Source organism: Budorcas taxicolor, chromosome 13 (genome assembly GCF_023091745.1).
Source record: "Budorcas taxicolor isolate Tak-1 chromosome 13, Takin1.1, whole genome shotgun sequence".
Taxonomy (NCBI): domain Eukaryota; kingdom Metazoa; phylum Chordata; class Mammalia; order Artiodactyla; family Bovidae; genus Budorcas; species Budorcas taxicolor.
In genome coordinates this window covers 73,212,635-73,356,813 of record NC_068922.1, presented here as the reverse complement: position 1 = coordinate 73,356,813, position 144,179 = coordinate 73,212,635, and the positions used below count along the sequence as shown (strand labels likewise).

General features: G+C 43.5%; 4 protein-coding genes across 4 annotated transcripts; 2 read left to right on the top strand and 2 right to left on the bottom strand.

Moving 5' to 3' along the window:
- Positions 1–10,989: 10,989 nt before the first annotated feature.
- Positions 10,990–13,005, bottom strand: PI3 (peptidase inhibitor 3). Its single transcript, XM_052651319.1, has 4 exons — positions 12,924–13,005; positions 11,909–12,046; positions 11,321–11,764; positions 10,990–11,082 (listed from the first exon to the last, which is right to left on the bottom strand). Exons 1-3 carry the CDS (start codon positions 13,003–13,005, stop codon positions 11,322–11,324), a joined length of 663 nt encoding a protein of 220 aa, XP_052507279.1. The 3' UTR covers positions 10,990–11,082; position 11,321.
- Positions 13,006–23,714: 10,709 nt separating this feature from the next.
- WFDC5 (WAP four-disulfide core domain 5) lies at positions 23,715–26,041 on the top strand. Its single transcript, XM_052651240.1, has 3 exons — positions 23,715–23,799; positions 25,668–25,808; positions 25,902–26,041. Exons 1-3 carry the CDS (start codon positions 23,715–23,717, stop codon positions 26,039–26,041), a joined length of 366 nt encoding a protein of 121 aa, XP_052507200.1.
- Positions 26,042–31,386: 5,345 nt separating this feature from the next.
- Positions 31,387–36,472, top strand: KCNS1 (potassium voltage-gated channel modifier subfamily S member 1). The gene is made up of 3 exons (XM_052651188.1): positions 31,387–31,462; positions 32,115–33,157; positions 36,002–36,472. The coding sequence occupies exons 1-3, from the start codon at positions 31,387–31,389 to the stop codon at positions 36,470–36,472; spliced, it is 1,590 nt and encodes a 529-aa protein (XP_052507148.1).
- A 13,004-nt stretch (positions 36,473–49,476) lies between these two features.
- On the bottom strand, positions 49,477–140,068 carry STK4 (serine/threonine kinase 4). The gene is made up of 11 exons (XM_052650950.1): positions 139,998–140,068; positions 134,459–134,539; positions 127,942–128,070; positions 124,731–124,845; positions 122,078–122,242; positions 119,735–119,902; positions 116,729–116,866; positions 113,158–113,286; positions 111,862–112,048; positions 91,216–91,373; positions 49,477–49,635 (listed from the first exon to the last, which is right to left on the bottom strand). The coding sequence occupies exons 1-11, from the start codon at positions 140,030–140,032 to the stop codon at positions 49,477–49,479; spliced, it is 1,464 nt and encodes a 487-aa protein (XP_052506910.1). The 5' UTR covers positions 140,033–140,068.
- Between the last annotated feature and the right edge of the window lie 4,111 nt (positions 140,069–144,179).

The window sequence follows — 144,179 nt, the reverse complement described above, 5'->3', positions numbered from 1 at the left end:
TGGATGGCAGAAAATTTATACAAGTAGCATATCCATATATATAACTGTGCTTGTAATTAAAGAAATACAAATAAAGGCAACACGATTCTTATTTTTTTCCCCATGAGACTGGTTTCCCACTGTTGATTTGGCACAAATTTCATCTACCACTGGTCTCTGTCTCAGTTATTATAAAATGGGTGACTTAGTCCCTTAGGACCCATCTTGCTGGAGAAACACTCCAAGAATCTAAGCAATGGTCTATGCCTGGTGAGGAGTAAATTGGTGAGAGACAAGCAGAGGCATCTTTGAGAGGGCTCCAAAATGATGCCGGACACTCATGATAATAGCTGAGTTGGCAAATTGCAGAGTCTCAGTTCATAGCTGACTTCTCAACTCCTGCCCAATTCTATACTTTGGGATTTCTTTTTCTGTTATATTCCTTTTGTTGTTGCTGTTTGGGTTTTGTTTTTGTTTTTCTGGCTGTGCCAGATGGGCACGTGGGATCTTAGTTCCCCAGTGAGGGATTGAACCCATGCCCCCTGCAGTGAAAGCAGAGTCTTAGCCACTGGACCATAAGGGAAGTCCCTGATTCTACACTTTGGGTTGAGAAATTCTGTTACTCTGGAATTCCTGCCATGAACTTGAAATCCGGTTCAGATCAGATGAATAGATCATGAAGTCTTTCTTTGAAAGGTTACTTCTCCTCCTACTTTATTCAACATTTTGTATAAAATGGGAACAGTTATTAGGCAATGCTATTAAAATAAAAGCAGTGATAAAATACAGTAATGAAAAAAACACCCCGTGGAAAGAGAAAAAAGATAATATCAGGACAGGTGGCTCCTAGCCCCAGCTCCGCCTGTGACTCCCCCATGTAAAGTTTGACGATGCCCCCAGACGTCAGTTTTCTACTTTTCGAAATGAAGGTGTTTGTCTGGCTCATGTTCAACTCCAATTCAACAGAATGTTGTGACTCTGAGCATCTGGGACAAGCTGAGAAGCTTGTGGTGTCTGTGCATGACCCCTGTCACACTGGACACCCGAGGGCAGATACACATGGCTGGCTAGAACAGAGTCTCCTCATCCAAGGAGGTTCTGAACAAGGAGAGCCTAAGAAGTGGCCAGAGAATGTCCGAGAATTATCAGTGACCCCGGGGCACACACAGAGCATGCAGGAATGACATCAGAGCTTCATCTCAACAAAACATTCCTCAGCTGGGGAGCACTGTGTCTCTGGCAGGCATGTGGTAACACTTGAGCTGGTCCCAATTAACCGTATATTTCCTGGCTGCACTGCCCATTCTGGGAACCTCAGCAAGCATCTCTTATTGACTTCACTAACATCATGCATTCAGAAAACTAACATCATGGCATCCGGTCCCATCACTTCATGGGAAATAGATGGGGAAACACTGGGAACAGTGGCTAACTTTATTTTGGGGCTCCAAAATCACTGCAGATGGTGACTGCAGCCATGAAATTGAAAGTCTCTTACCCCTTGGAAGGAAAGTTATGACCAACCTAGGGAGTATATTAAAAAGCAGAGACATTAATGTGCCAAAAAATGGTCCATCTCGTCAAGGCTGTGCTTTTTCCAGTTGTCACGTATGGATGTGAGAGCTGGACTATAGAGAAAGCTGAGTGTCGAAGAATTTATGCTTTTGAACTGTGGTGTTGGGGAAGACTCTTGAGTGTCCCTTGGACTGCAAGGAGATCCAACCAGTCCATCCTAAAGGAGATCAGTCCTGAGTGTTCACTGGAAGAAAGGATGCTGAAGCTGAAACTCCAATACTTTGGCCACCTGATGTGAAGAGCTGATTCATTTGAAAAGACCCTGATGCTGGCAAAGATTGAGGGCAGGAAGAGAAGGGGACAACAGAGGATGAGATGGTTGGATGGCATCACCAACGCAATGGACATGAGTTTGAGCAAACTCTGGGAGTTGGTGATAGACAGGGAGGCCTGGCATGCTGCAGTCCATGGGGTCGCAAAGAGTCAGACACGACTGAACTGAACTGAACATCATGCATCCCCAGAAGTTCTCACCTTCCCCATCATCCTTGTTGTCTCCTCACCACAACAGGCAGAGTGGAAAAGGCTTGATGAGGCAGTAGGTGGTTTAGAGAATATTGGAGCCACTCTGCTCCACCCAATTCCCTTCTTTTCTTTAAAATCTTTTTTTTTTTTTTAACATGTATACATTGCTTTATTTATTTATATTTGGCTTCACTGGGTCTTCCTTGCTGCACGCAGGCTTTCTCTAGTTGCAGAGAGCGGTGGCTAGTCTCTAGTTTGGTGCACAGGCTCAGCTGCTCAGAGGACATGGAATCTTCTCAGACTTGGGTCGAGTCCAAGTCCCCTGCACTGGCAGGCAGATTCTTCTCTTCTGCACCACCAGGGAAGTCCCAATCCCCTTCTTTTTAACAGGTGGTTAAACTGTAGGGCAGAAGCTGAGACCAGAAGACAGAATGGAGAGGAGGATGCAGAGCTGCTCCAGTGCTCACAGCAGGAATGAGGTGCTTTAGACAACTTTCACGTCTGGACTTCTAAGCATATGTGGAAGGAGGGAGTGTCCCACCAGGTCAGTCTTGGGAGTGGGAGGTTGAGGCTCATCCCCTGTAGCAGCTGGAAAGTCCAGACATCAGCTCCCCCTTGCCTTCTTTGCAGCCATCACGTGTGCAAGAGTGGTGGTTTTAAGAACCCATGCACAAACACTGTCATGGGTGTGAGGACTGGTGACTGTTAGAAGCAGACACAGAGAAAGGAAGTGAGGATTTCTCCCAGCAGCCAATGGCTGCAGCATCTCACTTCCAGGCAGAGAAGCAGAAGGGATGCCCAAGGTTTTGGCAGTGTTGGCTGGACAAGATGTGACATCATTCTGCCCAGAGGCAGTGGGGGATGGGGCACCCTACTGTGATTCAGGAGTAAACAACCCTGGGACAAGTACTGAAGAATTACTATCTTAGTGTCTAAAACACTCAGTTGCTGACTAGGGAAGACCAAGCGCCATCTAGTGTCGGAAAGCTGGAAGGTAATTTGGGATTAAAATCCCACTTTAGAGGGATAGGAGAAGGCAATGGCACCCCACTCCAGTACTCTTGCCTGGAAAAATCCCATGAACCGAGGAGCCTGGAAGGCTGCAGTCCATGGGGTCGCTGTGGGTTGGACACGACTGAGTGACTTCACTTTCACTTTTCACTTTCATGCATTGGAGAAGGAAATGGCAACCCACTCCAGTGTTCTTGCCTGGAGAATCCCAGGGACGGGGGAGCCTGGTGGGCTGCCGTCTATGGGGTCGCACAGAGTCGGACACGACTGAAGCAACTTAGCAGCAGCAGCAGGGCTTCCCTGGTGGCTGAGATGGTAATGCGTCTGCCTCCAATGCGGGAGACCTGGGTTTGATCCCTGGGTGTGGGAAGATCCCCTGGAGAAGGAAATGGCAACCCACTCCAATATTCTTGCCTGGAAAATTCCATGGACGGAGGAGCCTTGTAGGCTACAGTCCATGGGATCACAAAGAGTCAGACACGACTGAGCAACTTCACTGGTTCCCTGGTTAGAGGGACTTCCCTGATGGTCCAGTGGCTAAGAACTCCATGCTCCCTATGCAGAGGGCCTGGGTTCAATCCCTGGTCAGGGAACTAGATTCCACATGCTGCAGCTAAAGATCCCAAGTGCTGCAACTAACACCCAGAGCAGCCAAATAAATAAAATAAAATGAGTAGCAAAACAATTCAGATCCATTAAAAATGACCTTGTGAAAGAGACTACTGCTAAGAGAGAAACTGGCAGAAGAGGAGTCCAATCAGAGAAGGTGCTTTCCAGGGACGTTGCCATGGTAACCAGGGAGTGTGGCTTCTGTTTCGGAGGTGGCAACATTTGTGATGTCCCCTTTGTAACCACCAATGTGAAGACTCTCTGGAGTTTCACGGGGAGTATGCAGAGGGTATCTGATGTTTGTTGACTGCCCACTGTATTTTGGTACCTCCCTTTCAAGTTCATACTTGAGTCTTTTTTTTAATTTTTTAAATTTATTTGGCTGTGTTGGGTCTTAGTTGTGGCATGCAGGAACTTTAGCTGCAGCATTAGACCTCTTAGTTGCAGGATGTGGGATCTGGTTCCTTGACCAGGGATTGAACCCGGGTCCCCTGCATTGGGAGCAGGGAGGATTAGCCCCTGGAACACCAGGGAAGTCCCCATACTTGAGTCCTGATGGACATTCTGGACCCCTGTTGCAGACACTGAACAAATCAATGAGTCACTTTGTTTCACCCTGATACCTAGGGCTGCACTAAGATGCCTGGCAAATCTGATGCTCCTACATGACACTTAGATCTCCACTGAGCGACCCTAAGCAGCAAGGACCAAAGGGCAGCCTTTTGCAGGGCAATGTAATATTTTCATCCACAGCAGCACCCAGTCAGGGACCACTGGTGGCTGCGGTGAGTGTCCAGGACCAGAGTAAAGGTGTTCACATCACACGGTTGTTGAGCTGTGGTTGGCTGTGATCCCGCTGCCTGGACACTCATTCTTACAGTGCCCTGAGCCTGAATCCTCACAATTCCATGAGCCACGCTTTGCAGATTGCATTCTCCAGGGAGCAGAAGCTGAGACAGAGTTAGCAGTACAAGTTTCATGGCAAAGTAACATCAGTGAAAGGGAAGGAGAGGATGCAGGACTAGGTACCAGGAGCATCATCTTGCTGACCTGATCGCATCCCTGCCAGCCCCCTGGGGAAGCTCTGGAGCAAGGATTTTCCATAAGAGGGGGTCCTCCATTAGGCAGAAAAGGAAAGAGCCTTGAATGACAGCCTTACTCTGCTCCTGGCCAGGGGCTTCCCCGGGTATCGTGTGATCTCAGCTCAAGTACCAGGTGTCTGAGAAGCACTTGCTGTCTGCGATCAGCTAACACACTCCTCGCAGTTGAGTGGCAAGCTGCTTCCTGAAGGAACTCTGAGCTGCACACCTCCTTCTGCTCTGGGGATCCACATCTCCGTTCACACTGGGGAACAGCTCTGGTGGGCTCTCTTCCTGTAGGAAATCATAGAGGGTGGGGGTCCATGGGGCAAACTACAGCCCCAGCCCCTGCTACAGCTGCTCACCATCATCATCACCCCTCCTCATCACCCCATTCTAGTCTCCTTGTCCTCAGCTACCATCAGAGTGGTGGCTCCTCTTATTGCAGAGCATGGGCTCCAGAGCACACAGGTTCAGTAGCTGCAGCTTGTGGGCCTATTTGCCCCACTGTATGTGGGTTCGTAGATCCCGGAGCAGGGATCAAACCCATGTCCTTTTCATTGGCAGGTGGACTCAACTGAACCACCAGGTAAGTCCCCTCTACAGATATTTTATTGTCCCTAACCCCTTGCGTCATCATCTTTTGAGCTATTTAAAATCCTAAAAGATGATTCTCGAGAGTTACTTGGACAGCAAGGAGATCAAACCAGTCAATCCTAAAGTCAATGCTGAAGCTGAAGCTCCAATACTTTGGCCACCTGGTGTGAAGAACTGACTCATTGGAAAAGACCCTGATGCTGGGAAAGACTGAAGGCAGGGGGAGAAGGGGGCGACAGAGGATGAGATGGTTGGATGGCATCACTGACTCAATGGACATGAGTTTGAGCAAACTGGGAAGTGGTTAAGGACAAGGAAGCCTGGCTTGGTGCAGTCCATGGGGTCGCAAAGAGTCAGACGTGACTGAGCAACTGAGCGACTGAATAACAATAACAACCACCGCTTCCTTGGATTGTTTTGTTAATCCGGTGCCAAAATCACCAAGGGAGTCTGTGCAGGGACAAAATCATTGCATCCTTGAAAGTTACTGTGAAAGTAGAGCTTTAATGTTCTCACCATAACAACAACAACAATAAAATAGCCATTACCTCAGAAAGATTTATGAACTATTATTTTTGTGGTAGATATTTTGCAGTGTTCAGTTCAGTTCAGTCGCTCAGTAGTGTCCGACTCTTTGCGACCCCATGAACTGCAGCACGCCAGGCCTCCCTGTCCATCACCAACTCCCGGAGTTCACTCAGACTCACCTCCAACAAGTCAGTGATGCCATCCAGCCATCTCATCCTCGGTCGTCCCCTTCTCCTCCTGCCCCCAAACCCTCCCAGCATCAGAGTCTTTTCCAGTGAGTCAACTCTTCTCATGAGGTGGCCAAAGTACAGGAGTTTCTGCTTTAGCATCATTCCTTCCAAAGAAATCCCAGGACTGATCTCCTTCAGAATGGACTGGTGGGATCTCCTTGCAGTCCAAGGGACTCTCAAGAGTCTTCTCCAACACCACAGTTCAAAAGCATCAATTCTTCGGTGCTCAGCTTTCTTCACAGTCCAACTCACATCCATACATGACCACTGGAAAAACAATAGCCTTGACTAGACAGACCTTTGTTGGCAAAGTAATGTCTCTGCTTTTCAATATGCTATCTAGGTTGGTCATAACTTTCCTTTCAAGGAGTAAGCGTCTTTTAATTTCATGGCTGCAGTCACCATCTGCAGTGATTTTGGAGCCCAAAAAAATAAAGTCTGACACTGTTTCCACTGTTTCCCCATCTATTTCCCATGAAGTGATGGGATCAGATGCCATGATCTTCGTTTTCTGAATGTTGAGCTTTAAGCCAACTTTTTCACTCTCCACTTTCACTTTCATCAAGAGGCTTTTTAGTTCCTCTTCACTTTCTGCCATAAAGCCTTCCTCAGCAATCAATGCAAAGAAATAGAGGAAAACAACAGAATGGGAAAGACTAGAGATATCTTCAAGAAAATTAGAGACACCAAGGGAACATTTCATGCAAAGATGGGCTCGATAAAGGACAGAAATGCTATGGACCAAACAGAAGCAGAAGATATTAAGAAGAGGTGGCAAGAATACACAGAAGAACTATACAAAAAAGATCTTCAAGACCAAGATAATCACAATGGTATGATCACTCACCTAGAGCCAGACATCCTGGAATGTGAAGTCAAGTGGGCCTTAGAAAGCATCACTATGAGCAAAGCTAGTGGAGGTGATGGAATTCCAGTGGAGTTCTTTCAAATCCTGAAAGATGATGCTGTGAAAATGCTGCACTCAATATGCCAGCACATTTGGAAAACCCAGCAGTCGCCACAGGACTGGCAAAGGTCAGTTTTCCTTCCAATCCCAAAGAAACGCAATGCCAAAGAATGCTCAAACTACCACACAATTGCACTCATCTCACATGCTAGCAAAGTAATGCTCAAAATTCTCCAAGCCAGGCTTCAGCAATATGTGAACCGTGAACTTCCTGATGTCCAAGCTGGTTTTAGAAAAGGCAGAGGAACCAGAGATCAAATTGCCAACATCCGCTGGATCATCAAAAAAGCAAGAGAGTTCCAGAAAAACATCTATTTCTGCTTTATTGACTATGCCAAAGCCTTTGACTGTGTGGATCACAATAAACTGTGGAAAATTCTGAAAGAGATGGGAGTACCAGACCACTTGACCTGCCTCTTCAGAAAGCTCTATGCAGGTCAGGAAGCGACAGTTAGAACTGGACATGGAACAACAGACTGGTTCCAAATAGGAAAAGGAGTATGTCAAGGCTGTATATTGTCACCCTGCTTATTTAACTTATATACAGAGTATATCATGAGAATATATATCAGCCCAGAGTATATCAGCTGGGCTGGAAGAAGCACAAGCTTGAATCAAGATTGCTGGGAGAAATATCAATAACCTCAGATTTTGCAGTGTATACATATAGCAAATCACCAGGTTATACACCTTAAACTTATACAATGTTATATGTCAATTTTATCTCAATAAAATAGAGGAAAGAGATAAAATCAAAGGGGTAAATATTTATTTCTATCTTCACCATACAGAATCTTCACATTCTGGAGCATGTTAATTATTTATGCAAGACTTTTTTATTTGCTACATGAATACTTGTTTACATTTCTTTTTTAAAATTCTGCCTTCTCTCATTAAGTTTATTTGTTGAGTGGTTTAATTGTGTTGATATTAGTATTTGGATTTTTTTTTCCATCTTCTGATTATTGTTGCTGCTGCTGCTGCTAAGTCGCTTCAGTCGTGTCCGACTCTGTGCGACCCCATAGACGGCAGCCCACCAGGCTCCCCCGTCCCTGGGATTTTCCAGGCAAGAACACTGGAGTGGGTTGCCATTTCCTTCTCCAATGCATGAAAGTGAAAAGTGAAAGTGAAGTCTCTCAGTCATGTCTGACTCTTCGCAACCCCATGGACTGCAGCCTACCAGGCTCCTCTGTCCATGGGATTTTCCAGGCAAGAACACTGGAGTGCGTTGCCATTTCCTTCTCCAATGCATGAAAGTGAGAAGTGACAGTGAAGTCTCTCAGTCATGTCTGACTCTTCCCAACCCCATGGACTGCAACCTACCAGGCTCCTCTGTCCATGGGATTTTCCAGGCAGAATACTGGAGTCTGATTATTGCTAGTTTATAATAACAATAGGATTCATGGGAGTTCCCTGGGGATCCAGTTAGGACTTGATGCTTTCACTGCCGTGGGCTGGGCCTGGGTTCAATCCCTGGTTGGGGAACTGAGATCCCGTAAGCTGTGTGGTGCAGCCAAAAACTTAAAAATAAAACAGGATTTAGTTGTGCCCCTATGTTCATATTGGGACTTCCCTAGTGGCTTAAACGGTAAAGTGTCTGCCTGCAATGCGGGAGACCCAGGTTCGATCCCTGGGTCGGGAAGATCCCTGGAGCAGGAAGTGGCAACCCACTCCAGTATCCTCGCCTGGAGAATCCCATGGACAGAGGAGCCTGGCAGGCTACAGTCCACAGAGTTGCAAAGAGTCAGACATGACTGAGCGACTTCACTTCACTTCACTATGTTCATATAGCCTATTCAAATAACCAATACATGGAAACAACCTAAATGACCATCAAGAGATGAACAAAAACAAAAACAGATGGACGAATAAAGAAGGTGTGATATATACACAAAGAGTACTATTCAGCCATAAAAAAGAATGAAATAATGCCATTTGGAGCAACATGGGTGAACCCACAGATTATCACACTAAATGGAGAAAGTCAGAAAGAGAAAGACAAATACGATACGACATCACTTAGAGGTGAAATCTAAACTATTACAAAAATGACCTTATCTGTGAAACAGAAACAGACTCACAGACACAGAGAACAAACTTGTGGTTACAAGGGGGTGGGGGTGGGGAGGGATGGACTGGGAGTTTGGGATTAGTAGGTGCAAACTATAATATATAGAATGAATAAACAACAAGGCCCTCCTGTATAGCACAAGGCACTATATGCAATATCCTGTGATAAATCATAATGGGAAAGCATATGAAAAAGAATCTGTGTGGATATGTGTAACTGAATCTCTTTGCTGTACAAAAGAAATGAACACAACATTGTAAATCAGTTATACTTCAATAAAAATTTTGAAAAACTAGGACTTATCATTACTTACTAGCTTTGTGTCTTTGGGTGATTAATGACGCTTTCATGACTTCAATCTTTTTTTTTTTTTTTGGCTGTGCTGTGTGACTTGCAGGACCTCAGTTCCCTGATCGAGAATCAAAGTCACATCCTCTGCACTGGAAGTGAGAGTCTGACCCATTGGACTGCCAGGGAAGTCCCATGGTTTCAATCTTTTAACAAAATTAAAGAGGTGTATATGGCCCAGCTGAGGGAGTTCTAATGAGAAATAAGACAATAGTTATGACATGTTTAGTACAGGATCTGAAAGAGACAAAATACTCAGACAGGAAAAATTCTTACCACCAGTGGTGCATTATATGTTTCTCAGGCCAGAAGTTTAGGCACTGCTCTTGTCTGTCCTCCAAGATGCGTGGTCCAGTCCATCCCCTGGAGAATCAGAGGGGAACCCTGGCTCCTGAGGGTATGTGTCTAAGGGACACTGGGCTCTCCTTTCATCCCTAACAAAGCCTCTGCTCCCCACCTCCCCTCTAGCAGAGCCCAACACACATACACAAAGAAGAGATGTTTCAGCGCCAGAATATCAGGGCTGAACTGACATTCATTACTATACTTCCAGAATAATTTCACCCAACTCCCCTCAAACTGAATAGACAAAACTGAGGCTCAGAGAGAGAAAGAGATTCATCTGCAGTCATCTAGCAAGTTGGGAGGAGGCTAGAGCTAGAACTCAGGTCTCTTGACTCCCAAGTGGGGTGCCCACTGCACCCCAAGGCTCCTCCCACTTCTTCCTGGAGAACTCCATTGCACAAGGGCAGGGGGGCAGGGGAGCCAGCAGCAGAGCCATGAGGTCATCCAAGGTTAGCCAACATATACCTTCCCGCTGTCTTCACTCCTCCAGTCAACTCCACCCCAACTTGTACGTCCCCAGCAATGACATGGAAGGATCGATGTGTCTTGCCTCCTCATTCACATCTTGAAATAGAAAGCTGGGAGAGGATATTGCTTCACCCAAAGGAATTATGTGTTATTGGAGGTCATCTCAATCATGAACGGGTGAAATGCTTCATGACCAGGGATTTCCTGGCATCTGTCTTTCTGTCTTCTTGGAGGATACAGATTCACGGGAAACATTAGAGGAAGGGAAGGAGGGAGTCAGGGGTTTAGCCAGGAGGGTTGGTTGGTCACAGTGGCAGGGTTGATCATAGCCAGGTCAGAAGTGGAGGTCAATGGGAAGGTTTGGGGGTTTATTTCCCTGGTCCAAGGCCAGAGGCCAGAGGCCAAATGTCTAGGCTTCCGTTTCCTGGTGAAATGGAGGCTGCAGTTCTTGGGTTGATTTTTGGATTTCTACAGTGAACCCTAGGAATAGGCCTCTTGTTCCTGCCCCTCCTCTCCTTCACACCCCAAGAACATCTGCCATGGGTTCTGCTCCACTCTTCACTAGGGACAGGAAGTCCCAAACCCACACCCATCTCCCCAGAGCTCTTGGGAGCCTAGAAGTCACAGAAACCAGAAACAAATGGAGTTGAAAGCAGTGTTTTATTGGAAAGTTCATGAGGGAAGCAGTCCATGCTCAAGCTTGGGCCTCCTGGATGAGAGGAAGAAGGGGCAGTGTGGGAGAGGGTCAAGCTATAGGCACCAGGGCCTACATCCCTGGGGACCTCACAGGTGCAGCAGCACAGACTCTCCCTGGTAGAAGAAAAGAGAAAGAATAGAAAATGTGAGTCAGCAGGTGGAAGACTCAGAGGCAGTGGGAGGCAGGGCCAAGTCCACATGCCATCCTTCTCAGGACCCCAGTTGTAGCCCCTGAGACCCCTCAGTCTCTCCATCACCTCCCATGTCTTTTCCCCCATAGCCTAGGATCGCCCTCTGCCAGTCGGCCTCTCTGCGCCCTCACGGGCCACCTTTCCCTCCACCCATTTCTCACCTCACTGGGGATCCATACAGGTCTTCCCACAAGAGCCTTCACAGCACTTCTTGGCCCCTGGGCACTGAGCATCTCTCAGACACCGGTTAGGGGGGTTCATCATGGCGCACCGGATCAGAACCCTGGGGCAGGAGCCACGCTTAGTGAGGAGTGGACCTCTGACTCGGTCTTGTCCTTTGACTGGATCTTGTCCTTTGACTGGATCTTGACCTTTGACTGGATCTTGTCCTTTGACTGGATCTTGACCTTTGACTGGATCTTGTCCTTTGACTGGATCTTGTCCTTTGACTGGATCTTGACCTTTGACTGGATCTTGACCTTTGACTGGATCTTGTCCTTTGACTGGATCTTGACCTTTGACTGGATCTTGTCCTTTGACTGGATCTTGACCTTTGACTGGATCTTGACCTTTGACTGGATCTTGTCCTTTGACTGGATCTTGACCTTTGACTGGATCTTGTCCTTTGACTGGATCTTGACCTTTGACTGGATCTTGTCCTTTGACTGGATCTTGACCTTTGACTGGATCTTGTCCTTTGACTGGATCTTGTCCTTTGACTGGATCTTGACCTTTCACTGGATCTTGACCTTTGACTGGATCTTGTCCTTTGACTGGACCTTGACCTTTCACTGGATTTGGTCTTTTGACAGGATATTGACCATTGATTGGACCCTTTTCATTGACTAAAACATTTGTTTTCTTAGTACCTTGACCTTTTGGACGACCTGTTGAAAGAAATATCCCTACTATTACTAATATTTAGACCAGCGTGTCTGCTTCAACTATCTAGTCTTTCCTCCAGGTCCAGCCATTGCTCACTGCGGTGTCCCTTAAGCTGAGGGACACTGAGACAGAGGAGGCTCACCAGGGCTAGCTAGGGTCTGCACTCTCGGATGGCTGTTCCCTGGGCTTTGGAGAAAAGGTCCATAGGACCAGGTTTCCTTTGGGTGTCCATTTCTTCCCCTCACCCTCCATTCTGGGTCTTGGGGCCCTCATGAGGATATGCCAGGGAGGAGTGACTTTCAGGAGATGAGGACACATTGTCATCTTTGAGGAAACTTGGTGGAAGGGCAAGGAGCTTTGAGACAAATGCCAGGAGACCTGAGCTCCAGCCTGGCTCTGGAGATTGCCCTGACAATTCCTCACCTCACTCTAGGTCTCGGTGTCCTGCTTTGGAAAACAGAGGTCTTCAGACTCCATGATTTCTGAGGCCCTGTTAGTTCTTAACCTCCCCTTACAGGACTGATGACTCAGGTGCTTTGATGGAGCAAACAGGCAGGGAAGAGACACCACCCAGGGCCCAGATTCCTAGGGCTCCTCAGCTTCATTGCATGTTCTGTCCAAGTATCAGTGCTTGAGGCCAAGGCCATGTTACAACACTCCTTCCACAAACAGCCCTGATTTCTCAGTCCTGGGGCAGAATGTACATGGAATCTAGTGGGCAACTTCCTACATCTCTGGATACACTCAAAACTTTAGCCTGCTGTCCAGGCTAAAGAGTGGGCTCCAGCTCTGCACGCTGCCCCTTGTCAAGACCCAGGCTGCCCCTAACAACCTCTCCTCAACCCAAGCCAGCCTCACCCAGGCCACTTGTCCACTCACCTCTTATGATAGCCGCCTCTGCCACCAGCGTCCCAAGGACGAGAAGCACCACCACCTGGACCAAGAAGCTTCTGGTCTTCATGTTGTCAAGAAGGTGTATGACTGAGAGCTGAAGCTAAGCCTAGTTTTATGCAGCTTCAGCTTGGCCAGGTGCCAAGGGTGGGTCTGTGGTTTCACAAGGGATAAGACTTAAATTTTCTTAGTTCTACCAGGAAATATACACCCTCATCCTGGGAGGGACCTTGGGCCCTTCCCCAAGGATTATCCACAGGGAGAAATGGTGGCTGTTACATCATTTCTAATAGCCCCAAGAGCTATCTCACATTCTCACAAAGAAGTAGGGCTGGCTGGTCTGTAGGCACCGTCATGACCAAATTCTTTATACTTAAAGAGTATGAAGCCCAAAGGAGAGAGAGGAATCGCCCACAGTCATTCAACAAGTCAGTGGTAGGTCTGGAGTACTGTTTGTATAGCCAAGGTGTTCCCCCATTTCTCCCCAGCTCCTGTAAGCCCCACCCAGACCTACCCTAACAATTTATTCTTCCCAGCATCATGCTAGGCTTTTCTTTCATTCTCCCCCTGATCCCAAGAAAAACTCTCAAAGGCAAATTTGCCCTGAACATTTAATGACTAATCATTATACTTTTCCATTTCACAGGCAGCCTCTGAAATGCACCAAGAAAGTAATAGGGAAGGTGGCATTCGACATCTGGAGCGGCATGATGCTCTTGAAATCACAGTAAGAAGAGAGGGAATACCCATAAAGGGAAGAAAATAAAAACCATCTATAAGGTGGACTCTACAGTGCATACATCCAATACGGCTTCTTCCTTTTTAGAACAGGCCCCCTGTTTCTTCTGAAGGACTCCTGTTTCTTTGTACCACCAACTTAGGAATCTAATGGGGACTGTTGATCATGAAAGCTTGACAGCCAGTCACAGATCAGAGGTGTGTGCATATGTGGTCAGTTGACATCTTTCATTTAAATGGACACTAAGGGGAAGTCCCTCCTTTTGGTAGGAGAGATGAGGCTGGAAACTCTTGAAGCTATGGTTCCACTCTGGGAGGAGGGCAACTGTTTGAGAAAAATAAACTTAATTCAATTAGAAAAGCAGAGAAAGGATGGTAAGAGAGGCTTTGGAAGGGACTAAACTTTGGAAGCCAGCCCTTCATGCCCCTCTATCTTGAGAGCAGTTCTTCCCACACCTTTGCCGTAGTTCGGTTATGACCCAATAAACTGCCTAAGCTAGTCTAAGTTGGTATTTTCTCACTGCTGTCATAGTTCAGAGTAATAAAAATGAATACACGGAAGTTAGGTATTGACAGGAACAGAACCTGAAGTATGGAAATAACAGTTGAGTTCTGGGCGAGACAGGGATGGAAGCAAACTAAGTATTTTATAGCCAAACAGTTGTTTAAATCTCCATCCTTTGTCTCTCTGGACTCAGACCTCATCATGCCCACCAGTGCTGCTGAAACATTAAGAAGCCATAATAAATGCAAGACACTGGAGTTGGCAGGCTACTTTAAAAAAAAAAAAACGCTCATCACAAAATAAATTATACAAACAAAAGAAGTGTGTAGAACTTATATTATTCAAAGAATTAAAGCATTGAAATGGCAGCCTGCTTACTAGGTAAAAATGGAGACTATTTCCTGTATATAGGCCCTATTTCTACTCACTTACCAGGTAAAAAAGGAGACTATTTCCTGTATATAGGCCCTATCAAAATTTACTCCTCACTAATTTCTTCCCTCTCCATCTTCCACAGAGGTAACCACTATCTTGGATTTTCTAATTTCCTGTTAACTCAAGCATCTTGCCCATTTCTAGCTGGGTTGTCTATTCTTTTTCTCATTGTTTTGTAGAGAGAAGAAACTCTCACTCATTACTAGTGAGAGTGTATATTCATGCAACCTATTTGAAAATGAATTTGGCATCAGCTAGTAAAATTAAACATGAACAAAATCTTTTAGATTTTTACCAATCTGGTGAGTGAGAAGCGATACACTCCTGAAGTTTTTAGTTAGCATTTCTCTATCAATTATTTCAAGCATTTTTTCATATCTTAAAAGCCACTTATATTTCTTTATCTGAAAGCTTCATTTCTTTTGCTCATTTTCCTCTCTAGTCATTAGCTTTTTTCTTCTCAACTTCTAACTTCTTATATATTATAAAGGTCTTTATCTGTGATAAGGTTTGCAAGTAAAAATTTTAATTCATTCTTAGACCTGCTCAAAACACCTCAGGGTGGCACCCTTTTCTCCTCTTATCTAGAGATTGCCTACTGTTGTTTGGCTATTTCTGCTCTGGACTTCTGCATTTCTGCTTCATGATATCCTTAGATTGGTGAAACTGGGTCATTAATCTTTTTTTCAATTTGTGTGCCAAAAAAATCTTAATGGTACAAATGAATCATAGAAAAAAATAACTTTCTAAACTGAAACTGACACAAGAAAAAGTAGAAAATCGGAATAATACTGTAACTATGACAAAGATGGAAACAACAGTCAACAATATTTGACCAAATTAAAGCATCAGGATTAGACCTCTTCATAAGCATATTCTATAAGGCAATCAAGGAACAACTAATTCCAATATGACATAAATAAAATTAAGAAACAATTCCCAGTTTCTTATGTTTTATGAAGTAAACATAACCTTGATACCAGAGCTTAATAAGAACTTATGTCAATTATATGTCAATAAAGCTGTTTAAAAATAAAATTGTCAACAAGGTTTCTATGAAAAAGGAAGCTTCTAGCAAATCTCACTCATAGAACATAGATTCATGAACATAAAAATCAACTATGTTCATAAAATTCCAAACAAATCTACATATAATTGTTAGAATCAATAAGAGTTTATCATAACAGATGCATACAAAGGAAATGTACAAAAATCAATGGTACTACATATATTAACAACACAAGTCAGCAAATGAAATTTTAATAATTTTTATAATCATATAAAATATGAAGAGCTTATAAATACAAGTAATAAATTTTGTGCAGACTCACTACAGAGAAAATGACAAAACTTTAGTGAGAGATGTTTTGTAACACTCCCAAATCAGATATGTAGACCATGTTCATGGATTGGAAGACTCAATATGATAAGCATGGCAATTCTCTTCAAATTGATTTTTAGTCTCAATGCACTCAAACCCCCAGAAAAGTTTTTATAGAAGTAAACCAAGAGAAAATTAGCAATGCAATTCTGAAATGCATACGAAAACTGCAAAAGGCAAGATAGCCAAAATACTCTTGAATAAGAATAATTTAATAAAACTTGATGTAAGAGATATCAAGCTTTATTTTAAAGCTGTAATAATTATGATAAAGTGGTATTGCAACAACCATAGATAGATATGCAAATGAAACAGAATAGAGAGTCCTCAAAACAGATGACTGCACATAATAAGAGTATGTTTCTAACTTGGCTATAGTAAACAAATATCGCTACAGTCATATTAAGAAGGCTGCACATCATAATATTAATATACATTCCCTAAGTGGCTGAAGGAGGATTCAGGTTAAGAAGGTAGGATAGAAGGAAGAAGAAGAGAAATAAATAAATGTTGATTTACCAAAAAACTCATCATGTCTCATGGGATCCTATTACATTTATAAATGTATTGCCAAAAAATGAATATCATTAGATCTCTGTTTACTGTCTTCCAGTGATGTCCATGAAATCTTACCAACAGAAAAAAAAGTTGGAGAGTAATATATGGGTTTTGATAATATTTCAGTTGAACTTTCCTGTATACAAAAATATTTATGTATGAAAAAGGAAAAGGGTTTGAAGGAATATCCACTGCTATGAATACTGGTTACATGATGATGGTGGGAGTGGAAAGGGGATAAGCATGAGTAGTTCTCCCTTTATCCATATTAGTTTCTAAGTTTTTTCTTGTTACAGCTGTCGATGAAAGCTCAGTTAACAGTTAAGAAGAAAGGGAATTTTAGTTGAACCAGACTGAGGATTATAACCTGGAAGAGAGACTCTCAGAAAGCTCTGAGAAACTGTTCCACCAGGTGAAAGTTGAAGGCACATTTTTGAGACAAAGGATCATACATCAAAATGACATACTGATATTTTATACAAAGTTCACCAAGGACACGTAGTGCAGGTAAGCACGTATAAAGAGAGCAGGAAGTCCGTGATCCCCCCACAGAGTTGGGAAAGAATGCTATCCTTTTAAGAAATTATATTGCTAATGTCAGAAGAAAGGGGGAAATGTTATCTTTATGGTCAAGCAGACACTCCTGTCTCCAAGGAAGTTTGTTTAATGTGTAATGCAAGCACACACTACACATTAGGGAGGGAGGAAAGAGGCCCAAACGGATGCAGAGAGAGAGTTTTGTGTTTAACTTTTTTTTCATCCTGCCTGGAAATAAGAATTTTGTTTCATCACAGCAAAAATCACTACTCTTATGATCTGAACATATCGAATAAAGAAAATCAAAATTCATAATTCGTTGTTGTTGTTTAGTCGTTAAGTTGTGTCCAACTCTCTTGCAACCTCACGGACTGTAGCTCCCCGCCCCCAGGCTCCTCTGTCCATGGGATTTCTCAGGCAAGAATACTGGGGAGGGTTGCCATTTCTTTCTCCAGGGGATCTTCCCAACCCAAGGATCAAACTCACATCTCCTGCATTGGCAGACAGATTCTTTACCACTGAGCCACCAAAATTCATTATAGGCTAGAATATAGCACTCAAGTAATCACATGAGTGGAGGAAACAGTGTAATTGAGAGTTGCATCTAAAGAAATGATTATATATACACAAAATCATTAATGTGCTACAAAGGGATGTTTAAAATATGTCATAATGTAAAAGTAAAATAGGGCATGAATCAGAGGCAGTCAAAAGAAATCGCCTAGGTAGCTCAAGCAGAAAAAGAATTTCAGCTATTGTATGAGCACATCTCATTGTAAGAACACGAATCACGCGTGAAATCCTGGATATGAAAGAGTCTGGGGAAAGACAGGCATTTGATTTACAGCTCCTGCAGGAAGGCAGTGTGGGAGCAGATGAAATGCTTGTAGATGGAGACACTGCATAGTACCTGCCATACCCCAGCTCCCTCCCATACTTACACTTCGCATTAGAAAATACTCACCTCTCAGAAAGCAGAGTGTCCACCTTGAGTGGGAGCTGAAGTGAGTGGGTCTGAGAATAAGCAAGGCAGGACACAAGTGCTGGGAGATACGAATAAAATAAATAGAGAAGAATACAGGGTATCTATGAGAGCAGTTGTTACCTTGCAATGCTGGAGTAATATCTCATAGTGGCCAGGGCTGATGGTGGGAGCCCTCCTCTTTAAACAAGTACCTACGAAAGAGAAGTCCCCCTATGTATTAGGAAAACTGCAACAGAGGAGGGAGCCCTTGAGCTAAATTAAGGAACCTATTACTTCCAACCCTTCCCACTCAAATAAGATACTCCTTTCAAAAGACAGTCCCTGACTCTGATTTTAAAATAAGAAATTTGGAAATCATATAAGCTGTACAAAGAGACTCCTTTAAAACAAACAAACAAAAAAAACAGAAATGAGAAGCAAACCTTAAAAGCATTTGAAAGAGGAGTTTTAAAATCCCCAGTAAAATATCACCACAAAGCTGAGAAAAAATTATAATCTAAAATAGATTTTTAAAACTAGTGAAACAAATTAAAGGTATGAGGAGAAATGAAAGTCGCTCAGCCGTGTCCAACTCTGCTACCCCTTGGATTGTAGCCCACCAGGCTTCTCTGTCCATGGAATTCTCCAGGCAAAAATACTGGGGTAGGTAGCCATTCCCTTCTCCAGGGGATTTTTCCAACCAAGGGATTGAACCCAGGTCTCCCACACTAAAGGCAAATTCTTTACCATCTGAGCCACCAGGGAAGCCCAAAGGTATGAGGAACCATCATAAGAGAAATATAGAAACTCAAAGAGGAGATAGCAAGGTAACAGGAAGATGTGAAATAGAATCTGATGGAGAGAAGAGGAATTGAAGAAAAGGACAAAAATACTTCATAAATAAGGACTAAGTAAAGTAAGAAAGAAAAAGGAAAACATTTTAAAAAGTATATAACATAAAATAAAAATAACTAAAGAAGTAGCTTAAAAACACAGAGTCTTAAATATTAAAAAGTCAATGAAGATCCACCAGACACAAAAATCAAGTCCTACCAGGAAGAAAACCGAGTCAACAAAACAGAAGAATTATTTAAAACAATAATTGAGGAAAATATTTCTGAAATAAAAGATTTGAGTATGCATATTAAAAGCTCACATTATAGTAAACATAAGATGAATGCACGTAAACATTGTGGTCTTTCAAGATAAAAATAGAAGCTTTCAGGAGGCCAACCCTCCCCCCTCCAACTAAAAAAGAAACAAAACCTTAAAAAATCAGGTTGTAAGATAGCAATACTCAACGCCAGAAAACAGGGGAGCAAAACCTAGATACTCTATGGAAGAAAATATGCACTGAGGATTTTTGTACAAAATTTGTCCTTGACCTAAATGTATTTCTAAATGTGCAAGAACTCAAGAAATATTGTTTCTGATAACTTTCCTGGGGAGTTTCCAAGAGAAGATTTATTCAATCAAGAAACATTTGCGGGAATTAGCAACATGATTATTACTGAGTACTGAACATTTTCATTGTGGAATCAAGTCTGATGAAGGAGTAATAAATAGTATGTAAATGTGACCTATTGTGATAATGTACAAACGCCAAAACTTCCGTCAGACAGGAGGATGAGGGAGAGAGGTGACTCAAAGAATAAGTCCACTGACTGCTTTATATATAATAGCTTCAAGTCAAAGGATATTTAAAACACATAAGGGCCAACAAAATTAAAAAACTTGTGCATCAAAGGATCCTATCAGGAGAGTGAGAAGATCCTGCTGAGAAGAAACAAACCAGGTCTCTGATAAGGGCCTATGACCCAGACTATACAAAGATCTCTCACAACTCCACATTAAAAAGATGAACAACCCAATTTAAAAATGGGGAAAGAACTTAGACATTTCTCTGAAGATACACAACTGGCCAGTGAGCACCAGGAAAAGATGCTCAACATCACTAGTCATTGCCGCTGCTAAGTCACTTCAGTCGTGTCCGACTCTTAGCGACCCCATGGACTACAGTCTTCCAGGCTCCTCTGTCCATGGGATTTTCCAGGCGAGAATATGTGGGTTGCCATTTCCTTCTCCAGTCATTAGTCAGATGCAAATCAAAGTCACAAGATACCACTTCAGGGGCTGGTGCACTGGGATGACCCAGAGGGAGGGTACGGGGAAGGAGGTGGGAGGGGGTTCAGGATGGGGAACACGTATGCGCCCGTGGCGGACTCATGCTGATGTGTGGCAGAACCAATACAATATTGTAAAGTAATCAGCCTCCAATTAAAATAAATAAATTGAAAATTTAAAAAAATTAATGGAAAATGACAAGCATTGGCCAGGAGGTGAAGAAATTGGAACCCTTGTACATTGCTGGGGAGAAGGTAAAATGGTTCGAACTCTGTGGAAAACAGCCTGACAGTTTCTCCAAAAGGTCAGCATAGAATTACCAGATGACTCAGCAATTCCACTCCCAGATGTATATGTAAAAGAACTGAAAACAGGAAGTTCTGGTCCATGACTGAGACACAGGAGGCTCCTCAACTCACCTCCACCCCTGGTCATACAAAGTTGACAGCTACAACACAAAGCCATTGAAAGAAATCCAGTAATGAGTTGAGCCAGTGCTACATATTGGGCAAGCAAGAAAATACTCACTTTGGAGAGGGTCTTGGCACACCCACAAGCCACGAAGAACAAAGAAGTTGGCTTGGACAATTACAAGGGTTCGAGACACAACCAAGAGCTTGGGAGGGTGGGACGACAAGGTTCCTCTCCTATATGGGGTCATGTGGTCTAAACTGGAAGACGTTGCTATTTTATCTAATACCCAGAAGCCAGTACAGACTGTGGAGGAAAATGAAGTCTCCACACTGGGTCTTGCACATTTCCCCCACACCTGCAGGTAGCTCCCTACTGGGCACACCCACTTTCACTGCAGGCTCCAACCCCGACCACTGACCCTCAGCTCTGCTAGCCCTGCCATCTCACCTCATTGTGTCCCAGGAATATCAGAAAGTGTTGCTGCAACAGTTTACTGGGAGGTCCCTGCTCTTTAAGCATCTCTCCTGTTGGAGTCTGAGATTCAGCTTCACTGGCAGGCACTCCATCTGCCTGGATGGCACAGTAACCTCCTCCCTGTGGTCTCTTTTGAGAAATAAATGATAAGGCAAAACACCCTGAGTCTCTGATATGCTAGAATAATTTAGTGGCATGAACAGTCTCCTCTCAGTTCAGTTCAGTTCTGTTGCTCATGTCCGACTCTTTGTGACCCCATGACTGCAGCACGCCAGGTCTCCCTGTCCATCACCAACTCCCGGAGTTTACCCGAACTCATGTCCATTGAGTTGGTGATGGCCATCCAACCATCTCATCCTCTGTCATCCCCTTCTCTTCCTGCCCTCAATCTTTTCCAGCATCAGGGTTTTTTCAAATGAGTCAGTTATTTGCATCAGGTGGCCAAAGTATTGGAGTTTCAGCTTCAACATCAGTCCTTCTAATGAACATTCAGGACGGATTCCCTTTAGATTGGATCTCCTTGCAGTCCAAGGGACTCTCAAGAGTCTTCTCCAACACCACAGTTCAAAAGCATCAATTCTTCGGTGCTCAGCTTTCTTCACAGTCCAACTCTCACATCCATACATGACCACAGGAAAAACCATAGCTTTGACTAGATGGACCTTTGTTGACAAAGTAATGTCGCTGCTTTTTAATATGTTCTCTAGGTTGGTCATAACTTTCCTTCCAAGGAATAAGCGTCTTTTAATTTCATGGCTGCAGTCACCATCTGCAGTGATTTTGGAGCCCCCCAAAATAAAGTCTGACACTGTTTCCACTGTTTCCCCATCTATTTGCCATGAAGTGATGGGACCAGATGCCATGATCTTCATTTTCTGAATGTTGAGCTTTAAGCCAACTTTTTCACTCTCTACTTTCACTTTCATCAAGGAGCTCTTTAGTTCTTCACTTTCTGCCATAAGGGTGGTGTTATCTGCATATCTGAGGTTGTTGATATTTCTCCCGGCAATCTTGATTCCAGCTTGTGCTTCATCCAGCCCAGCATTTCTCTAGACAATAATAATTTGGGGGTAGGGAAGACTTAAGAGGTGGCAGGAGCCTACGGTGGAAGGGGGACTTTCCTAGACAGACCCCAGTGACCTCATGGCTCTGCTGTCCATGCACTGGTCTAGCAGTCGGGTTCCAAGGAGGTGCCAAGGAAGTTCAAGTTCCTGGGAGGAGATACTCTGAGTGACTTCAAGAACAATGGCCTGGAAGTCAGTCTCAGCTTTTCCCCGAACTTGCTGTGTGACCTCAGGAAAATAACTCTCCTTCTCTGAGCTTCAGTTTGGGGTTTAGATTTTTACTGAACTTGGTTGTGAGGAACAGCCAAGTAGTCTGTGTAGTTTGGAATCAGGAATAAAAATCAGCCTCATAAAATTTGCCTTCCAAATAAAGCTGCCATGGGGATGCCAGAATTTCCAAAGTCACATCAGATCATGAACTACAGGGCCCTTCTTTTCCTGAGAGCTTAGAAGATAGCATGAGGTTAAACCCCTGGGAACACTTCCTGACTGTGAGGGTTGTCCTGGATTGGAACATTCTCTTCCTTTCTCAGGGTCAGAGGAGGTATCGCCTCACTTCCGAGAACAGGATGGGGATCATGGAGAGGCGATGTTCTCACGAAGAAGATGTCCCAGCCTAGTTAAGAATTAACTGTGTCCTTGAGCCAGCCCCCTCCCATCTACAGCCGACTGTTCCCTTATCTTTCAGATGGGAGGGCGGGGAGGATGGCCTTGGTCTCTTCCAGTCCTGGTGAGTTACTCAGGTTCAGTACATTTCCGCTTGGGGCCCCTTAGGACTTTGAGCTCCACTTGTCTCTCTTCCACCAAACACAGGAGCCAGATGATGCGAAATCTAGGCGGGGGGGCCTTGGCTAAGATGACCTTTTGCTAAGGATCCCTTAGGGCCAGGGAAGGGGACCCAGAGGCCACCTTCATCCTCTGTGACCAGCCACCACAGCCAAATCTAAAGCCTCGCTCCATCCACCCCTGATAGCTACCAGATGCCACTGGAGGTGATCTTACCAAAGGCAGGGTGGTCTCTCTCTCTCATCCACCAGAGCCCAAGAGGAGAGACCAGGGCTGGCCCCACTCACTGGGCCAGCCTGGGCCAGCCGTCTCCAGCAGAGTGCTGACCCTAACTCAAATGCTCCACTTCACAGGTCTCAGAGCTCTGCAAACCCTTCCTGGACATTCAAAGCCGACTTCTATCCTCCACCTAAGCCATGGCTGGGGCTTCAAGATGTTAGAGACTCAGGAAAGGGACTATCTGACTCAACAACTCTCACCCTTTATACAAATGAGAAAAACTGAAGTCCAAACACGGACAAGGCTTTTCCAAATCACAACCCAAGTAGGCGATACAGGCAGGACCGGATCCCAGCCCCTGACATGCAGGATGGGTCCTCACCCGTCATCAGTTCTTGCACAAGCAGCCTTGCACGGTGGCTCTTGGGCAGGGGGTGGGGCCAGAATGAGACAGACACATACCACTCTGTTTATCCTCTCTCCTTCCTCCCTTAACTCAGTTGCTCTAGCCTCCCAAGGTTAGTAGGTGTTAATCTGGGGGCCTCTGGGTTCTACCTTATCAGGTGTCAGCAAAAGAAATATGAGAGCCCAGAGCCTCCTCCTCCTGGTGGCCCTCCTGGGTTTGGGGAGCCAGTTACCTGCTGCCTTGGGCAGGAGGAAGGGAGGTGAGTATGGGTAGGTTCCTCTGCTCCAGGGACAGAGGTGGTTTCTACCTTTAAGGTGAGAATAAGGGTTTTGGGGAAGGCAGGCAATGAAGTGTAAGAGTGTGTGTGTGTGTGTGTGTGTGTGTGCGTGTGACCGCTTCTTAGTACTTTCAGCAGCTTGCCTCTTGTCTGTACATCTTCATGCCTGTCAGCCTGCTTGCGTGTGCAGCTGTAAATATTTTCTTGCCAGTTTCCCGGTGCTTGCCTGACTACACGTCTGAGTGTAGGATTGTGTTCACACGCATGTGTCTACCTCTAGTTATATGTGTACCTTTTGCCTGCTTGTCGGTGTGACCTGCGTCTGCCCATGTATCCCTAGGGACGACCACACGCGTGTGTCTGAGGCTGCATGAGTGTCCATGTGAGAACACGTGTCTTCCTGTGCCTCTGGGGATGGTTGGAGTGGACGGTCGGTCCCTGCTCCTTGGTGTCTCCATGGGGGCGTCTGGACCTGTGGGTCTGCATGGCATGGAGATGGTCTTTTCTGTCATCCTCTGTGGAAACGAGGTCTGGTCTGGCCCCCTGCCGTCTTGTTTGTGTCCTTCTCCAGGCTTCTCTGTCTCCCAGCCCAATCTGTGAAAGGGACTCCTGAGTTGAGTAGGAGGCGTGGTTTCTGGGATCGGGGATCTGTCGGAAGGAAGTTCTACCTACCCTACCTCTCTTCTCCTCCTCCTCCTTTAAAAGGCTGAGTCTGACCTGTCAACAGATGGGAGAGGCTGGGGCTGCAGAGATAGCAAGACAGGTGCCTCTCCACCCAGGAGATGCCTCCACCTCCATCCCTTCTGGGCCTGTAACACTCTGACCACACCGGTGTGTGTATATGACTGGGTCTCTGTGTATATGTCTATGAGTGGGGAGCCTGGATTTGGAGAGAAGGTTAGGGATGAAAGGCAGATGAAAACTTGAGAGTAATACACGGGGCAAGAAAACAGGGCCTGCAAAGAGAAGCAGCTTGGAGTTGATCAGGAGCCGCCAGGTGGAGACAGGGGAGAGGAAGAGACCAGAGAGATGGGCTGGGGCTGGGCCGGGCGCGGTCCAGGTGCTCCGGTGGAGATTTTGAACTTAAAATTGTTTTTTTTTTTTCCCCTGCCTTATATGTCTCAAACCAACCCTGGGAGGATGCAGTTTAGCTTCCCATTTCACAGACAGAAAACTGAGGCTTAGAGTACAAAATAAACTAAAAAACAACAGTAGCAAAAGCCTTGCCAGCCATTTACAGGAGCCTGGATGGACCTGAGGCCGTTGTGCTGAGTGAAATAAATCAGAGAGAGATAACTACTGTATGGGATTATCTCAGAAACAAAAAAATCAAGCTCACAGACACAGAAAACAGTGGGTGGTTGTTGCCAAAGCTAGGGTGTAGGGGTGGGAGTGAAATGGGTGAAGAGGGTCAAAATGTACACACTTCCAGATATAAAGTAAGTCACGAAGATATAATGTACAGCATGGTGCCTACAGTTAATAATGCTATAATTCACATTTGGATGTAGCTAAAAGAATTGATCTTAAAAGTTCTCATCACAAGAAAAACAATTTAACTATGATGGTGATGGACGTTAATGAGACACTGTGGTGATCATTTTGCAGGACATAAAAAATAAATCATCACATTGCACACCTGAAACTAACATAATGTTACATTTCACTTTAGATGTCAATTAAAAAAATTAAAAAAAAAACAAGCAACTCCATTCCAAAAAAAAACAAAATTGCAAACGATGGGCAAAGAAGTGTGGAATGGAGAATTTAGATCATGCTATCCCCAGGACAGCGCTTATACTGAATTCTGAACTGCCTCCAGTGGCAAAATTTGGGGAATTCTCTTACAGAGAAGTCTGGGGGCTGCCCACCGGATGACGGGCCCTGCCTCCTCCGGGTGCCTGATCAGTGTCTGCAAGACAGCCAGTGTCCCTCAGGGATGAAGTGCTGTCGCCAAGGGTGCTTCCTCCAGTGTGTCCGGAAGGTCTCAGGTAAGGGTCCCTCTCCACCTTGCTGATCGCCAGCCAGACCCCAGACGCCACGGCCGGGGCACAGGCAGGGCTCACCCGGTCCCTGTGTTGCAGTTAAGATGGGCAGATGCCCTGAGGACCGTCTGCGCTGCGTTAGCCCCGTGCAGCACCTGTGCTCCAAGGACTCGGACTGCCAGGGCCGCAAGCGGTGCTGCCTGGGCGCCTGCGGCCGGGACTGCAGAAACCCTGTCTGAGGTAGGGCTGTGTGTGCCTCGGGCACGCTCCTTCCCTCTCTGAGCCCCAGCCCTAAGACATTCCTCAAGTTCAACCAGCTGAACAGGAACCTTCCCAGAAGCCTGGGCCTCCTGCGGCCAGCCCTGGAAAAGTGGATGGGGTGGGAGGGGTCCTCCGAGGATGACAGAGGAACTGGGGGTCCCTGTTCTCTTGCTGAACTCGCATCACCTGGACCACAGCCCTAAATGCTTGGAGCTTCAGTTTGCCCTTGTGAAGGAGGGTGGGGGATCCTGCCTTCATGGCTGGGCTGATGGGGCCTCAATGGGGGAATCAGGCCCAGAACCCAGAGCTTTATTATGGAAAGGGGGTTAACCTTTTCTTTCTCTCTCCTCAGGCTAATTCTGGGTTAGGATCCATAACTCTGAACCTTGGGATGGGGTTCTCTGCAGGAAGATATGAAGATGGGTGGGGTCTGGGACCCAGCAATCCAGAGAGAAGCCCCTCTGCCAGTGGAAATTCCAAACTTCTAATAAACACTGTTCTAGAAGAATTTTCCAAACATCAATCTGTTCACAGTGTTCGCCATATCTGCAAAATAGCATCATAATATTTTGTGTATTGCCTGTACTCCTATTGACCTAATGTTTTTCTTCCAAGGGACTCATTTTGTATAAAAATAAATTTACTTGAGAAGAAACACTGGATATCACTACTTTAAATGGGATAAGCAGGGACACTTTTCACAAACAGAATGTAAGTGTAAAAACAGATGCAATGAAAGCAATTAAGTTCCATGTAAGTAAATCATGTCTGATTAAATGATATGAAATAATAATATTAGATTCTGGCTAGATACTGCCACCTGGCCGAACTGTGAGCCTGAAGCCTGCTCTCTGTCTCTGTAGTAATAAAGGAAGATTAACGAGGGTTAAAGAGACATTAAAGACACAGATCTCTAATCTGGGATATTCTTGCTGGGGTGATCAGAAGGATCGAAAAGAACTTTCTCAGTGCAAGAGTCACTGTTGTACGATGTTGCATCCAGACACACCCAAGATCATTTCAAATTGCTCCACATTTGGGGAAATGTTGTCTGAACAGTTGAGATGTCATTATTTATGGGTGGGTCTGACTCTACCATTGGATAATAACTCACTGGCCTCTATTTCTTGTGGGCCTGGTCCATAGTCAGAGCTTAATGAGTTGGGGTGTCAAGGGGATGACAGCCATCCCAAGTGGCACTAGTGGTAAAGAACCAGCCTGCCAATGCAGGAGGTGTAAGAGATTAGGGTTCGATCCCTGGGTCAGGAAGACGCGCTGGAGAAGGAAAATGGCAACCCACTCCAGCATTCTTGCCTGGAGAATCCCATGGAGAGGGGAGCCTGGTGAGCTACAGTCCATAGTGTAGCCAAGAGTCAGACACTACCGAAGCGACTTAGCGCACGCACACACACGCGCGCACACACACACACACACACACACACAGCCATCCCAAGGGACATTCCTGAGAGTGATCCCCAGCAGACAGGAAGCAAGAAAAGGTCCATCCTACAACCACAGGGAAATGAATTCTGCCAACACTCTGTGAGCTGGAAGAGAACCCCAAACCCCAGATGAGAACCATGACCCTGGCTGACACCTTAACTTCAACCTAGTAAGACCCTGAGTAGAGAATCCAGCCATGCCATACCCAGATTTCTGATCCACAGAAACTATGAGGTGATTAATTTCATATTTTTCAAGTTGCTAGGGAGACCAGGTTCAATCCCTGGTTGGGGAACTAGATCCCATATGCCACAGCTAAGAAAGAGTTTGCATGAAGTGAAGTGAAGTGAAGTCGCTCAGTTGTGTCTGACTTTTTGCGACCCCGTGGACTGTAGCTTACCAGGCCCCTCCGTGCTTGGGATTTTCCAGGCAAGAGTACTGGAGTGGGTTGCCATTTCCTTCTCCAGGGGATTTTCTCAACCCAGGGATCGAATCTAGGTCTCCTGCATTGCAGGCAGATGCTTTACTGTCTGAGCCACCAGGGAAGGCCTGGTGTTTGTGTGCTGAACTAAAAAAAAAGAAGAAAAGACCCCACATGTTGCAAGTAAAAGAGCCCACATGTGGGGCATCCCTGGTGGCTCAGATGGTAAAGATTCCACACGCCGCAGCTAAGACCTGGTGCAGCCAAATAAATAAATACTAAAAACAAACAACCTCCTCCAAAGTAATACCTGGATTTTGAAGACAGCACAAAAGTGAAAATGTAAAATTCCTCATTCATACTTTCTTTACTGATTCCATGTTGAAATTATATTAATAATATTGGGGTTAAATAAAATATAGTAGTAAGACTAATGTTACCCATTTCTTTTTACTGTTTTTAAAGGTTGCCTTAAGAAAAATTTAAAGCCTATATGTGGCTCACATTACATCTATCAGACACTGATGGCCTAGAGGACTCAGAAGTCGACCGACCATATGACCTTGAGCAAGTCACCTCATCTCTCAAAGCCTTACATTTCTTATCTGCAAGATTGAAATAATAATAATGGTGCCTATGCCACACACATTGTGCAGTTTAAGAGATGAGGTCTATAGAATATTAGAACCAAGGTAAGTGCTCAATAAATAAGCCATCATTATTAATAACAATATCTATAAAGTAGGAATCCCTTCTTGTATCCAGGTCCTAATCTTCAGGACCAGGCACACAATAGCTGTTTAATAAAAGCTTGTGGGTCACACACTTTGACAAAGCTCTTTGGCAGGGTTCTGTCTTACCCTTGCCACCGTGAATCAGGAATTCTGTGGGCAGGTAAGGACACTGAATTTTGGGGGCAAAATGATTTGTTTTAGGCTTCCCTGTTTCAAGATGTCCCTGCTGAAATATTGGAATATGTGAGTTCCAATTCCAGGGCCACAAGGTCTAGCTAAGTGCCCTGAGCAAGTGACACTTGGAAACAAGGAACAGAAGACCCTGCCGGCAAGAACTTAGATAAGTCACCTGAAGCCCAGCCCCTGGCCCATATTAAGGACTCAACTAACGAAGCTATTATTACTGTTGTCCTTCTCTACAGGGACCCCCCCACCAAATTACCCCTCATCCCCTAGCCCCTGACTTGGTGAGGATGCTGTGGGGGCCCAGTCTCCATACACCCCCCTTCTTCTCTCATCCGAGTCAGGAATAGAAACCACTGCTTCCGGGCTCCCTCCCCGGGCAGCGGCAGCGATCAATAGACCTCAGCCACCAGGGACGGAGGAAGGTTGGGCAGAGGCGGCAGCGGGGCCTCTGGCTGCAGGCTGCAGAGGCACAGAGGGGCCGCGGGGCAGAGAGATCCCGCCCAGACAGCGGCTCTCCAGCCTCTGCGCCTTTGGGAACCACACAGCCTGCAGGCACCCTGGAGGAGCCCCTACAGGTAAGGGACCTCCCTTGGGGAGCGGGGAGCCACGAGGTTAGGGGAAGGGGCGTGGGCTGCAAGAATGGGAAGCCAGGCTGCCCCGGGATTCCCAGTGCCTGGGGCCCCACTATGAGAAGCCCCTCAAGGAGTGAGCAGTGTGGGACTGGCTGAGCTCTGGGGCTGTCCCATCGGCTCATCTGTACAGCAGGAGTCGAAAACCTCCCAGTCAGGGTGGAGGGATTAAACTCAGTCAAGAGTATCCAGAGCCCAGAGAAGGGACCAGCACATAGTAGGTGCTCAAAATTAATGTATGGAGAGTCTTGAATCAAAAAGTTTAGTCTCTAGCCTCAACTGTGCCATGGGCTAGCTGGATAATAATTTTGAGCAAATGATTTTGAGCGAATCATTAATCTTTCTTACTGATATTCAGATTCTTGTCAGGGAAGGTTTGTTAAAGTATTCATCTTGTTTCATAAAGCAGGAAGGTGGGTTCTAGAAAAAAGGGAAAAGGATTTGCCCACAGTCATGTGCCTAATGCGTGATGGAACTGGATTAGAAACCCCATCTTTTGACTCCAAGTCCAGCAGAGGCATAGGAGCGGCATCACATATGTATTTATTGTGCATGAATTATGTGCCAGGAATGGTGCTGCCCATTAACAATTTGCCTCATTTAATCCTCAAAACTTCTCATGAAAAGTATGATGTTCCCCAGTTTACAGATGAGGAAACCAAAGCTCAGAGAGGGGCATGATTCTGCTCAAGGTCAACAGTTAGTAAATGGCAGATGCAGAATTTGAACCCAAGTCTAATGAGGGAAGTGCCATGAACTGACATTTATTGAGCATCTATTGTGTTCCAGGGGCCTCTGCACACATACTCACAATAACTCTTCACCGGAATGTATTATCTCCATTCTGTAGATAAGGGAGCTAAAACCCAGAGCTGGAGGAGACTGGCCAGAGGTCACAGTAGTGACAGAGGTAAGGACGAAATCCCCACTTAATTAAACACTAGGCTCAGAGCGAGTGAAAGGTACCCTGCGTGCTTCCTGTCAGGCACTAGGCCAGCAGCTGGATACAAACTCAGTCCCTGGTTCACCCTGAGAAGCAGGCATTACTGAACCCACAGTCCAGATGAGATTACTGAGGGTCAGGAGGTGGTCACTAGCCCTTGAATCCAGCAGAGCTTGGAGACAGTGAGCAGTGGAAGGATCTAACATTTCCTGAGTATCCACTAAGGCTGAGCACATCCATAACCCACCTTAATCCTCCAGCCTTCGGGAGCAGGTGCTATTGTCTGCATTGTGAATTGTGCATCGTGCCAGAAACAGAAATCTGGAGAAAAGCATCTTCTTCAAGGCTCCAGCTGCATTGGGGTGGTGATAAGCCCAGGTTTGCCTAACTCTGGGAGACAGTAAAACAGGTGAACGACTTACTACACCCCTCTAGTGCCAGGCCTGCTAAAGATATTAGGTCATTTAATATTTTTAACCACCCCTGGAGATGGTTGACAGAAGCTGTGAAAGGCGACATGACTTGTTTGTGGTCACACAAGAGCCAAAATTCTGTTTGACTGATGCTTACGGTTGTTGTTTAGTCACTAAGTCGTATCTGACACTTTGTGACCCCATGGACTGACTATACATAGCCTGCCAAGCTCCCCTGTCCATGGGATTTTCCAGGCAATATACTGGAGTGGGTTGCCATGTCCTCCTCCAGGGCATCTTCCTGACCCAGGAATCAAACCCATGTCTCCTGCATTAGCAGGTGGATTCTTTACTGCTGAGCCACCACCGAAGCCCTCTGACAGACTCTACGGATTAAAAAGTCTAAGCCAATGACTCGCAATCCTGACCGTGCATCAGAATCACCCTCCAAACTTGGTGAAACACACACTGCTGAATCCCCTCCCCTGAGTTTGTGATTCAGCAAGTCCCCAGCAGGCTAAGAATACGGTGCATCTTTGACAAATCCCCAGGTGATGGTGACGCTGCTAGTTCAGGGAACGCATCTCAAGAACTTCTGGTCTAAATTGATTCTCCCAATAACCCTAGATAGCAAGCATTAACTATCCCATTGTGTAAAAGAGGAAACTGAAGTTCAAAGTACGGGCTTGACCAAGATCCAGTAGGAAACCTCTGGTATGCGAAAATCCAAGTTTGGGCAAGGAGACATTGTATGGGCAGCCACCAGGTCCCAGGACATCCTGCCTTCAATATGTAAATGAAGGAGGCGGACTTGATGATTTGGCCAAAAAACCCCCAGTCAGGGGAGTGAGAGAGAGTCAAACCCAAGCCTGACTCTTGAGTCCAGAGCGCACTTGACACTCACTGTGCGCCTATGGCATACCAGACGCTTCACATGGAACCTCCAACACACTTGGCTGGTGGATGGCGCAGGGAGGGAATTTAGACCTGGTCTTTGGGGAAGGGGCTAGGCACCAGGGCTTTCAAGATGGTTCAGATGGTAAAGTGTCTGCCTGCAATGCGGGAGACCTGGGTTTGATCCCTGGGTAGGGAAGATCCCCTGGATAAGGAAATGGCAACCCACTCCAGTACCCTTGCCTGGAAAATCCCATGGACAGAGGAGCCTGGCGGGCTACAGTCCATGCGGTCGCAAAGAGTCAGACACTACTGAGCGACCTCACTTTGACTTTGGGGAAGGGAGGTCGGAGGACGTGCCCTTCAGCGTGACCCTCCCTGTCCGCAGGCCAGGGTGCCTCGGCCATGGTGAGCGAGTCCCCGGGGCCCGGCGCCCGGGTCCCTTGGCGGCGAAGGGACGAGGCGCTGCGCGTGAACGTGGGCGGCGTGCGGCGGCGGTTGAGCGCACGAGCCCTGGCGCGCTTCCCAGGCACGCGGCTGGGCCGCCTGCAGGCCGCGGCGTCGGAGGAGCAGGCGCGGCGCCTGTGCGACGACTACGACGCGGCGGCGCGCGAGTTCTACTTCGATCGGCACCCGGGCTTCTTCCTGGGCCTGCTGCACTTCTACCGCACTGGCCACCTGCACGTGCTCGACGAGCTGTGCGTCTTCGCCTTTGGCCAGGAGGCCGACTACTGGGGCCTGGGCGAGAGCGCGCTGGCCACGTGCTGCCGCGCGCGCTACCTGGAGCGGCGGGTGACGCGGCCGCGCGCCTGGGACGAGGACAGCGACACGCCGAGCAGCGTGGACCCATGCCCCGATGAGATCTCCGACGTGCAGCGCGAGCTGGCGCGCTACGGGGTGGCACGCTGCGGCCGCCTGCGCCGCCGCCTCTGGCTCACCATGGAGAACCCGGGCTACTCGCTGCCCAGCAAGCTCTTCAGCTGCGTCTCCATCGGCGTGGTGCTCGCCTCCATCGCCGCCATGTGCATCCACAGCCTGCCCGAGTACCAGGCCCGCGAGGCGGCGGCCGCGGTGGCAGCGGTGGCCGCGGGCCGCAGCCCGGAGGGCGTGCGCGACGATCCGGTGCTGCGGCGCCTCGAGTACTTCTGCATCGCCTGGTTCAGCTTCGAGGTGTCGTCGCGCCTGCTGCTAGCGCCCAGCACGCGCAACTTCTTCTGCCACCCGCTCAACCTCATTGACATCGTGTCCGTGCTGCCCTTTTACCTTACGCTGCTGGCCGGTGCGGCGCTCCGAGACCGGGGCGGAGCGGGTGGCGAGGAGCTGGGCGATCTGGGCAAGGTGGTGCAGGTGTTCCGTCTCATGCGCATCTTCCGCGTGCTCAAGTTGGCGCGCCACTCCACCGGCCTGCGCTCGCTGGGCGCAACACTCAAGGTAGGGGGTGGGGGTTTAGGGGAGGTGGGTGTAACCGCGGGGCTGGTGAACAGGGGCCCTTCCAGGTCTGCGGTGTCCAGGCTGAGGATTCCAGGTGTGCATTTCAACAGGAGGTCTTTCTGTTATCTTTTTCCCAGGGGAGAAGGGGAAAACCGAGGCAGAGCTTAACCAAACCAAACCAAAAACATACCAAAAAAAAAGACAGAGCTTACTTTGGAGCTATCTGTCAAAACATTGTTGTTGTTGTCCAGTTGCTAAGTCGTTTCCGACTCTTTGCAAGTCAACTATCATAAAAATATGCAAAGCAGGGTGCTAGCCGGCTCCTCCCGATGAGCCTTTGTGCTGGCGTTATCAGAGAACACAGGTATCATAGGTCACGCTGCCTAGGCTAAGTCTAGCAATGGGTCCAGAGCTAACACTTAACTGAATGCTGCCTCTGTGCCAGTTTCATATCCAGTCTCGATTTTATCCTCAGGAAGGTGCTATTATTTATTCCCTTCCAGTAGATGAAGAAGTTGAGGTCTGAGGGTTGGCTTTTTAAAGCCTGGTTGCAACTTATTAAGCAGCTGCCCTGTGTCAGGCCCTGCACTGTGGGTGAATTGCTGCCCTGGCAAGCTTACCCTCAAGGGGGTGAAATTGACCTGTTTGGAGGAGGGAGGAAATGTGAACAGCTTGGATGAAGGTTTGGAGGGGAATAAGGGTGATGCTGGGAGGGGGACCTGGAGGAAAGAACATGCCCACTGAGGAGGTTGGAGAGGTAAGTGGGGGAGGGTACTGAAGGGCCCTCAATTTATTTTTTAATATTTTATTTTAATTAATTTGGCTGCACCAGGTCTTAGTTGTGGCACACCAGAACTCTCAGTTGGGCCATGTGGGATCTAATTCTCTGACCAGGGTTTGAACCCAGGCCCCCTGCACTGGGAGCATGGAGTCTAAGCCACTGGACCACCCGGGAAGTCCCTGGCCCACAACTTTGGATTTTATCCCATGGGAATAGGGGATCCTGTGAGAGTTTTAAACAGGGCAGGTATTTCTGTGACTACTTTGCAGATGTGGAAACTGAGGCTCCAAGAGGTGGCAGGACTTGTCAGAAGTTCCTCAGGGAGTAAGTGGGACCGCCCAGAGAGGAGTCCAGCTGGTCCTGACTCTAGCACCTCGGCTCCTCCTGAAGGTCCATGCAACCCTGCCCTGCCATAAAAGCATGCAAAAGGTTTTCCTAAGCTATCCCTAAAAGGTGCTAAAAGGTCCCTTCCACGCATAGCTTAGGAAAACCTTTTGCATGCTTTTATGGCAGGGCAGCTGGGATGCTGAATGCAAGCAGGGCAGCTGGCAGAATGCTGGGGCAGGTAGAGGGAATTCATTTGCCAGACTTCCTGAACTCGGCATCTCTCCAGCGCCCCAGAACCCTGCCTCCACCCTGCAGGGAGCCAGGGCCTGAGGCTGCTGACATTTTCTACAAGGAAGGAGAAGAGTATTGACCAACGCTGCAGAGTCTAAGACACGGGTGAAAGACTCCTGATGAGACCCTGGCCAGCAGCTGCTTTCTTGTTACCAGGGAGCTTGCAAAATCTCTGGCCCTGTCGCAGACCTGGAGTTAAGGCTCAGCAATAAAGACTCTGCCTGCCAATGCAGGAGATTTGGGTTTGATCCCTGGTTTGGGAAGATCTCCTGAAGAAGGAAATGGCAACCCACTTGAGTATTCTTGCCTGCGAAATTCCATGAACAGAGGAGCCTGGCAGGCTACAGTCCACAGGGTTGCAAAAGAGTCAGACACAACTTGGCAACTAAGCAATAACCCCAGAAATACTGAATTTGTCCCCCCTTCCTGATTTCTCTCCACCTTACGGGCTTCCGTGGTGGCTCAGATGGTAAAGAATCTGCCTGCAATTCTGGAGAGCTGGGTTCGAACCCTGGGTTGGGAAGATCCCCTGGAGAAGGGCATGGCAACCCACTCCAATATTTTTGCTGAGAGAATCCCCATGGACAGAGGAGCCTGGCAGGCTACAGTCCACAGGTCACAAAGAGTCAGACACATCTGAGCAACTAAGCACAGCACCAGACATGATTTCTCTCCACCTTATAGTTGGGAGGCCCTGTTCCAGACTAGGGGTTCTCAGCCCTGGCACTGTGGACATTTAGAGCCAGATAATTCCTTGTTGGTGGGGCTGTCCTGTGCATTGTAGGGTGTTTAGCAGCATCCCTGGCCTCTACCACTGATGCCAGGACTAGATGCTTCTACCTAGATGCCAGTAGCACACCTGCCCCCCAAATGACTCCAGACATTGCTGCATGCCCCGTGGGGCACAGAATCAGTGCCATAGGGCTTGGCCTCAGGGGCAGAACAAATATACATACCCACAGGCAAGTTATTCAATAGGTGGTCCAGGGAACCTATGTATCCTCTCAGCTTCCTTGAGTGGCAGAAAATATTTTTGTCCTTATCAGAAATAGGATAGACCAAAGGACATAAGCCCACCTCTTTGCATTGTGGAATATAAACTGTGGTTCTCTTGGTTCTGCAACAGTGGAAAAAATTCTGAGCTTTCCATAACTGGCTGGTGTCACCAGTGGCCCCTGCACTAGGAGAAATAGCCATAGCTTAGCTGGCACTCACTTGGACAACAGAAATCAGGCCTGTGTTCAATCTCAGGGCGATCTGCTGGCTATTATAGTTGAAAGATCTTAGTGTGCAGCAGGGAACCCTGGGTGTTGGCATCAGTTCTGCTTTGCTGGGTGACTTCAGACCTGCCCCTAGGACTCTCTGAGCCTCAGTTTCCACACCTTCCCAACACAAAGTCTGTAAGCCAAGCCGGCTCTCACCTGGCTTCCTGCATTCTCTTCCAGCACAGCTACCGTGAGGTGGGCATCTTGCTGTTGTATCTGGCCGTGGGGGTGTCTGTGTTCTCTGGTGTGGCCTACACAGCCGAGAAGGAGGAGGACGTGGGCTTTGACACCATCCCAGCCTGCTGGTGGTGGGGCACGGTGAGCATGACCACCGTGGGCTATGGGGACGTGGTGCCAGTGACGGTGGCTGGCAAGCTGGCGGCCTCGGGCTGCATCCTGGGGGGCATCCTGGTTGTGGCGCTCCCCATCACCATCATCTTCAACAAGTTCTCCCACTTCTACCGGCGCCAGAAGGCTCTGGAAGCCGCCGTGCGCAACAGCGACCACCGGGAGTTTGAGGACTTGCTGAGCAGCATCGATGGGGTGTCAGAGGCATCTCTGGAGACATCTCGCGAGACCTCCCAGGAGGGCAGGTCTGAAGACCTGGAGGCCCAGGCCTCCAGTGGGCCTCCAAACTCTCAGGTGTATTAAAACCAGGGCTCCATGCACCCCCTTCCCATACCCCTGCAATCAGCTGAAATGGAGCAGAGATTCCTCCCCTGCTTAACTTCTTCTTCGTGGCATGACCTCTCAGGATCACTCACTCTGGCCTCAGAAATAACACCTGGAGGCTGGGTCCTTTCCTCCAAAGACAGGGAAACATAGTGTTATCCTAGACTCTATGAGCCTGTGGAGCAACCCAAAGACCTTTATAAATAAAAGCCACCCACAGTACAGGCATGAGCCAAAGAGGGAAAGTCAAAGGGATGCTAACAATTCCTGAGCACTTCCTATCTGTTAGCCATGTCCCATTGACCCTATGTTAGAAGATGAGAATTATCCCCATTTCTCAGATGAAGAAACTGAGGCTCAGAGAGGCACAATGACTTGCCTAAATATCACACGGCTAGAAGTGGTGGAGCCAAGGTTGGAATCCCAGCTTGTTGATCTGCCAAGGCCAATATTTCTTGCTCTGGTTTTTCTTCTACCCTCACGAAGTTTGTAGGTGGTTTCAGGTGGTCCATGGGCCCCCAGAGTTGGTTCATAGGGTTAGACACTTCTGTTAGAGCTAGGGAAAGGACCAGACAGGGGATTCAGATGTAGAATCCCTGGACCTCATCTGTGGTTCTTTGCCAGGACCTTCCAACAAGAATTAGGTCTCAAAGATGAGGTCTGGGAGGAAGGACTAGGAGGCTGCCTCCTCAGTGGATGGGTAAGACTTGCTAAGCAATAGTCCTGAGGCTTCCTCCCAGGACTCCTCCCTGGCTTAACATACAGAAAATCTGAAGGGGCCCCAGCCTGAGGCCTGAAGTCTAGACCCAGCTGTGCTAGGGCTGCTCCATCTCCATGTCACAGCCCATTTATCAGATGGTCACAGTCTGTGCCCCAGAGGGAGATGAAAGCCAAATGGAGCAGGGGTGGCATTGATTTAGAGCCAGCTCAGCTCTGAAGTGTTGATGGCAAGGAGCTGCTGTGCCTGGACATCTGTCTCCCCTTCCCAGATCCCCCTAGACTGACCTTGGCAGTTCCCTTCTTCCCGTGATACAGACCTCCAGCCCTACCTTGGGTCACCAGCTAGGCAATGCTTGAGCCTCCTGTCCCTTTTGGCCAGGTCCAGCTCTCCTCTTTTCTGGGGCCATATCTCTTATATTCACCTGCTGAATCCTCTCTCTACTTGCCGAGAAAGTTGGGAGGGAAGGGTTCCCACAGCCCTTTCCACATCCTGTGGCTAGGAGAGCCAACACAGGACCATCATGGCTGGACTATGGCCCTGTCTTTCCCCTACACTGAGCTCCAAGATGGAAGACGCTGTCTGATTGAACCCAGCTTGGTTCGGAGCAGGTGTTTTGTCAACGTTGAATGGATTGACCGATTTGTACAGTCCACAGGATGCTGGGCGCTGAGGAGAAAGAGAAATAGAGAGAGACCTTGTCCTCAAGAAAGAGGGAGAAATTGAGATCGAAAAGGAGGTTCTGCCTCCCTCCTCCTTGCGTTTTGAGGGTTTAAAAATGATTTCCTTATAGATTCTTTCCTCACTCATTCAACCAATACCTTTTGGAAGGGGCATAAGCTGGGACTACACATGTGGCCTGCAGATGTGTTTTGTTTGGCCGAACAGTATTTTTAGTGTATTTTTTAATTCAGACATCGTTGGGGCAGGCACATGCTCTTCAGTTCCCCATAGCCACCCCCGCTTCCCCTGCATCTCCTCATACACACAGGTGCCACTGTATCAGCCCCACCACTTCTCAGATCTGTGTCACCTACCTGGCTTTTGAATTATTAACTGCTTACTAGGTTCCAGAGATACAATGGGGAGCAAAATATATATATCCCTACACTCGTGATGCTTATAGACTAGTGGAGGAAGTGGATTTTAATCCAATAATCACATAAATATGTAATTGTTTTATGAAGTAAAGGGAACTGTAAGCCTGTAAGGGAGCAGGGACCATTAACCAAGGTCAGAGAAGACTTTTCTGAGCAAGTGGTCACCCCATCATAAGGATAAATACCAAATCAGGCAATGGGGTGCCTGGAAGTGTGTTTCAAGCAGAGGGAACAGCGTATGCGAAGGCCTTGGGTCCCACACAGGGCCTAGTACACAGGCGGCCCCCACAGGTGGGTGGATTCTGAGTCTCCAGATTGGAGCAGAGACTGGAGCTAAGCCAAGGGGCTGCCTATGAATTCACCACGCACACACCAGCCCTCCTACACACTCACATAATTCCTAGCCCGGCTCTGCCCAGGTCAGGGCACAGAGACCTGAAGGGCTGCATGCACCACCCTTACGGTCTTGCTGAACACACCAAGGAGCCAGATAGCTTCCAGCCTTTGAGTCCCTAGAACGGGTTTGAGGAAAGCTCAGGGAAGCATCGTCTGGCCTGCATCCATCATGAGGCTGCATGTGGTCCTGGCAGAAAAGCAACAAATTACTCCCTCTCCTGTGTATCAGTGAAAACCATGATGCAAATAAAGAGTCTGGGTCCAGGGACCTGTGTCTGCCTGTGTGAAGCTGGCTGTCTGGTGTGCTTTCTGGATGACTAGGGACGGAGGGTGACATGTGGAGTGACTCAGAATCTGCAGTCTCTGGTTCTAGTCTTCAGTGAGGCACAGTTTATAAGGGATGGTGGTGCTAGTAGTAAAGAACCTGCCTGCCAGTGCAGGAGACATAAGAGATGCGGGTTCAATCCCTGGATCAGGAAAATCCCTTGGAGAAGAGCATGGAAACCCACTCCAGTATTCTTGCCTGGAGAATCCCCATGGACAGAGGAGCCTGGCAGGTCACAGTCCATAGGATTGCAAACAGTCAGGACTGAATTGACTTAGCACGTAAGTGATAGGAACAGGAATCCAGCTGATTACTTAGTCAGAAAGCATAATTCATTAGAGTAAATAATTGAAATGATGAACAACAGTTACAATTAGAGTTCTTTGTTTGCAAGCAAGAGAAACTGACTTCCTTAAAATGATACTTAATTTATTGGAAGGTGTATTAGTTTCTGGTGGCTTCAAATTTCTACAAACTTGAAACAACAGAAATTTATTCACTCATTTCTGAAATGAGAGAATAAATCCAAAATCAGAGTGTGAGCAGGGTCATATTCCCTTAGATGTATATTAGCTCCAGGGACTGTAATTAGGAGCATGTTTCTAACACAGAAGCTAAGATTGGAATTGACACTTGATTAATGTCATTTTCTAAGACTCTTCTAATTTTGCACCAAACAGGGGAAAATAACGGTTTTGTTGTTTGTTTTAAAATTCTATTTAATTTTATTATCTCATCCTTTAAAAATTTTATGTGGCTATGCTGGGTCTTAGTTGCAGTATGTGGGATCTAGTTCTTTGACCAAGGATCAAACCCAGGCCCCCTGCATTGGGAGCAAGGAATCTTAAACACTGGACCACCAGGGAAGTCCCCTAATGGTGTTTTGATAGGAGTCATCACCCTGCAGGAGTTTTGGTAGACGCACTAATCTTTCAGCCTCCCTGAAAGATGTGGGATCTCTGTTGAGTTCTCTATTTTGAAACAGTTAATTGAATTCTATTGGCCTTTGTATTATAATGGCCTCCACGGGTCTGGGAGCCAATGTAGGGATCTTTTCCAGCTATCACCCCAAACTGAAGATACAGGATAGCTGTGGGATCCCACTAGACCCCCAGTGACAGAGACCAAGGTCAAAACATGGTTTTTCACCTGATTGGTGGACCTACAGTGGACGTCTGGGTCCCCCAAAATTGTTAATAGCTCAAAGTCTTCATCCAAAGTTCCCTAAAAGATTTGGGTCTTTCCCTTTCTTCCACACCCAGTTACCCTGGAAAATGGCCACAAGTCCTTCTGAAAGAGAAATGTTCACATTCCACTCATGCCAGAGTCCTTCCTCCAGGTTAGTTGTGTATGCTTCAGTCCATCAGTAAAAACTCAAGCCTGGGTGTTGGGTGGTGATCTGTAACTATCACAGTGGCTTAAGTCAGGGCCGCATCCTCAATCTATTACAGATCAGAAAACAAAGACCCAGGGAGGTCCACAGTCATACTTGAGTTTGTTTGTGTGGAGATGAGCTTTTTAACTCAAATAAGGACCAAGCAGGGTGTTCACGGGCTTCCCTGGTGGCTCAGATGGTAGAGAATCTGCCTGCAATGCAGAAGACCCAGGTTCAGTCCCTGGATTGGGAAGATCCCCTGGAGAAGAGAAATGGCTACCCACTCCATTATTCTTGCCTGGAGACTCTCATGGACAGAAGAGCCTGGTGGGCTACAGTCCAGGGTTATAAAGAGTTGGACACGACTGAGCGACTAACACACACACACACACACACACACACACACACACACACACTGTGTTCATACTGGAAAGTGGAGGTAGAAGGGAAGCTGGTTGACTCATAAGGTACTTTTTGAGGCTCTCAAGAGTAAAGATCATCGCTGGTGGCTCAGACGGTAAAGCGTCTGTCTACAATGCAGGAGACCTGGTTTGATCCCTGGGTTGGGAAGATCCCCTGGAGAAGGAAATGGCCACCCACTCCAGTACTCTTGCCTGGAAAATCCCATGGACAGAGGAGCCTGGTAGGCTACAGTCGATGGGGTCGCAAAGAGTCGGACACAACTGAGCGACTTCTCTTCTTATTGACTAATAATAACCACCCTTCATGTGTCTGGCAGACTACAGTTAAAGTGATTTCACATCCTTTATCTCATATACTTCTCACAATAACCCTGCAGGAAAGCAGCAACGGTAATAAAATAGTGTAATCATTATTGGGCAGATTCAGGAAACTAGTCATAGTCAAGAAGTAGTGAATAAAAAAGAGCAATGAATCAGGGATTCCGACCCGGGCTTCCTAATACTGCAGTGCTCTCACCTGGCATCACGGCCCACCGCCATCACTTTCTCTGCCAAACTTAACTCCCCAGGGATCGCTGAAGGAAGTGACTTTGAAATGTGGGTCCTGTTATGAATTTCTTCTTTCCTCTGGATTCTGGACGCTGCGCTTAGGTGCTGGCTGGGATGGTCCTTGATGACTACCAGCCTTCTTATTTCAGGCCAACCAAGTCCTGTGCCTCAGTGTAGAAAGAATTTTCCAGAAAGTTTTAATAAGCTAACCTCATATGGCAGGAGCCTTTGAGATGAAAAGGACAGTGTCTTTCAGAATCATGACTGCTAGAAACGAAGAGCAGGACAAGGACAGGTGTTGACTGGTACTCTTGTTCCAAAGGAATAGGTTCAGAACCTTCAGGAAATCCAAGCATTGAGGAGAGACTGGGCACAGCTTGCTCTTGGAGTCAGATCTGGTTCAGATATTGGCTCCGCCACTTACCAGTTGCATGACCTTGGATGGGACCCTGTTGGTCTCCAAGAAGCCCATCTCAGAGTCAACCTCCAACTGGGTTGGTAGCCAAAGCCCAGTTCTTCCTCCCTTCTCGGATTGGTAAACCTCTTTCAGTTACAAGCTACAGAAACCCAACAAGGTATCCTAAGTACAGGGGTTCCAGAGGTTCAACTGAGGTCACCAGCTCCTCTCTCCCTGTTCTACTTTCCTATGTTGGCTTGTTCTCAGGTGGGAAGGTATGAAAATTATTTGTATGTGATGGGAGACTGAGCATTACCATGTGGTTCAGAGTAAAGAATACGGGCTCTGAGGCCAAAAGAGCCTTGGGCTTGAATCTCTTCTACTAGGAGCTGTGTGATCTTCAGTTCAGTACACTCCAGTCACTCAGTCGTGTCCGACTCTTTGCGACCCCATGAATTGCAGCACGCCAGGCCTCCCTGTCCATCACCAACTCCCGGAGTTCACTCAAACTCATGTCCATCGAGTCGGTGATGAGATCCAGCCATCTCATCCTCTGTCGTCCCCTTTTCCTCCTGCCCCCAATCCCTCCCAGTATCAGAGTCTTTTCCAATGAGTTAACTCTTCTCATGAGGTGGCCAAAGTACTGGAGTTTCAGCTTCAGCATCATTCCTTCCAAAGAACACCTAGGACTGATCTCCTTTAGAATGGACTGGTTGGATCTCCTTGCAGTCCAAGGGACTCTCAAGAGTCTTCTCCAGCACCACAGTTCAAAAGCATCAATTCTTCGGCTCTCAGCCTTCTTCACAGTCCAACTCTCACATCCATACATGACTACTGGAAAAACCATAGCCTTGACTAGGTGGACCTTTGTTTGCAAAGTAATGTCTCTGCTTTTCAATATGCTATCTAGGTTGGTCATAACTTTCCTTCCAAGGAATAAGCGTCTTTTAATTTCATGGCTGCAATCACCATCTGCAGTGATTTTGGAGCCCCCCAAAATAAAGTCTGACACTGTTTCCCCATCTATTTCCCATGAAGTGATGGGACCGGATGCCATGATCTTAGTTTTCTGAATGTTGAGCTTTAAGCCAACTTTTTCACTCTACTCTTTCACTTTCATCAAGAGGCTTTTTTAGTTCCTCTTCACTTTCTGCCATAGGGTGGCATCATCTGCATATCTGAGGTTATTGACATTTCTCCCGGCAATCTTGATTCCAACTTGTGCTTCTTCCAACCCAGCATTTCTCATGATGCACTCTGCATACAAGTTAAATAAGCAGGGTGACAATATATAGCCTTAACGGACTCCTTTTCCTATTTGGAACCAGTCTGTTGTTCCATGTCCAGTTCTGACTGTTGCTTCCTGACCTGCACATAGGTTTCTCAAGAGGCAAGTCAGGTGGTCTGGGATTCCCATCTCTTTCAGAATTGTCCACAGTTTATTGTGATCCACACAGTCAAAGGCTTTGGCATAGTCAATAAAGCAGAAATATGTTTTTCTGGAACTCTCTTGCTTTTTCCATGATCCAGCGGATGTTGGCAATTTGATCTCTGGTTCCTCTGCCTTTTCTAAAACCAGCTTGAACATCTGGAAGTTCACGGTTCTGTATTGCTGAAGCCTGGCTTGGAGAATTTTGAGCATTACTTTACTAGTATGTGAGATGAGTGCAACTGTGTGGTAGTTTGAACATTCTTTGGCATTGCCTTTCTTTGGGATTGGAAGGAAAACTGACCTTTTCCAATCCTGTGGCGACTGGTGAGTTTTCCAAATGTGCTGGCATATTGAGTGCAGCACTTTCACAGCATCATCTTTCAGGATTTGAAACAGCTCAACTGGAATTCCACTAGCTTTGTTCGTAGTGATGCTTCTAAGGCCCACTTGACTTCACATTCCAGGATGTCTGGCTCTAGGTGAGTGATCACACCATTGTGATTATCTGGGTTGTGAAGATCTTTTTTGTACAGCTCTTCTGTGTATTCTTGCCACCTCTTGTTATTATCTTCTGCTTCTGTTAGGTCCATAGCATTTCTGTCCTTTATCGAGCCCATCTTTGCATGAAATGTTCCCTTGGTATCTCTAATTTTCTTGAAGAGATCTCTAGTCTTTCCCATTCTGTTGTTTTCCTCCATTTCTTTGCATTGATCTTAGCTGGATTTTTTCTTTGTGTGATCTTAGTTGGATTTTTTTTTGCCTCCCTGAGCCTGTTCACTTCTCTTGATCTAACAAACTCCTACAACTCAGAGTATTAATATCAAGTGAGATAATACATGTGAAAATGCCTGATACTGTAACATATTAACCCTCAAAATATACTTAGGAAAGAGAGCTCAGCAATCCCCTTCAGAGCTCGTGTTCTCCTTAGGAAAGCAACTCTGCACAGAGGGCACTAGGCAAGGAAGTAGCTGCATGTCCAGAGATCACAAGTCACGCTCATTCTTCTACTTGAGGCCCCAGCTGGGGTCAAGAAACCCGAATTTGAGTTCAGAATCAATGTGGCCGAATCTGGGGCCTCAGTTACATCATTCATCAAAGCAGGATGCTGGCTGAGACAAATGCTGAGGGATAAAGAGTAGCTGCCCCATACACGTGCATGGGGCTGGATAGTGACCCTCTGATGGCCTCCGTCTTATCAGGAATAAACATCCAAACCCCATCCCATAGACCATATGGCCCTGCATGCCCTTGTCTCACCCCTGTGACCTCACTGCCACCTACTCTGTCCTTCAAACACTCTGTTCCAGGAACAGTGACTGTCCTTCCAGCAAGTCAAGCTTTTGTTCTTGCCTCAGGGCCTTAGTTCTTGTTCCTTCAGGTTGGAATGGGTATCGTCCATGCCTTCCACCTGGCTGGCTTCTTGTTATTCATTTCAAAAGTCATCTTTTCCAGGGCAGGCACAGATCACTCTGTGTAGAGCTGTATTTCCCCCATCGCCACACACACACTGCTCTCAACCTTATTACTCTGCTTTATCTTTTTTTTAATGAATTTTTTTTTTTTTTTTTTGGCTGCATCAAGTCTTAGTTGCAGCATGTGGGCTCTTTGTGGAGGTGCACAGGCTTTTCTAACTAGAGAGAAGTTGCTTAGTTGCTCTGGGGCATGTAGGATCTTAGTTCCACGACTAGGAATCACTCATGCCCCCTGCAGTGGAAGCATGGAGTCTTAACCTCTGGATCACCTGGGAAATCCCCTCCTTTTCATTTTGTATTAGTAAGTTCAGGATGTTATTACCTCCTCCAGAAAAGCTTCCTTGGACATCCCAGAAGAACTGATGGTTGCTCCTTCCTCCTGTATCTGCAGGCTGTGTACTTCCTTCTGCCATATTTTCCATGTTGTGTGCTCGTGGGCTGGACTGACTCCCCGAGTGGCCTGCCAGAGCTGTGTCCGGTTCCATCTTTAAACCCCTGACAACTAGCTCAGTACCTGGCACGTAGCAGGTATCCAACAAAAATTTACTCCCTACGCCACCTGCCTCTCCCCTGGCATTGGATTCTAGAATAAACACAGCACAGAGTCAGTGGTTCACAATACCATCATCCAGGTTGCAGATGGAGGATGTTGTTTTTAAAAAGAGAACAGTCTCTGGTCCAAAGGACAGTTTATTTAAAACAAAGGTGACAAAGTGGAGGAAGGAGGGAGAACAATTATAACATAAAAGCACATAGGAAGCATCTCAATTTAAGAAAAAAAAAAAAGGGCAATGGAGGAAACTATGTCTCATACATATACAAACTGCTGACCTCAATTGATTATTTACATCCAAACTTTATAAAATAGCATTTCAAGTCAGCACTTAAGCCAGTGTTATTAGTTTTTGTTACAAAAAGTTAAAGCTACAAACTTCACATTTTTAAGTTGTACGTCTGCAACAGCATTTAAGTTTTTTTTTTTTCCAAGTTGGTCCGAGTGCAAGCTGGTGGAAGAGATTTTCTTTCCCCCCCTCAAACACAAAAAAGTACATCAATTCCAAATACAATGACTATAATCCTGATGAAAACACAGACACAGTTCTTAAGAAAGGATGGGATGATAGGATGTGCACTGGGCAGGAACAATTTTCAGGTAAAAAAAAGGAGCTGCAGTCTTTAGAGGCAACATGGTATGCTAGAAAGGGCACTGGAAGAAAAGACCTGGATATGAGCTCTGGCTCTGCTGTGTTCTAGTTACCTGACCTTGAGCAACAGCCTTTACCTCTCGGAGCCTCGGTTTCCTTTTCGGTAAAACGAGGACAAAGACACCTGTATCTCTCAGAGATATTAAGTGTTAGTAGATGTGGGGCTGTTCAGACTATCTCGTTCTTCTTGAGTGAGATTTGGTACTTTGTATCTTTCAAGGAATTTGTCTGTTTTATTTAAGTTGTTCATAAAATTGTTACTAGCCTTTTAGTATCTATAGGGTCTATACTGGTGTCACCTCTCTCATTCCTGATACCAGTAAGTGCTATTGAGTTTGAAATGGTATAATAAATTGCTGGCAGCAGGTGGTAAGTAAATGTTTCCTAGATCAGAACCTACAGCTTCAAGGAATCAAGGCCATAGTTCTTAAGTTGCTTCAGAGTACTGGTTCTGTCTATATCTATCTATTTATCCATCACACCAAACATTTATCTACCAGTCCATCTATCTGTCTATCAACTGGTGGCTGGGAGAACAGACAACAAAAAATAAAAATAGAAATTTGCTACAAAATTTACTGATGAGGAAGCAATAAAGATATTCCGGGAGGATCTGAGATTTTTAAAAGACACAGTTAGGTCTGGGTCATTGTTTATTAGGGGAGAACAAGTGAGAGGCCCAGAGTTCCATGGAAGCTGGAGTCACAAATGATTGAAGCTCAGGGCTCTACAGGAAGCCAGCTGACCTATCATGAATTTAGTATCCAAGGAGAAAAATGGCTAGGAGTGACTTCTCTGCCTTCCTGGCATAAGAAAACAAATACACCTTGTCAGAAAATCTGTCTCATCCAAAATAAATTGACTTCTGGCCAAAGGGCTCTGTCTAGCTCAGCTGGAGAGCGATGCGCTTTTTGGACCAGCATGGTGGACGCACACAAGGAGCTGAAACAAAATAAACTTCAGATCAAGATTCATCACCCAAGAATATTTATGGGGAAAAACTGAACCTTCTGTTACTTAGATCTAGCTTAGGAAGGGAGAAAATGGGCATTCCTCTCCTGTCTGGCCAAGTGCAAAATCCTTTAAAAAAACAAGAGAGAGAGGGGGAGGGAGGGAGAGAGGGAAACTGAGGCAGGACTGTTAATTAGCACAGCAGATGGTATAGGGAAATTCATGCTTCATACTTGGATTTTTAACTCACTTGACTGTCAGACTTGACTGATTCAGTGGTTTCCCAACCTAAAAATGCCAGCCTGGGTTTTTTTAGTCTGTGCAAGAAAAGCAGTCACTTCATTTTTAAGAAGGCTGGTTGGATAAACAACAAGGTCTCACTGTATAGCACAGGGAACTATATTCAATATCCTGCGATAAAATACAGTGGGAAAGAGTATGAAAAAGCATGTGTAATTGAGTCACTTCACTAACAGCAGAACCAACAAAACACTGTAAATCAACTATATGTGAATAAAATAAAATTTTTAAAAAGACTTGTGGTTTTCCTATTCCCTGTAAATACTGGTCCCACATGGTGATGCTATGAATGCTGATTCTATCACTTACTAGGTGTACCACCTACGGAAAGAACTTTTTTTCTCTCTGAACTTGCTTCATCCTCTATGAAATGGAGATAAAATACTTAATTCACAGAGTTATTGGGGAGGTTGGAGCTGACATAAAGAGCCTACCTACCTAGCTCAGTGCCTGGCATATAGTAAGTGGTCATGATTGCTAGCTGCCCTTTATTATTATAGCAGGATCCTCAAATTGTCCTCTGTTCTCTGTATCTGCCAAGTAGCTGCATAACTGGCCAAGCCCTGCAGACAAGCAATGGCCTCTTGCCTTTTCAATAACTTGCTGTCACTGCAAAGAACAGAATCTGGCCACAGAAGAGGAACATCCCTGACTCTCCACTGATTCCCAGGTTTGGGCAGCAAGAGCAACAACAGAGTCAAATTACAGTATCCTTAGGTGCAACCCAGTCACGGCTCCCCTATCTCAGGGGAAGAGGTTCTAAAAAATAAAAGGGCAGTTGCCTTTCCCAACTGTCTGCTCTCGGCCATGTGACTAAGGGACACGTGGCCTCGAGCCAAAGCTGCAGAGGGATGGCTCAGTGCTGTCTGTTGCAAAACCCTATGACCTGCTTTAGGCTCTGCGTCTACCTGGGTGATGCTCGTGTGCTACCCGGCAGATGCCGTAGAGCTTGTGGGATGGCTGAAACGGAATGATCTTGGCTCCTTGTGGGAATCTCTTCACAGCCAGTCGCCTACTGAAGAGACAAAGGCAGGCAAGTTCCCATTAGCCGGGTTCCCTGGAACCTTACCAAAATGGACGTGAGTGTCTTCCTTCAGAGAAGGGGCTGCTTAGCCCAGTGAAGCAGGAGCGAAGGGGCCCACCATCCAGTCCCAGTGCTTTCTTTCATTTGCTTCATGATTTGGGCCATGTCACTTCCCTGCTCTGGGCTGCCATCAGGCCAGATGATATCTACATGGTCCCTTCCAGCTTTGGCATCCTACACATCTGGGTTGAGTCTCCTGGAGGACAAATCTTGGTCTGATATTCATTAACCCTTTCCAGACCCCAAGCAGAAAAATGAAAAAAGAAAAGAGTCACATGTTTGAATGTGGTCACAAAAGCAACGCCCCCTACACGTCTGTAAGGAACATGGAGCAAAATGCCCGGGTGTCACCTTCACGTCAATGACGAGAACTTGGAAAGCCTTTTCCCCTTTTGCAGACTGAATGCAGCCCCACTTTGCCGGGAGTTCTGGGTAGGCCTGTGCCCTCGCTTGCATCACGTCTCCTCTTAAGGCACTGGGCAGTGTCTGTGCTGTGACTCTAGGCAGCTGGGAGAGTGGAGGTGGATGAAAGGTGTTGAAACTGCAAAGGCCAAGCTCGCAAGGAGGGCGCCAGGCTTCTCCTGGGACTCAGAAAGCCAATGCAAATTGTCTTTCCCAGGACATCACTAATGGCTCTGGAAGACAGGGGTGGCCCGCGTAAGGCTGAAAGCGTGGCAAAGGAACTGACCCCGACCTCATCTGTTCAGCACAGCCCAGCCAGAGGGTGAGGCCGGCTCCAGGGCATGGAGGGCCCCCGCAGTCTCCTGGTGTCCTCTGCCCTTGTGTTCCATAGTACCGTCGTCTTACAGAAAAGAGGCAACTGTTTTAAAACTGTACCTGTACAGAGATGCCACCACACCACGTGGGGAATCTAGTTATAATTTATATATATATGTGCATATTTATATATATATTTTTAAAAAGTCTTCCAGAAAGAACCACTGAAAGCTACTGGGAGAAGAAAAACAAAGAGACCACGTGATACTTTCCCAGCTCTCACTCGACAAGGAGTCTCTGGTTCTGGGGTGGGAAAGTCTGAGGTTCCAAGCGCCCGCGTGAGTCCTGGGAAATGATATATACCTGTCCACTTCAAATACACACGGCGGGGTGGCGTGCTGACTGGCTCTGCAGCCTTGGCTGCTGGCGCACCTTCTTGGTTCCTGAGTTCGCAGAGGGGGCTCTGGAGAGATGAGGGAGGTGAGCTGGAGGGGCGAGTGAGCCGGAGTTCATTGGCGGCCTGGGGCTGGGCGGCCCTCAGAAGTTCTGCTGCCGCCGCTTCTTGGCCTCAATGGCGTCCAGGATGGGCTGCCGCTTCGACTGGTACTTCTGCCGGATCTCCTCAATCTCCTGCTCCATCATGGGGTCCAGGGCCAGGAGCCTCTTCTGAAGGTCTTCCACCGTCCAACTCTTCAGCTACGACAGAGGCAGACAGCACAGTCACAACAAGGCCCGGGCCAGTGACCTCTGGAAACAACCTATCCTAGGAAGAGGTCTTCTCTTTTTTGGGGGGTGGGGGGGGGCTGCGCCACTTGGCTTGTGGGATCTTAGTTCCCTGACCAGGGACTGACCAGCACCCTTGGCTTTGAACACGGGAATACCAGGGAAATCCCCCTCGGAAAGGGTTCTAAGTGCTAATCTCTGATTTACTGTTCCTTGACCAGGAACCTAATGAATGAGACGTTCACCTCCCCTCTCTCTTGTAAGTTAATTACACTGGATTCATGGTTAGGGCACTACTAGAACAGTAACTTGGTACATAATCAGCAGAACGGCTCCCTCCTAGCTCTCATCCTACCCGGAAGATGGCTGTGTGCACAGTGGCCATGTGTCCTGGATGCTGCACCAGGACAGCTGCTCTCCCCACCATCCCGCCTCCACACACTGTCTTGGCAATGGCACACTGCTCATTGCTGGCATTTACTGGGGGCACCACTCTAAGTAAGCACTTGTGTCTCAGGAATACAGACACAAACCCTGAGTGTGGGCGGGGGGTGGGGGGTAGTTGGAGAAGCCTTGAAACTTCTAAGATGAAGTTTCCATCAGGCAGAGAGAGAGAAAAAAGAGGACCTAATATCTACATTAATAACAAAGGCGAACGTTTCCCCAGTGCTCTCCACGTACCAGACACTTGAGTGCTTGATGTATATTAATATTATACATCCAATAATTCAATCCTCATGACAATTCTGTGATTTCAGTGTATTATTATCCCTACATTACAGATGAACAAGCCAAGGAAGAGGGTGGCTCATGACCTGCCCAATGTCTCATGGGCAAGAAGTGGCAAAGTCAAGGGACTTTCCTGGTCGTCTAGGGGTTGGGACTTTGCCTTCCAAGGTAGTAGGGTGTGGGTTCAATCCCTGGTTGGGGGAGCTAGAATCCCATGTTTCTCAACTAAAAAACCAAAACATAAAAATGGAAGCAATAAAAAAAATAAAAATAAAAATAAAAAAAACAATTAAAAAAAAAGGAAGCAATAGTATAACAACTTCAATAAAGGCTTAAAAAAAAAAATGGTCCACATCAAAAAAATCTTTGGGAAAAAAAGAAAAGAAGTGGCAGAGTCAAGATTCAAACCCAGAGTCCCTACTCTTAAGCAGCACTGGAAGAAGGCAGATTGGCAGAGCACGGGCTTGAGAACCTACTCAACCTCTGTCGGAAACATGGTTCCGCCTTGTGCAGATGCTGCGGGACTCCGGCCAGTGACCAGTCTCTCCGGGGCTTCCTCACCTACAGAAGTGGGACCACAGGGCCTCACCCTGTTTATTGTAAGAATTAAATGAGACCGGGGTTGCCGGGTTGCTGGCACAGCGCCCGGAGCCCCGTGTGCTTCAAAATGGCAGTGCGTGTGACAACACACGCTCCTGGCCACGGCCGGGGGGCACCATCTCCCACCTGGGTCTGCAGCTGCTGGGCACGTGCCCTCGTGGCCGTGGCATCTGTGTGGAGTGCCCACTGCATCAGAGCGAGGCCAGGCCAGGCGCGCAGGCGCGGGAATGAGTGCCAACATTCTCCACAGCAGGTGGTGAGATTGTGAGCTCACGGCCAGCTGACAGGCGCCGTGCTTCAGGAAAAAGAGGTTCACTCAAGCGTCACAGGAGATTTATAGACTCATCGGCTTCCCCGGCCCCTTCCTGAGGCCTCAGCAGGGGAGGGGGGTCGAAAGGTGGGTGAAGGAACCTCTTTCTGTCCCCTCTCCCTTTAGAGGGTGGAGTGGGAAGTGCTCCAGCGCCCTCGGCAGAAATGGCTTAATGACCAGTCACCACAGGAATGTCCCTTGGCCCGCTTCAGGGAGGCGGACTGAGACGTGAGAAAAGCCGCATAGTTCAAGACGAAAGGTTCTTTGTGAAGTGAGAACGAAAAGACTCGAGAGGGTGGGGGAATGCTGGAAAGTCAGGCTGAAAAACTCCATCTTGCTTCCAGCCTGTGTGGCTTTATACCATCTCGGAGGTTGGTATTCTTGGCCCAGGGACACCCCAGAAAGCGATGCTTGCCTAGTCTTTAGCTTTTTTTTGGAGCCCTTCTCCAAAGAGAGGACACCTCAAACCTAAAACTGGATGTTACTAACAGCTCAGGACAGATCCTAACTGCACTGGCTGTGTCGCCTTGGACAAATAACTTGACCTCTTTGAGCCTCACTTTTCTCCTCTGGAAAACAGACAATACCAGTTCCTCCACCCTCGGGCTGAAATGAGAATTAGATGAGTTCATAATAGGTGTGACGCTCACAGTGCAGGACTTTCTTGTCGCGTGTATCTGGTGGATAGTTCAGTTCAGTTCAGTTGCTCCGTCGTGTCCGACTCTTTGTGACCCCATGAATCGCAGCACGCCAGGCCTCCCTGTCCATCACCATCTCCCGGAGTTCACTCAAACTCACGTCCATCAAGTTGGTGATGCCATCCAGCCATCTCATCCTCGGTCGTCCCCTTTTCCTCCTGCCCCCAATCCCTTCCAGTATCAGAGTCTTTTCCAATGAGTCAACTCTTCTCATGAGGTGGCCAAAGTACTGGAGTTTCAGCTTAGCATCATTCCTTCCAAAGAAATCCCAGGGCTGATCTCCTTCAGAATGGACTGGTTGCATCTCCTTGCAGTCCAAGGGACTCTCAAGTCTTCTCCAGCACCACAGTTCAAAAGCATCAATTCTTCGGCGCTCAGCCTTCTTCACAGTCCAACTCTCACATCCATACATGACCACAGGAAAAACCATAGCCTTGACTAGACGGACCTTAGGCGGCAAAGTAATATCTCTGCTTTTGAATATACTATCTAGGTTGGTCATAACTTTTCTTCCAAGGAGTAAGCGTCTTAATTTCATGGCTGCAGTCACCATCTGCAGTGATTTTGGAGCCCCCTAAAATAAAGTCTGACACTGTTTCCACTGTTTCCCCATCTATTTCCCATGAAGTGATGGGATCAGATGCCATGATCTTCGTTTTCTGAATGTTGAGCTTTAAGCCAACTTTTTCACTCTCTTCTTTCACTTTCATCAAGAGGCTTTTTAGCTCCTCTTCACTTTCTGCCATAAAGGTGGTGTCATCTTAGCATGTCACAAATGGTAGCTATCAATGGTATTAATAACTGTGATTTTTGTTGCTGTTAATATTATTATTATTAACAATATTATTAGAACCTCTCTAACCCCCCCTCATGACTTGGTGACTAAACAATAACAAATCTCTTATCAATAAGCTGTTCCTACAATCTCTGATCCAAACCAGTCAAACGAGTGAAAATGAAACTATACTACTCTATTTTGCGTTAACAGTGCCTAAGGGCTGGGGCTTTCCCACAATGCCTGTTAAAACAAGTCTTTATAGTTTAATAAAATAGTTTTCATCCATCCATTTATCAAACATTCACTGAATACCTACTATGGCCTAGGCACTGTCCAAGGCACAGAGGACACTTCAGTGAAAAGAAAAACAAAAACTCCCCAAATCGCTGCCCTTGTGAAATTTACATTTTAGTAAAGTGAGACAGACATACAGCAAGTAACACAGTAAATCAGTAAATGACTCAGATTAGAAGGTGATACAAAAAATAAAAGAAAAACATACAGTGAAGAGAGGGGAGTTGGGAATTGGGGTGGGAGGCTTACTTCTGGTCCATCCATTCAGATAAAAACTCAGTGGCAGGACTTCCCTGGTGGTCCAGGGGCTAAGACTGAGCTCCCAACGCAGGAGGCTCGGATTCAACCCCTGGTCAGGGAACTAGATCCCACATGCTGAAACTATGAAGATTTCTCATATAGTAACTAAGACCCAGAGCAGCCAAATAAATAAATAAAAACAAACAAGTATTCTTTTAAAAAGAAATGAAAAAGAAAAGAAAGAAAGTTGATGGAACTGCACTGGCTTGCCAGCTTGTCCTGACACTTTAGGGAGCCCCTCCTCCCTCTAGGCCTCAGTTTCCCTGCCTGTAAGAAAGGGCTGCCTAGATGATCTTAAAGGTCTTTTGAAATTCTTTGTTTCTCAAAGTACAACCCATGGGTCACCTGCATCAGAATCACTTGTTGAAAATGCAGACTCCTGTGTCCCTAGTCAGAGCTACTTTATCAGGCTCCCTGGGAGGGGAGGGGCAGGGCTTCAGACGCTAAAGATGCTCTTCAGGTGTTTCTTATAAGCCGTCAAGTGGGATAAGCCCGATCCTACATCTTCCTTCTCATTTTCCTGCCAGTGAAATTCTCAGTCATTGGTGGGTGGGTGGGTGGGTGTGTGTGGGTGTGGGTGTGTGTGTGTGTCTGGTCGAGGCTTCTAGGTTTCCAATGTCTTTGGGGATCTTTTGCCCTTGATTCTAATCTTTGGGCAACAACAAACACCCTGACTTTATCTCAGCCAGCTTCAGATTGCTCTAAGTCCCTGGGAGCTTAAAGTTACACCTGACCTATTAGAACACGCCCAGCCAGTCACACCATCCAGATACGGATTTTTCTGAAAATGAGCTCAAGAGAATGGCTTTATGGCTCCAAGTATAGCATTTCACTGTCGTGGTCTTTGGTGGCATAAATAAATTTCAAATGGATTTCCTGAAGTAAAAGTTCTGCAGCAGCCAGCATCCTCGGAGAGTAAATGCTCACACTGACCACACAGGCAGCTTGAGGGGTTTTCACTCGCTAAAGGGAGGGTCACCATTTAGCATCTCCTCTCTACCCTGCAACCCCCACAATTCTACCTTTAGACCAGAATTCTCCTCTGAACTCCAGACTCACACACCCCAATCAGATCCTGCCAGCTATCTCAGCCCCTCAACACATCCAGACCAAAAGTCTTGAGACCTACCCTTCCCTCACCTCCGAACCTCTTCTCCTTCCTCCCCAGTCTTCCCTGTCTCAGGAATGGTGCCCCCATCCTCCCAGATGCTCAAAATCATCCCTGATTCTCCTCTTTCTGTCACCACCTCTCTGTGCACATCCAATCCTCCGATCTCTGAAATACTCGTTAAGACTCAAATCCAACCATTTTTTTCATCTCTGCCTTCAACCCTTCAATTCAGGCCACCAACATCTCCTGCTGCTGCTGCTGCTAAGTCGCTTCAGTCATGTCCAACTCTGGGCAACCCCATAGATGGCAGCCCACCAGGCTCCCCCATCCCTGGGATTCTCCAGGCAAGAACACTGGAGTGGGTTGCCATTTCCTTCTCCAGTGCATGAAAGTGAAAAGTGAAAGTGAAGTCGCTCAGTCATGCCCAACTCTTAGCGACCCCATGGACTGCAGCCTACCAGGCTCCTCTGTCCATGGGATTTTCCAGGCAAGAGTACTGGAGTGGGGTGCCATTGCCTTCTCCGCAACATCTCCTAGCCACAAACAAAAATACAGAAATGAGCTGCCCTTATGTTGCCTACTGCACTTACAAAAAAAATCCAACAATTCACCAGGGTCTACAATGGCCCTACACCTCTGGCCCATCGTCCCCTCCAACTTCCTTACCTGCTGCTGCCCAGGACCCTCTAGCTAAGCTTTATTTTAGACTGTCAGATATACTTTTCTGGCCTCAAAGGCTATGCAGCTAACGATCCTTCTGCATGGATGGCTTGTCCCCAGCTCTTCCTTATCCTTTAGGCCTCAGCTCAGGGGTGAACTCCTCCAGAGAACTCGAGCAAGCCTTCTCTGACCATCTCATCCAGAACAGCTGCTGGAGGAGTGGGTGGGTTTAGGGGAAGAGCAGTGGCTTTGAGTCAGGTGGCCCTGGTTCCACGGGAGCTGTGCCCTTGCGAGCTGGACGGCCCTGGACAAGTCTCTGCTACGTGCGTCACCTGTCTTTTTCAAAGGAGGACAACAGGATTTTCCTGAGGGCAGCTGTGAGGCTTAGAGGGGCCGGTCAAGTACAGAACATAGTGTCTGGTGCACACGGAAAGAAAAGAGGGCAAGTGGGAGCTGCCACCTTAAATCTTTAAAAAAAAAAATGGACCAAATAGGTTAGTAAAAGAAAGAGTGGCTGCTGTTGTAAGAACTGAGCTTGGTGAGCTCAGTGTGGCACAGGACACACACCCCACTCACAGACGCATCTCCAGTGAGCTCGGTGCATGCGTGCGTGCGTGTGAAGTCACTTCAGTCCTGCTCGACTCTTTGTGACCCTAATGGACTGCAGCCCGCTAGGCTCCTCTGTCCAAGGGATTCTCCGGGCAAGAATACTAGAGTGTGTTGCCATGCCCTCCTCCCGGGATCTTCCTGATCCAGGGATGGAACCCGGGTCTCTTATGTCTCCAGCACTGGCAAACAGGCTCTTTACCACTAGCACCACCTGGGAAGCCCAAACTCTGTGGGAGAAACCCCAAATCAGATGGACCTGGCTTGTTTCTTCGGGGCCAGAGGACAGCCAAGTCCTCAGCTTCCAAGCATCAGGATGTATCCATGAGGCTGACAGGAAGTGACTTCTTCTCAAATGGCCTTAGCAACTCTGAGATTCTGAATGGCACTGTGTCGACGTCAGTTGCACAAGTGGCCTCAAGAACAACCGAGAAGATCCGGCTGGTGTGTCATCACACGCGACAAGTCACAGAGATTACAATGACAGTGAGCAGAGTCACTGGAATCAGCAGAGTCAGGCTAAACTAAGCATATCAGCATGTACGGCGGAGTTCCTTCCTGCCTCTGCAATGAGGCCCATAGTGAACACACAACCCAAGGTACAGGGTGTGGACCTATCTCTAGGGCCTCCTCTGTGGCTACCAGAAACTCTCACCTTAGAAATCTATCGCGAGAATGGTGTCACAATATGTCCCTAAAAAAGAAGCTCAAGCACATCATCTTTTCAGGACAGGTGAGTCAGGCTGATGTCCTGGCACAGGTGATGTTTTAATGTGGCCAAGAACCATGAAAGAACACACCTTTGGAATGTGCAAGATGACAAGGAAGCTTGACAGAGGCTAAAAGTTGGAGGAAGCTATCAGGATGCCACTCCAAAATTTATTTATTTATTGGATTGTGCTGGGTCTTATTTGTGAAATGTGGGTCTTCAATCTTTTCGGCATGTGGGATCTAGTTCTGTGACAGGGGATGGAACCCAGGCCTCCTACAATGGGAGTGCAGAGTCTCAGCCACTGGACTGCGAGGGAAGTCCCTACTCCATGTCTTTAACACCCTCCCCTAGACGGTTAGCCAAAGTGCAACAGAGAAAACACATAAACATCAGGCAAAAGGCATTGAAGACACTGATTTAGATCCACCAAAGATAGGTAGCCTTTCTTGATGTGACCTTGTCTCCATCTAGGGGTGGATTCAAGACTGGAGACTGGGGACTTTAGTAAGATAAGATTCCTAGATGATGCAGTCACCTCTGAGCAGGTGAGAAGACAGTGATGCAGAAGAGCAAGGATGCTGACAAGTAAATGACAGCTTGTGTGGATTAAGCAAGCACTGGGCCATTCAATTTCAAAAGATCTTGCTCTTTAAATAAGCCTTGTGAGAATTTTAAGTGACTGCCTCTGATTCAAATTACTGTCATGCCAAATCACGCTTCCACCTTATAAAATCTTCCTCATGCCTCTCCAATAAGGAAGAAAAGTGGCAAAACTGTTACCAGTAAATTATTTCTGCAATCCCATTCTGAGTTTATGATGCCTTCGAATCAATACATGGAACTGTTACCAGAATTCTAACCAAAGAAGACATGACTGCATGTGTATAAAATTACTAAGATGACTGGAATGAAATGCAGACTCTGAGCCTGGGTGAAACAAATAAATCTGGCTCCACGCAGGGATGGTGATACAATGACAAGAGCTTTGACAGGGGTCAGAAGATTGGCCTCAGATAACCCACAGATTGCATCCAAAGAGCCTCCCACTCAGAGAGGGCTCAGTATCAATTGTGTGTGTGCGAGTGAAGGATTAATTTGACAAATGGTATAAACAAAAAGTGGGCTTTCCAGGTGGCTCAGCGGTACAAAATCTGCCTGCAATATAGGAGATCCAGGCTTGATCCCTGGATCAAGAAGATTCCCCTGGAGAAGGAACTGGCAACCCACTCCAGTATTCTTGCCTGGAGAATTCCATGGACCGAGAAGTCTGGCGGGCTTCAGTCCATGGGGTGGCAAAGAGTTGGATATGACTTAGAGACTAAACAATAACAAAATAAAAAGACAATGTTTCTTTAAATAATGGGGTTTTACTATAGTATAAAGTACTTGCATTCTCTTAGTTATTTGTGATTTTCTCAAAGTCTTCCTTAAACTTCCATGACAAAATGGAATTTTGAAGTAGTACTTTCACATGCTTAGAATTTATTCCAACTCTGTTCTGGCATGAACTTTCACAGCTTACTCTGAAAATCACAGTGCACCTGCTTTTTCTTGTTGGTTTGGTTTGGTTCTGTGAGTTTTATAATAGTTGTTGGCCAAAGGTAGTCAGGTTTTGACCAAACCCAGATTTTCCCCGGACTTTATAAATGGGGCTTTTCACAGCAAAAACCCAAAAAGAAATTTCATACCCCAAATATAAAGGAATAATGGATCTCAAGATGTACTGCATTGCTAATATTTAACATGATAACTTTATAACGATGCAGTGAGTACCAGCTCTGTGTCAGACACTTGTGCTTGGCTTGGACTGGGCAGGAATGCAGGTGATAGAGGGATATGACCAAGGAAGGGTGTATACGGGACAAAAAGTATATGGCAGGGTCCCTTCACACAAGAAGCAGAAATAAACAAGGCAGGTAAGTCACAGAACCAAGCTACAATATGAGGCATCACCGAGCAAGTGCCCAATGACTGCTAACGAGAGCTGCTCTGAACCGAGTGCTATGTGCTAAGCCCTTTACGTGTATCACCTCATGGGAGCCTCAGACAAGTCCACGGGATAAGTATCCATTTTACAGAGGTGGAAACTGAGACTGAGGGAGATACAGGAATTTCTCCCCTGACCCAAGAACCAATAAATGTAAGTGATCAGGTTAGGACATGAACCCTTGCTTGGCTGAGAGCAAAGCCAAGCCCAGTCTGTATCAAGACAACATGTACTCCAGTTAAGAGAAGGAAGAATCCCTGTGGTCAACGTCTCTGAGAGAAAGACTTTGTCTTTTTATACATCTATTGTGCACAGAAGGGGCACTAACTGAATTGCAGAACTTTAAAAAAATGAAATGCAAATCTTATTTCCAGTCACTATCACACCTGAGGTACAGGGAGCTAATAAAATTAGGTTGAGTAAATGAAGGGATGTGTAAGTTCCTGTATCAGTATCACTAATGGCTACTGAAAATTCCTTTAAGTACCATAGTTTTTCATGCCTCCAGGCTTCTGCAGAACAGAATTCTGTCTTCGGTTTAGGGAATGCCCATTCAACCTTGCAGCCCAGCTCAACCCCCGACTCGTGTCTCTCTCCAATTCCCTTTTTCTTTTACTAAAGTGGGAGTTGTTTAAGAGTGGGAACTACATCTATTTTCAGAGAGTCAGGACAGCATAAGAGAGTTCTCAATGAATATTTAATAAAGAAACAGATCCTTCAATCTTGAAGCTTTTGCTTGAAAATGATACTGACTTTTTACTGGGTTCCAGCAATTACTAGTAAGACACTGGGCTTTGCAGAAGCTTTGAAAATGTGGAATCAATAAATAAGCCTGAGTATAATGTAAGAGTGTTAAATAAGGTTATGTCAGTTACTCCAGACTGATAATCCAGGCCGAAATCAAAACAAACAGCTTATCCACTCATGATTGCAGTAAAGTTACAAGAGAAAATGGACAGAAAAATCCACGCTGGTCTTGACTGCTAACCACTGCTCTTTTACGAAAAATTCTACTTTCAGAGTGTATTGAGACATATACATTACCATATGTAAAACAGATAACCAATGCAAGTTTGATGCAAATTTGATGCATGACGTAGGGCACCCAAAGCTGGTGCTCTGTGACAACCTGGTAGGATAGGGTGGGGAGGGAGGTACGAGGGGGTCACAGGATAGAGGGGACACATGTATATCCATGGCCGATTCATACTCATGTATGGCAGAAACCATTACAATACTGTAAAGTAATCATCCTCCAATTAAACTAAATAGATTTTTTTTAAGTGGCTCTAAATTGGTTTATAGATTGCACACTGAAGGAAGCCAAACTATAAAAGGAAAACTTTCAGGAAGTTAGCAAACACATAGCCTTCTAGAATAATGAAATGTTATAAAATAATTGTTGATGCCTAAAGGAGGAAGAGTATGGGAACAGAGCTGAATACGATGCCCCTGATATTTGAAAGCACTAAAGGGAGACATCAACAATATCATCATTCTTGTGAGGATATTAATCTTTCAGAGGATATGAAAACCTAAAGCACCAACTGCACCAAGCAGCTGCTGTTCTAATGCAGCTGAATAATTCAGGATAGGAGCAGCTAGTCACACAAGAATCCCTATCGGTTGTGCCTTTGGACACTTTTTGGGGCTGGAAATTTCCAAGGTACCAAAAAGTCCAGGCTATTTTTCTCTCTTATCTTGCCAAATAAGAGAAGCTCAAAGAATCCTAAAGCAAACTCTGAAGACTGAAATATAAATTAATCTCACTTTATTTCATAGTCTCCAAAGGTATCTTCAGAGATAAATAAGACCCAATCTAAATACACTAAAATAACAATGTTTACAGAAAACTGGCAAAGAAGGAAAGTAAAAGCTCTCTGAGTAAGCTACTTTGCAGGCCTGAGTTTTTTCAGCGTGGGCTTTCTCAAAGTAGTAAAACTTGTAAGTGAACAGCACTCAATTTTTGGAAACCTCTATGAGCCTTACTGCTGGGTGCTCCCCTGTAATGGAGGATCAGAGATTTATAACCCAAATACCCACAAGGAAAGAAAGAAAGTGAAGTCTGACTATTTGCAACCCTATGGACTGTAGCCCGCCAGGGTCCTCCGTCCATGGAATTTTCCAGGCAACAGTACTGGAGTAGGTTGCCATTTCCTTCTCTAGGGGATCTTCCCGACCCAGGGATCGAATCCGGGTCTCCCACATTGCAGGCAGATGCTTTACCATCTGAGCCACCAGGGAAGCCCACCCACAAGGAAACACTCTCTCAATATCCTTGAATAAAAGGACTCTGCAACAAAAGCAGTTAAGTTCTACCTGCAAGGCATGTCAGCATCTTTCTGCAATGGCCATCAAGTTTTGGGACCTAAATTCCTTGCAAAATTCTTGTCAAAAAGAAAAAAATTAGGTCTAGATAGATAGGGGTGTGTCTGTGTGTGTGTAAAATACTTTTTTATTCTGCCAAACCACAAAACTGCTAAACAGGGATTTTTGCCATTTTCTTTTCTTTTTCTGATTTAAGACTTTTTTTTTCAAAGTCATCTTTTTTTAGAAAACTTAAATCAGAAAAATAAAAGTATTAATATCTATGTGTCCTAGATGCTTTGAGACAGTCCTTTATTCTTTTCCACCAATGTTTAATCGTTATGGATAATCAAATGTGATTTAATTTATGCCACGGTAATACTTTTCAAATGTGTATAAATTCGGAAACCAGAAAGCACTCTTTGTAAAGACCATGTGTCCTAGTTTTTTGGTTCAGAAATAGTGATCACCATATTCTTAGCAGTAAGCTCATCCAAGCTCAGAGTTAAAAACCACTTAACTCCTCTGGTGTAAAACTGTTCTCTAAAATTTGTGTCCCAGATATTTTCTATAATGAGCAAGCAGCATGAAGAAAGAAACTATCTCCAACCTGGGATCTGGCATACAGTTTGGAATCATTAATGACGGAGCAGGAAGAATGATGCTAATACTATGATGTACATGCTAATATGCTTCCCTTGTGGCTCAGCTGATAAAGAAACTGTCTGCAATGCAGGAGACCTGGGTACAATCCCTGGGTTGGGAAGATCCCCTGGAGAAGGGAAAGGCTACCCACTCCAGTATTCTGGACTGGAGAATTCCACGGAGTGTATAGTCCACGGGATCGCAAAGAGTCAGAAACCGAGCGACTTTCACTCACTATGTAATATACGCTAATATGGCATGGGGAAGTCTGTTTCATGATTCAGATGATGTTGATACGTGTCTATAAACGGAGTCTTTTTACGCCCTCATTTTCTTAAACTTTTTTCCCCTGGTGAAATATCTGACTGTTAATAGCACAAGTACATGGTTAGTACTGCTTTTGACTTGATAGTATTTCTTTGAAAAAAAAACAGGGAGAGTGTATCAGTTACCAATTTACTGCCTCTCAGCTCCAAAAGCACCCTTCTCTGCCATAAACAAACGCTCTTAAAGTGCTTCTCCTTTCAAGCATATGTGATGCTAAGCTTTCTCAGAAGAGGCTGGAGGGACAGTGCAAGCAGGAGGCGGCTCCGCTGAAGGCCCAGCACTGGGACAGGCTGTGTGGACAGGAGGTCAGTTAGTGGAGTGTGGCCCACTCACAGCCCAGGACCTGGTTCCTGTGTTATCTTGCAGCCTCAGCCTGGCCATAATCTTTTGGCAGTCTTTGTCAACGTGGATACCAGCGCCTCCACTGGCTCTGAAGGTCTTGTGGTCCCACTGGTACCCAGACCCGGAGTGCACATCCACGGCACTGGCTGCCTCTTGCTTGCTCCTTGCCTGCACTCTGGAGGGCCATCTATGGTTTCCCCAGAGCTCGTGCACCAGCTTGGGTCTAGCTAAACCAGCAAACTCCTCTGCTATGCCATGAGCCGAACCCTGCCTTCTCTACTGAGGTCTGAACCCCTGGTAGTTTGGCCTTCCTTGGTGACACTCCCTCAGCCCTAGTGAACCATAGAGAGTTTTCTTACACCTTGCGGTTCCTCATTTATCATAGGTAGTAACTCTGTATTTTTTCTTAATTTGTATTGGAGTATAATTGATTTACTAATACAGTGCTGTATTAGTTTCAGGTGTATGGCAAAGTGAATCAGTTATATATATATACACACACACACACACACACACACACACACACACACACACACATATATGTATATACATACAGCCACTCTTTTTTAGATTCTTTTCCCACATAGGTCATTACAGCCTATTGAGCCAAGTTCCCTATGCTCTACAGTAGGTCCTCACTAGTTTTCTATTTTATGTACAGTAGTGTCTATGTGCCAATCCCAGTCTCCCAATTTATCCCTCCCCTCTTGGTCCCCTGGTAACCATAAGTTTGTTTTCTATAAGTCTATTTCTGTTTTGTAGATAAGTTCACTTGTACTGTGTTTTAGATGAATGACTCCTGGTATTAAACCTCCCCTGTTAAACCTACTATGTGGCTCTTGTCTCCTGACTGGACCTAGGCTACTACCGGGAGGAAGGGCGCCACGGAGGACAACATGAGCACATGCCTGCCCACGAACGGAAAAATGCCCACAATGCCAAACCCCAAAGAAAAATTTTCATGGGAAAAATACCCAGACAAGTTCAAATCCAGAAGAGCCTGGTATGTTTATTTACAGCCCAAATGAAGGACTAAAATACTCTCACTTGCTCCCACTGAAAACTGTACTAATGATGAACAGAAAAACAATCTGTGGTTTAGCCAGACAACTGAAAGCTACTCAGTGGCCCAAAGGAGAGACTCCAGGGACGTGCAACCACATGGGTGAATCAAAAAGAGGAACGCTCAGCCAAAGAACCCAACACAGAAGACTATGCACTGAATGACCCCATCCAGAGAGCATTACAGAAAAGATGAAACTATCAGGACGAAAGACAGGGCAGGAGGGAAACTCTGGGAGGCGATGGAAGTGCTCTATGTCCTGATGATGGCTGTGTTTACACCACTAGATACATCTGTCACAACTCTGCAAACTGCACACTAATAAGCCAGTTTTATGGTATAGCCTCCATAAACCTGATCTTATAAAGCAAAAAACTAAATACATACAAAGAGAATTGTGGGGGACTTCCTTGGCAGTCCAGTGGTTAAGACTCTGCATTTCCAATGCAGACAGCATGGGTTCAGTCGCTGAGTGGGGAACTAAGATCCCACATGCTACACACAGTGGCCAAAAAAAAAAAACCCAACTGTGGAAGGTGGTTCATGTAATACTTAAAGGGAATTTTATACCTCACATGGATAGATTACAGAGATGATTTAAAATTATTACATTTAATTATCCAGTTAGAGAATAAAAAGCCCAGGAAAAACCACAGAAAGTAGATACGGGTAATATAAAATTATGAATTCAAAAGCTAAAGTTCAATGACAAGGATCTCCCAAACCAAAAGCTGATTCTTCCAAATGACTAAAAGAAAAAAAAAAACACACACACACAGAAGACTGCTGACAAGTTTAATCAAGAAAAAAGAGGAAACAAAACTATCGGGAATGAAAAGCAAGCTGGACTACAGATTCCACAAATTTTTAAATCTAAACCTTTCTGTCAAAAAAATCTAAAAACGTATACAAAATCAAGATTTCCAGGTGGGGAAAAAAAAAATACCACAGATTTACCTGGAATTAAACCAAAAAGACCACAGACTAAGAAATCTGGATGGCAAGGATACAGGCTGAACTGAATTCCAGTTCTCCCAACAAGGCAGATTCTGCCTGTGGAAGAAGGGAAACCTCCAGGGGCCAGAAACACTGTTACATTAACCACACTAATCCTATCTTCTTAAATACTAACAGTGCAGTTTCTGGTAAATCAAGAAAATATAAAGGATGACAGAATGGAAGGATAAACAGAAGTCCCCACCACCCCACACACCCTGGTTGCCTTGGTGAGAGGGTAGGATATAAGGAAACTGGTTTATGATGATTATAGTAATAATTACAATTATATAAGCCAGTATTTTTAAAATATTATTCTTAGCTGGTCACTGTATCAAGCACCTTTTGTGTATTATCTCATTTGATTGTCACTAAATCTTACAGCTGTGACTGCTCACCCAATTGTATAGATAATCTGAGGCATGCAGAATGACATACTTTGTCTGAGGTTACAGTCAGCAGGGGACAGAGACCCAGACTGACTGGCTTTCTCCATCTGTAAAATGGAAAATCCAGATAATCCCAACTAACCTCTTGGAAAGGTTTTGTGAGGAATAACCAAAATAAACACGTGGGTAGAAGTCACCTGAGGACAAATTTTGGCTGAAATCAAAAAACACAGTATCTTCAGGCAGACCTTTTAAAGCAACAGTATGTATATTTCCCAACTATGGAATCCTCTCTTCTCAGAAATGACCAGAGGTGGTCACGAAGGGACTTTCCTGGTGGTCCAGCGGTTAAGACTCCACGCTCCCAATGCAGGGGGCATGAGTTCAATCACTGGTCAGAGAACTAGCTCCCACATGCGGCAACTAAAACCCAGCACAGCCAAATAAATAAAAGTTAAAAAATCAAGGAAAAGACAGCCCACAGAATAGAGAAAAAAAAATTTTTTTTTAAAGCAGGCAAGAAAATGCCAGATGATGTCTCTTGTTGGAGACACAGCAGGACTGGAACACGCGCCCTTTGAGGCCCCTTTCCATTCTGAAAGCCCAGCACTCTTCTGGCTGACACGGGGCCAGAAGAGCTTATGGAGAGAGACACGGCTTCTAGGAATTCAAGACACAGGCCATTTGTTGCCTGCACTGTCAGTGAAGCCCAGTCGACATGACCTCAAGACAGCCCTTCCTAGAGCCTGACGTTGTCAATACACTGTTCACGGGTCTTAGGATCTGTTTGTGCTCTTCTGTTCTAAGCTACCTATATCTAAATTATTTCTTACTCCTGTTCTCACTGCTACTACCCAAATTCATGGAACCCATGGTCTGGACTCTGCTCTTTGGCTCACCATGTGGCTGAGATAAAAAAAACCATCCTACGTTGTAATAGCTGAGAATAACTGGCCATGAGGACTCAACGCAAAAGAAAGAAGTGCCAAGCAGACAGGGCTCAGGCCGTCTCAAAACCAAACAGAGGCAATGAGAAGCAGTGTTAAGCTCACACAGGCTGATATCATTCTTTTCTCCCCCCTGAAATTGGAGTATAGTTGCTTTAGAAGGTTGTGTTAGTTTCTGCTATACAGCAAAGCGAATCAGCTACACACACACACACACACGTGTGTGTGTGTGTGTGTACAGCCACTCAGTCAGTCATGTCCGACTCTGTGTGACCCCATGGACTGTAGCCCACCAGGTTCCTCTGTCCATGGGATTTTCCAGGCAAGAATACTGGAGTGGGTTGTCATCTCCTACTCCAGGGGCTCTTCCCGACCCAGGGATTGAACCTGCATCTCTTGTATCATATGCATGGAATTCCTGTTGCTACACAGCAGGTTCTCACTTGTTATCTATTTTATACATAGTAGTGTATGTATGTCAATCCCAATCTCCCAGTTCATCCCACCACCCGCCATCCCCCCACCCCAGGCTGAGAGCGTTCTAAGCAACCCTCTGGGGTCACAAGCCACAGCGCTGAAGGCTTGCTCTTGGAGCCATGTCAATAACCAAGTTAAAAACCAAGCTTCCCTCAGCTGCACGATTCCCCAGCAGAACAAGGCCGCTGTGACTCAAGACAAAGACGACATTCATCTGCCATGTGGTTTCTCAAAGCATATCTAAACAGCAGGTTGCCCGGGCAATTTTGGATACATATTTCTTTTTCCGACTGCTGTTCTTGGCCGGTTTTCTGACAGTAAAAAGTACAAGATCTCGTTATATTCCCGCGTACAAATGAATTCAGCCTTAACATACTTTAAGCCCAGCTTTACAGGAAAAATAAGAAATCTGAAACAAAAATAGTATATACCTTGTCAGGAACAATTTAGGACAGTCTTCTCACCAGGAGCTGCTCGGCATGGTTACCCCAGTAAAGAGCATTAACGTGCAACTGCTGTTTATCCTGGCCGGCTCTGGGCACTCACAAGGCACTGCAGGGTAGGAGGCCAGAGTACTAATCACGGTCTCCATTCACCTTTCTTTCAGCACAGGATTATGAAAAGAAGGGCATCAAAGGAAGGTTAACAAGCACACAAGCACGGAGTTAGTCCAGGACAGAGAGATGGTGGCAAGAGATGGTGCTACAGAGAGAGTGGCATCTGAGGTTTAAAGTCCTGACTCCATTCACACGCTCCCAACAAAACACCACCAACAAAAGCAAACAGGCAGCCTCAGTTCCTAAACCTCTCACTGACAAGAGAGAAAGCCTGGCTTCATAAGTTCGAATGCTCTCAAACCAACCTGTGTGCGTGCGAAGTTGCTTCAGTCTTGTCTCTGTGTGACCTCATGGACTGTACCCCGCCAGGCTCCTCTGTCCATGGGGCATGGGTTCTCCAGGCAGGAATACTGGGGTGGGTAGCCATTCCCTTCTCCAGGGAATCTTCCCAACCCAGGGACCGAACCTGGGTCTCTTATGTCTCCTGCATTGGCAGTTGGGTTCTTTATCGCTAGTGCCACCTGGGAAGCTCCTCAAAGCAACCTAACTTCAACAAATAAAGCTCCCAGTACTGAACATCAAATGAAAGGAGAATGAGGAAGTTAATAAAAATATCATGTGGGGGAATTCCCTGGCGGTTCAGTGGCTAAGACTACATGCTCCCAAGGGGGCCTGGGTTCAAACCCTGGTCAGGGAACTAGATCCCACATGCTGTAACTGAGCGCTCACATTCTGTAACGTAGATCGACGATCCCAGGTGCTACAACTAAGACCCAGCACAGCCAAATAACTAAATAAATATTTAAAAAAATAAATAAATTACAAGATGTATTGTAATCTTGTAAATTACAAGAACTATTACATAACCATCAGAATGATAATTTTATAGATGTTTCTAATACTATGAAAAAATGTCTGACATGTTAGGTGAAAAAAAAATCAAGATGCCATATTATATACACAAAATGATTTCAGCTGTGTTCAATATGTAAGTACAAGAAACTGAAAATGAATACATTAAAATGTGAACTGGGATTATTGTTGGGGGTGGTGGAACCATGGAAGAAATTTTCTTCTCTAAGCTTTTCAACCTCTAAACGTTATACAATGGGCATGTATTCTTTTTACACCTTAAAGGCGGGAAAACAGCATAGCAACATCCAGAAGAGCAAACCAGCACTGAAAAAGAAGATAAGAAACAGCATTTATTAAGGGCTTAGTACAGGCCAGGCAACAGTCCTTAGGGCTTCACATGCATTAGCACATTTGCTTTTACAACAACCCTATGAGATGAGTGTCACTTCTATCCATATCTGATAAGGAAACTGAAGGTTACCTAGGTGGCATAACAGATGGATAAGACAGGACATGAAGCCGTACAGCATGGCTGGTGGTTTTAACCAAGACTTAAACTACCTCTCGAACACAACACCACAATCTGCCCTTCTGCCTGCAAGCTGGACCTAAAAACAAGCATCGATGATAAAAATCTTCTTGACACTATCATAATGGAGGAGAATGACCACAAAAGAGGAATCTGCCCAGATGCTAAGATACTTGGGTTTGAGTTTTCAAATTGGAAGAATTAAAAGCACTTTCTAATTAAAGTTTTAAAGAGAACTGATGCTGAAGAATTGATGCTTCTGAACTGTGGTGTTGGAAAAGACTCTTGAGAGTTCCTTGGACTGCAAGGAGATCCAATCAGTCCATTCTGAAGGAGATCAGCCCTGGGATTTCTTTGGAAGGAATGATGCTAAAGCTGAAACCCCAGTACTTTGGCCACCTCATACGAGGAGTTGACTCATTGGAAAAGACTCTGATGCTGGGATGGATTGGGGGCAGGAGGAGAAGGGGACGACAGAGGATGAGACGGCTGGATGACATCAATGACTCGATGGATGCGGGTCTGAGTGAACTCCGGGAGTTGGTGATGGACAAGGAGGCCTGGCGTGCTGCGATTCATGGGGTTGCAAAGAGTCGGACACGACTGGGCAACTGAACTGAACTGAACTGATGTGAAAGAATGAATCATCACTGTAGGTGAAAATATACCAGCACAACAAATTAAACCCACAGCTGAATTCTACAATACCAAAGAAAGCTGGGAATCACTGTCAAAAGAAAGACCTCAGGTAGCTATTCATCAAACTAATAAATAAATAAGTAAATAAAAGCATTTTAAGTCGGTGCTAGTGGTAGAGACTGGCTAGTTGGCGCTAATGTTGTGACTGTGTGGATCACAACAAACTGGAAAATTCTTCAAGAGATGGGAATACCAGACCACCTTATCTGCCTCCTGAGAAATCTGTATGCAGGTCAAGAAGCAACAGTTAGAACTGGACATGGAACCACGACTGGTTCCAAATTGGGAAAGGAGTACATAAAGGCTGTATATTGTCACTGTGCTTATTTAACTTAAGATGCAGAGTATATCATGAGAAATGCTGGGCTGGATGAAGCACAAGCTGGAATCAAGATTGCTGGGAGAAATATCAATAACCTCAGATATGCAGATGACACCACCCTTATGGCAGAAAGAGAAGAGGATATGAAGAGCCTCTTGATGAAAGTGAAAGAGGAGAGTGAAAAAGCTGGCTTAAAGCTCAACATTCAGAAAACTAAGATCATGGCATCCAGTCCCATCACCTCGTGGCAAATAGATGGGGAAACAATGGAAACAAGGACAGATTTTATTTTCTTGGGCTCTAAAATCACTGCAAATGGTGACTATGGCCATGAAATTAAAAGACACTTGCTCCTTGAAAGAAAGGCTATGACAAACGTAGACAGCATATTAAAAAGCAGAGACATTACTTTGCTGACAAAGTTCCATCTAGTCAAAGTTATGGTTTTTCCAGTAGTCATGTATAGATGTGAGAGTTGGACCATAAAGAAAGCTGAGCACCAAAAAATTGATGCTTCTGAACTGTGGTATTGGAGAAGACTGCTGAGAGCCCCTTGTACCACAGGGAGATCCAACCAGTCCATCCTAAAGGAAATCAGTCCTGAAGTTTCACTGGAAGGACTGATGCTGAAGCTGAAGCTCCAATACTTTGGCCCCTGATGCAAAGAACTGACTCATTGGAAAAGCCCCTGATGCTAGGAAAGATTGAAGGCAGGAGAAGAAGGGGATGACAGAGGATGAGATGGTTGGATGGCATCACCGACTTGATGGATATGAGTTTGAGCAAGCTCTGGGAGTTGGTGATGAACAGGGAGGCCTGCTGTGCTGCAATCCATGAGGTTGCAAAGAGTTCACTGAGAGACTGAACTGATAGTGGTAGAGAACCCACCTGCCAATGCAGGAGACGTAAGAGATACGGGTTCAAACCCGGGGTCAGGAAGATCCTCTGGAGGAGGGCATGGCAACCCACTCCAGTATTCTTACCTGGAGAATCCCACGGACAGAGAAACCTGGTAGGCTACAGTCTGTGGGGTTGCAAAGAGTCGGAAATGACTGAAGCGACTTAGCATACTTGAGTTATAATTACTAAGGTTTGGACAAAGAGGACCTGAATTTGCCCTCCAAATACGAAGTACCCAGCAGCAAAGGGCACTGACTCTTAAAGACTAGAGAATAGAAAGAAATTTAGGAGAAAAAGAAAAAAGCATTGTACTTGATGCCAAATTATATAACCTGCAACCAGCCTAAGAGGATCCCGACTCTTTTTTCAGCCCAGCATTGAAGGCCTTTGGTCAGAATCAATTTTGCTTGGCAAAAAAGGCATCAAGACATAGAAGTGCTTTGGATCAAATTCTGTAGAATCAGCCTCTTTGAGATGCATTAAAGTTAATGCCAAAACCAATATGGTGTTCTGTTCACAGCTCCTTTCTAGAGGCTTTAAAAGCAGAAAAATATTTAAACTCAAAGTCTGAAGTAGAAACTTGCTATCTGTAAAAACGAAGCCACTTTAATAGCTATGAGACACCACTGAGACTTGGTAATTCCAAATTCACCATGTATAATAAAAATACTGGTTGTTAGGGAAATTGGCTAGCTGTTTAGAAAAATATGAAACTGGACTGCAACCTTAGTCTTCGTACCAAGACACATCCTGACAAGATAAATATTGAAAAAGAAAAACATAAACATTCTGAAACAAAGTAAGGGTTAATATTTTATAATGCTGGGATCTGAAAAAGTTCTAAACATGGCATTAAATTGCAGAAACCACAAAGGAAAAGCTGCTAAATGAAAATACATAGAATTAAAAATATCTGAACAGACATCTTACATAAGGTTTTTTAAAACTAGGAAAATATCTTTATTTAAAAATTCATAAGCTCACTTGATATATGCAGAACTCTTTGGAATCAACAGAAAAATAAAAACTCAACTGACAAATAACACAAAGTGACAATTTAGACACCAAAACAATAGGGGAATGTGCCCATCTGTATCACAATTTCAAATTTATAAAGTTTGATCCTCAAGTGTTGTACTTGTAAGAATTACTTCTAAGGACATACATATCGTGCAAAAAGGTTCATTAAAGCATGCTTAATTTCAAAGAGCCACAAGCTACCTCGAGGTCCATGATTTAGGGATTACTTAATCAGAGGTCACAAACGCAGCTGTTTTCAGAAGCCAGTACAGCCAAGGAAAATGACCTCAATGGGCCAATTTTAACACAAGGAAGCAGGAAGTGGTAAGATCTGGGGTGAACTGGAGAGTACAGACCCTTTTTGGTAATCCAAATGGTAAAAATTATGTGTTCACAGCCACACTGGCTCTCCCTTCCCCGGTCTCCACGGCCCCTCAGGGTTGGACGTGTGATCCACGGCACGTACGGCAGCCTGGTTGCTCTGAGACACACCCAGGAGGATCCCCTTACTGTGAATGCGGGATGCTCCTCTACCGCATCGTACCAGAGAGGCTACAAAAGAGTTCACTGATGCAACATCACTGACTCCCAGAAGCGGATAAAACCTTGAAGGTCACAGTCTACACATTTCCTTGAGGCTATGGTCAGTGCAGCCTTGTTGAACAGTCCCAGATACAGAAGAAAGACAGGGGGAAGGGAAGGCAGGGATGGGGAGAAGGCCAGCAGTCAGGGAAGAAGGCTTTCTTGTGGGATTTTCATTTTTCATAAGAACAAAACTGAGACGGGAAGAGAGGTCGTGCGAATGAAAAAAAGGCGAAGTCCTCCGAATCACATACCTTCTATGGAAGTGTCTCTAAAACTGCACATACTGATCAAATACCAGGAAATCAGGCACGATTTCTGAAAATTCTCGCACAGAGTACTGAGTTCACAGCACCACTGTTACGTGTTCCTTCGGCAATAAACTTCTGGGCAGGTGTTGGCCTCATTAACCAAGCTGGAACAGGGAAGCGCTGCCACGGCTAATATGATACGATGTGTGGTATTTTTCTCCCAAGATCTTAATTCATCCCAGGAACCAGTTTAACTAAACTCATCCCAGAACGGTTGTAGATTATAATTTCAGTCTGGGCAGCACGACAGACACAGAAAATGTCCACCTGAATGTGGAATGGAACATTTCTTCCCAGAGAAAAGAACTTGCCACTCGGTCCTGCCCCATCTGGGGTAAGAATCCTTGGGAGAGGACAGCCAATTCCTTGATTTTACTGCATTTTAAATACCACTTCCTTCAGTTCAGTTCAGTCGCGCAGTCGTGTCTGACTCTTTGCAACCCCATGAATTGCAGCATGCCAGGCCTCCCTGTCCATCACCAACTCCCGGAGTTCACTCAAACTCACGTCCATCGAGTCGGTGATGCCATCCAGCCATCTCATCCTCTGTTGTTCCCTTTTCCTCCTGCCCCCAATCCCTCCAGCATCAGAGTCTTTTCCAATGAGTCAACTCTTCTCATGAGGTGGCCAAAGTACTGGAGTTTCAGCTTTATCATCAGTCCTTCCAAAGAAATCCCAGGGCTGATCTCCTTCAGAATGGACTGGCTGGATGTCCTTGCAGTCCAAGGGACTCTCAAGAGTCTTCTCCAATGCCACAGTTGAAAAGCATCAATTCTCCGGCGCTCAGCTTTCTTCACAGTCTAACTCTCACATCCGTACATGACCACAGGAAAAATCATAGCCTTGACTAGACGGACCTTTGTTGGCCAAGTAATGTCTCTGCTTTTCAATATGCTATCTAGGTTGGTCATAACTTTCCTTGATCTGCTAAATTCCCAAAGAGGCACATCAGATGGAGATGAGTGGCTGCCGCGCATTAGGGAACAGTGTGGGAAGATGCGCCTGTAAAAGCCAACGGGAGAGATCCTCACGGTGACGGAACTGTTCTTCCATCCCCGATGGATGCTCGTCTCTCATCTGGATGGATGAATCTCGATATCCTCGTTGTGAAACTGTGCTATGATTTTTCAAGACGTCACCACTGGGGAAACTGGTAGAGAGAGCAGTGGTCCCCAGCCTTTTTGGCACCAGGGACTGATTTCGTGGAAGACAAGTTTTTCATGGACCAGGAGGAGTGGGATATGGTTTTGGGATGATTCAGGCACATTACATTTATTGTGCACTTTATTTCTATTTTTATTATATCAACCCCACCTCAGATTATCAAACATGAGATCTCAGTGGTTGGGGAGTCCTGGTATAGAGTACACAGTATCCCTCTGTATTATTTCATGCAACTGTATGTGAATCTACAGTTATCTCAAAATAGAAGTCTATATTCCTTTTTAAAAAGGGACATCCAAATCTGAAGGCTACAAAATCCTAGACTAGTCTTTACTACAATTGTGCTAAGTAAAGAGCAAATGGAAGTGATGGGTGGGTCTGTAAAGTCGATCCGAGCTTGCTCTTCCTCCAGCAGCTGCCCACCTTCTGATCTGACGTGTGCAACCTGAACTCAGCTACACGGGCCGGGGCACTTGGCAGGTGACGGGTTCCAGAAACGGCTCTGGGTCTCTTTATCTCATTCATTCTCTCTCACACTCACTCACATACATACACATTCAAGTGAGCTATTTTATATGAACAACCACACCCATCCGGATTAAAACTGTCCTGAAAAAGAACACCAATGTGAGAACTTTCTAGGTCCTACAGCTTCCAGGCAGGCACAGAAAGGAAGTGATCTCATCAGAGAAGACACACAAGGTCTGTAGGAATTGGTTAAGTTTGATATTCAAACCCCATGCACAACAAAGTCTCAACAGAATTAAGCTCATTTCAGGTGTTAAGTGGGGCTTCCCTGATAGCTCAGTTGGTAAAGAATCCGCCTGCAATGCAGGAGACCCCAGTTCAACTCCTCGGTCGGGAAGATCCCCTGGAGAAGGGATAGGCTACCCACTCCAGTGTTCTTGGGCTTCCCTTGTGGCTCAGCTGGTAAAGAATCTGCCTGCAATATGGGAGACCTGGGTTCAATGCCTGGGTTGGGATGATCCCCTGGAGAAAGGAAAGGCTACCCACTCCAGTATTTTGCCCTGGAGAACTCCATGGACAGTCCGTGGAGTCACAAAGAGTTGGACACGACTGAGCGACTTTCACACAGATGTTAAGTAAATACTTCAAGGCAAACCCCATTTAACCAGGAGGTGGAAACTGCAGCAGCAAGGCCCTAGACAGAGCTGTGAGCTGAGTTTGGGGCTTGCCTCCTGCCTCTCTTGTCTGGGGCAACACACCTCATCGTCTTTAGCTCTTTCCCTCCGGTAGTTCATCTCTCCCACCAACATCTTACAAATCTTACTAAATGCCTACTATGTGTGAAGCACTCTTTTAAACAGTTTAAAAGCCGTTTCTAATTTAATCTTCCCAATAACCCTGAGGTAAATATGATTAGTGATTCGAGGTTAAGGGACTTCCCCAGAGCTACAGATCTCAACAGTGAAGCAAGGATTGAATCCAGGTGTGTCTGGCTCTCGCTCAGTATGTTATCCTGCCTCCTGGTTCCATGCTGGTCTCCAGGGTGTCCAGAGCACCTCCCCACATTGTAAAAAGACAGGAGGGACAAAAGCCTGACATATACTGGGCATCTTATATGCCTGACACAGGCTCTCTCTTTCCAGCTCAAATAACCCCTTTGAAGGTATGCATTCTCTCTATTTTAAAGATTAGCAAACAAAGCCTGAGAGAATTTGAGGGCTCTTGAAGACTTTTTCATTTCACTTTTACGTAGCAGATGAAGAAACGAGAGCGCCAGAAAGATTAGGTGGCTTTCTGAAGGACACAAAGGTGGTTACTGTCACAGCCGAGGTCTGGCTGCCAACCCACCGCTCTCTTTCACCGCACCTAACCTCTCGCTCTGAAAGGAGCCAACGTTATTAATAATGGAGCAGGAATGCGAGGCACTTTGCTAGATGCTTCACGCACTCTCTCCAACTCTGAGGGAGGGGGCTCCCAACACCGCTGTTCCAATCAATGCTCTCTACTAGCATGGACCACAGAAGGGGACCTCGACTTACATGTCACACATCAGTTCTACAAGGTGGTTAACATGATCCTCTACACACAGACGAATGGATATCACAGGAAGAAAATATGGAAAGACTTGGAAAATCTGTCACAGAAGGCACAAAGGGTCTCAACAATGTAATCAAACGATGCTTTCTGAGCACCTGTGTGCCCTGACGGTTTGCCAAGGGCTGGGCCCCACCGAGAAAGACAATTCAGCCCCCGAATCAAGGAACACTCACCACCGGTGCATGGGTGATGCTTCCTGCTACAGAAGCGTGTTATTCTGAAAAAAAGCAACGGTCTTGACATCAGAAAATCTAGACTGAGAGCCTAACTTCACCATCCATGAATCAGGTGCCCTGGGCGGGGGGGAGGGGGAGAGAGAGGTGGGGGCACGTGAGTGAGAGTGTCTGGGCCTCTCTGTCAATGAGGGGGGAGAGCTGGCATCTTCTGGGCCGAGATGCTGTGAGAGGCGAATGGACCAAGACGCCTGAGGGACCTGACGCGGGATAAACACCCAGTAACTGCTATTATCAGTTCTTCTCAAATCCTACACTTGAAGAGAGCACGTGTCCCTGAGAGTGAAACTGAAAAGGAGACAAACGGGGAAACGGAGGTACTGGTCCGAGGGCACCGAGCTCAGGTGCACGAGATGAGCACGCCTTGCAGACCCACTGCCATGCTGCAACGGCGCCCACGGCAAACAGCCCAGTATTGTATATCCCTGAAAATCTGCCAAGACGGTAGTTCCTCCGTTAAGTGTTCTTATCAAAAACACAAAAACTATATAGTAAAGTAAATACAGAAGGTGGGAAGGAAAAGAAGACAAGATCATGAACAGCCAACATGATTATTGCAGTGGGAGGCACAAACTGTTGGGTGTTAAAACAGGCCACTAGGAGGTATTACACAACCTGGGGAATAAAGCCAACATTTTCTAATAACTGTAAATGGAGTGGAATCTTTAACAATTGCACTAAAATTTTTTTAATTAATAAAAAGTTAGTAAAAATATCCAGCATCTACCACTAACGTAAGAAGAGTAAATTTACAGAAAAGTTAACACTGAAGAGATAATAAGGTTGCTGCTGCTGCTGCTAAGTCGCTTCAGTTGTGTCCGACTCTGTGCGACCCCATCGACGGCGGCCCTCCAGGCTCCCCCGTCCCTGGGATTCTCCAGGCAAGAACACTGGAGTGGGTTGCCATTTTCTTCTCCAATGCAGGAAAGTGAAAAGTGAAAGTGAAGTTGCTCAGTCGTGTCTGACTCTTAGCGACCCCGTGGACTGCAGCCTACCAGGCTCCTCCGCCCAGGGGATTTTCCAGGCAAGAGTACTGGAGTGGGGTGCCATTGCCTTCTCCAGATAACAAGGTTATGAGGGAGGAAAAATTTCGGAATAAGTGCTTGAATGAGACCGAAAGGCACCAGAAAGCATATCAATTGTTTGCTGTAGCCATTAAGACTCCTCTACAATTGATACCTTTGTTTTCACAGAGGTTACATTTCGTCAAAACTCAATAACAATGTCTTTTTATAGTTAGCAGGACAGTTCCTGAACAACTGCAGGATTACTGTAACACTCACAGTTACAAAGTAAATAATAAAGAACATTAAGAGAAGGTAAAAATCACACTGTTCTGACAAGGGGAATTAGTTATGTAAATAAGGAAATGCAAAGCCTGTCAATCTGCATGCACTCTGAATAAGCATGAAAAAAATTCAAGTCAATAATAAATACTCTTCTAATATTACAAAATTCCCAGTAAGATGTGATAAATCTGAAACCATTCTTCCTGGTCACTAGAACCCCCATCATGTACTATTTGAAACAGGATTCTTTCACCTGCTTTGTAAAGTTAAGTAAGTACGTAGTATGTCATTGGGTAAAGAAGCCGCCTGCCAACACAGGAGACGCAGGTTCAGACCCCAGGTTGGGAAGATCCCCTGGTGGAGAAAATGGCACCCCACTCCAGTATTCTTGCCTGGATAATTCTAAGGACAAAGGAGCCTGGTGGGTTACAGTCCATGGGGTCACAAAGAGTCAGACATGACTGAGCATGCATGCATGCATGTCACTGGAGCTCACAATTAGCTTGTTTTGTTTTTCCTGTAAGAAAATACCCAAGAGTAAACAGAGGCAGGAAGCAACCGGGGAGTTTTGGTTCGAGACTTGATTTTGGCATTAAGTAGGAAAGCTGTCTTTTAGCATCTGGATTTCAGATATTCAAACTATAAAAGGGATAAAAAAAACTCATCTTGCCCCCTCAGAGGTACCCTGTAAGAATCGCCAAGTTAAAGAGGAAAATATGAATGCACCTTTAACTGTATTACATGTTGTATTAACAAGAGTGATGATAATATTATCATCATGAGCAACAGATGCATTCCAGAAGTCTGGGCTTAAGTGCCCCTTTGGCCTTCTCTCTGGATTATCTGTTCTTATTCAAAGACCTAGTTTTTTTTACAAAGATAAACAGTAAAGTAATAATAATAAAGGAAACACTAACAGTAATATACAATGAACCAAAAGCAAACATAAACAACCCTACAATCCTCTGCTAATAGAATTCTATCACTGTTCTAAAAATAAACGTGATTCAAAAAACCCCAACCAACAGTCATGTGATCCTTTCTCTAACCCTGGAGGAAAAGCAGGACAGGTGGAATTACATTTGAGTTTTACAGACTGCAAATCTGAAACACAAGCCTGAAAGAGAAAAGTCACCCATCCTACTTCCCAGCTAAAGCCAGGGCCATTCAACCCTCTTTCTGACATACTTTGCTATTCATTCTCCTGGTCTAGGAGAGTTACAAGGCACCCCTATTTTCAAGGAAACTCACTTCACATAATGTCCAACTTCCAGGCTGATGAAGTAATGGTATCAGTAATCTGACACAGCTGGCAACCTCTCTGTATCATAAGGAAATTCTTCCACCCAGGAAGCTGTGCACACAAGCAGAGAGACGGTGACATCTACTGGTGAAAGTGTGCACTGCAGTGGAAGCTGAGTGCTTCAAGATTTGAAAAAGATCGGTAATGTTAATAGGGGTGGGTACAAAGGGGTCGGAGAAGGCAATGGCAGCCCACTCCAGTACTCTTGCCTGGAAAATCCCATGAACGGAGGAGCCTGGTAGGCTGCAGTCCATGGGGTCGCTAAGAGTCGGACACAACTGAGCGACTTCACTTTCACTTTTCACTTTCATGCATTGGAGAAGGAAATGGCAACCCACTCCAGCGTTCTTGCCTAGAGAGTCCCAGGGACGGGGGAGCCTGGTGGGCTGCTGACTATGGAGTCGCACAGAGTCGGACACGACTGAAGCAACTTAGCAGCACAAAGGGGTTAAAGGGGTGGGTACAAAGCAAAAAACATATGGAACAGAGCAGTAGGGGGAAGCCAGCAAGCACTGGGATGTTCTAAAAATGTGACTCATGACCACTTTGGGTAATCACTTTTGGTAAAAATCCTGACTCCTTTCTTTTAGACCAGTTTTAAATCAGTCTCTTCGGGAACAAGTTTTCTTTGGGAATGTATCTCTGATTTAATAATGAAAATCAGTGGCAAATCACTGGGGAAAGGTGTTTAGGTCACTGAAATTTACTCCATGGATGATGTTTCAAGAAAGGAGGGGAGAGAGGAGGGAAAGAGAAGGAAGTTAACATTTATGAAATGCCTATTGTATTGAAGGCACTTTATAAACATGACCATGCTTAATTCTCACTCCCACATTAAAGTTATCCTATAGGTAATAGTATTATCTCCGTTTTACAGTGAGGAAACTGAGGCACAGAGAGAGGAAACTGAGGCACAGAGAGAGGAAACTAGCCCCAAACTACTCAATAAATGGTAAAGTCAGGATTAGAAACCTAAAGGTCTGACCGTATGATCTAAACAACCCAGGCACGCAAACCACCTCAACCAAAATCAACACCTACTACCCACAGGCATAACATATTTCCTTAGAAACAGACACCATTTCACATTTAAATGCAAGTGAAATCTAACACTTTTCCTGTCCAAAAACTTGGATGTCGAGAGCAATCAATAACACACAATGAGTTGTGTCTTTACAATACAATAAATTACCATTGATCAGCCTTCTCGCTGAATCATCTTCTCAATGCTGTCAACACTTCCTTACACTGTCAGCTCAAAATCTCAGTAACATTAGCATCGAATTCCAATGGTGAGATGAAGACAGGAAAAGACAGGCTTTCTACTCAGAATTATTGGTGCTTGGAGAGAACATGTCATCAAAGACAAAAGATGCTCAATTCTGTTGTATTTCGCTTGAGTGATGAAAAAGCACTGGGATTTTTAAGTAAATGTGGTCACATTTGGGGAGGGAAATGATATAAGTACTACATTTCAGGGAATGAGAAAAGTCCTGCACTATCTTCCTTCTTTCAAAGGCACTAGGCTACAAAAGCAAATACTACTTTCAGAATTCTAACAGAGAGTGTCTCTGGATGGGGGTGAGAAAACTGGCATAAACCTTTTCCCTATCTTTCTCAACATTTCATCTCCCAGGAATATGGGATTACTGACCTGCCAAGAGTCCATGTGAGAAAAAAATGGGAGAGGAAGTGGAGAAGAAAGACTGAAGAAAGGATCTGACAGCTCAAAGGAAGAAACGTGAAAAAAGATAGGTCTAGGTACACAGACCACAATTCAATGTCATGGCTGTGGATTCAACAGAAAAAAAAAATTACACTTACCGCAACTGAAAATGGAAAACTCTACTTTCTAGAGTAATAACTAATTCCCATTTTAAAGTATTTGGAAGCTTCTGATTGAGGACAAGTAAATGATACTAAACTTATAGTTGTTTTTCTTTTCTGACTTCAGACTTAGCAACATTAAAGTAACTGAGCAAATCTGGCTTCAGGTGTAATGAGATTCAAATTAAAGAAATTTCAGGTTCTGATTACAGCAAGTGGGAATCCCAGACCTCCAGGAATTCCTTCAGTTCTTAATACCAACCTGGCAACATTCTGGAGCATCTAACAATGTTTACTGGGACACTGATTACGCACGCTCCTGTGACACAGGTGTTATGGCTAAATTAGAATTTCATTAGTTTATATCACCAGCCCAAGACTGTAGCAGAGAGATATCGCCAAATCAGTCTATTCATTGTTAATAAAAGACAACATAACTACAAAAAAGAAAAAAAAAGTTACAGATATTTAAAGTATGTAACTTGCTTCTTAAAACTGAAAGGCTACAGCTATTAAATACCTTAAAAAACAAAAGTAGCAATTATAAAAAGTTTTGATCTATGTTTATGAACAGGTTTACAAAGTGATCAACTTGAAAACCACTACAAACAACCTAAACATCTATCAACAGAGGACTGGCTGGATAAACTATGGTACTTCTTCATGATATAATGCTAAAACATCAGGAAAAACGAAATAAGGACTATCCCTGTATACTGCTGTGGAGTAATTCCTAGGACATAGAGTTTAGTGACAACAGAAAAGCAGATGACAGTGTGTATCTTTATCTAAGAATGGGATATCTTCTGTGTATCTACTTAACCAAGAATGGGATATCTTAATGTGCATCTACTTATCTAAGAATGGAAGTAGAAATATCCATGTATTTGTATACTGTTGGCGAGTAATTCTGTTTTGTAGTTTGTCTTTGGAACCAATTAGTTTGTATAATTATAAAGTGAAACAGTAAAAAAGAATCTAAAAACAGATAGCAAATGAGAAAATAGCATGAGATGCTGAGGAAAACTGAACACTGGCAAGGTATTTTATAGCTTTAAAGAATTATCGTTCTTAATTTTTAAATGTATGATGATGGTATTATGGTTATTTTTTTAAAAGGGATCTTTTATAGATTCATATGGAAGTATTTAAAAATGAAATATGCCTGGAATTTGCTTCAGAATAACCATGCAGTAGGAGTGATAAGTAATAGAAGAGGAGGATTAGAGGAAATAAGAAGAGCCATGAGTTGATGGTTGTTATAGTCGAGTGACAGGCGCTTCATTAGAGCCTGTCTTACCAATGGAGGCAGGAATATTTGAGGATATGCATTTAAAAAACTCATCTTGAAACAAATGGACAATAAAATCCAAAGATAGAAAGTTTTAGGAGTGTTTCTTTTACTTCCATAAAATGGCAGATAAAGTTTCAAGTTGTAGATACTTGGGTTCCCAGAAAACATTAAGAAGCATCCTTGCTGCTGCTGCTGCTGCCGCTGCTGCTGCTAAGTCGCTTCAGTCGTGTCCGACTCTGTGCGACCCCAGAGACGGCAGCCCACCAGGCTCCCCTGTCCCTGGGGTTCTCCAGGCAAGAACACTGGAGTGGGTTGCCATTTCCTTTTCCAATGCATGAAAGTAAAAAGTGAAAGTGAAGTCGCTCAGTCGTGTCCGACTGTCCGACTCTTTGCGACCCCATGAACTGCAGCCTACCAGGCTCCTCCGTCCATGGGATTTTCCAGGCAAGAGTATTGGAGTGGGCTACCATTGCCTTCTCCGAAGAAGCATCCTTAGGAGTATTAATTTAAACATGAGCAAAGCAAACATTTCTGCCACCATATCAATCATGAATTTAAATTATAAATAAGACAGCAATAATTCTCATCACTCACCAAATGTCTAATTTCTAAAGAGTACAGCCAAAAGCAACAAGTGCCATCCAATAAAAAATGAGTAGCTGACTACGTCCTGACAGTTCAGGAAAGCTTAATAAAAGCCCAAAGAAATCTCTACTTAACAATCTGATTTGAAGGCCTGATCCAGGAAAGAATGCTTAAGATAGTCTCATAAAATCAGAGGTTTGTGTCACCCTCCAGGGAAAAAGTCAGGGCTAAAATATATCCTTCACTACCACAGAAAGCCATCCAAATGGTTTATAACTATGCACAGAATCCAAACAGTCGATCTTGTTCAGGTTCTGCTGATCAAATTAATTTTGAATTAACAGTCTGGTGGTTTTGTATCCTGCTGGACCCATTATCAGACAACATCAGAGGGCTGTTAGCTCTTTGTGCTGCACTGGATTCTATTTTTAATTTTCTCTGATATATCAAGGAAAAAAAATCTAAGAAGGTGCTAACTATTTCCAGAAAAACAAAAAGGGGGCACACTGGGAACTAATTTACTTCACCTGAAGGGCACACCATTTCCGTGTGCCCCCTTCCTCACACACCCACACCCACGTTCCGAACACCACGACTTATGACTTCTGTCTATTTCACACCCCTTCTGCCTCCACACACACACACTTCCCACCCTCTCTGTGTGTCTCAGCCTGCAGGGCCCTCTCCCTCCTCCAGCTGCAGAATTTCTGTTCATCTTTCAAAACACACTTCAGATGAGATTTCTTGATGCTGTCCTTGGGGTTCTTTTTCCTGAGGTTCTTGCTCCCTCTTCTGGGCTCCTACAGCATTTTTTTATAAATACTTTATGAACAGAGTCCCTTGGACTGCAAGGAGATCCAACCAGTCCACCCTAAAAGAAATCAGTCCTGGGTGCTCATTGGAAGGACTGATGTTGAAGCTGAAACTCCAATACTTTGGCCGCCTGATGCAAAGAGCTGACTCATTTGAAAAGACCCTGCCTGATGTTGGGAAAGATTGAAGGCAGGAGGAGAAGGGGATGACAGACGATGAGATGATTGGATGGCATCACTGACTCAATGGACATGAGTTTGGGTAAACTCTGGGAGTTGGTGATGGACAGGGAGGCCTGGCGTGCTGCGGTTCATGGGGTCACAAAGTCGGGCACGACTGAGCAACTGGACTGAACTGAACTATGAACAGAATTTACCAGAAGGGCCTAGAGAGAGGCCAAAAGAAGGTTAAGGGGACAGGCTCTGGAGCTGAATCCTTGCTCGGCCACTTACGATCTGTACAACTTTCATCAATGACTTATTCCCTTTAAGCCTCAGTGTTCTCATCCATAAAATGGCAATAATATTGCCTACCACCTGGAATGGTTATGAGAACTGAGCTAATGTTTATAAAGGACCTTAGACCTAAGCCTGGCACACAGTAAGTTCTCAAGGAATGTAAGCTATTATTAGCACAAGGTATTGAAATTATTTGATCACCTTTTTAAGCTACACTATGTGCTTTCTCAGGGTAATGGCTATATTTGTTGAATTAATTCAATTAACTAATGGCATTAAAGAATTATTACTCTTATTAATTTTTAAGAGTTAAGAGAATCAATTAATTCAGAGACTCTCTCTGAGGTTAACTGAAAAGTCCGTACTAACTATAAGCTAGGCGATTGCTAGGTGTTAGGAATATGAAGATAAATAAAATTCCCAGCCATCAAGGATCTTACAGTCTTGGCTACTCACACATAGAGGACTCAGTGTACACAGACTGAATGAGTATGTGGGGTCCAGTTACTATCAAGTCTTATTTAAAAGAATAAGTCGTAAGAAATCTGGAAACACTATTTGAATAAACAGGAAACTTACCCTTAGACCTTATATACTAAGAGCTGATAATCAGCAATCTTTGCAAAGTTACTAAGATTGAAAAGTACCGTGGTTCATCTAGGTCTGTGGAAGCTCTGGCTAACTCCATTTAGACTAAAACCAGGAAGAATTTTTAAAAGACATATCTCACTCTATTTTTTAAATTTAAGCAAGCAATATGTTACTATGGCAATACATTCTCACTGTAGAAACAGTTAAAACTGAAGTTCTTCTCCTCAAATGTAGTGACTCTTACCAAGTAGTTTCATATCCTTTTCTACCTATACAGCTGCATGTGTGCATAACAGAAATATGTAGCATGGTTTGTGGTTTTCAAAAAATGTATACAAATTATATCACACTGTTTGCATTATTCTGCATTTTATTATTACACACAAAAATTCCTATATAGACACAGGTGTCTTTCTCAGCTCTGTCCTCTGCAAGGCCTTCTCTTACACTCTCTCTTACTGTGCTCCTTTAAAACAATAATAGCCACTGTTATCTGAACTGGTAGATTATCTGACTTCATGTCTGTTTCCCTCACCACAGTCAAGTCCAGGAGAGCCTAGGGCTGCTCTGTCTTGTTCACCCCCCTTGGTATTGAGCCTCCTTAGACGAAAATACTACAGTGTGTTTTTGGAAGGTCCATGAGCCAAACCGGGTTTAAGTTGACAGCTTTTTGTGGCTTTTATGATGGCAAATGGAAGAGTTTGAATTCTCATAAAAGCAACATTCATTTCCAAAAACGCATGTGTTTATAGACTATAAAATACAAATTTTAGAGAATATTGCATTTACAAGTACATTTTATTTATACTTTAATCACTATTATGTCTCAAAAATTAAAGGAAATCTTTGTTGTTTTTTCAGCATAGCAAACAAGGCAATTCAATTTAAAAAATGCAACAAGAATTCAGTTGCAGATGAAAATAAGTTTTTTTGTCAGTATCAAATTCTGCCACTTTTGACTGATTAAATTACTTCCCATTTGCCATGTCTGGGCAAAAAAATTCATTTCAAAATAGCAATTGCCTTCACAGGAAGAAAGAGAATATCTTCTTTATAACTAAATACTGCCTGCTGGGAAATCAGAAAATCTCTGAAAGACCATTAAGGGGAACATGGCAGCTTGTCTGACACATACCCCTCTCTCTAAGCTTAGTGAGGTTACTCAGAACACTTTCTTCACTCAATGGATGGGCTCTTTCTTTGCCAGATGTCATTTAATATTTCCTTTTCTAAACCATTTATTTATTTGGCTGCACTGGGTCTTGGTTGCGACATGTGAACTCTTAACTGCAGCACATGGGATCTAGTTCCCTGACCAGGGATTGAACCCAGACTCCTGCATTGGAAGCACAGAGTCTCAGCCAGTGGACCACTAGGGAAGTCCCTGCCAGATGTCACTTTCACACATACATTTCTCTGATTTTAGGTTCCTCCAGTAAGAGTACAGGAGACTCAAAAGGGGAGTAGAAAGGAAATTTAAAAATCATGCAACGTTGTTAAAATATGGATTCATCCTGATTTCTGAATTTTTATAGCACCTAGTAGGAAAGAAGGTGGCTCAGCTGGTAAAGAATCCACCTACAATGAGGGAGACCTGGGTTCGATCCCTGGGTTGGGAACATCCCCTGGAGAAGGGAAAGGCTACCCACTCCAGTATTCTGGCCTGGAGAATTCCACGGACTGTATAGTCCATGGGGTCGCAAAGGGTTGGACACGACTGAGTGACTTTCGGTAGGGAAGAAAGAAGAAATTTGTAAGAACTTAGCAGGTTAGGATCATGCATAAGGTAGGTTAAAACACAGATTAACGGGTGCTGTCCCCAGAGCCTCTCAGTGTGTCTGGGGTGGGGTCTGAGAAGCTGCATTTCCAGCAAGTTTCCAGGTGATGCTGACACTGCTTGTCTGGGAATTGCACTTTGAGAAACACTATTTTAGACTACTGGGCTTCCCTGGTGGCTCAGATGGTAAAGGATCTGCCTCATGCAGGAGACCTGGGTTTGATCTCTGGGTTGGGAAGATCCCCTGGAGAAGGGAATGGCAACCCATGCCAGTATTCTTGCCTGGAGAATTCCATGGACAGAGGACTATTATTACTTAGACTAAGTACCTGATTACTTAGACTATTAAGTACTTGATTTGGGATTCAGGCCATACAGCAAGAGTACTGGGGCATTAAGAATAGTTTTCATCTGATCTTTGGAAAGTTTTGGTGCAGTAGCTTATGTATGGAAGAAGAAGCGGTAGTCACTCAGTTGTGTCTGACTCTCTGTGACCCCATGGATTGTAGCCCACCAGGCTCCTCTGTCCATGGAATTCTTCAGGTAAGGGAGTGGGGAGCCATTCCCTTCTCCAGGGGATCTTCCCAACCCAGGGATCGAACCCAAGTCTCCTGCACTGCAGGTGGAGTCTTTACCATCTGGGCCACCAGGGAAGCCCAGCTCAAGTACATCCTACCTCAATTTTCTCTCACTGCTTAGTCTGAAATTCTCTTAGAAGGGAATTCTCTTGAAATTTTCAAGGTAACATTAGAATAAAATTTTTTATGTCAGGATGGGGTGACTCAGACACAATGTGGACACATACAAACCCAAATGATTTAGACCAGGGAGTCCCCAGATCAAATGGCTCAGACGCCAGACAGGTCAGAAACTTAATACAAGTGAATGAAGCCGATAGTATCTTGAGGAGGACTGGGGTGGTCAGATCTGAAGAGACCAGCTTCTACTCAGCTCCATACAACCTATCAATCAAAAATGGATCTTGGCTCTAAAAAAGAACGCATCTGAGTCAGTTCTAATGAGGTGGATGAAACCGGAGCCTATTACTTAGAGTGAAGTGAGTCAGAAAGAGAAACAGCAACATCAAAACCAATTCACCAGTACAAACACCAACACACCAACGCATATATATGGAATTTAAAAAGACGGTAATGACAACCCTATATGCAAGGCAGCAAAGAGACACAGATATAAAGAACAGACTTTTGCACTATGTGGGAGAAGGTGAGGGTGGGATGATTTGACAGAACAGCACTGAAACATGTATATTACCATAAGTAAAAGAGATGACCAGGGCAAGTTTGATGCATGAAGCAGGGCACTCAAAGCTGGTGCTCTGGGACAACCCAGAGGGATGGGGTGGGAGGGGGGTTCAGAATGGGGAACACATGGGCACCCGTGGCTGATTCATGTCAATGTATGACAAAAACCACCACAATACTGTAAAGTAATTAGCCTCCAATGAAAATAAATAAATTAATTTTTAGAAAGGGTCTCTTGGACCTCCTTGGTGGTCCAGTGGTTAAGAACCCACCTGCCAACACAGGGGACATGGTTCTATCCTTGGTCCTGGAAGATTCCACATGTCTTGGAGCATGCAAACTCTTCACAGCAGCACAACTACTGAGTCCACTCTCTAGGGGCCCAAAGCCACAGCTACCAAAGCCCGTGCTCCACAACAAAAGAAGCCACCACAACGAGAAGCCCACTCGCCACAACTAGAGAAAGCCTGCATGCAGCCACAAAGACTCAGTGCAGCCAAAAATGCAAAAAAAAACCCACGTTTTTTTAAAAATGTAGGTCTGGGGTTTTCCTGGTGGCTCAGTGGTAAAGAGTCCCCCTGCAAGTTTAGGAAACATAGGTCCTATCCGTGATCTGGGAAGATCCCACAAGCCTCGAAGCAGATGAGCCCGTGCATCACAGCTACTGAGTCTGTGTTCTAGAGCCCGGGAGCCACAACTACTGAAGCCCAGGTGCCCTGGAGCCCGTGCTTGGCAACAAGAGAAGCCACGGCAATGCCTGTGCACTGCGACTAGAGAGTAGCCCCTGCTTGCCACAACTAGAGAAAAGCCTGCACAGCAAGGAAGTCTCAGCACAACCAAAAAGTTAATTAAAAAAAAATTTTTTTTAATGTAGGTCTGCCGGGGGCCAGCGTGAGGAATCCCACCCGTGAGAAGGTCATGCGGAAGAAAGCCTAACAAAACCCAAGGACGTGATCAGGCTTCAGGGATTCCCCCTGGAATTTCCTGAGCATCCACCCACCAAGACCAGAGTCCGCCTGCTTTACTGTGTTATGCTTTCCACCTACTCTTCTGTTATCAACAGGGGGCTGTCCCCCCACCACCTTTTTCTGGAAAAAATTAGAGCTTTTAGATAATAACTCTCCTGGGCATAATATGAGTGTTTCAATCCAAAAACCCCTCTGATGGCTTTCTAGCCTGCCTGTAGGACTCGTACAGCTGCGCATGTGATTGAGGCCTCCTGACCCCAGGAGGCACAGGAAGCTTAGAACATCCTAGGAATGTAGGGGCTTCCGAGGAGTCAAACTCATTAGAATAGGACTGATTAAAGGTTTCATTTGTTGAGCCAATACTTGCTGCCAAATTTTCATATCTTTTATTTGTAGAGATAGCTGGTATATAGAAAAACAGGTAGTAGCCCTGGTATTAGCAACACTACATCTTTGAGTTCAGTACTTTCTTTGTTACAACCCACTGCACCTTTGTTCTACAGGAATGTTACTTTATTTAGTACTTTGAGGGTGATACAGAGTAAAGAAAAAACACTTCTAGGGAAAAGGAGTTTGCTGGTTGATAGACAATTATCCAGGAAGAGAGCCATAAAAATGTTAACAGGCCTCTTGGCCAGAAGATAATGTAAACCACCTGAGACCTTTTGTATATGAGAGGGTATGCAAAAAGAAAGCCTTGTTTGTCTCAATGAGGGTCGGGACTGCTGCCCCTGCATAACTCTGCATATTCCATTATTTCTTTATGTACAACTTGGGGTATATAAGCTGATTTTGAAAAATAGTTTTGGGAGTCTTGCACCGATGCTGGGCTTCCCCATGTCGTTCTTTTCTCCCCTTTTTTGGCTGAATTCCCATCTGAAGCGGGGAGGCTCACCATGTCTACTTACTTGCCCTGGCTGCTAAGACCCACACGAAAGGGAGCCTAAGGCAGGGCACCCTTCGATATTCAAGTGGGTGCCGGTGGCCTAACATAGATGGTGCAAACCTCTTGTCTCGATACTATTTCTTCCTAATCTAATCTTATATCTCTAAATAAGTAAGTTTTCCTCGCCTATCCATCTCCCCTTCGAATCACCCTGGATCCACCGGGGCTGGACCCTGGCATAGGTCTTTTATGGTCAGCTCTTCCAAATTTTCAAAATAAGCTGGAGTTCCAACATTTTATGTAGAAGCTCTCAATTTTCAAACACAGGCAACTAACTTAAAATGTTTAAACACTGCATGCTGCTTAGTCACTTCAGTCATGTCTGACTCTGTGCAACCCCATAGACGGCAGCCCACCAGGCTCCCCCATCCCTGGGGTTCTCTAGGCAAGAACACTGGAGTGGGTTGCCATTTCCTTCTCCAATGCATGAAAGTGAAGTCGCTCAGTTGTATCCGACTTGTAGCGACCCCATGGACTGCAGCCCACCAGGCTCCTCTATCCATAGGATTTTCCAGGCAAGAGTACTGGAGTGGGGTGCCACTGCCTTCTCCAAACACTGCATAGGGCACACAGAAAGGTATGTGAGCTGGATGATGCCAGGTAATAACTTCTGGTAGGTCTCAGAACTTTCCTCCTGCACCAGCCGGGAAGAATACACGTTGGGCAACGTTCTGATCGAGTTTAGTCACTGTGCTCATAGGCACACTCACCCCAGTGGTCATCTGCTTCATCAATAAAAAGCTCTCCTTCTCTAAAGACCTACTAAAGCCCTTGTGCATAAGTAGCTTGCCTGTCCAAATAAATTCTCTGCCAGTGATCTGAGTTTGGGAAAACGATAGCAGAGAGGGATGAGTTCTTCAAACACAGGAACTGCAGATCCCAAATTAATGACTGAAGTGACCGGAATCTCAGGATCACTAACTAGACCTCAAGACTACTGATCTGAGGATGCTCAAACATCCTGTCACAACGGTGATGTGATTTGGCACCTGGAAACTGTTTCACTCGCTGAAAAAATCAGTCCTTTCAAAGACGTCTAAGACAACTGCAGAGGCAAGGTGGAATAGCAAACCTGATGATTCACGACTCCTGGGTCTACTCTAATTAATGATGGCAGCCTGGAACACTGTCTTAAGAAGGATTCTGAAGCTGAATCCTGACACGGTGGAAAACCATGACTGCCAAAGACCTAGAAGAGAGAAGTGGCAGCAGACAGACCTCTTTGGTTTAACAGGTACACTTGTGTTCACCAAATTTAGCTTTCCTATAGTGTATCAATATAGCAACCAATATAATATTTTCAAAACATAAGCAGGATCAAGTCACATCTTGCCAGTAGCTTTCCATTTTACTCAGAGTAAAAGCTGAAGTTATTATTATTACACAAAAAGCCCTATGTTATTTGACTCGTTATACCTGATCTCATTTCCTGCTACAGCACGTCCCCTTGATGCCATTCCAGACATTACCATTCACTTCACTATTCTGCCAACACACTAAGCAAATCGCTGCCTCGGGACTTTACACTTGCTATTCCAGCCACTCTGGATGGTCACAAAGCTCAGTCTCTTATCTTCTTACCAATGAGACCTTCCTCAACTCCTTATTTAAAACTGCGACATATTCACACACACTCACACACAGTCCCCTGCCCCTGCTTTTCCCCTTCCCTTCCCCACCAATCTCTCTCCTGCTCCATACCTTCTACAACACTTATCACTATCAGACACACTATTTTATGTTCTTATTTTTCTTCTTCTAAAATGAACCTCCATGAGGAATGGGTTTCTGATGGTTCTGTTCACCCCTACACCCTTAGCAAAGTGTCAGGCACATACTGGTACCCGAAGAGCTAATAAATAAATGAATGAAAAAATATATGAAAATAGCAGATGATGAGTAAATCAGTGAATAAACAAACAGATGATAAAAACAAAGGAACCTGGGTCCTAACATGGGTTCAGGGACTAATAGGTTAAGTAACTTCAGGTGAGTTATTCTGGACCTCAGAAGATTGTTATCCTTAGTTGTATAAACGTTGACATTCCTGCTACTCTACAAAAGCAGAAACTATGTTATAGAAGAATGACACCATTTCCTCTGGGCCAATTAGGAAGGCAGGAGAAAGCCAGGACTGGAAAGTCTCCCCAAGTCCAAACAGAATGCCCAAACTAAGCTCTTATAAACAACAACAAAATTATGATAGAATTGACAAATATAAAAACTAAATAATCCTAAAGACAAAATTCTAGAAAAGGAATGCAGACCCGTTAGCTTATTTTTTTCCACTTTTTTTTTTTTTACTGACTCTACTCACTAAATCTCTGCAAACATTAACAAGTGTCTGTGGTTAAAGGAGAATGTTCCACAGCACAAAAAGGAAAAACACACCCAGTTTTTCATAGGAAACTTTGGAATGATTTAATATTCATCCTCAGACAAAATTCAGAATAATCCTCTCAGAGAGCCTAATATTAAGATAGTGGTTAACCAAACAACAAAGACAAAATAAAGCAGCACTAATCTAATTCTTAAATATAAAATCACAAGCCCAGATAGACTATGAAAGACAGTGCATCTTCATCGGATGACTGAGTATTTCTTTTACTGTTAACAATTTCAAACTCAAATAAAGGAAAAATGGCAAGTGAGGAAATAATTATTAAAGCTGCTTTGGATGGTCACAAAAAACGGTGCCACTAACTGGGGGTCCTCGGAACGGCTCAAATGTCAGTCAAAATGTTGTCTCAAGACCCTGGAGGCCCTCGGGACCGGAGCTGCTGCCAGGGGCATTTACAGGAGGTGTGAGCTGCACAAGAAAATGCTCAAGCACTTTGCACTTTGAGAGAAACAACAGAACTGGATGTGTGATCTTTCAAACAGCTTTCCCCAGCAGACATGACCATCTGCTTCCAACTCTACTTACGAACTCATAGTCTCCATCCTGGGGAACTTTCCAATCTGAAGAGTTCTGCAATGGGCCAGGGACACTCTTGCCGAAGCTGTTGATCTGATTTTCCTTTTCTTTTTGTTCAAAGTATTCAAGGAACGACGGTCTGGCAGGCTGCATGGTCTCGTCCCTTCCTGAAAACCAAGACAAATACAAGGTGAAATATACTATCTCAGATTTCAGGCAAGTTTAGTAAATGGATCTGTCTCCAGGTGGGCTACTGTTATGGAATCAGTGGCTTTTTGTTAAATAATCCTTTAATGTTCTAGTGAAAAGTATAGGAAAATACACCCAAAAAATTCTCATTCATAATACGTTCCATAGGATTTCAGAGGATTCATGGCCCCCTCTGGGTCCCTTTTTCTAAATGGAAAGACTTGGTGATGCAATGAATCTGAGTCAGCTACAAGTCATAGTTTTCGGATCCCTGATAGCAAAGAGTTTCTATAACACTTAGACTGAAAAGAGGAGCACAAGCCAAAATATTTATTAATCATCTACATATATAATATGCACCATAGGCATTAGAGTCAGGACAGGGGATGACACCACAGACTGATTGATTTCCCTTGGCAATCTCATGATCTAATTTGACAAATGAGAAAAACAGGTCTGAAAAAGAAAGTCCAAGTATGTCACAATCCGCTTCACAAAACATTATGTAACTTTTAAAACACTGTTTACAAATGGCTTATGATAAAGTTAAGGAGGAAAAATAAAGATACAATATTATATACATAGTACAATCTCAACTCGGTAAAATTATATACATAGGGGAAAAAACACAACTAGAAAAAATATGACTAAAATGTTAATAGGATTTATCTCTGATAGCAGGATTATAGGTGATTTTACTGAATTCTTTTAAATATTTTTTCCTTGATCCAAAGTTTTTTTTTAATTTATTTTTAATTGGAGGATAATTGCTTTACAGTGCTGTGTTGGTTTCTGCCATGTAACAGTGACTCAGACGTAAGTGTACACATACCCCGCCCTCTTGAACCCCATCCCTCCTCGAGGTTGTCACAGGGCGCTGGGTGGAGCCCCCCGTGCTATGCAGCAGTTCCTGCGGCTCTCTGCTTTACACATGGGGATGCAGACGTTTCCCTGCTACTCTCGCAATCGGCCCCACCTTCTCCTCCCCCAACTGTGTCCACAAACCCGTTATCTACATCTGCAGCTCTATCCTTGTGCTGCAAACAGGTTCCTCAGTACCGTTTTTCTAGATTCCATATACATGTGTTAATATACGATATTTGTTTTTCTCTTTCTGACTCACTTCACTCTGTTAAGAAGATCGTATAGGATATTAAATAGATAAAGTTGACTGTAAGAGTTACATGCCCAGGAGATGGCAAGATCTTGTAAGACAGGTGGTTGGGGAAGAGGGGTCGAAGGACTTAGGTTAGCAGTCCCACAGCAGGGCGGCTACAGAGTAGAACCAGTGGTTATGTAACAGCAGTTACCATATGAGAGCAGAATACAGCAGTTACTCATTGGAACTAGTAACAACTGCAGAAAGAGCAACTTTACCCGGAATGACTTAAAAACCTACTTAGCTGAAGGTGTACTTATTTCACAGCAATCTAATACTGGGAAGTACAGAAGCTTGTATTTTTTTCTCCAGTACTTTGCATGTGGATTTATACTGCCTTTTCCCCCAGTAACCAGGAAAAGAGACTAGAAGGTTCAGAGCTATAAGAAGTGAACAGGTAGGGGCCCAGAACATAAAGAACAGCACATGTTTCTCTCCAAGCACCCTCGTTCCTTACAGTCTTATTTCCTGACATCTGGTCAGTCCCAGTTTCAAGCCAGCATCCTGACTGCCTCTCAGATGTTTGTCTTACTTACCATCACCATTGCCAAGTTCAACAGCAGTCAATCCCAGATTTGCCCACTTCTAGATGCTGCCAGTAGCTTACTTCATTGTTGTCCCTTCATTTACTAGGGATTAAACACGATATTTGCTGGGACCAGTCAATAGTTGTGTTCAATATCTGTTTTGTCTGTTCTAGGCATGATGTTAAGTGGTTTTTACATTTAGTTTTTAAGTTAATTTTTTACACACTTGTAAAATTAAATTTAATATAGTTCTGAAGGAACTGCAACAAAATAAAACTTGTGAAAATGGGGGTGTTTTGGATTTTCCAACAAGTTAGGACATAAAGTCCTTTTGATCAGTCCTTTCCTATGGAGATCACCAGAGGAGAAGTTTGGCTCAGATGACTCTGTAGCAAGTCTACCCATGATCCTACAAATAAAAATGGGTGTTCTGAGGGCCTCTTTGAACCAAGCAGCTGTGATAGTGCTACAGGCGGCTGACACAGGCAGTGCGCAGTGTACTTTTATACAAAATATCTTGGAACTGCCTTGGTGGTCCAGTGGTTAAGACTCAGTGCTTCTAATGCAGGGGGGATGGGTTTCTTCTCTGGTCAGGGGAACTAAGATTCTGTAGGCCAAACAGTGCAGCAAAAAACAAACAACCAGAAAAAACAAAAAAACACACTGGTTCAGACCAGCTGAAGAGAATAGAATAACCAGAACAAGGCAGAAAGCCTAAATGTGTATCAAACAACCGGACAGCTGTTTAGGGAAAGACTATATTTTAACCACATCTCCTATCTTCAACCAGGAAAACTCCAAATGAAAAAGAGCTCTAATTATAAAAATGGAAACCATAAGTACTAGAAGAAAACATGTGTAAATGCGATGTATTTAAAACTTGGAAGCAGAGAGAAGCCTCTACAACATGGTCTTAGATGAAGCCTTCAGAAGTCAGCCCCAGCTGATCACTAAGGTTTTGAGGTGGTTTGTTACACAGCAAAAACTGACTGATTCAGTATCTGAGATCTGTCTCCATCTCTTTCCATCATAACCCCCATACATCGAACTATACCTACAAGAGGAATTACAGACTTCAGGAACTGAGGTTCAAATGCAACTAACATTGACTGAATGCTTTCTAAGTTTCAGGCCCTTGGCTTGATGCTTCCACAGGATGTTGCCATCCAAGCTTCAGGAACACCATGTAAATAAAGTGGGAGGGAAGATGCCCTTGTCGGCACCTACCAAGTGCGACAGGATGTATCGTTTCCCTTTGTCTTCCCATGTTTTGAGAACCCAGGTCGGAAAGATCCCCTGGAGAAGGAACTGGCAACCCACTCCAGTATTTGTGCGTGGGAAATCCCATGGACAGAAGAGCCTAGCGGGCTAGACCATGGGGTCAGAAGAGTCGGACACAACTTAGGAACTAAACCACCATCACCACCACTATCATTTCCAATTTCTAGCTGAGAAATCTGCCTAAGGTTATACAAGGATAGGATCTGAACCCTGATCATCAGGCTTCAAGGCTGCCTCTCATATTGCAAAATGCTCTAAAATCAAAATGAAAATTCTTGACATGTCCGAACTGCCACTAGGCTGAGTGCAGAAAGACTAGGGGAATGGAATTTTCCCAGTAACCTTATCTCTGGACTCTTCTTTCAGCACTCCTGAGTGAGACCATCAGGCATGCTGGACAACAGCCTGACGACACTCAACGGTGTCAGAGAACTGCTCCCCGCTGACTCAAGACAACGCTGTCCCCAAGACAACGCTGTCCCCAGGGCTTCTGCCAGCTGGGGGGCTTTGTGTTTCAGTGTGAGCTGTGGTATTTTTCTCAGGTGTATCCCAGGAAATGAAGACGTTCCACTGAATGATAATACCAGAAACCTGAAGCCACTGGGAGAATGGACTCAATAGAAAAGTCAAACTTGGAAAATAGCCATGTCTTGCTCTGATTCTTTCATCTGATGCGAAGAAAGCCTGAATTCCTACATTATGACTGGCCTGTTTCTCTTTGTAAGCAGCACCTGGTAAGCTAAATGGATAATCTGTCAAAGTCCACAAAAGGGCAAATTCATAAGCAACTGTATCTTATATTTAGTTTTCTTTGAAAAATGCTATGTAAAAGCAGAAGGACACAACAATCCAAAAATCATCAGCTGATGAAGGAAATAATAAAATGTGACATCTATATACAGATACAGTATTATTTGGAGATAAAAAAGAAATAGACACATGGTACAACATAGAGGAACCCTGAAAACAGGATGCTGAATGAAAGGAGCCAGTCACAAAAAATCACAGTCTATGATTCTATTCAAATGAAATGTTCAGAATAAGCAAATTTGTAGAGACAAAAAGTAGATTAGCAGTTGCCTAGGGTTATTGGGGCAGTGAGTATTGATGGGTACAGAGTTTCTTTAGAGGGTGATCAAAATGTTCAAAAATTAGATTTTGAACAAAATCAGGTATATCCATACAAATGGAATATTATTTAGCTATGAAAAGGAATGAACTATTGATATATGCTACAACATTGACGAACCCTGAACACATAAACTAAGTGAAAGAAGCCAGATACAAAGGCTGCGTTTTGCATGATTCCATTTATATAACATTTTCAGAATGCTGCTGCTGCTGCTAAGTCGCTTCAGTCGTGTCTGACTGTGCGACCCCATAAATGGCAGCCCACCAGGCTCCCCCGTCCCTGAGATTCTCCAGGCAACAACACTGGAGTGGGTTGCCGTTTCCTTCTCCAATGCATGAAAGTGAAAAGTGAAAGTGAAGTCGCTCAGTCCTGTCCAACCCTTAGCAACCCAATGGACTGCAGCCCACCAGGCTCCTCCATCCATGGGATTTTCCAGGCAAGAGTACTGGAGTGGGGTGCCATTGCATTCTCCATTTTCAGAATAGGCAAATCCTTAAGAGACAGAAAGCATATCAATGGTTGCCTTGGGATGGGGGAAAAGGGTAACAAGAAGTGACTGCTAACAGGATATTGGTTCAGGGGATAACAAAAATGTATGGAATTCAACAGTGGTTATGACTGCACAACCGTGCTAAAACATTCTTAAAACCACAGAACTGTAACCTTAAAATGGTGAATTTTATATGTGAATTATATCTCAATTAAAATATAATAAATTTTAAAAATTAGACCATGGTGAGTCCATAAAAATTATAGACTCAAAGTGTACAGTTCACTGAACTATACACTTTAAATGAGTGGATTCTATATCAATAACTCAATTAAAAGAACAGAAGGACCCCTTTTCTCTATTTACTTATATTTCTGGATTTATATGAACTATAACACAATGCCAAGGCAGTCATAGCTGGGAAGAAGCTTGAACAAAGACTGAGGCCCTTCTTTTCCTTTGGAATGGCCATCTATTAGACATTAAACTTCATGCCCTTCCGTTTAAAATGTTCATGTTTAAGACTGTCATTAAGTAAACCACGATGGTCAATATACTTTTTCCTTAATTTCTATAGTCACTCTTTTCTACCTGGTCTAAACTACAGAACTGGAAAAACTCTACATTTTCTTCTCTGTTTCATGCACGAATATTTACATGAAAACAACTCAAGTAATCTCTCAAATGTTTTCTTCTAGCATGGAATAATATACCTTATCATAGGGTTATTGTTTTGTTTTTTAATCTAACTTCCATTATGTGTGTGGTTTTTGGTTTCAAGACTGGGGCACCTAAGTGCTTTACATGTATTAACCCATCTAATGGCACAAGTTATTATCCAAGTTTTTGTATGTGGCCATATTCCTTTGAACGTTCTTTGAAACCACTAAGAATTGCCAGAATGATAAGTTACAAGGTTCCCTGGAGTCCAACCCAAATAACTCTTCTAGGAACCAGTTTTGGTAATCGCCTCTATGTAAACAGACTTCTGGGCAATGATGCTCTGGTTCTTTAAGTCTAGTATGCTACCATATATCTATTCAAAGAGATCTAAACCCAGATTTCAAGGTGTTACTGACTAAAGCAATAGAGGCGGCATACCCAAAAAGATACAAAAGGTTCACAGATGAGAATGATCCATACTGTGGTTATTGCAACAATTTCCTAATTGGTCTCATTGTTCCTAGTTTTTTTCAAACTCCATATCATCCAACTGAATTTCTTTTTTAAAAAACCATTTGCTATATCACTTTTCCGATCAAAATGTCTTTGTACTACCCTATTACCAACAAGATTAAGTTCAAACTTCTTACTCTGGCATTCAAGGTCCTCCAGAATCTAGGCAACACCCACCCACTTCAGCCAAACTGAATGTTTAATATGTAACACACCCCATCCTTTCTGAGTCTGCACCTGCATGGAATATCATCCTCCCATCTCTCTGTATATCTAAGTTCTCACAAATCCTTTAACACTTTTCAGAATTACTTATCCAGTATTTGGCTTAACATTACTACTTGCCTCTGCAAAGGTCCTCCTTAACAAAGTGACGTCACCATAAATACCACTATGAGAAGCACCTAGGGTAAAGCTCCAGATATATAAGGAATTAGAAAGAACGGTAAGAATATAGTAGGCACTCTATACATGTTAGATAACAATAATGACAAATGTCATCATCCCCTTTCAACCTACAAATTCCTGGTTGGCAGCAAACGTCTCATTTGGTTTTTCGAATACTACACAGTATGGGCACATAGCGAAGACCTAATAAATATTTTTTGGTCGGGATTAAATATTCCTTTTTAACAAATACTGGTTCCAAGTTGATCTTTTTTAGAGCATAAACTTTTAAGAGAATCATCTACTTTTACTTTGGGACCATTTAATTTGATCATAATGCATCTCCGTCTTCTTACTGAACAAGGGTAAGCAGGTCGGAAAGCTTTGAGCACCAGGAAAATATATTCCCCTAACTGATCAAAACTGATTTATCGGCCTCTTAGACATAAGAGCCAAAGTATATCTTTTGGACTTTTCCCTTTTATCTTCATTACAACTACCCTCTTTTGGAAAATAGATTTTTCCCCCGATGGCTATTCTTGGCTCTCCTTTACCAACTTAACTCTAGTGGAGCAGCACCTTATCTTCCCCAAAATATAGGCCTTAAGCCCTTCAGCCACGTCACACTGAGATCCAGTACTTTCATATCCTAATATGTGGTCTGGCATGAGGGGTTTGAACGAATTTTCAGGCACCACGTGTCTGTGCTTTTTGGCTCATCCCACAAGAATCAAGAAGGTTTCCAAAGATAAAAGTGAGCCCGACATCTGGACATAATTAGAAAAACTGCACAAACAATTAGGATTTAGTCTCCGCTTTGGCAGGATGACCTTGAATTACTTGTGCAAAAATTATTTGTGAGAATAGTCTAAAGACCAAGATTTCTGCTCTTCTGTTGTGAATCCCACCCTAGAGGGAGCTTCTGATAAATGCTCAGTGAACGCCAGAGATTATCTTTCAGGGATGGAAAAAAAATCATGTGGGTAATAAATCCCACAATATTAAGATAACCTTTTGAAACTTCAAAAAGGAAGGTTCACAAGGATCCAAAATCTAGCCTCTAAAATCTACGGTCTTATATTTTGAGGTACTACTTAACAGATTCTCAAAACATCTGTTACCTTGTTGCCAAGGAATTAGAATTAATCTCTCTTTCTCTCCCGGCTCCACATTTTAAAAACATTACTGAAACTGACAGGTGACCTTCCTTTAGATCAGTCAGCTTCAAGCCAGTGCCACAGAAGTGGCACTTATAAAATACCATTAATACCAAGAGTAAAAACAAACAAAAAAAAACACGACTAGCAAGAGAAAAGGAATTACAATGCAGAAACATAGCTCTGGTTGAAGGAATTTTTGAAGGTCCAACCAAAAAAAAACACCATCATATACTTAAAAAAAAACCAAAAACCCACTGTCATACACTATCAAATACTATACTACTTACTCTTTTGACGCTTTTCTAGGCTAAGCATTTTAAATATGTATTTCTTACCATCTTAATCTGACAAAATAGGAACTTTTATGCTCCACTTTTTCAGACTAAGAAACTGAGGCTCCAAAAAGGAAGTAACTTGCCAAAGCTTGATAAAGTTTGTAAGATTCTGAGCAAAGTTTCAAACCAAAGACTCTGATTACAAAAATTAATGTTCCCTCCACTACTCCTTTTTCTTTCTCCTACCCTTACTGAGAGATATGTTTCTAACCAAACTACATGTTTTGGCTTTTAGCTTTGGTACATACAAGCACACTAATGCTATCTGAAACTCTCATATGATGCTGTGTATGACAAAGATTTATGGACTGTATTTTTGAGAATACAAATATTCTATGATGCTAGTTTTAAACAATCTGAAGGGATCTGAAATCAGACAGTAAGGTCACTGTAGTAAAGAAGCTTTAAAAGAAATTCTGCAGTACTTTATGTCCTATTTACCATCCTTGCAAATATTAAAATCTGAGTCAGAGAAAATGAGATAGAGAACACACAAGGGAGGCAATGTTCTAACAGTCCTCTTTAAAAAAAACTGCAGGTGGAAAGAAAATAGGCTGTGAGCCAAGAATTCCATCTTATGTAGCTCTGAAATTAGCATCTGACGGATGGTGTTGAAATAAAATCATTTCAACAAGATCCTGAAAATTTTTGGTTTTAACATGAGGAAACTCAACAACAATAGGTGCCTTCATGAGACCTAGGACTTTCTGGGAAGCTATGAATATATAAAGTTTTTATCACATAATACTATCACAGCAGTTTACCCAAGACATAGTTCTGAGCTGCTCTAAGTTAATAACGCCATGATGCTTTAGAATTCCATTTCGGGACTTCCTGGTGGTCCAATGGTTAAGATTTCACCTTCCAATGCAGGGCCTATGGGTTCAGTTCCTGGTCAGGGAGCTTAGTAAGGTCCCACATGCTTCACAAACAAAAAACCATAATGTAAAACAGAAGCAATAGTGTAACAAATTCAATAAAAACTTAAAAAATGACCCATAGCAAAAATATCTTTAAAAAATAAAATTCTATTTCAAAGAGATTAAAGAGCCTCTTAATACGGGTGAAAGAGGAGAGTGAAAAATCTGGCTTAAAACTCAACATTCAAAAAACTAAGATCATGGCATCCGGTCCTGTCACTTCATGGCAAACAGATGGGGAAAAAGTGGAAACAGAGGCTGACTTTATTTTCTTGTGGTCTGAAATCACTGCAGACGATGACTGCAGCCCTGAAATGAAAAGATGCTTGTTCCTTAGAAGAAAAGTTATGTCAAACCTAGACAGTGTATTAAAAAGCAGATATATCACTTTCCCAACAAAAGTCCTTATAATCAAAATTATGGTTTTTCCATGTACAGATGTAAAAGTTGGACCATAAAGAAGGTTGAGCACTGAAGAATTGATGCTTTCGAACTGTGGTGCAAGAGAAGACTCATGAGAGTCCCTTGGACAGCAAAGAGATCAAACCAGTCAATCCTAAAAGAAATCAACCCTGAATGTTCATTAGACGGACTGATGCTGAAGCTGAAGCACCAATACTTTGGCCACCTGATGAGAAGAGCTGACTCTCTGGAAAAGACCCTGATGCTGGGAAAGACTGAGGGCAGGAGGAGAAGGGGGCGACAGAGGATGAGATTCTTGGATGGCATCACTGACTCAATGGACATGAGGTTGAGCAAACTCCAGGAGATGGTAATGGACAGGGAAGCCTGGTGTGCTGCAGTTCACGGGGTCTCAAAGAGTCGGACACAACTTAGAGATTGAACAACAAAAACAACAAGAGATTAGAATGCAATTAGAAATTTAAGTTTCAAATAGAAATCATCCAGTCCCTCCCTTTAGTTCACTGAGTCTAGTTTAAAAGGCTTGCGTCAGTGGAAATAATCTTTTAATTCAGTTGTCCAAGTTCTGCCTAATCAGTGGCCTAATCAGCCCGGAGATAAGGAGAGGAACCAGCCACCATGTATCTCTTGGGAATGTAGTGAGGACAAGAAAACCATTTATAGCCAATGAGTCTTGGAAGGGAGAACCACTGCGTGTCAAATCTTTAGCACATGAGGTACATAATTTAAGGGGTCATCCTTTGGCCTGTCATTTCATCTGGGACAAAAGCATTAACTGCTAAACTACAAATTTATGCCAATCAGGCTCAAGTTGCTCCAAGATTTTTTTGTTATCTCTGCCTCTGAAAAAAAAATTTCTTTTGTTATTTTCAAAGATACTTTAAAGTATTATTAAAGTATAATAACAGTTTATGTGACAAAATACTTTTAATATGTTTTAAAAGCTTGGATTCTTTCTATATTTCTTGGACAGAAGTAGAATTCTCATTTGAGCTCCTAATTATAATATCCTATTTGATCATGATGAAGTAAAACAGAAGAAATTCTCTTCCTTTAAGAAAAGATGCTTGCTTGAGGATGAAATGGTGGAGCAGTTTTCTTGCATATTCAGTTCAGTTCAGTCGCTTAGTCATGTCCGACTCTTTGCGACCCCATGAATTGCAGCACACCAGGCCTCTCTGTCCATCACCAACTCCCAGAGTTCACTCAAACTCACATCCATCCAGTCGGTGATGCCATCCAGCCATCTCATCCTCTATCGTCCCCTTCTCCTCCTGCCTCCAATCCCTCCCAGCATCAGTCTTTTCCAATGAGTCAACTTTTCTCACGAGGTGGCCAAAGTACTGGAGTTTCAGCTTCAACATCAGTCCTTCCAATGAACATCCCAGGACTGATCTCCTTTAGAATGGACTGGCTGGATCTCCTTGCAGTCCAAGGGACTCTCAAGAGTCTTCTCCAACACCACAGTTCAAAAGCATCAATTCTTTGGCACTCAGCTTTCTTCACAACCCAACTCTCACATCCATACATGACCATTGGAAAAACCATAGCCTTGATTAGACAGACCTTTGTTTCCACTGTTTCCCCATCTATTTCCCATGAAGTGATGGGACCAGGTGTCATGATCTTCGTTTTCTGAATGTTGAGCTTCAAGCCAACTTTTTCACTTTCCTCTTTCACTTTCATCAAGAGGCTTTTTAGTTCCTCTTCACTTTCTGCCATAAGGGTGGTGTCATGTACACATCAAAAAATACCTCACATATAACAAAATTTCATTATCTTCATATTACTACTAATGATCTTCAGTGCCCAATATATTACTTTGAATGACATACGTTAATAATTAATATAACTGAATCACTCTGCTCTACTGTATACTTGAAACTAACATGACACTGTAAAATACCCATATGTCAATTTTAAAAATGGACACTAAATTTTTTCAATAAGAGGACTGTTAATTTTTTTTAATTAACATTTTTATAAACCTGTGGGATATGCTTGATTTTCTGAAGCACATATTTCTATCAATATTAAAGACAGATGTAATACCTGAATCAGTAGAAACCAACACCCTCTAGATGTTATTTTATTAGGAAACTCTTAAGTGAACCACTTTCAAACTTATATCTCAAATTAAGCCTCCTGAGATTTACTTCTAAAAACTGAAAATCATGAGTTAATAATCATGTAATGTTTTATGCTGATGTACCAGATGTACAAAACCTTCAAGGTTACAAAGACTACCCAGATAACCTTCACTCAGACTCCTCAAATGTTAAGGAGGAGTACATCTCCTCCTTAAAGCACCACAAACTGGGAAAAAATATTTACAATGTCCCACATATGAAACCTGCGGGATGCAGAGAAAACTGAACTTTGAGAAAAAATTATGTTAGCTGCATACATTAGTAAGCAGGAAAACTGAATAGCTGTGTTCAACCAAAAAAACGAACAATAAAATTTATTCCCAATTTGGATTAAATGCACATCTTACTACATCTGCGTTATCATCCTTTAATCAACCTATCTGGCTAGCTATAAAATCTTATCACAGTTGTGAGTCTTGATAACCCAAAACACCAACATCACAAAAGTCTTAGGTTTGAAGATCCGAGAAATAGGTGTCAAAAGGTAAGAAAGGCAGGCTTTTCACAATTTTAACAAGACGACCTATATCCCAGACGCAGTGAGGAGAGAAGCCAAAGGCTTGCAATCTAGGGTGACTTTAGAAAAGATGCTGAACTTTCAACTTGAACTTCCTCATTATGCTTGGCAGGAAGTTCATAACTGATAAACGTGTATCTCAGGGAAGTTATGAAAGTCAAATATAAAAGCAACAATTCTCAGGAAGAGTTAACAATTCTAAATCTATATACATCGGGCAATGCAACCTCAAAATACAAAATACCTCTCCCCAAAAATAAAAATCTCAAAATTAACAAAAATAAATAGACAAATCACAACCACAGAGTAATAATTTTAACATATCTCCCTCAGAAACTAAAAGATCAAATATCAAGAATTAGTTGTGAATAGCTATATTTGAAGATAATTAACAAGCCAAATCCACCAGATACATATAGATTCCTACAAGCAGTTTGAAAATACACATTCTTTCTAAGGCACCCAAACAACATTTAACAAAAATTACTGACATATTAGGTCAAATATATTCATTAGCCATAATTCTCTGAAACTGAAAATTAAAAATAAGTAGTTTAAAAAATTCATACAATTTGGTTTTTAAAAAGCACTTCTGAATAATTCAAGAGTTAAGAAAGAAATATGTAATAAGCACAAAGCACCATAAACTGGGAAAAAATATTTACAATGTCCCACATATGAAACCTGTGGGATACAGAGAAAACTGAACTTTGAGAAAAAACTGTTAGCTGAATACATTAGTAAGCAAGAAAAGCGAATAGCTGTGTTCAACCAAAAAAGCGAATAATAAAATTTATTCCCAATTTTGAAAAAAGAAATCTCTTAAATAGAAATAGACAAAATCTTCTTTAACTTGATCCACTACAATGACTTAGTGGAAATAATTGGAAGAAATTTCTTTAAGATAAGGAATCAGACAAGAATGCCCACTACCACCTCTATTTTTAGAGGTCTTACTAAGACAGAAAAATATATTAAGTATAAAGACCAAAAGGAAAAACTAAGAATGCAATTAGATTGTCTTCATTAAAAAAAACCTATTAGAACAAATAAAATAATCTACAAAAATTAATTTAACAAAAAGATCTAAAATATCTTTATGGATATAATTATAAAGTTATCTAAGAATAAAAGATATAAGCCAAACAGATGAGAAGATATACTATGTTCACGAACAGGAAGAATTAACATCATAAAGATAGCCATTCTGCCTAATTAATCTGTGTATTCAATGCAATTCAGTCAAAATCCCAGAGGCATTGTACAAAATTCCACAGACTGATACTAAAATTTGCATGGAAGAATAATATAAATTTCAAGAGTAATCTGTAATTGAAAAGAAAAACAAGTAGGAGAAGGAGAATTTATTTTTCACAGATAGGCAAGAAAGAGAAGATAACAGGACCAAAGATCTGAATGGAGGGAAAAGCAAATCTTTCACATGGGAGAAATAAAATTAGATGACCATAGCTCATATTGCAAAATTTTAAAAACATTTGCTATATTAAAGTCCTAAATGTGGAGGGTAAAACTTTATAACCTTTAGGAAAAAAAAAAATAGGAGACGGTTTTTAAGACATTTGAGTAGCAAAGAATTTCTTTTAGTTGAAACATTGTTGGCACATGACATTCTTTTAGTTTCAGAAATATTACATAATGATTCGACATTGGCATACATTATGAAATGATCACCATGCATTGCCTCGTAAACATCGTGATTACCAGGGAAGAGTGATAAATTAGGAGTCTGGGATTAACATATACACACTACTACATATAAAATAGATAATCAACAAGGACCTACTATATACAGCACAGGGAATCTTACTCAATATTCTGTAGCAACCTACAGGAAAAGAATCTGAAAAAGAATGGATGTATGTATGACTGAATCACTTTGCCATACACCTGGAACTAACACAACATTGTAAATCAGCTATTCATCAGATAAAATTAAATTTTTTAAAAGACATTATTAAGAATTTCTTAAAGAAGGCACAAAAAACGTATGGTGTAAGAAAATTCTGACAAATGTGACTTCATGAAAACAAGAGTTGCTTTCTAAAAAAAGAGCCTGAAAAATTAAAAGCCCAAGTCACTAGTTGGGAAAAAATATTTACAGTGCACATAACTGATGGAAAATTAGTATCCAACACACAAAGAACCACTGTAAACCAGTAACAAAAAAAGAAAGAAAAAAAAAAAGGACAACATCTACTCTCAAAGAAAGTATTAGATTTGTGAAGTCAATATAGAAATAAATTAGAAGAAAACTAGAGTGGCTACACAAGAAAAGCTATAAACTGTCATTGTTAATGTTTATTATGATACATAATATAACTTTTCCCAAGTCAGTTTCTACAGAAGAATTTTAAGTTTTTAAAAAATATATATATATTCAGTTACTTTGTTAGGGTCACTTTGGCAGATGATAGTTTCAAAACTATATGCATGGTACCACGCTGCAGAAAGAACACCTCAGTTCTGGTAAAGGTCTACCAAGAAATCTGGGAAGAGAGAGGAAAAGTTTAAACTATTTTGAGATGTTCTGACCGACTTTCCTCTTGAACTTTGCCAAGCATGAGGTATTCAAACTCCTACCTAAATAAAAGAAAGACATTGCCCTAGTGTTGCTTTAGTTACTTAAAATAGATGTTAAAATAAATAAATCACAGTCTTGATCTAGAAAGAAGCCTTCCATAGAAAGGGGATTTGTGGACACAAGTGAGAATACCATTTAAACTCATAACCTATGACAGAGCTCCCTCTACTGGTGCAGAGAAAGCATGCGAAGCGGGACACTGACACAGAACCCTCTCAAGTCATCTCAGGAATGTGAACTTCAAATCATGGGGGCAAAAGTTCTTCTCCAGTCATTACGCAAAAAAAAAGACCCCACTGACACAGACACACAGAAGCAGCCTACCCAAATCCCCAAACTGGTATTTTATCCAGACAAGGGTTTTCAAAGTAGGGTGGGCCATGATTTACCTTTGTGGGTGTGAAAGGTTGTTCTTGGGGTCTCTCATAAAGCAATCATATCACACCCCGCTTCAACCCTCCCTCCAACAGCAATCTGATTCTTTACGGTGGTCAGACATACACAACCAAGACATAATCCCTCAGATGTTAACAGAATCATCAGAGGCGGGTCCCCTCAGAAAACCTTGTGTTCTCTGCCTCTGGAAATCCTGGGGAAACACGTAGAGAGGTGAGTTACTCAAGCTGCCAGCATGGATCGTGGCAAGCTGAGACCTCCCATCAGATGCCCTGGTCCTGTCCCTCCACAACTTAATGAAGGGGCTCTGCTGAGGGCCAGGGTCACATAATGGTTAAGAGTGTGAGCCTGGAAATCAGATGCATCTGGCCTCAAGTCTTGGCTCTTCTGTTGCTCACTATGTAATCACGAGCAAGTTACTTAATCACTTTGCAATTCAGTTTCTGCTGCTCTGAAAGGGGTGGAGGTGGCTATGAAAAACCACACAGCATGACTGCAATGATTAAAATATATGAGATGCTTACAAAGGATTAAGCACCACACCTGGCAGATATTAAGTGCCTATTCATTAATGACTATTATTACCAGTTACAACATCTATCCTCTTGGGTACAATTAATATATATATAAAAAGAACTGTTTCTTTAAAAAAAAAAAAAAAGGTATCTCTGGAATTTCCTCAAAGCCAACACCAGTCTTAACATGAATTTTGATAGGTTTATATTATGGATCTAACGCACAGTATGGTTTCCCTGGTGGCTCAGGGGTAAAGAAACTGCCTGTGATTCAGGAGACACGGCAGGGGCCTCGGGTCTGGGTGGGGAAGATTCTCTGGAGAAGGAAATGGCAAACCACTCCAGTGTTCTTACCTGGAAAACTCCATGGACAGAGGAACCTGGCGGGCTACAGTCCAGGGAGTCACCAAGAGTAGGACACAACTGAGTGTGTGCGTATGTGCGTGTACACACATACACAATATACATTAACACAAGAATTCCAAAACAAACCAAAGTCCAGGAGAATGAAAACAGCATAGACTTTGGGACTAAGATTAAGAACCTTTATAGTTTTAGTCGCTCAGTCGTGTCCAGCTCTTTGTGACCCCACGGACTGTAGCCCGCCAGGCTCCTCTGTCCATGGGATTCTCCAGGCAAGAATATTGGAGTGGGTTGCCATTCTCTTATCCAGAGGATCTTCCTGACCCAGGGATTGAACCTGGGTCTCCTACATTGCAGGCAGATTCTTTACCATCTGAGCTACAGGGAAGTCCCATAGACTTGGGAGTTCCAACTCCAGTGTTTACTAGTCATATGACTATAAACAAATATTAGCTACTGAAAAAACCACAATGTCTGGGTCAGACAGTTGATTAGACATGACTCCAAAAAGAATTTCAGAATTAGAAGATAAATCCAGAGAAAACACTCAAAAAGTGGCACACAGAGATTTAAAAGATAGAAACTATAAAAGGGAAATAGCTGGCTGTCCAGGGAAGAAACAAAGGATACTGAGAATTGCTATTAATCCTTGTGGAATGTATACTGGTACAAACCTTCTGGAGGACAATATGGCAAACGTGCACATGATGTTGTTTAAATAATTATTCAAACAAAAACTGTTCCTAGGAAACATTAAAAGGAAGGCAAAATTTATATGTCGGATGTTTGTTCCCTGCAGAGTTATTTATAATAGTGAAAAACTAGACACAGAAAAAATGCCCAGCAATGGGGAAACGACAAAAAAACAGTTAAGTGTGATAAATATAAAAAGGACTATGCAAACAACATGGAAAATGTATATGCTTTTCCAGCAGAAAATAATCAGAAAGTAGAACATCTAGGCAAATTATTATTATATAGGAACTATATAGGCATATGGTCAAGAACAGGAGTTATCTGCTGGAATGAGAGGACTTAGGAGTGAACCAATTTCTTTTGTGAGAGAGCATTGATACTGTTAGAATACTGCTGACATAAAGAGGCAACTGAAATATCAAACCTTTTCTAAGGTAGTAAGTGAAAGCCTATTTATTATCACAAAATTTAAACTTGCAGAAACTTCAGTTCTGTATTAGTCATGAGTTCTATAATTTTTATAAACATGTGGACAAGTAGAACTATCAGGGACAAGGGAAAATATACGACTGATAACTCCGCTTTTATTGAATAGGGGCACTGAGGCCCATACAAGGAAAAAGAATTGTTCAACATAACACAGACAGTATCTGAGTCAGCCTTGGTTGGTCTCCTTTAAATGTTTAAAAATCAGTTCTGAAGGAGCAGTCGAATGTCTGAGATTTGCTTTAAATTAATTCAGCTTGCTATTTTTTTGGCATAAGGCGGAAATATGATGGGCAGTGAGTTATTTTTGAAACTGGCTGTATGTCCACAGAGGTTATGACATTATTCTGAAAATTAAAATTAAAAATATTTTAATTTTCCATAGTGAAAAGTTTCAACAACTCCTAAAGTAATGAGTAAAGATCTCAAAATAAGTGGCAAATCCAACTTGTGACTCAAAAATTGAATTATACAACCTGAAACAGATTGTGAACAAAGTTTATTTAATGTCACTTAGCTGTGACTATTGAGGCTTTTAAGCGGGTTTTTCCCTCATGGCTATATAAAAGATGCATGTTTCTCATTAAACATGATAACACTGTCCAAGTTCAGAAACTGAACAAACAACCCACTGAATTAATGAGCACTTAAAATATGACAGTTACATTTGGAACAAAATGAATTCTTTAAATTAAAAAAAGGCAGATTTTCCATAACACGTGCACACACAACACACATTAATGGGTCAGCCAAGTTATATTACATAGGGATTATAATCATCTTCATAATTAAAGCCCTTAAAACAAGGAGACGATATAGCATTTAGAGTCAATGAAAAGAACCAGGAGTCAGCAGCTCATTACTGCAAAACAAACAAACCTAACAAATTACATAGGCTAGCTACTTAAAAGCAAAAGAAAAACTAAATTTAGTACATAGCATTCACTTGACAATTTATGGAACACCAAAATCTTTCATCCAGGGGATGAAATATACCCTAAGAACACTTCTGTAGTAAGAATTGAGACTAGCAGGGAGTGAAAATGTTTTTATAAACTCTTTGTGAAGTCGCTTAATCGTGTTCGACTCTGCAACCCCATGGACTGTAGCCTACCAGGCTCCTCTGTCCATAGGATTTTCCAGGCAAGGATACTGGAGTAGGTTGCCATTTCCTTCTCCAGGGGATCTTCCCGGCCTAGGGATCGAACCCGGGTCTTCCATATTGCAGACACTTTACCATCTGAGCCACCAGGGAAGCCCATCAACTCTTTGCAACTATCCATTTTTAAGGCCATAAACAACAGTCCAAGGACTAAGAAGAAAGAAAAAAAACAAAGATTCTTAAGGCAATGCAGAATTCAAAGTCCTATTAATAATTTACAGGATACACTATGATATCAGCAGTATTTTTGGTGGTATTTTTTTCCTCTGAGAATAACTCTAGAAAATAACTTGGAAAATAAATACAGTTGGAAATACCTATTTATAATCCCTTTACCTACTTTTAATATTTGGTTGATTTTTCTCTAGCCTTTTGATTGTTTTTTTTTTTTCAGTCTTTTTTTTTATGCACATATTAACATGTTAATTTATCTTTTTACTTTTATAAAGCTGGAATATTAATTTGCCTAGATCTTCAATTATTTTCTTGGGCCAAATTCCTAGAAATGGAGTTTACTGAGTCAAAGGTTTGCACTTTTTAAGCTCTTGATGCGCACTACATTCCAGAAAAGTCAGAGCAGTTTACACATTCATCGGCAGTGGGACTACTTCACCTCTGTGTAATTCTGACCCAAAGTCACACACATGGTGAGCCCGGGCCCCAAACTAGAAAAAAGAAAACAAGAACACCTTTCCCTTCAGAAACAAAGGGCTGATTATAAATACACAGACCTGGAAGGTGAAAATTCCAGGGGGCTGCCTGAGAACCAAAGCCCTGGAACAGTCTGTTTCAGCTGCGATAAACCGGCTGCGGTTTCCCTGAACTCACGGCCTTTTGGACTCTGTGGACCGGCCTCCTCTGCGGGCATATCTCTACCCACCCTACTCACTGCCAACCTCCCCGCCTCTTCCCTCCAGGAATTTGTCAGTAATCCCCAGCCTAAATTAAATACTCTTCCACTCTGCTTCGCCAACACCCTCAGATTACCTCTGCTTTAAAGCCCATTTCATACGCTGAAGTATAATTAAATGGTCTGTCTCCCAGACTAGACAACAGCTTCTTTCAGGGCACAGACTGTTTCTTCATTCTCTGCTGTATCCTCAGCATCTAGCGAAGTACCTGGGATACAGCAGCAGGCACTGAAGAGAAGTTTCCTGAATGAATCAGTCAGTCACAAAGCAGCAGGGCTAAAGCACTGGTCAGAGAACTGTTTCTGTCTGTAAAGGACCAGATAGCAAACACTTCAGGCTTTGGGGGCCACCTGGTCCCATTCACAACTGCTCAGCTCTGGCTCTGTAGTGCAGAAGCGGTCATGGATAATAAGCAAACGGATGGACATGGTTGTATTCCAAGAAAACTTAACTGCCGAAGCCAGGTGGCAGGCCGGATTTGGCCTGTGGACCATAGTTTGCCAAATAATCCCTGATTTAGAAGTTTAAAACTCAAAAGTTTTAAAAGATGAAGCACAAAAAAAAAAAAAAGAAAAATGATGAAAAGACCATAGATAGTTAATGCTTTAAACCTACAAAGAGTTTAGGCTACACTATATGTTTAGAACTCAACTCAATTATTATTATTACTACTTTGTACTCCCAAATTCCTATCCTCTGTGACTTGGTCTGTGATGCAGAGAGAAAGGGGAAAAGAAAAGAACTCAAAGCAGAGGGGAGGCCCCCTTCGATGAGAACTGAGTACAGGTATAAGGCCTTAGTCACAGGCCGAAGAAAAAGGACCAGCAGCATTAGAGGTGTGTTTAAACCACAAGTGACTGATAGGACTCCTCAATTTGTACACTCCCATCCTTAAGATGCTGACTGAGAATTCATAAATCTGATTTAGACACACAGACTAAGATCATGAAAACAGACTGAAGATCATCCGTATGTAAATAGCTCAGAGTTTCACTACACTCTGAACTACGCATCACAACGATGTATGCTCTACTCTAGAGGTAAAATGTATAAGAACAACATACAAAGGAGAAGGGGGAGCAGTGAAAGAAGAGATACAAATGACCAAGAACTACACGGAAGTATGCTCCAAAGCATTAGTCAATAGGGAAATGTACATTAAAACCACTATGAAATACCACAACACACCAGCTAGATGGTCTACATTGACAAAGACCACCCATACCAAGTGCTGGACCAGATGTAGAACCACTGGAACTATTGATTTGGGCCATATGAACAGCCACCTAATCACTTAAATCAACAATGAACACTATAAATTAAAAATAAAATAAACAATCACTTTGGGAGGAAAAAAGAAAAAGCAATGTATGTGCTTGCCTCTGCAGATCAAGGAAAAGAAGAAAAAAAAAAAGTGATGACATTCAACTAGAGAATGGCCGTTCAGGTCCGAAAGTCAATCCTCACCGCTGCTGTTTCCCTGCCTCTGACTGCAGAAGCCAGCTTCCTCCCTCCTCGAACCCTCCACGGCTGCCTCAAGGCTCCAACGCTCTCGCTCCTTAGACTGCAGCCACAGAGTGGAGCCTCAGGATTGAGTCCATGTGGACCACGAGAATCTGCGTTCTCTGGAATGCACCAGGTCTGCCTGTGAAGTTAGTCTGTTTAATCAGAGCCTTACTTTTCATCGTGCCTTCCTCTTCCTCGTCCTCCGTGTTGATCACCATGGTGCCCAGCTGGGACGGCAACGTGTCATCGTGCTCGATCATCGTATTGGCCCCGTCACTCATGCTGCTGGCTACTCGGACGGTGCCCATCTCGTCCCCTGCTGCTCGGACCATCGTGCCAGAATCTAGCTCGTCCTCCTCCTGGAAAAGGAGGAAATCTCAAATGAGGGCTAGTTTGATTAAAAAGATCGAGTTCCCTGCATTACTCATATTCATCTTGCTGCAAGTATTTCTGGATTTGAGCCTTACTCGTAGAACTAAGAACACTCTTTTAACTCAAGTGTAGTTGGTGTCATGTCTGTGCTCAGTCGTGTCTGACTCTTTGCGACCCTGTGGACTGTAGCCCACCACGCTCCTCCGTCCATGGGATTCTCCAGGCAAGAATACTGGAGTGGGCTGCCATTTCCTTCTCCAGGGGATCTTCCCAACCCAGGGATCGAACCCAGCTCTCCCGCATTGCAGGCAGATGCTTTACCCTCTGAGCCACTAGGGAAGTGTAGTTGGTGTACAGTATTAAATATGTCATTGTTGTTTAGTCACTAAGTTGTGTCTGACTCTTTTGCAATCCCATGGACTGGAGCCCGCCAGGCTCCTCTGTCCGTGGGATTTCCTGGGCAAGAATACTGGAGTGGGGTTGCCTTCAGAGGATCTTCCTGACCAAGGGATTAAACCCGCATCTCCTGCATTGGCAGGTGGATTCTTTACCACTGAGTCACCATTATATATGTTACAGGTGGACAGTATATTGATTCACAATTTCTAAAAGCTGTACTCCATGAGAACACTCCTAGTCAACCAAAGAAAAGCATACATTTATCCACATGAGAGCCGCATATCTAACCTGCATATTTTTTTTAACACTGCTCTAAGGAGCTAAGGTACACACCTTTGGAATCTGAGGGTTGTGAGAGAGTTTGTCAGTGTAAGGTCTACATAGCTAGTATGGATACTAGATGCCCCCAAAGAGCACAGAAAAACCCAGTCTCAGACCTGAATGTTCTCTTTCCTGAATAAAAAGTTAAACAGAAGAAAAGATATGGAGGCAAAAGAATAAAATATGGAAGTGTCTCAGGAAGCACTGGGGGAAGAACAAACATCCATCCAGCAAGCCCTGGTCCACGACAGGACCCGGGGGGGCATGGAGCGTCTCCAGCTCCAGGCGGACCCCACAACTGACTCGTCTTACCTGGCTGACAATCACAAAATGACAAGCATTAATGCCCAAGGCCCACCGCGACGCCTGCACTCACAGAGTTTTCTTCCTCGTCCTGGTCCACCTCCCGCTGCTGGGCCTCCTGGCGCTTCAGCTTCACGTCCATGGCTTCATTAATCAAGTCCCGCAGTATGGACACTCCTTTGGCATTCTTGACAAACGGGTGCTTCAACAAGAAAGTTGAAGATGGTTTATGTGGCACTGATGCCGAAATACTAGCCAGCACAGAGGAGGCCCTCCATAGTCTTTGCTGCATCAACCAGTGCATCTAATCATTCTCTTTATGCATTGGGCAACAGCCAACCCTAACTCACACTCTCACCTGATGCGAAGAACTGACTCATTTGAAAAGACCCTGATGCTGGGAAAGATTGAAGGCAGGAGGAGAAGTGGACAACAGAGGATGAGATGGTTGGATGGCATCACCAACTCGATGGACGTGAGTTTGAGTAGGCTCCGGGAGTTGGTGATGAACAGGGAAGCCTGGCGTGCTGCAGTCCACGCGGTCGCAAAGAATCAGACACGACTGAGGGACTGAACTGAACTCACACTCACTTTATAACTCTGAGCAGGCACATTCAGTTTTGCCCAGGTGTTTTATGGCTTGGCTGGAATGTTTCCTCCATTTCTAGCAACTCTAGAGAGTGTCAACAGGCTGGCATCAACCCCCTAGAGGAAGCTCTGTAAATGTTTAAGGAGCTTACGGTTAAGATGTTTAGAGAACACAAGCTACACGGGACACAGGATAGGAAGCAGGGACACAAGCAATCTCATTCAAAATGCAGAGTCGTCCCGCACAAAAATACACCGTGCAGATCCCTCACGCCCCCTGCACATCTCAGAGTACAGACACACAGTGATCGTGTACACTGACAGTTTTTCAACAGATAAGCACAGTCTGGTTAATTTGGGAGGTGATTTCAGAGAGGGGGACATAAGTGGGATAAAGACACTGTTTAGAAATCACTGAATAGGTTACTCATCCTGCTTATTCTTTCTATTCAATGTCCTATAGCATTTCCAACTGTGTATCTGGGTAAAAAGGATTTGGTGGCTCCCCAAGTGGCTCAGTAGTAAAGAATCTGCCTCCCAGTGCAGAAAATTCAGGAGATTTGGGTTCGATCCCTGGGTTGGGAAGATCCCTTGGAGGAGGAAATGGCATCTCACTCCAGTTTTCTTGCCTGGAAAATTCCATGGACAGAGGAGCCTATCAGACCATAGTCCATGAGGTCGCAAAGAGTTGGACACGAATGACTGAGCGTGCATGCATATGCAAAAAGATTTTAGTGCCAAAAGGTAGTTACTGCAGAAATACTAAAACTGGTCACAAATACGTAACAGATGTAAGCCCAAGTATTATGCATCTGCAAAGGCACTTGAAACACAGGGATATTGTTGACTTTCCTCAATAGAAAAAAGGACTTAAAACTTCTGGGATTTTTTTTTTCTGTACCATGTGGCTTGTGGGATCTTAGTTCTCCAACCAGGGACTGAACCTAGGCCCTTGGCAGTGAAAGAGCAGAGTCCTAACCACTGAACCACAAGGGAAGTCCTTTTTTTTAAGTTTTTTTTACTGAAGTATATAGTTAATTTACAATGTTGCACCAATCTCTGATGTACAGCAAAGTGACTAAGTTATACACATACATTCTTTTCTTATATTCTTTTCCATTATGGTTTATCACAGAATACTGAATATAGTTCCCTGTGCTATACAGTAGGACCTTGTTGATCATCCATCCTAGGCTTTACATTTTTAACATTAATACCATCTTACAATTTTGTTGTTTGCCTGTGTAACACAATAAAAAAAAATTATGCTGTGAAAGTTACACAGGAAAATTCCTTTCTGAAAGGGTGGGGGTTGCTGTTGTTTACCAAACTTGTTCTAGTATTGTCCCCAGTGTTTATCTGCAATCCATTCTCTGTTCCCCACCACCCATCAGAAGATATGGGCTCCAAGGTCTTTGCAAGAACTCTAGAAGTGGACAGGATGCCTCAACATGTGGTGGGATTGAAATATGGGAGGTATCTTTTCTATAAAACTGTATCAGTACCTCATCCAGGCAGGAAAAGAATTTGCCACTACTCAGAAAAAGAACCCAGCTCATCTGCAAGAGCAACTAGCTCCTGGTTCTCTCCACTGGGCAAGTCCATAAGTTGATTTCCCTCCTCTTATACAAATCAGGCTGCTCTGTTATTACTTAACATTAGACTTCTGTTAGTATCCACCCACTCATGTTCTGGTGTTTCTTGAATGGAAAGGTTTCTGTTCTTCTTACTGCTCTTAAATTTAAACTCATTCATGATGTTAGGTACAGGTGTCTGATTACTTCATCACATCTCTAAGTTGAAAAGCTGGAGCATTTCTATATTGACACATATATTACTTTATTATAAATAATTATCCTTATATTTCTCCATCATATCACAGATATTACACTGATTCTTTTTAAATTATGGGCGTAAGTGGATTTTAGTATCTATGAGGTTCATTCTGAAAAGATAGTAAGTATTAAAAAATTTGTATTGATAAGGCAGCAATGGATCTGACATGACTGAAAAACACTGGCCTAGCTCAATAATAGATATATGTCAAATTCATAATATATTATCTTTAATATGTGAAAATGTTATTCAAAGTCGCACATATTGTATCACTTAATCTTCACAACCAACTTATGGGGCAGGTACTTGATCTCTACTGTATAGATAAGAAAACTAAACAGAGAGGTTATGTTACTTGCCCAAGGTCACAGAGCTAGCAAACAGGAAGCAAGGATTCAAACCTGGGCAGTCAGGCTCCAGAATCCAAGCTCCTAAATATTAAGCAAGAAAGTGTGAAAGTGTTAGTCACTCAGTTGTGTCTGACTTCTTGCGACCCCATGGACTGTAGCCCACCAGGCTCCTCTGTCCATGGAATTTTCCAGGCAAGAAAAATGGATTCCCTTTTTCAGGGGATCTTCTTGACCCAGGAATTAAACCCAGGTCTCCCGCACTGCAGGCAGATTCTTTACTGTCTGAGCCGACTAAGCATACTGCCTGCCAAATTCCACCCATCCTTCAAGGCCCAAGGTCGAAGTTACCTCCTCCAGGAAAGCAGTCCTGGCATCACCAGTTCAAAATGGTGGACCTACCACTGATCCCAGTTCTTTGCCAGAACTGGGTATGGCACTCCTGCTTTGGAATCAAAAAGACTTAGCTCCTAAGCCTGGCTTTGCTGTTTACCAACCAAGTGGCTCTAAATGAGCTAACCTCTCCAAATCTCTGTTTTCTTATCTATAGTAAAATAACACTTCTCTCTCACAGGGTGTATGTGCGGATTAAACGGCACAACATGTAAAGTATCCAGCACACAGCAGGTGCTCAATAAAGGCCCATTCCTGTTCTCTCATCCCTTACAGCCCTGTATTTTCTTGCATGACTGTCCTGTTCAGTGATTTAACATTCTTTTCTGTCTCTTCTAAGCAGTTACATTCAAACCTCACAGGAGGCAAGGAATATCTTACAGCTCTTCACCATCTCCATGTGGGTGGGTCAACAGCATCTTGGATGGATAACCTGTGAATGAAACAGAGAGAGAGGCAGCATCCCAGGGTGAGTCATACCTGGAGGAGTTGAGTGGCTGTGGCTCTCTGCTCAGGGCTCTTGACAAGACACTGCTTCACAAAATCCATGAAGCTATCTGACCACAGTTCTGGCTTTCGGAATGTGGGGGGTGGGTTGGTAGGAATCATGAAGATGGCCTGGTTGGAAAGAAAAAAAACAAACCGATTTGGCAAAATAAAAGTGATATTCCAATAAAAATATGACTAGACATAATTTTGAAGTTTGATAAAATGATGTTCCTCTTCTCCTCTATAAGCCGATCCTAATTGCAACGAAAATCTAAGAATCTCAAAGCAGGAAGTATGACCATTAGAGCAGGAGTCCCCAGGAACCAGGCTGCACAGCAGGAGGTGAGCAGCGGGCAGATGAACGAGGCTTCATCTGAATTTATAGCCGCTCCCCATCACTCATGTTACCACCTGAGCGCCACATCTTGTCAGAACAGCAGCAACATAATAAAAGTAATGTGCTTGAATCATCCTGAAAGCCACACCCACCCCAACCAGAGTGTGGAAAAATTACCTTCCATGAAACCGGTCCGTGGTGCCAAAAACGTTGGGAACTGCTGCATTAGAGAATCTGACAGAGCTCTCCTACACCCTCCTCCTCTTTTCTCCCTCCCCCTCTGGCATATGTATTCTTGTCCCCTAAACAATAAACAGTCCATCCTAAAGGAAATCAGTCCTGAATATTCATTAGAAGGACTGATGCTGAAGCTGAAGCTCCAACACTCTGGGCCACCTGATGCACAGAATTTGACTCACTGGAAAAGACCCTGATGCTGGGAAAGATTGAAGGTGGGAGGAGAAGGGGACGACAGAGGATGAGATGGTTGGATGGCATCACTGACTCGATGGGACGTGAGTCTGAGCAAGCTCCAGGAGTTGGTGATGGACAGGGAAGGCTGGCGTGCTATAGCCCATGGGGTCGCAAAGAGTCGGACAGGACTGAGTAACGAAATTGAACTGAAACAATATCCGGTGAGCTTTGTTTGTTTTTTGCTGACCATGTTGCCTTTCAAAGTGAAAAGACGAGCTCTAAGAACATTGATATCCTGAACATGACCTCAGCTGTCAAATGTCCCTGCTTCCTGAAAGTTACCCCCACCACTGGATGCAAGTGGTGACTGCAAGGAGGTCATAAAACCATAAGTCCCCCCAAATCACAAGGGATTCATCAACCTCCAAGCCACGCCAACTCTACCTACATACTTGAAAACTGAAAACTGGCCCACTACATTGCATTGAAATTCTACGATTTCAAAAAAGAAAACTATAGGAGATATTGCAAGTTCCATTCCAGACTGCTGAAATAAAGTGAATATCACAATAAAGCAAGTCACATGAATTGTTTTGGTTTCCCAGTGCATATGACAGTTAGACCTACCCTATTCTGTAGTCTATTAAGTATGCACTAATATTATATCTAAAGAAACAATGTATGCTGCTGCTGCTGCTAAGTCGCTTCAGTCGTGTCTGACTCTGTGCGACCCCATAGACGGCAGCCCACCAGGCTCCCCCGTCCCTGGGGTTCTCCAGGCAAGAACAATGTATATACCTTAGTTAAAAATTACTCTATTGCTAAAAAATGCTAACCTTCAACTGAGCCTTCAGGGAGTTATTCTGCAATATTAACATCAAAGATCATTGATCACAGATCACCATAACAAATATAATCATCATGAAGAGGCCTAAAATACCGTGAGAATTACCAAATGTCACACAGAGAGATGAAGTGAGCAAATGCTGTTGGAAAAATAGCCCTGACAGACTTTCTTGATGCAGTGTTGCCACAAACCTTCAATTTGTAAGAATCCAATAAGGCAAAGTGCAGTAACATAAGGTATGCTTGTAAAATTATTTATTGAGTTTCCAATAGAAAAAGTACAGATTTAAAAAAAAATAAAACTCTTTGCAATAGGCAGCTTCAATTATGTTATTTGAATCTAAAAATAAAGCCAGTAAATCTTCCCATCCTTCTCCATTTCTGTCCCTCAAAAAAGAGAGGTGCTTACCTTTGGGCATGTGAATAGCTTAAATAAAAACAAACAAAACTGTTAAGTCTATTAACAGAAGGACTGCTTAATAAGAGAAGAGGAGGGGCTGAGTTGGGTGGTATGGAAAAGACTCTGGAGCCTCTGAGGAAGGCAGGGGTCAAGGTCTTGCAACAGTGCTGTGATGAGGTGTTCTGGGGGTGGGGAAAGTCAGGAAAATGCTTAATGTAGAAACACTGAAGGAGTGTCAATGGAGACACCTGTGGGCTCTTCACACTCCAGAACTGGATGGAGGTCAGGGAGCACAGAGCCTCTAGAAATCACACATGTAAATCCCTACCCAGGCCAGGCAGGAAGAAGACAACAAATGAATCAGGCTGAGTGTTAGTGATATGAGTCGAAAATACTCTGCTTTCCTCTTAAGGCTAGTATAAGAAAAACAGAGAAAACACGGCAATACATTATGACTGATACGGGCGACCAGGGAGCTGTGGAGGGCACGCAAAGCGCATGCCCTGTATAAAGGAGAGGACTGTTTCACAGCTCCAATTAATGTTGTCATGTTAAAATGTGAGCACTCAGGGACTTTCCTGGTGGTCCAGTGATTTAGACTCTGTGCTTCCAGCACAGGGGGTGTGGGTTCAATCTCTTGTTAGGGAACTAATACTCCACATGCTGTGGAACACGGTCAAAAATTTAAAAATAAATTAAAATTTTTTAATATGTGAGTGCTTGAATTACTAAAAATATACACTGCACAAGTCAAACCAATCAAGTCCTGCCAGAGAGATATCAATACACAGCTTCTAGAATGAACAGGGGTGGATTACATTTGACTTAATTAGTGATTACAACTAGTGGAAGTATATCATCTGAAGTCTAAACTGACACTTATCAATTATTTACAATTAATTCATTTACTGTTTGGTACCTAACCAAGAAACTCATTTAACTCAGTTTCTCATTATCACCAGTACTGACCATCCCACTGGTTTTCTGTCCATTTCCTTACCCTCATTGGATGGATATCAGCATATGGAGGCTTTCCTTCAGCCATTTCTATGGCTGTTATTCCCAATGACCAGATGTCTGCTACACAGTTGTACCCAATTTCCTGGATCACTTCTGGAGCCATCCAAAAAGGTGTTCCTATCACTGTATTTCGCTTGGCCATGGTATCCTGAAACAGAAAGGAGAGAGATCAACATTAATCATTGAAACTGTTGAGAAAGAGTCCCTTCTAACAATAGTGATTGTCATGGGCTTGAAATACATACACAAACCATACTCAAACACGATCAAGTAAGTCAGTCACAAAACAAATTCAAATGACATTGAAACATAAAAGATTCTCAATCAATTATTAAAACACAGAAATAACTATCAACCAGTTAATGAAACACCAAAATGAGACTGACAAAAATTAAAAAGATTACTAACAACTCATACGGATAATAGCATAGAAAAAAATCAGGTATCAAAATACAATGATAAAGGAACACAAGTTGGTACAATGTTTTAGTAGGCAATTCAGCAATATTTATTAACTTTAAATGTCCAAATCCTTTGATTGAAATCTATTTCTAGAAATGTATCCTATGTATAAGTATCCCAAGATAGATGCACAAGTATTGTAAAAACAATAATAATAGAAAGGCTGGAAAAGGGGCATCTGTCTATTTATTTGTAAAACTATACACTTGAATTCCTAATTTATACTTTCAGCAAAATAAGTTCAAATAGGTTAAAATTTTAAATGTAAAGAACAAAATCCAAAAAGCACTCAAGGAAAGTACAGATGAATAGTTATATAAGGTTGGAGTAGAAAAGGACTTTTAAAACATGACATCATGAAGATGGGAGTATTTTTCAAATTGATTTATGATTCAACACAACCTCAACACAATTCAATTCAATCCCAACCAAAATCTAAATGAAGTCCCACTGTTTATTCTTGTTTTTATTGCTTGTGCGTTTAGTATCATATCCAAAAAATCATTGCCAAGACCAATGTCAAGGAGCTTTTCCCCTATGTTTTCTTCTAGGAGTTCTCGGGTTTCAGACTTTACATTTATTTTAATCCATTTTGAGTTAATTTTTGTGAGTGGTGTAAGAAACAGGTCTAGTTTTACTCTTCTGCATGTGAGTATCAGGTTTTCCCAAGAACATTTATTAGAGCCCGTGTTTTCCTCGTGGAGCACTCTTAGCTCCCTTGTCAAATATTAAGTGACTGGATAAGCATGGGTTTATTTCTGGGTTCCTGATTCCATTCCATTGGTCTATGTGTGTATTTTTATGCCAATACTATACTGTGTTGATCACTTTAGCTTTGTAACATAGTTTGAAATCAGGAAGTATGAAGCCTCCAGCTTTGTTCTTCTTTCTCAGGACTGGTTTGGATATATGGGGCCTTTTCTAGTTCCATATGAATTTCAAGACTGTTATTTTCTATTTCTGTGAAAACCATCAATTACTAAAAAACAACTGATATTTTAAATTTATAATATCTTTTACACAGCACCAGAAGAATTTTTCGTCTCAATAAAGATTGTAATTTAGATAATACTGTTTGGTATTGTTTACTTATGTGTTAACAACAAAATCTTTTGAAGGGCCCACAAATCACGGTATGGAGTAAGTTCCTGAGGTTGTTATTTTTAAATAACATCAAAGCAATGTTTAATTGTTTTTCATTTAAATTTTTTAAAAATAAAAAACCTACATGATAAAGCTCTAAACAAACTATATATGGACGTAGCTTCCTATCACCCAAGAAACCTGATATATGACATTGCTGCAAATTTTTGTATACATCTGTCTAGAACTCTGTTTTCTACACATATTTCACACATCTCATGTATTTTACAAAATCAGATAATTTTAGACTTCCTGTTTTGAAAGCATAGTGTTTTTCATTGCCATGCACTACTGAGGTAGGAGGAAAATCAAGAGCCTGTGTTTTGGGACCAAATGAGGAGAACGCTCTCAGTAAAGCAGCTGCCAACTGCTACCTAGAGGCTGAATGAGTTGACGTTATGTCTTATCCAAGGAAAGCCGATTAATTTTTATTCCTTTTGTAAATATGATGACGTAGACCAAAAGAATTTAAACGTCTACTCTATCGTTTCTTGTTTTAGCTTTTATTTTTTTCAAGCTAAACAGAGTTAAACTATGGGACCTGAGCCCCAGGAAAGGATCAAAAATAACCTACCAGCTCATTTGTAACCTATTGGCACATTTTTTAATTTTTTTAAACACAATTATATCAAATATTACATTTTAAAATAAATAAATAAAAAGAACAGTTCTCAAGAAAGACCTGAAAGTTACCAACGCAAGTAACACTTTCACTTACTGTAAGTTGACCTGCTACCCCAAAATCTGCAAGTTTTGCATGACCTTCTGTATTGAGCAAAATATTTCCTGCTTTGATATCTCGGTGTATTTTTCTCATAAAATGAAGATATTCCAGTCCCTTAAGTGTTGACTGTAATATTGTAGCTATTTCATCTTCTGTTAACTGAAAATATGAGAAATTAAAATACTATTAGTTTACATCAGCACATTTGAAAAAGGAGAAAAAAATTTCGATCCAAACTCCTCTCCTAGAATATAAATAAGATCTCATTCAATGTGTAAAATAGCATTTGACAGCTTATAGTCATTGCTATGCCATTGCTATGCTGACCACTCCCAAAGTTATATTTCCAAGCCAGATCTCTCCCCAAATATCAGATTTATGTATCTTCCCACACCACACCTCCAGCTGAATACCTAACAAGCATCATAAGCATAACATGGCAAAATCAAATTCTTTTTTTTTACCACCACCCTACCCCTTTCCATACCACCCACCTACTCTATTCCCACGGTCTTCTCTCTCTCAGTAAAAGGCCATTTAATTCTTCTAGCTGTTCCGGTCAACAATCTTGAAGTCATCCTTGACTCTTCTCTATCTTCAAACTATATGCAATTATATCCTCTGGGTTCACCTTGACTCAAGCCACCATCATGCCTTGCCTGAATTGTTCTAAAAATCTCCTAACTTGTCTCGATGCTTCTGCCCTTAACCTTATATAATGTATATTCCACACAGCAGCCATAACGAACCTTTTAAAATGTAAGCCAGGGACTTCCCTGGTGGTTCAGTCCATAAGACTCTGCTCTCCCAACACAGGGAGCCTGGGTTCGATCCCTGGTCAGGGAACTAGATCGCACATGTTGCAACTGAGATTCTGCTAAATATCTGCTCAAAATCCACATGGCTTCCTAAGTCACTCAGAATGAGAGCCAGTTCTCACGAAGGCCTCACCTTATCTGGCTCCCAGCTACCTTCATCTTCTACCACTTTCTACCTCTTCATCCTGTTTCAGCCATGTAGGCTTCCCTGCTGTTCCTCAAAAACTCTAAACACACTCCCACTTCTGGGCCCCATTTATCTGTTCTCTCTGCTTGCAGTGCCCTTTAACCAGATTTCTGGATGAGATGGTTCCTTACGTCACTGTCTCTGCTCAAACATTACCTCATTAGGAACAGAGAGGCTTTTGCTAGCTCCCTCCACTCCTAGATCATTCTCTATCCCCTTCTCCTACTTATAGCTTAATGCAACATTATCACCATCTCACATACTATACATAATCTGTATACTTATTCATGTGACATCTTCCCTATTACACACGTGAACTCCATTTTAAAATGCCTTTGATTAGGTTACTACTGAATTCCAGCACCAAGAAAGTCTCCTGGCACATAGCAGGTCCTGACAAAAATATCTGTTAAATGATGATGAATAAATGTAAGCAAAAATGCAGGAGACTGACACAGAACACCTGATCAGTCCAATGCTAACTCTGTGCTGATCCCAGCCCAGTTCTAAACAAACTCAATCAACAGACTCTGAATCAGTCCCCCTCATGACAAACAAGTCACATTTAGAAGAGAATAAGCAGTGGTGCAAAAAATACGTGATTTGGGTTTAGAAAGATCTAGTCTTTAGCCTTGGCTCTACTTCCTCGTTATGACTTAAGCAAGTTATCTAGTAATGTCTCTGAATTGCAGTTTCTCAATCTAGAAAAATAGACAAATCACCTTTTTTCAAGAGTGTCACAAAAATCAAACGATACATTAAGGCATGGAAGAATCCATGGGGTTTAATAACTAGAAAATGCACTTCTACAAGAGCAGGGACATTGTTCTACTGACTACTGGATCCCGAAGGCCTAGATCAGTGTTCTAGAAATACTTACCTAATGAATAAAAAAAGAGTTTACGCAACTGAACCGCAACTAGAAATCATGACTCCTAGCTTTTCTCCCAGCCGTCACAGTAACAGCAAACTATCTTTCACAGAGAGGAATCTGATGAGGAGGATTTAGTGGAAGTTAACCTGTGAACACTTGGGTAGAAGGAGAAAACCAAACCAACTCTAAACACGCAGAATTCATTGCTGAGCTTTCCTGGTGGCTCAGTGGTGGAAAATCTGCCCGCCAATGCAGGAGACACAGGATCAATCCCTGATCCAGGAAGATCCCACATGCCATGGGGCAACCAAGTCCACGCTCCACAACTACTGAGCCTGTGCTCTAGAGCATGAGAGCCGAAACCACCACAGCCCCTGCGCCTTAGAGCCCGTGCTCCACAACAAGAAAAGCCACCGCAAAGAGACGCTCGTGCACTGCAACTAGAAAGTAGCCCCCACTTGCTGCGACTGGAGAAAAGCCGGCAGGGCCAAAAAATGAAAAAGAACTCGTGACCTAGCCAAGATTTGATAGTCATTTTTCCCCCAGTAAGAAACAAGTAAAGCACTTCACTGGACTAGGTTGGTTGGTATCAAAACTGCCACATTTAGTAGACATCAAAAAGCAGAGAGGGGAAAGAACCACGGAAAGGGGGAGATGCAACAGCCATCTGCCCAGATACATTCGTAGGAGAGTGTACATGAATACAGAGCAGAGAAAAGATAGCGTGAGAGACCAGTGCAGCTGCACGATTCCAGAAGGTAAACTTACCGTTTTATTTCGTAATCGAATGATATCAGATACAGAACCAGCCCCACAGTATTCCATCACGATCCACAAGTCCGTGTTCTTAAAGTAACTGCCATAATATTTGACTACATGAGGGCTAGGGAGAGAGACAATACTAATCAGTGGAACAACCTTCAAACATCCCTATGAATTCATGCTGTAAAATACATGCAAATCCATTTCTCAGCTCAAAAGATCAATTATTCATATTTAAGGTTAAAATGGGCACTCTCTTGGTAAGAAATTAAAATAGCATTGATTTCTGGTGGGCAATAAACAACACCAGTGCAAAAACTGTAGGCCCCTTAACCCAGCATTTCTAAGTCTGCAACTCACCCTAAGAAAAGAATCACAGATTTCAAAAAGAAAGAGTTACCATAGTCACAGAACTGCTTAAAAAAGTGAAAATTTAGATACCATCTAAATGTCTGACATTAGGGAGTTTATTTAAGAAATAATGCTATATCTGTATAAAGGAATAACCACGAATCCGTGGAAAATGTAATAGAAGAATACTTGATGAGAAGATTCTGCTTACCAAAAGACAAACAAAAAATGCAGATTATATAACAGAGAGCACAGTAAAACTCCAAAAAGACATACAGAAGGGCATGTATACCAAGGAGTATTTAACAATGATTATCTCTCCAAAGGGAAATGTGGTTTTCTTTTCTTATTTGCATTTTCCCGAGCAGTCACATATACTTTGTAATAAGGAAAAATAAAACTACACTACAATCTATTGTAAGGGAAAAATATTCAGAATCAGACCTGAAATATAGAATCTTGAAGAAAGAGTTCAGGAAAAAGTCAAAATCCCTTTAAAATGAAATAATTGGGGGAAAAAAAAAAAGAATGTGTCTTCTGAAGCTACCAGCTTTAACTAGCTAGATCATTATGAGGGCTAAGTAATACTGCACAATGTAGTAACGGAAGAGGCTAAAACCAACTCAGCTGATTTAACTCTCAAAATTTCAAATGCCCCTTCATCCTTGGGAAATATGCCAAAATGACAGGATGTCAGGAAAACACACACACGTATGCAAAATGAATATTAATGAAGAAATAGATGAATAAATCTCTTAAGATAACATATTACCACATCTATGCTCCCGTCTCTGAATTTCTACAGTATTTACTGTCTCCATAAGGCAATTACTGTCAGGTATTTACTGCTGGAATATATCCTATACAGTCATGCATCATCAACCAGATTTTCCCGTACATATATAAGCCTGGCCTGTCCAATACAGTCTGCAAACTCCAGGAGGACAAGCGTGCTGCCCTGTATTTCTCTGTGTTCCTTATGATGTTTAGCACAGAGTACACTCTTTGAAATCTCTCATCTTTAGAGGCATGTGCACACTGTGTTTGAAACACAGCTCTTACACAGCCTATCAAAAGTGCCAAAGTCCAACTTGCCCAATGGAAAGAGCTGCCATCATATATCTTATGCACGAGACAAAAGAAACTGCTACCAGAAAGAAAACAAAACAACTGCTACCTTACTCTGGTCCCTCCAAACAAGAAAAAGGAGGGTTTTAGCCAGTTGAGAGTAACCACAAAAGTATCATGAAAAAAAGAAAAGGGGACTTTCTTGGTGGTCCAGTGGTTAAGACTGTGTCTTCCAATGCAGGGGATGCAGGTTCGATCCCTAGTCAGGGAACTAAGATCCATGGGGAACGTGTCTCATGGCCAAAGCACCAAAACACAAAACAGAAGCAGTGTTGTAACAAATTCAATAAAGATTTTATAAACATGGTCTAGGGCTTCCCTGGTGGCTCAGATGGTAAACAATCTGGCTGGACTGTGTGAGACCTGGGTTCGATTCCTGGATCAGGAAGATGCCCTGGAGAAGGAAATGGAAACCCACTCCAGTATTCTTGCCTGGAGAATTCCTTGGACAGAGGAGCCTGGCAGGCTACAGTCCACAGGGTTGCAAAGAGTCAGACACAACTGAGCAACTAACACTTCAAAACATAGTCTATATAAAAAAAATCTTTAACAAATTTATTCCTGAAAAGGAAAAAAAGAAAGCTGGGAAGAAAAGTGATTGCATTCACAAGTCTATAAGACTTACGGGCTTCTGGACAAAATGCCTAGCTGCTGCTGCTGCTGCTGCTAAGTCGCTTCAGTCATGTTTGACTCTATGTGACCCCGTAGATGGCAGCCTACCAGGCTCCTCTGTCCTTGGGATTCTCCAGGCAAGAACGCTGGTGTGCTGTGCCATTTCCTTCTCCAATGCATGAAAGTGAAAAGTGAAAGTCACTCAGTCGTGTCTGACTCTTCGTGACTCCATGGACTGCAGCCTACCAGGCTCCTCCGTCCATGGGATTTTCCAGGCAAGAGTACTGGAGTGGGGTGCCATTGCCTTCTCCAAAAAAAATGCCTAGCAGGTAGCCCCATCTATCTTAAGCTTTACCAACAGGAGAGACTGAGTTATCTGCTGACCCAAACAGCTTCAGAAGGATGAAGACAGCCTTGGGATGCAAGACTTTCTCATTCTCAACTCCCAAGAGCTGCCCCAGCTTGTGTTTCTCAATCTGAACTGAGGATGCCTGCTCCCCTGCAGTGACCCCATGTTGTCATGGAAATTTGGGGCAAACCACGTGCATTTCTGCGGTTGCCTGCTAGCCCGACTTCCTGCTTGCAGCATTTGACAAATCTTAGTTCCTCAAAAATAAAACACTTAACTACTCTCAGCTGGAATAGTTTCTTAAACTTGTGAAGGAAGGGACAGAACAGTAATATATAAACAAGTATTCTATTTTTATACTCTCTTTATATATTCTCTTTTTATACGTTTGCTGTTCTAAGGTTTCTGGAAGTAAAAGCATTTGAACTATCTCTTCTGAGCTGTCTGCAGAAATGTTTTCTCAGAAGGAAGTGAGAGAGATCATTATCAAAAAAAGGCTAGCCAGCACCATGTTCTGCCTCTTTGCCTCTTCTTCCTAGTTTTGAAAAGGGCTAAACTGAAACAAAACAAAACAATGGAGAAATAGAAACTCTGAAAGTTTAGCTGCTGAAACACACAAACTTCATTATTTTTTTTTTTCTGAAAAGAAGCGTGTAGGAAGTCCACTAAACTCCCCCTTTTGCAAAATATCTAAGTCGATGCAATTCTAGGAGTCAAACTCTAAATCAGAGCAAATTCAAGTGTTATTATCTCCAGAACAACACCATAAGCCTTTACCTGTCACATTGCTGCATGATAGAGATTTCTTTGATTATCTCCTGCAGGTCTGATTCCACAGGAACTTGCTTAATAGCAACAATCTGACCGGTCTCTTTATGAATAGCTTTGTACACGCTGCCATAGGACCTGTAATTGGGGGGACAAGGATACTTAGAAAGTCAAAACAAGCCAAGAGATTAAAAAGTGCTTAAATACAAACAACTCACCATTCTAATTTACATCCCCAGGTGCCCAAGACATATATACTTAGCTACACTTGCAAAACTGAGATAGCTAAAGTATTGATACTTTGGGGAAAAACTGTCCTTAAGAGAACTACTTATAAACTTCCCATTTAAAGTTTACTGATTATATGAGTATGAAATAACAGTCATAAGGACAGTAGCTACCATTTCTGCCATTTTTCTCCAAAGTGGCATCCTCTGAGGTTCACCCTTACAGAAAAGCCGTGAAAGGGTCATTATCTCTATTTTACAGGCAAATGAGAAAAAGTTCAGAGAAGTTACACAACTTTCCCAAAGTTACATGAAGTGATAAATAAGCAGTTGGTCCAGGATATAAATCCAGGTGTGTCAGAACACAAAGCCTATATTCTCTCTACATTTGTATTAGGGCAAAAAAAAACCCCCAAAAAACATGGCAGGGGGGCTCTTCCTTTTCTTGCACTCATTCTAGCATCACAAAGCCTTTTAGTCCTTGCTCCTCTTGCTTGCAATAGTACTGAAAATATTAGGAAATTTTTACTCCTCTTTAATTCTTTTTATCTTTCGCTTCATCTTCCCTTAAGAGTTTATTATCAAGATAAATAAAAGGTTGGGTAGCCTTTCAATTTGGGGGCTATAACAGCAATACATTTAGAATCTAAAGACCCAGGACTGGAGTCCTACCACCACTACTTACCCATATTATTACAGTATTACATATCAGAAATATTATTAACCTTGTACCTCAATATTCTCACTTGTAAAATGACAACATTACAAGAGAATTGTGATGGTTAAATAAGATATCATTATCTTACATAGATTATATTTTCACTTAAATCCTGGATGGCTATCAGTGAAATAATGAGCAAATTGTCTTTCATAGTTTCCAAACACACCTGTTTCTTCACACTCCCTTGGTGAAAAGAAAGATCAAAATAACAGTGCACCTAATACATCAAAGTAGCTGAGTGCTCTAGCTAACAAAATGCTACTCAAGGATTGTTTCAATGTGAAAGTCACACAAAAACTTTTTTTAATGTCTATGCAAAGCACATAAAAAATTTCCATTCCATCAGACTCTTTCACTGGCGAAACTAATATAATGATATTTAAATGTTGCCTGAAACTTATTTTTTGCAAGGGCAAGACAACCACTGACCATGTGTGGAAGATCCAACCACTGCCTCTTCTTCCTTGGCCACTGGAAAAAGCTGCCATCATGTATCTTACACACAAGACAAAAGAAACTGCTACCAAAAAACAAACAAAAAAAACTGCTACCTTACTCTGGTCCCTCCAATCAAGAAACAGGAGGGTTTTAGCCAGTTGAGAGTAACCACAAAAGTATAATGAAAAAAAGAAAGGGGGACTTCTTTGGTGGGCCAGCGGTTATGACTGTCTTCTAATGCAGGGGATGCAGGTTCAATCCCTAGTCAGGGAACTAACATCCACGGGAAACATGCCTTGCCTTATCTTCCTTGATAAGACAACCCCAAGATTTGTGACCAAACCTTTGTGACCAAATGCTTGGTCCCAGGAGATAAAGGCTGGTGATCCGAGCCAGTCCCAGGATTCTGATCCCTTTCTGCCAGTGACTAAACTAGCAGTAAGTCAAAGACCTAGTACAGACCAGTGAAATTTGAGAGGAATTCTTTTGAAGGGTCCCTGGGAAAGACTTTCTTCCCTGATAAAAAAAGAAGCAAACAAGGTGACCCATTTTCACCTGCCACTTCCTTTCCTGCTTCTGAAGTGGCCATCTTGAGACTGTGAGACTACACAAATGCGAAATCCTTCACCCCCAGATTTTTCTGCTCATTATTAAATGCCCTTACTGGTTAGCCACTATTAGTTGGGTAGTCTGTAACTTTCATCCAAATTTACTGATACCCTAGGTCAGGGGTCCCCAACTCCCTGTTAGGAACCAGGCTGCACAGCAGGCGGGGACTGGTGGAGGGCAAGTGAGTGAGTGAAGCTTCATCTCTATTTGCAGCCGCTCCCCACTGCGCACATGACCACCTGAGCTCTGCTTCCTGTCAGATCAGCAGTGGCACTAGATTCTCACGGGAACACAAATCCTAACCTAGAGTCAAGGCGGAATAGCCTGAGATTCCCACAGATTAGAAGTAAAGTGAGTAATAAATGCAATATGCTTGAATCATTCTAAAACCATTCCCCTCACTCCCGGTCCCTGAAAAACCGTCTTATATGAAAATGGTCCCTGGTGCCAAAACTGCTGGGGACCACTGCCCTAGGTCCCACATGGGTAAAGAAGTTCTTTATTTCATCTTCACTTTGGAATGAGTTTTGCTGGATATAGAATTCTTCTTTGACAACAGCTTTCTCTCAGCACTTGTACTGTAGTTTATCAGCTTCTATTGTAGAAAAGTCAACTGTCATCGGGTTATCATTTTTCATGGGTAATCTTGGGCTATCTCTCCTGTAGTTTCCAAGACTGTCTCTTTATCCTTCACATTCTGTAATTTTACTGTAACTAGAAGTCGATTTATTCGGCACTTTATAAACTTCTTCCACTGGAAGGCGTATGTCTTTCTTCAAGTCTGGAAATTTCTTAGTATTATCTCTTTATTTCCTCTTCTAACTTTCTTCTAGAGTTCGTATTGGACCTATAGTGGACCTTGTCAATCCATGCTGTCTCCCTTGTTTCCAACACTGCATTTCTGTCCTGCATTTTGTGATCAGTCTCATTTCTAGCTTTCAGCTCACAAATTCTCTTTTCAGTTTGTCCAGTTGACAGCTTTTGCAACTTACTGGGCATTAGAACTTCAATTATTGTAGTTTTCATTGTCAGGCCCCTCAGCTGTTTCTTTTTCATGGGGCTGTTCGTGTTAATAATTTTGTGTTTGTCTTTTAAGGATTTTATTCCCTCCTTTTATCTTTTTGAAAATTGTAAATAAACATGAAATTCCATTTCAGATTGCTCCATTATTTCTATTTCCTTGGGTGGGAATTTCCTACTTGTTACATCTGTTGATTATTTAATGGCACTGGATTTCCTCATATGGGTTTCATTTTACTTTGAATGATTCTTTTCTATACAGTGCTCACTGTTCTTGAGCATCTCATGACATCATGATGGTTTCATGATTCCCTTAGCTCAGTTATTGAGGCTGTACAGTTTAAACTAGGTATTGCACTAGGATTTAGGGTTTTCAGCCCTCAAGACACCATACCTGAATACACGCCAGGCCCAGTTCCTATAGTCAGAATAGTCCCTCTTTTTCCCCAGGGCACAGGCAACTGATACAAAAATTTCCTGCAGGAAGCCCAATCTCCCGACAACAACATGGCATGCTTTACCCTCCTATTACTATGACAGCTATCTTTTCTACCCCTGGTCTATAGCTGGCTATGCATCCTTATATTTTAAAAAACTAACTTTCATTCATTATTCTTATATATTTGAAATGGAAAGGAGAGGTTCCTGCATGCACTGAGAAATCTTGACTAGAAAACCCTCCACACCTTACTATGCTATCTTGACAGCCAAGAAAACTCCAAGAGCTCATATGAACAATTAAGATTCACAATTCCAGACTGCACTTAGGGTACAATTTAGAAGGCTTCAGCAAGAACCCCTTGCTGAAGGTAAGTCCAAGACCTGACTCTCTACAAAAAAAAAAAAAAAAAAAACACTACAGTGACTCAATGAATTTTAACTGGCAGAGAACAAAACAAATAATATCACAAAGGAGGTGCTTCACACAAACTGCAAGGCAAAGGTCAATGCAGAGAAATAGAAATTATATAGTATCTGAGGCCAAATTAACCAGCTATCAGTCTTAACCATATCACTCACTAGTTACAAAACTATGGGCAAAATGTTTTTGCTCTTATCCCCTGGTTAAAAACTTAATGAGTCAACGAGTAAAACTTTAAATACAATAGAAGGAAGAAAGGTGAAGGCTCTAATTCAAATCACTTTCAAAACACTTTCAAAACACTTTCTGAGGGCTGTCCATCCATTCTGGTTTGGAGCTTTGACCCTGCTCTGCCACAGATCCACAATTTCCTCAAAATACAGAATGGCGGCAGTCTTGGGAATCCGACACAATCCTTTAGCCAGAGCTCATTACATAAGGCCCAAGTCCATGAGAGTTCACAACCCATTCCTCTTCCAGAACCGTGGCATGGTCTTTTGTGTTCAGGAAGGAAGTGCAGGTCAGGCCTTCCTTCAGGACTCTGCTGATTAAATGAAGCTTGCTCAGGCTCATTCAGTCAGGATGACAGAAATCCAAGCACTTGTGGTAACATTTAAAACAACAATATGATGATAACATTTGAAGATCTGAAGCTTTGTTTGTTTTCTTTCTGGTGATAGATTTACTGGGAAATTTCCAAGGTCCTTAAAGAAGACATCCACAGATCTAAAATGTAATTTAAAATAATCATAATTAGCTCAGTTTCTCCTTACATTTCTGATCACTCTCTGTCTGTAGTTTTCTTTTGACATTCCTCAAACCCAATCCACCCAAACAGAGCTCCCTTCAAGAACATCTAAATATACTTTAAGACTTAAGATTTAACTTTGGGCAAGATAAGATCCGAAAAATGCTTCAATTGATATATTTAAAAATAAAATAATAGTTGCCATTTACTGCGCCCTTATTAGGTGACAAGCACTGTACTATATACTTTAGTCTCACTATCTCACGTAATACTCAACATAATCCTATGAGGGAGATGTTAATATCCTCACAAGCTGAGGCTTCTGAAGCTTCAAGATGTTCATCAACCTTCAGAGTCTATGTTCGTACTACTGTAACACACTTTCATTAAAAATAGAACAAGTCAGTTACATACCTAGTCAATTATGCCTACCACTCTTGATCTTATTTTAAGTATAACCTGTGAGCATGGTTAGATTAAGGGCCTTGGACTCACTACATGGACGAAAATACCGAGGATATCCAGCCAGAGTTGAAAATGGCAGGCAAAAGACATAAAGGGACTGGATTTTCTTTCCCCATACCTCTAAGGATGCCAAGTCGACCTGTAGGTTCAGATTCATCGAGTACTTGTCCTTTAGGAGCGCAGCTGTTGTCATCTTTTACTTCCCTTCTCTGCTTGATTTCTTGCTTGATTCCAAAGAGCATTTTTCCAACTTACAAAAAGATGATGACTAATGTTTTTCACAAGAAGGTAATCCATGAAATCCTATTCCATGTAATCCAGGATTGGGTTTAGCATTTGTTATCTATATTAGGCATAAATAACACTGACTCCAAAATAAACTTATGACATATAAAAGCTGATTGTAAAGAACAAACACTAATTAGACACTAGACATTTTCATAAATTAACATTTCAGCTCTTCTCTTGAACCAGAATTACTTCCAAGAGATTCTACATAATACACAAACACACACCCACACATTTACATGCTTATATATGCATAAACTACCTCTGAAAAATACATTAAAAACTGCTATACTGGTTGCTTCTGGGTGGCTGAGATAGATAAGAGGCAGATTTTTTTCAGGCCATTTTTTATGCCTTTTCAAATCTTGAATCATGTGACTGGATTACCTCTTCAAAAATGAACAATGAAAACTTATGAAAGGGTGTCTAATATTTTAATGTCTTGGTCATTACAGAAAAAGAAATAAATATAAAAATATCAAAAGTATAAAAAATTATGATGTAACCTTTATTGTATCATGAAAGCCAATGACGGTCACTATCTATTACGAAATATCCTTCTACTCGTATTCTATAAACTCATTCACAAATCTGTGTTTCAAGAAGTCCTCCAGTTCCCAGCCTAGGATCCTAGATCTCTTAGGAAGTTGTAAAGGTAGTGACAGTCCTTGATTTATTTTCTTTATTTGCCAAAGGAGCACTAACTAAAATGCTGAATTCCTTTAAAAAAACAAAATGAAACAAGTTATTGAATATCTCTCAGAGGCTACGAACAGAAAATTAAAGTATGTCTGATTAATAAAATTTCTTGAGCAAAGTATAAACTAATTAGTGTTATCTGTTAAATAGATAGATATAATCATGGATACCACAGACTTTATGAGAGCAAACAACAGATGTCCATGGTACTGAAAAGACCAGGAATCACTAACTCTGTCTATCAAAGTGATTGGAGGATGAAAGAAAGGGCATCTCAAGCTGTAAATTCACCTCCCACCCCACCCAGAGCAAGGCTGATATGCAACATTTCCCTTTCTTTTCCTTAGCTTTACAAATTATTGCATGAGAAAGGTTCACATCCTGCTGGTGTTGGGGAAGGAAAAAGACGGGAGACCTACAAGTCCACCTACATTTTTCTGGGCACTCACCCTTCTCCAAGTTTCTCTAAGACATCAAACACTTCTTCTGGTTGTTTAGTTAAACTATCTTCATCCAACTTTTTCAGCTGCCTGTGAATGAAGAAATTCAAGCATAAAATACATTGTACTTACCAGCAACTTGAGAGAATACAAAACACATCATTTATTTTACAATTAGCATCTGAGGAATTTCTCTGCAAAGCCTACACTGGTAAATGCCAATAAAGGCAAGCTAAGGGACCTTTAAGGGAAGCTGAAGGGCTGGTCTGTGGAAATATTTGTGTCCGGGGTCACCTTCATGAGCAAAATCAGTACCGGAGGGTTAAGAGCTACCATGAGGCTGACTTCAGTTCCACAGTTGTAAGAATTTTCTAACACTAAAAGTTGCTCTGAAATGATTTAGACTGCAATTAAGAAGTCCCTAGATTCCCATCACTGGAGCATCTAGACAGAAAACGAGTCCTTGTGTAGCTGAAATGCAGTAGAGTAGATTTAAGCAATAGCTAGAATCCGTTCAAATCTTTAGATTCCATCAACTAAGATGACATAACTCTGTTCAGAAATGATGCTTAATGCAAGTTTAGTAATGAACTGAAACATGGGCTTAGACTGGAGGCCAACAAAGATGGAGAAGAATCTTGCTCCCCATTAGCAAGATTTTGGTACTTATTTTTGTTGAAACACATGGATTCTATAAGGTATCACAGAAACAGAAAGTGGAGAGTATATGCTTAGATGTGATCAAAAGTGAAAAAAATAACCAGACAGCTGTAAGTTTCAAATAGTCTCACCAAGACTCTCCTGGGGTGAGTATGTACCTGACTATTCCCCAAAATCAAAGATTTTGAACACAACTTCCAGATAATTCCGATTTTTCTATGACAAACCATGATCAACATAGGAGGTTATAAATGGAGCATAGGGTTTCTTTTTAACTGAGAACTGTGAAAATTATTAAGTCCTAGATGAGCTGTCTGCCAAGGAGCACTCGTGTGCGTGCATGTGCGTGTTCTATGCCATGGTTTCCTGAAACTACAAAGGACAACAAAGAAAGGAGAGCTCAGGAAGTGGTGAAATGTGGAAGCAGTCCACTGGAAATTTCTTTGTAAAGAAAAATGTTTAAACTAGCTGGACAATATACCAGCTTTTACAAGGAAAGATAAACTAAAATACACACACACACAAATGTGTACCTTCCTAGAGAAAATGGCAAAACCGTTGAGAGAAGCAAAAAAAAACCCCCCACACCTGAACACATCAAGTGTATCTTCCAGTAAATGCTGATCTCAAGAAGACAATCTTAACAGGATTTTATAAATATCAAAGACTAGCGAAAGGGAGAACTGCTCTAGGTCAATAATTGCCATGACTTGAAAATTAACCAAAGAAACAACCACACTGACCTTTGAAAATCAAAAGGTCCTAAAAATTAAATTCCAATGACATCACAAAAACTCCCAGGTTCAAAACAAAAAGGGTTGAAGTGAAACTTCAATGTCAGAAGTGAAATTTCCATGAGCCCAGAAATCAGAATGAACATCTCACAATGGGGTTGGGGGGGGCAGGAGTGGGTAAAGCATTGATTTATAACTATATAAACAATGGACAATACCTCTTTCCCCAAGTATAAAGTTTTATAAACAGCTTATGTAAAGGAAGATCAGATGTGTTCCTCTGAAGTGGTGGCTTTGTGGTTTATCAAGAGCAAAACTCACTATTTCAACTATTAGAGACCACGGCATAACACAGGAAACGGCCACTGCCTTGAGACAGCTGCAGGCCTCTGATAATACTTTGACAGACAAACTTTATATGAGTGTTCAGATGCTCCTTTAAAACAATCTAGGTGGGGTTTTGTCTGCTTTGGGCTTAAAGGACCTTATCTCTGGTGCCTGAACCTAGAGGTGGTCTATAAGAACATTTGCTAAATGGACTAATGAATGCAATGATGAGAATCATAAACCTTTCTCAGCACTCTTAATGAGGTTTCAAAATTAAAAAGAAGCTCACCCCGAGAAAGTATTACTGTGCTATTAACAAATAACAATTCTATGGAAAATCTTTTGACAAGGGACTCGATGTTTTCTACATGAGTCTTCATGGAAGAAGCATTCTAAGCAAACAGCCCAACTCTGATGATTCAGCCCTTTCGACTGTACTTCCCCAGGTCCTAGGTAGTTTCAGCGCTTGCTCATAACTGAACAGGCCTAGCCAACACAGCCTTCAAGGACCAGACAACAGGGGATGTTCCATCCCTAAGTCAGCTGCATGGATGGTCAGTATCCCAGAAATGCACTCTACACATTCCACCACACTATTAGTATCTAATGGCAACTCACTTCTTAAAATCATAAACTTCTAAAAAATAAACAGAAAGTGAAAACAACATAAAACTCCTATGCAAACTGTCAACTTTATCGTTATTCTCTTGTTGTTGGTTGTTATTTAGTTGCTAAGTCATGTCCAACTCTTTTGCGACCCATGGACTGTAGCCCGCCAGGTTCCTCTGTCCATGGGATTCTCCAGGCGAGAATACTGGAGTGGGTTGCCATTTCCTTCTCCAGGGGATCTTCCCAACCAAACCCGCATCTCCTGCACTGGCAGGTGGGCCCTTTACCATCGTCACACTCTTAGTCACACACAAATATCAAACTCAGGAACACAAAGAGCATTTCCTACCTTGGGACTGCTTTCCCTTATTGGAAACACATGCCATCTGAATCTCTGAAAAGACACCAGTACTTTTCCAAACACAAATAAGGGTGTTCATGAAGTTATTACTCACTGGTGTGGCTAGCTCCCAAACCTCTTTCTCCCATCTTAGAACTTTTGTAAGGTCCATTTTATTCATATATACCTATATTCTTTCCACACAGAATTCGTTATGGGTTACAACAAATATGTAAGATAAATGGATGGAGCTTTTCACTGAAAATAAAATATACGTGCCCACCCCAACCTCCTCAAATTCATGTTAAAGTCTTAATGCTCAATATCTCAGAATGTGACTGTATTTAGAGATGGGGCCTTTAAAGAGCTAATTAAGGTAAAAATGACATCATATGGGTGGGCCCTCATCCAACATGACTGGTGTCTTCGTAAGAAGAGATGAGGACATAGGTATAGACGGAGGACCATGTGAAGACACAGGAAGGAGGCAGCCATCTGCAAGCCGAGCGAGGCCTCGAAAGAAACAACCCTGCTGATGCCTAAACTTCAGACTTCTAGCCTCCAGAACTATGAGAAAATAAATTTCTGTTAACTCATGCCATCTGTGAGATCAACATGGCAGTCCTAACAAACTAATATCACTGGTAATAAAGTTAACTGGCTGAAAGGCAGTTCACTAGCTATGATGAGCAGGAAAGCACCTGTCATTCAAGAATTCAACCCTGCAGAGGATGGGATGATTTCAGAGAACCGCATTATCGAAACATATACATTACCACATGTAAAACAGATAACAGATGAAGCAGGGCACCCAAAGCTGGTGCTCTGTGACAACCTGGGGGGACAGGGTGGAGATGGAGATGGGAGAGGGGTTCAGGATGGAGGGGACACATGTATACCTGTGGCAAATTCATACTGATGTATGGCAGAAACCATCACAATATTGTAATTATCCTCCAATTAAAATAAATTCAAATATAAAAAAAGAATTCAACCCTGCAACATTTTTCTTTGCACATTTAATAAAATTTTTAAAATCCAAAAGGCACAGGAATGAGTGTCAAAAACCAAAACGGTTTACTTTTTTGCCCAAGATTGTACACCATAAAGTAAAAGCAGAAACAAAACTCAGATTCCTAATCCTCTTCAATTAAACCAGCGCGTCCAGGAAAGAACGAGCATATTTCAGAAGGAAATATAACCGTTATCCATTTATAATTGGATCTATGGTGCAACAGCAAATACCTGCTAACATATACAAGCCCCCATGCAACAAGAGCACTCCCAGAGAGGGATCAGAGTGAGGCAGCTAAGAGCAAGGACTTCGGCCCAGACTGCCTGGATTAAAATCCCAGCTCTGTCACTTAGTAACTGTGCAACTTCTGCCCAATCACAAACCTCTCTGGGCCTCAATTTCATCACCTGTAAAACAGAGATACAGGTGATAAGACTGTTAAGTGATGGTCAAACGAGTCAACAGTTAAGCTGAACCATATGAAACTACTATTTTTATACATCAAAAATGGTCAAATATCGGCAAATTCATATCGTTCAATGACAGACATGGAAAGCACTGAGAATAACGTCTGGCACCCAGTAAGTGCTAGATGGATGCAATAATCACTTTATTTCAGACTCAGCGCACTACAGTAGGGTGACTTACGAGTCCATCCCCACCAGCTATTTGCCTTCTGCAGTGTTTGTGCACTTCAAACAAAGCCAAGGGCACAGGCCCAGCTGTGGAACCCTTCCCTTCACCTCTCCATTGCCCCGCACTCCCACACACTGAACACTTCCTACTTTAGAGCTCATTCTGCTACAGGAAGTCAGAGGGCTCTGTGAAATTGAAGCAAACTTCATGGCACCTCAAGCTGTACTCTCCATTTTTATCCAGATGTGGCAGAGTGATTGAAAACCCCCAGGGTGCACAGAGCAAATCACTGATACAACTGCAACCAACTCAGGAGGTCAGACTATCTAGGATCAGCCACTCCCCCGATCTTGACTTAAAACAATTCCAGGGAGCAGTAGGATTTGGAGCTGATACAAAACAATAGAGACCTGAAAAAAAGGGCACAGTCTGGCTGAGTGCAGTGAGCCAGGCCTAGAGCAACAACAACAAAAAAAGGAAACACACACGACTGTCTCTCAACTCTTCTGGGCCTCAATCTGCCCATCTTGAAAACAGTCTCTTATTTCTCTATCTACCTCCCAGTGTAGAAGTGAGGAAGATTAGGAAGATCCTGGATATCAGAGAGGAGATACCACCATCTAGAGAGAGAACACTACCAAAAACATCTAAATCGCTGTCCTGCACGAAGCTTCCCTTACTAGACCGTCCACCTTGCACGGCACACCTTCGGCCTCAGGCAGCAAAGCTTCTCCCCTCAACAGACCCTCCCCACTGCACCTCTGGTGCGACTCCCTCCCTTAGAAAGTCTGCCCAGCTCTCCTCTCTGCTAGTTCCCGACCCACCCTTAGCCAGAGCCCCCTCGTAGGTCCTCATCTGGCTTCAGCATCCTCTCTAACTCAGTGAGTCCCTTCTAGGACAGGCTTCACCCAGCGGCCCCCGCCCTCAGCAGGTGCTCTCCCTAACTTGTCTCCAGTCTCCCAGCAGCTGCCCTCCCCACCTGTCCCCCACCTTCCTCCAGGATGTCCGCCTCGGCAAGCGATCTCTCTAACCAGCCCCACGTTTATCCCCCGGGGCCGGACCCCCACCGGCCAGAGGTTCCCCCATTCAGCAGGTGCCCCTTCAGCCGGATCACCTCGCCCCGCAGGTCCGTCCCCTCCAAGGGGGCTCGCACGCCCGGGTCTCCCCTCCGCCAGTCCCCGTCTCTCCCTCCCTCCTCCCTCTTCGTCTTAGGCAGCGGCCCCTCACCGGCGCGGCGGGTTCCTAAGCTGCACCGTCTCCATGGCGCTGCCGGCAGCCGCCCAGACCCGCTCACTGCTCCATCCTCCCCCGGGACCTCCTCGATCCCGCCCAGCAGACCCTCCCACACTTCCGCTTTCCGCCCCTACCGGAAGCCGCGTGCTGCGCGGGAGCGGGGCGGGGCCGCGAGGGCTGGCCCCGGGTCACGTGGGGCGGACACCAGTCACGTGGTACGCTGGGGCGCGGACCCGGAACCGTGGAACCGTGGAGGCTCCTCCCGGGAGGAAGTTTCAGTCAGTTTTCGAGATTTGCGGCCCTTGTCTCTCTGCGACACCTCGCCCAAGAAACTCGGTCTGAGACCCGAGAACTCATCTCTGCCTTGGGCCCTGCTCACCTCGTTTCTCAGACACAGATACTGAGACTTCCTGCGAAGAACCGGCTTAATAAAAAAGTGTCAATTCTTAACCAGCCAAGTTTACACTGTTGCTGGGAAGCGCTGCTGCGGGTTTCCCTGGAGCTATTTGTGATTTTCTGCCGTTCTTCCCTGGTTGAATTCTTGTTCCAGGTGGACGCTGGAACGTGCATAACGTCTCTTTGGATGTCACGGAGCATCAGCCTGCAAACTGCCCCACCCTCGTAAGAGCCTTACCTTTGAGTCAGCTTGCAGACATAAAAATAGCCAAGGTATATTAAGCTCTTGGGGCTTCCCAGGTGGCGCTAGTGGTAAAGAACCCCGCCTGCCAGTGCAGGAGACATGAAAAACTCGGGTTACATCTCTGAATGGAGAAGATCCTCTGAAGGAGCGAATGGCAACCCACTCCAGTAGTCCTACCTGGAGAATCCCATGACTAGGGGAGCCCGGCAAGCTACAATCCATAGGGTCACAAAGAGCTGGACACGACTGAAGCCATTTAGCACACATTAAGCTCTTAACATGTACTTGCCATTTTATATTATCGCCTTTAATCCTTATATCAAGCCTGTAACTATCCCAGTTTTACCTGTTATTTTCCACTGCTTATCATGTTCTCGACACTCTATTACTAACTCAGAATGGCAACCCACTCCAGTATTCTTGCCTGGATAATCCCATGGACAGAGGAGCCTGGCAGGCCAAGTCCATGGGGTCGCAAGAGTCGGACACGACTCAGCAACTAAACTACTACTACTACTACTAACTCAGTAGTTTTAAAACTGTTTATGGTAGGTAATCGGAGAAGGCAATGGCACCCCACTCCAGTACTCTTGTTTGGAAAATCCCATGGACGGAGGAGCCTGGAGGGCTGCAGTCTATGGGGTCTCGACTGAGCAACTTCACTTTCACTTTTTACTTTCCTGCATTGGAGGAGGAAATGGCAACCCGCTCCAAGGTTCTTGCCTGGAGAATCCCAGGGACGGAGGAGCCTGGTGGGCAGCCGTCTGTGGGGTCGCACAGAGTCGGACACGACTGAAGCGACTTAGCAGCAGCAGCGGCAGCATGATAGGTAATATTACTCTCGTAAGGTGATGGCACCCCACTCCAGTACTCTTGCCTGGAAAATCCCATGGACGGAGGAACCTGGTAGGCTGCAGTCCATGGGGTCCCGAAGAATCGGACACGACTGAGCGACTTCACTTTCACTTTTCACTTTTCATGCATTGGAGAAGGAAATGGCAACCCACTCCAGTGTTCTTGCCTGGAGAATCCCAGGGACGGGGGAGCCTGGTGGGCTGCCATCTATGGGGTCGCACAGAGTCGGACACGACTGAAGCGACTTAGCAGCAGCAGCAGCAAGGCCAGAGAGGTGAGCTCACGTAGCTAAAAGTATAGGTTTGGGGCTTTAAATCCAGATGGATAGTCCACCACACTCCTTTGTCCATGGGATTTTCCAGGCAAGAGTACTGGAGTGGGGTGCCATTGCCTTCTCCAGGATAGAAGTCCAGAGCCTGCACCACCAAACCGGGCACCACCGCTTGGACCCTCTCGTTGGGCATGAGAGTCAAAGCTTTGGCTCCACTCAGAACTCCTGTGGAAGCTTGTAAACAGCTCTGGAAATTCATAAATCCTCAATTGCTACCACCATCAATGAGTGTTAAGAAAATGGAAAAATCCCAGTTTGCTTGTAGAGAAAGTTACTCAAAGCAGCCTCTGATATGCCATCTACAAAACCCCACCATGTGCAGTACATGGCAGGCAGGACACAGTGGCAGTCTTTGCTCCCCAGCTGGGAAACGGGGAATTATCAGTTAGAGAGGGATTGATCTCAGGTGGGGTCATTAGTTACCAAGGAAACCAGCAAAGGGGCTAGCCACTCACCACCCCTTTGCTAAGCTGTCATTAGCTGGGGCTTGGGACAGGTACATAGGAAGGTCCGTCATGTAAGTAGGGTGTAGGTGAAGCAGGCTCTGTTTGGGCAGGGGATGTATGGAGAACAAGAGAACAGCTATTTGAGTGGCCGAACCGTTTCACATTTCTTGTTTATTACTAAGAAGTCCAGGAGTCACTTGTAGGGTTGATCGGCACAAGGTGGATTTCATCATTCCCGCGGCCCAATTCAGCATGTTGGCTTTTCATACTTGTGCTTACTGACTCAGATGCAAAATGGCTGCCACAACTCCAGGTGTCATATCCTTAACCCAACAGAAAAACAGCAAAAAAGGCTATTTGAAGTCCTGTATCTCTTATCTGGGAAGGAAACCTTTCCCATAAGCACAGCATACATCCTTCTATCTCATTGGCTCGATCAGGGTCACATGCTCACTCCTTGTCCAATCATTGGTAGAAGAATGAGATTATTGTGATTGCTTTGGGGAAATCTTGATTCATTTTCTAGGCCCAGAGAATCTCAGGCAAAATTATTAAAATAAAAATGGAGGTTGTTGAGTAGTTATCATTTGTGTGTATGTGTGTGTGTGTATGAGTGATCTGATTTCCCTGCCACACTAAGTGTTCCGTCTTTGTTTTTGTATTGGGCCTATGCTGGACTGCGGGGATTTAGATGAAAGAGCTACCCAGCCCTCAGAAAGTTTAAGGTCTGGGTTATGAGTTTACACAAAGAATTACAGTTGACCCTTGAAGAGCATGGGTTTTAGCCGCATGGCTCTGTGTGGATTCTTAAAAATAAATGTGTGTTATAGTGTTACAGAGAAGGCAATGGCAGCCCACTCCAGTACTCTTGCATGGAAAGTCCCATGGACGGAGGAGCCTGGTAGGCTGCAGTCCATGGGGTCGCTAAGAGTTGGGCACGACTGAGCGACTTCACTTTCACTTTTCATGCACTGGAGAAGAAAATGGCAACCCACTACAGTGTTGTTGCCTGGAGAATCCCAGGGATAGGGGAGTCTGGTGGGCTGCCGTCTATGGGGTTGCACAGAGTCGAAGACGACTGAAATGACTTAGCAGCACAGTGTTACACAATCTGAGGTGTTTGGATCCCAGGATGCAGAACATCAGACAAAGAGGGGCAACAAAAGGTACACACCGATTCAGTTGTCCAGGAATTGATGTCCCTAACCATCAATTGTGTAACTACCTGATGGCAGAGACTAGGTTTTTGTTGATGAACCTTTTTAAGTGCATGTTGCATGCCAGATCTTACAGGGCCTGGGGAGAGAGAAGATCTACTCACTGCCTTTAAAGACCTCACAGTCTAAGAAACACTGTAAACTGATGTGAAATAAAATCAATATTTTATGGCAAGACAATTTTTTTTTGCTGTGCTACACAGCATGTGGGAGTTTAGTTTCTGGACCAGGGATCAAACCTGCGCCCTCTGTGTTGGAAGCACAGAGTCTTAACCACTGGACCACCAGGGAGGTCCCAGGAGAAGAAAAACTTGAACGTAAATGTTTTTCTCTGCCCTTTGCCCTCCTCTGCCCCCTCTACTGTGCATTATATATCTGCATTATGCATCAACCAAACTTCCCCATTGGCAGAAATACCTGCTCAACCATAAAGAGCAACATTCTGCTAGCATCAGGAGAATTCCTTAAAGGATGACATTCCTTCTTGATCTTGTAAGGGGTCACGATGACAGTTGCCTTCCGTCTCAAAAAAGTTATATAACTGTGCCCTGACTTCTAATGTGTGGAACAGTTTTCAGAACTGAGATGGTGGTCCCAGGTTACAATCCTCCAACTTGGCTCAAGTAAAATTTTCCACTTCTTTATTAGGTTGACTATTGATTAATTTTCATCAACTGACAATCACAG

Bases quoted from the DNA above. Each gene is read 5' to 3' on its own strand.
- PI3 (XM_052651319.1), bottom strand. From the start codon at position 13,005: ATGAAGACCAGAAGCTTCTTGGTCCAGGTGGTGGTGCTTCTCGTCCTT. The intron at 12,047-12,923 runs GTGAGTGGACAA...TTCTTTCAACAG, and splicing joins AGAGGCGGCTATCATAAGAG to GTCGTCCAAAAGGTCAAGGT. The intron at 11,765-11,908 runs GTCAAGATCCAG...ATCCAGTCAAAG, and splicing joins AGGACAAGATCCAGTCAAAG to GTCAAGATCCAGTCAAAGGA.
- WFDC5 (XM_052651240.1), top strand. From the start codon at position 23,715: ATGAGAGCCCAGAGCCTCCTCCTCCTGGTGGCCCTCCTGGGTTTGGGG. The intron at 23,800-25,667 runs GTGAGTATGGGT...ATTCTCTTACAG, and splicing joins CTTGGGCAGGAGGAAGGGAG to AGAAGTCTGGGGGCTGCCCA. The intron at 25,809-25,901 runs GTAAGGGTCCCT...CCTGTGTTGCAG, and splicing joins GTGTGTCCGGAAGGTCTCAG to TTAAGATGGGCAGATGCCCT.
- KCNS1 (XM_052651188.1), top strand. From the start codon at position 31,387: ATGGTGACGCTGCTAGTTCAGGGAACGCATCTCAAGAACTTCTGGTCT. The intron at 31,463-32,114 runs GCAAGCATTAAC...CCCTGTCCGCAG, and splicing joins TCTCCCAATAACCCTAGATA to GCCAGGGTGCCTCGGCCATG. The intron at 33,158-36,001 runs GTAGGGGGTGGG...ATTCTCTTCCAG, and splicing joins CGCTGGGCGCAACACTCAAG to CACAGCTACCGTGAGGTGGG.
- STK4 (XM_052650950.1), bottom strand. From the start codon at position 140,032: ATGGAGACGGTGCAGCTTAGGAACCCGCCGCGCCG. The intron at 134,540-139,997 runs GTGAGGGGCCGC...CTTCATTCACAG, and splicing joins CTTAGGAACCCGCCGCGCCG to GCAGCTGAAAAAGTTGGATG. The intron at 128,071-134,458 runs GTGAGTGCCCAG...CCCCAATTACAG, and splicing joins TTAGAGAAACTTGGAGAAGG to GTCCTATGGCAGCGTGTACA.